The following is a 113,122-nucleotide window of genomic DNA, read 5'->3' on the forward strand; positions in this document are numbered from 1 at the left end:
AAAAGGCATTAGCAATTGCTTTTTATAAAGCCACATTTTCACGTTCTCTTGACATTCGAAGCAAGCCAGTGGCTTTGTAGAAGCCTCTTTTTCTGTTTATTACATCTTGTATATATTTTGCCTTGATTATATAAATAAGTTTTTGGAGAAGGATGAGGATGAAGATTTCACTGTGTGGGTGTGTTGATTGGCATGTATTTCTGCTCATTTGTTCTAGCCTGGTCTTTCCTCTGACTTTGAGATATGAGTTTGGTTGCTTTGCTTTAGTATAAAATGGGCCATGAATATTCCTGTGTGTATCTTTATACACACACATCTTATTTCTGATTGGTGATTTTAGAAACCTATAATCCAAAATTTTGGACAAACTTTTGCCCTTATATTTATTACAATACATGCTTTTTACTTTCTATAAAACCAATGGAGGGCACTGAATATAATTGTGCATGCTCCAAATTATCTCGGAATGACGCAATGAGATTCTCATGTGCTTAACTAAGGTAGCATTGCAAGTGGCACACTTAGAAAAATGACTTTCCCATTTGATATTCTATCCTTGTCCAAGAACAAGAAAAGAGACTGTAGATTTTGTAAAGAGAAAGACGTTTGAGCGCAATTTCACGTCTAGGAAGTAACCAACAAAATTGGTGCCATTATTAAATAACTGCATAAGTGAAAAATCCTATGCCATCAATAATAGAGAAAGAAGATTGGTCGCATAGCACACAGAGCATTTTACAAGATGAGAGACTTTATGGAAAGAAAGGACTTGAAAGAAGCCATACTCTCTGCCTCTATTGCAAGAGATCATATTACCTCTTCTGTCTCTCTGGAAAAAATGCATACTTAAAAAATTACAGGGAAGAAGTTTTTTTTATAAAAAATGTAAGTACGGATATATATATATAAATATATTTAAATATGATTTTTTGAAGATTTTTTGAAAAAACTCAGCATTCATAAAAGATTTAAAAAATCAGAGATTTTTTTAAAACTCGTGTTTTAGATGACGACTTGCTAGCTTGGGGGTTCAAGTTTTGGCCTTGTAGGTTCGGGGTTAAGGAAATTGGGGTTTCTAATTTTTTATGATCAATATTAGAGCATCCAGGAACTGGGTTAATTTTTTATGATCAATAATAGAGCATCCAAGAGGAGGAGAGAAAACTAAGGGCTTTAGAGAGAAACTGCGTGAGAGCCAAGAAAAGAGTTAAAAATATTAATATATTTTCTAATAATGTAGTGGGACTCAGCTCGGCTCAGCCAATAATGACAAATATCGGCTCGGCTCAGCTAAATTCGGTTTGTTGTTGATCCCCTTAGGCTGGAGGAATATCTAAATAAGTGATTAAAGCTCAATTCGTGAAATTGGGGAATGCTCAGTGTATTATAGTCTCTAGTGGTATTTGCCATTGTAAGTAATCTTGTAACCATTTATCATCATTTCCTCTTATTCTTTCCATCCTACTATGTATGTGCTTAAAGCACCTATTCATTGGACATTCTCTTATATCTATATTTTTTTCAGCACTTTTATCCCATTATTCCCCTCTCCTTATCCCCAGCAGCTAGAGCAAAACCATATCCATATTCCTAATATTACTTTGTAATTGTGCAAGGGCCTTTCTCTCTCTTTCTCTCTCTCCCCCTACATGCCGACACACGTGCACGTGCACATTTGCACAAACAAAATGAAACATAACTATTGCTACTCATGAAAGAAGTATTAAGAACATTTACATGTAGAACATTTGCTTATGGGTTTTTTAGTTAAGCATATATAAAACAATAAAAAAATATACAAAGAGACCGTTTACTTTTTGTACAAGGAGATCACAATCATTGATGTCCCTTAGATTTCAAATTGGGTGGTTGTAGAAGTTTCATTAGATAAACTCAAAGTTTGTAAAAAAAATTCTCGGACTTTGTGACCCACCATAAGGCAACAAATTTGACATCCAATGAGTAGAAATAATTGTGAACCCCTTATACAAAAAGTAAATGGTCTCTTTATATACAATCCCGAGAACATTTGCTCCTTACGTGATCAATAAGGTCAGTTGATATCAATTTACAATTTGACTTAGGCATAGGTGTCTCCTATTTTGTCTAAATATGCATAGGAATTTTCAAATTTTGTGTTTTTCATATTACAGAAGTGTTTTTCATATTACAGAAGTGTTTTTCATATTACAGAAGTGTTTTTCAAATTTTCATATTTTGTCTAAATATGCAAGAGATAATATTACCGAAGTGTTTTTCAAATTTCATATTACCGAAGTATTTTTCAAATTTTCAAATTTTCAAATTTTCATATTTTGTCTAAATATGCAAGAGATCATATTACCGAAGTGTTTTTCATAAAACATGAAGTACATATATATATTTTTTTTGTTAAAAAATATGATTTGTTGAAGATCTATTGAAAAAATTCAGGTTATTAAAGGAATTCAAAACTCAGAGATTTTTTAAAAACTCGTGTTTTAAACGACGACTTGCGAGCATGCGGGTTCAAGTTTTGGCCTTGTAGGTTCGGGTTTAAGGAAATTGAGGTTTTAAATTTTTTACGATCAATAATAGAGCATCCAGGAGGAGATTGAAACTGACGGTTTTATAGAGAGAAAGAGCCAAGAAAAGAGTTAAAAATTTGAGCCTACCTAAGAAAATTTATTTTTATGATATCTAAATAGTTTTCTATATTTTTATTGATAGCTTTTGATGCTAAATACTAATATATTTTTTCTTCTAATTTTTACCGAATTTTTAGAAATGCTTTTTGGTTTTTATAGGGCTAGTTTGGGCTTAAATATAATGGGGTTAGTTTTACTCTGCTCGTATCGGCTCGATGCAGCCAAAGATTATGAATATCGGCTCGGCTCGGCTTAAATCAGCTCATCTCGGCTACATTCAGCTCGGCTCGGCTATATTAGGCTCAGCTCGGCTAGATTCGGCTCGGCTCAGCCTATTTCACTTCAATTTGTAATGGAACTGAGCAGAGCCGAATAATATAAGCCGAGCCGAGCAGATACCAGCAGAGCTGAGCTGATATCAGCTGAGCTGATATCAGCTGAGCCGAGCCGATATCAGCCGAGCCGAGCCGATATCAGCCGAGCAGAGCCGATATCAGCCGAGCTGCGCCGACTAAGCCAGCCAGTTCGTCCACAACCTCCGTTTATATTAAAAAAAAAAAAAAAAAGAGGGGGCTAAACCAATCACGTTCACCTGTTTTTTCCGCTCTGCGTCCCTGTGTAAAGTGGGAGATTAGTTTGAAGATTGGGATTTTTTGAGAAACTTCTTCAGTTTTATGTGTCATGAGAAAATGATTGTGGTTTGTTTCTAGACCACTATGATAATAAATAAATGGAATGGCAGCTGCTTCAATTGTTGAGAGAAAGAGAAGTACATTTGTACCAGTTAGGGAGAGAAAGATTTGCATTCTTTGAGAGAGAGAGAACATAAAGAGATTGCAGAAAAACACATGGAAGAAGGAACAAGTGGAAAAGGAAAAGATGCGGTAGTTCTCTTTCTAACTGATCATCAATTAAGAGGATAAGGGGTTTGCTTTCCTTTGCCTACATCTGCGTAACTCTGATATGCAAGAGAGAGAGGGAAAATGCCTGGCCAGAAAAGAAAGGAGCAAAAGGGCATATGCTAGCATCCTGACCTCCACCACTTCCTTGGGCTCACTCTTTAATAAAGGTGTATCTGATGCGAGAGGAATTTGAGTTGCTTGACCTCTTGTTTTCATTTCTTTCAGGTTCTTAATAAAGTTTTTGCTTTTAAATAATTACAACCACAAGAATTAAAATGAAAAGATATCCGTCATACAAAAGCAACCCTAGACAAAACCAAACTAAAGTTTGGCAATTTGGATACAATTTATGAAGAAACTGTTGATGCCCCAAGTAGTTCAGCTGGAAATATGCAGTATATCACATTGCAAATAGAGGGGGACAAACCAGAGATTACCACTTCCTGTGCATTGGTTCCTGAGTCCTTTGGCACCTGTCGATACCACTGAGAGTATAGATTTTGCCAGGAGTGGGCATTTCTTTCTGATGGGTCTTGAAGCTATGTCTGCATTATGCTCTGAAAATCCAAGTTCGCCAATTTTACATGTTCCTTTGGTTTGGAAATTACATGCACTGTTTATGGTTTTCCTCAAAAGAAATGACATTCTTGAAGAGAAGCAAACCAGAGATACTTTCAAAACTTTACACGACATGTATGGGCAACGTCTGGACAAACTGAGACAAAGAAGACCTGAAGTTCCTAAAATTGAAAAATCCCCTAGTGTATATAGCAGAAAAATCCTTTACTTCGTAAAAGAGGTCCATGAAAGTTATCGCTCTTTCATTGAGATCCCCATTGAGCAATTCAGTGCTGTCTCCTATTTGGCCAGCAATTAGGTGTATATCTCCACCGTACAATAGAAGTGCCAGTCAGACTTGCTGCATAGAAAGCACTATCCAATGCCCATATATTGGAACTTTTGCCGCCTATAAATGATTGCATTGCCGAGATTGAAGGATATCTGACCCCTTTTGAGGTACTGGATTAGACTTCTGTTTGCTTCCATGCCCCGACTTTACTTCATACTAGCATCCTTTGACAAAGCTCTGTCTCTTACTTATGTGCACTGTTTTTTAGTAAGAGAAAGAGAATTACATTTGTAAATAGTTAGAGAGATAAAGGTTTGCATTCTTTTAGTGAGAAAGAGAGAGAGAACATAAAGAGATTGTAACAGAAATACAAATAGAAGAAGGAACAAGTGGAAAAGGAAAGGTGCAGTGGTTCTCCCTCTCTCTCTAACTGATCATCAATCAAGAGGATAAGGGCCATATCTGTGCAAAGTTTGAATGAGCATCTGTGTAACTCTGATAAGGCCACTATTTAATTTCTAGAGAACCATCGATGCACTTCAATTTTCAGCTTTTCTGCTGCCTGACTTATGTCCTTACTCATGCTGCTGGATGTAGCCACCCTTCAGCTTACTGTTATCTCCCAAATAAGAAAAATAAAATTGAAAATCTGTCTTTAGGTATCTTTGTAGAGGCAGAGGGAGACCAGCTGGTCTTTGAGATGATGATTTCTGGCTCAGGGCAGCTCTTGACCCATGTCATTCGCTTTTGTATTTTTGTGTTCTTTGATCCTTTTTATATATAGAAATTTTGTTATCCATCAAAAAAGGTACAAAGTATTTTGATGCAACACCGTAACGTGGTTGAAAGGCTTGTATTATGCTAGCGTTAGTTCAATTGCGCATTTGAATCATGAGTTTGTTTTCCCCACAGCATGTACATGTTCTTGAAATATGTTTTATATATATATATATATATATATATATATATATATATATATATATATATATATATATATATATATATTCATCCATGTGATGGTGCTGTTAAGATGGGTGGGTGTCTTGCTTAATGTTTAGAGTTAGAAGTATTGGGAGCGGAAGACGATGTTGATAGCAAAGTTATTGTGCTGGATAACCAAACCTCTCCACATCATGCAGCCATTGAAAAGGCAGAGCTTAGGTAACTACCATTGCCATTTTCCTCTAGATATTTGTCCGTCATTGGGTGTTTTTTTTCTTTTTTTTAAATATCAAAGCAGTTGAGAATTTGATTGAGAGAGGAAAGGAGAAGCGAGCTGGACTAGAAACCAAATTTTGAACATCTTTTTGCAAGATATCTTTGGCTGATTTGCAGTCCGTACGTATTAAGAAATGTTGATTTAAGATATTAACTGATCCATAAGGGATTTATTATTATCTCCTATATGAAATTTATTCTTATTCAATTCTGGAGGTGGTTTGAACAAAACTGATTTAGGGATGGTTGTAATAGAAGGTTGTTCTTTGGTAACAAATCTTTCTATTCTCTCTGCTTGCTTCCCTAAGGATTGCATATACAAATTGGTATAATTATTTTGTTCCACAATATGAGGTATTAACTCTTGTTTCTTACCAAGTTCTTTAGGTAAGATTTTGTATGGAGTTGCAATTATATCATATAAGGATGGAGGTTGAGCAGGAGTATCCTTTCCTGAGACTGTTGTTTTAAGTATAATGCTTTTCTCAGGTGGATGAGTACTAGCAGTGGTAGTACCATCAGTACTTATATAGGTTTTTGCTTCTATTGTTTGAATCTCATTAAAAGCAGAAGAGATATGAAGCTGATGTTGATAGTTACTTATTAACCATAAAAAATATCCTTCTGATTCTCTTTCTTTTTTAAGGAATTTATTATATTTGGCCTGTAATTTTTCTCTTAATGGTAATGGTACATTTGTCAGATACCATTGTCTGATATGTCTATTTTCATTTGACATAAAATCTTGCTTAATATAGTTATGATCAATTGTTTTTTTTTTTCTTTCTAGTTTAGCGGCTAAATATGCTGCTATATATTCATCTGAATATTGATAATAGGAATTGTTATATTCTTCTACTTGTAAGGTTAATATTTGAAAGTCGTGTAATTCTTCTATACTAGGTTCAGTAGTATTTGTAGTATTAGATTCAGGAGTATAAGTAGGAATAACAACATGATCTGTTGTTCTCCTTGTTCCTTGAAATTGTAAGTCTGAACTAGGTATGGAAGAAGTAGGAGGTGGTAGTATTATGACATTTGGATTATTAGAGTAAGATTTTCTACTTGGTATTTTATTTTTACTATTCCTTTTTCTATTTATATCAATGTCATCTTGAACTTGTAATTGTTGAAACTTAATTTCAATATTACCATCAGGATGTGCTATTATTTGATTAGGAATATGATGTTGAGGAACCTCTTGGGGTTGATTGGCATTTTGTAATGCCCATGATTGTGGTAGTCTAATATCTGACCATTTTATAGTTTTAGGTACAATTATATTTGATTTTTCAATATTTGTCTGGAATAATATGATCCAAGGTTCTCAAAACCTAGCAATAGTTTATAGAATATATTATAAAGTCATGAATACCTTATGTCCAAATATTATGCAAATTGATCAAAAAGAGTGTTGTTATGCTGGATAACTGAACCTCTCCACTTCATGCAGCCATTGAAAAGGCTCAAGCAGTGCTCGGGTAACCACCACCACCATTTTCTCTGGATATCTATCCATCTTTGGATACTTTCTTTTCTTTTATTATCAAAGCAATACTATGATTGAGCTACTCGCAGGCTGGAATTTGATGCAAGATAGGAAAGGAGAATTGAACTAAAGTTTCTTGAGAAGGTAAGAACATGTTTGTTATTGTCTCACTTTATCATTCTCCTCGGAAAAAAAAGAAGGTTGGTTGACTAATGGGAAACATGTTGATTTATTTCATTTGGGTTTTATGCCTGGAGGATTCTTCAGAAGGTTCAAAACTTTTTACTACTAGATCTATTTGGTTTCTGTTCACTTTGAATTTGGTCGAATTTGGTTAACTATTCGTATTTCTGCCTCTTCTTGTCAGTTTTTTATTTCTTGTGGGTTTGTTTGGTGTGGGGAGGGTGTGTGTGTTTGTGTGTGTGTGCATGTAAGAGAGAGAGAGAGAGAGAGAGAGAAAGAGAGAGAGAGAGAGAGAGAGAGAGAGAGAGAGAGATTCATAGATGATATGAATTGCATCTCAAGACATGGATATTTTAGTTGACTTGGGATTTGATTTCTGCCCATAATCTGATGGCAAACTGCCAATAGAACATTTGCGATTATGAAACTTTAGGATTAGTCATTATTTGAATAGGGACCACAAAAGTATAAATAGCCATTGAATATGGGAAGCGAGACTTTATGTACTGTTTGTTTGCCTTTTGCTAGTTGCATTATAGATATTTGTTGTTTGTTCTCAGTTATCTCTATTGTTAAATCAATGTAATTTTTTGTAGGTGGTAGAGCTAAGATTTACCCTAGCAGCACTTGCTCATGTTTGACACAATGCCATGCCGGATGAAAAGTACAGTAAGTTATGCCAGCAGTGGAGGTCTGGTTGTTCAAGCACTGCTGGCATATTTTCAGCTTTGTTGCAGGAGGCTTGGTTGCTTGCTGTACAGGTATTATTTTATATTGTTATTCTATGTTGTTGGACCCTTTAGGCTGGAGGAATATCTAAATAACTAATTAAAGCTCAGTTCGTGAAATTGGGGAATTCTCTGTGTATTGTAATCTCTGGTGGTATTTGCCATTATAAGTAATCTTGTAATCATTTCTCACCAATTCCTCTTGTTCTTTCCATCCTACTATGTATGTGATTAAAGAACCTTTTCATTATACATTCTCTTAAATCTATATTTTTTTCAGCACTTTTATCCCCTTATTCCCCTCTCCGTATCCCCAGCAGCTAGAGCAAACCATATCCATATTTATGATATTACTTTGTAATTGTGCAAGCTCCTCTCTCTCTCTCCCCCTTACACGAGGACACACACCGGTTCATGCACATTTGCACAAACAAAATGAAAAATAAATGTTGCTACCCATGAAAGAAGTATGAAGCACATTTACATGTAGAACATTTGCTTCTGAGTTTTTTACTTAAGCATATATAAAACAATGAAAAAGTATACAAAGAGACCATTTACTTTTTATACAAGGAGGTCATAATCATTCATATCCCTTGATCTCAAATTGGGTCGTTGTAGGAGTGTCATTAAATATACTCAAAGTATTAAAAACAACTTCTCGAACTTGGTGACTCACCCTAAGCCATCAAATTTGACATCCAATGAGTAGGAATAATTGTGATCCCTTTTTACAAAAAGTAAATGGTCTCTTTGTATACAATGCCAAGAATATTTTCTCCTTGCGTGATCAATAAGGTCTGTTGATATCAATCGACAGTTTGACTTGGGCATATGTGTCTCCTATTTTTTCTAAATCTGCATGGGAATTTTCAATTTTTGAATACTCATTACTCTCATGGTTGAGTGAGCAATTTATATGATTATATTACCTAATTTTGAGTTCTTTTTTTTTTTCCATGTACCCCTAGCAAAATAACTAATCTTGAATTTTTTGCACCGGGAACATGCATGCTTTGGAATTTCACCCCGATCGTCATGCATGGAGGACATATCACTTTTATTGAAGTCCAGTATACTATAGAGGTGAAAGCAATTGTAGAGTTAAAATTTCCTGAACTCTGAGTGATCTGGGCTGACCTGATTGCTGATTGGCATGCATGGGAAGAAGTGGAGGACATGTCTATCATTGACGCCATAAAACAAGCTGTTCATTTGCATAGAAGATGTGGAATAAAGGAAGTTGCTAGCCCCACCTGCACCTCCTATTTCCTAGCATTCAATAATCGAAGGCATCGATACATTTATCAACGAGTCATGGAAGGACCCTTGCTGCAACATGGGAGCTTGCTCTTGTGCGCATGTTTTGCTCGATTGGCCAAGGTTCTCATTTAAAACTGAAGGAATTAAACAGGCATTGGCAATTGCTTTTTGGAAGCCTCTGTTGTTGACTATTGCTGCTTGTAATAGTGATTATATATGGAACTTAAGGCCCCTACAAGGTCCCCTAAGCATTGGGCCCTCGCTCTTGGACCATCATAAGGGTGTCCTAGATCTATATGCTTCTATTCACATGGCTTATCTATTTCATCGAAATTGTAGGAACATTAAACTGCACTCTATGCTAATGATTATTTAAGGAAAATAGAGAAACTACATAAAAATAACTAATTTATGCTCACCATGCTCCATAACCTCGTGGTGTATACAAATCCATCTGCTCGTTTTTGGATTCCCAAATCCTCAGTTTGCACTATTGAGTGTACGATGCAACATAGTTCCTCGAAGGTAGCCCACATTTATGTCTAGCTTGCCTTCCTAAACAAGAATTGTGATGCTTTTTCCATTCAAAGATCCGTTGCGGCTTCTCTTATTCCCACTACACAATGTGCATGCCAAACCTGTCCCCACCTGTGCCCATCTTTCGAGATTCCTTCGATTCCTCCCTACTACGCCTTTATACATGGAATGAGTACTAAAAAGAATTCAAAATGAGAAGTAGTAACTCCAAACATAGAAAATTGAAACAAAACAATGAGCATTAGCAAGAGAAATAATGTTGCTCATTAGTAGCCGCAATGTCATGATACTAAAGGCTAGCAAGTCTATTGCACAGTAAGATGGATCGATTTTGGCATTACTAAAGAGCATTGCATTTGGCCCATTTTTTCTTTTTTTATGATAATGTTAACTAAATTTTTTTCATGGTTCAATCACAACAAAGTACAATTATTTTCTTTTAGAGTCCGCATAGCATGGCTGAACATGGGCCATGTATACCCAATCCGATGGGCATCCCACAAATTGTATATAAAATTTACAAACCACTTTGACAAACTTTAGTTGCGATCTAGGCCAAGTAGTTTATATAGCTAATCTTGGTCCCTACCCAAGTCATAAAATTGATTTCTACCTAGCCAAGGGTCATGAAATCGTTGTAAAGAATTGAGGATATTGTTAATTGATGGAGCTTATTATAGTGTCTTTATTGTGTTGTGGCAACCCTAAATTAGTGAGTTTTATTATCATGGAATGAAACAACATGTTGAAGCCCTTGATAACGATCCACTTTTTGTATTTCCAGAGGGATTTGTGAATAATGTGTACATAGGTATGTTTAAGATGGTATGTAACTATGTGCATTTGATTTCATTTTAGGTGTACATTAAGAAATAATCAACATCATATGACTCTATTTGTAGACATGAATTTTGTTTTGGTCATTTATGACCTGCTTGTTAAATTTAATCATAAACTGATGAGCAATTGGTAAGATGCATAATAGCTTTTATTTTAGTTGGAATTCTTATTCCTCTTCCCAATTCTATCTTGATAACTGTTGAATTTTTCATTTGGCCCATGCGATCATTGGATCTGGAGTCATTTCATTTTGATTTGTCATATTCATGATGATATTGTGCACTCATGAGTTTGGCAGTATTTAATCTGCTCATAGAACATGTAAGTAGCTGAATGGATTAGATGAATCAAAGATGCAGTTTTTAGACATGTTTTGGTGTGTGGCTCTACCACTATATCCGATTAATCTATTGCTACTTCTAACACACCAGTAGACCATCTGATGAGGCTCACCAAGCATGTCATTTTTTGGTGACAAACATGGAGGCATTTGCTTGTTCACATCTCAAAATGTTTTTTATGTTAGTTTTTTTTATTTTACTATAACTTTAATTATGTATAGATACTTTGGTAAAAGAATAATATTTATAATTTTAAAATTCATGTTTTATTCTTTTAAGATCTTTAAGATATTAAGAACTTTTTGTGGTAATAGTACTAAACTGGAGAGTAATTTTTTGTATGTACCACCAATGATTGAGAGGAAGAAGGTTGGTTGACTGCTGAATAATTTTTTGTATGTACCACCAGTGATTGAGAGGAAGAAGGTTGGTTGACCATATTAGAGATAATTAAAAATACATAGAGAGAGTTATTCAATGAACTTGGGTCCGTCTGAGAGTGTTTTCCCTCTTCTCCCTCGCTTGAGCCCTCCTCGACCATCGCCTTCCTCCGCCCAAGCCCTGAACCCTACTCGACCACCGCCTTCCTTCGCCCAAGCTTCTTCGTCTCTAACCTCTCCCCCCCTCCTTACCATAGCTACACCAACCTCATCCATAATGGAGCTCCCTCACCCCATTCACCATTCCAATTGGGCGGCCATAGTCTTCCAATATTGTGAAGGCTTTGAGGTCCTCTTCGGTAGGCCGATACACCACCGCCAAGCACGACATCAATGGTATTGAGAAATGGAATAGGGAAGTTTGGGTTCTCTCATACCTAACCTGCCTGAAGAATTTATTTTCTCTTTCCTATCCGAAGTCAGTCGTAATTGTGCCCCGCAGGGACACCATTCTCTGTTCGATGGGGCATCTCTTGCCCTTTCTACCTGGAATTAGAACCTAGAAGCCGTTCTGCAAACAATTTGGTTCCAGGCCACCAACATCCCCATGCAGGTGTGACACATCGGCACTTTCAAAAAAATTGGGGACTCTTGCGATGCATTAGCTTGGTCTACTAGCGGTCCTCAGGCACCCTTCCTCTTGGATCAATCCAACTTCTCATGGAATCGTTGGCCCCTTCCCTCATCCCGCCCTCCATCTGGTTGAAGCTGATGGCCTCTTCTTCAACATTCCCCTGGCTGGTCCTCCACCTCTCCCCCAGCGTCCCGCTTAAAGACCATGATCCTCCTTTGTTTGGATCACGTTCCTCAGTACACGACGATGGATGGACCAAGGTCTCACATAGAGGGCGGTCGAGAAATGACCATCAGCATCCAAGTTTCGATCGTGCAGCTCACAGAGTTGGTATTAAGCAAACTGGTGCCCCAAGAGCTTCACCACCTCTCAAGCTTCCCATCATTAAGGTCGATGGGACGACAGATGGCTTCATAAACCCCATTTCCCAAGGCAAGCATCCTTGGGTTTAGGGCAGGCGGCTCTTTCTTGATTGTCCCCCAATCGATCCTCCTCTAGTGTGCATCTCAACGATCTCTTGATCGCAGTTTCCTCTTTTCAGGAGATGTCACATAGCTCCTCGTCCCTTGTCCTTCGTCGAACCCTCCTTGTGAGCATGTGATCGCCGCTTCTCTTTTCAATCCCGTGACACCAGGTGTCATCCCTTCAGGTCTTCCTCTGGTCTTAGGAAAGTAGCAAGCAACTGTCGAGCGCACATCCCTTTCCCTATTTCCACTTGTTGACCCTACTGTTTCCTCAGTTACCTTTTCTCAGCCCCACCTCTACATGGATGGTGGACAAATACCCTCTCTTGTCGTGCCCCTTTCCCCCCATTTTCACCCATCCAACATGTTGGTGCGAGTGTTCACATGCAAACTGCTCCTTCATCTCGTTCTTCCCAAGCTCCTATACTCTCTCTACCCTTGCTCTCTTTCCCCTCTCTCTCTGCACCCTCTCTCAACGCTATCCCAGGCTTGCAACCCCTTCCTCTTACACCCCCGCTCGGTATGCCCTCCCCTAACCTCATTATTCCACCTCACCATTTTCCTCCGAATTCATCTCCTCCTTTCTCTCCCCCCATCTCGTAACCGTGGTGGCACCATTACGTCGCGTAATCAAGCGTTGATGTCGAGCCCCACTCAGCTTGTTCACCAGATGGTTTCATGCACAAGCCCTTTGTCAAGCCCATCCTTAGCCATCTATTCCACCCCTCAGGCGGTATTACTGGAGGCACGGGAGAAAATGAAGGAAAATAGGGCAATCCTCTGGCGTCACCTCCCTCAAGAGGTATTACCGGAGGCACGAAAAAGGTACTGAGCACGAGATCAGATACCCTAGGGGATTCACAAGACACTATGTTGGTGGGTCAAGCCCAACCAGGATGCGCCTCAGAAGAGCCTCCTAAGAGTGACTTTAAAATAAAAGTAGAGTGATGAGGGGTGAAGAAAGAATAAGAGGAGTAAGCAAAGGCACTCTGAGGCGAGTCAAAGGTGATCTGCCTCACGGGAGAGATTTAACCAAGAGCACAGCCCCTTCTAAGGAGTTAAACTATATAAGAAGAGAAGAAGAGGAAAAGCAAAAGGGGAAGGCAAGAGAATTGAACAACCTCATTGCGTCACCTTCCCACATTCTAAAATTTGTGTGTGCCATATGTCAAAACGTGCGTCTCGATGAAACGAATCACATTTTAATATTTGGACTCGATTGGGTTCAAGATGAAGAAGTTATGCCACTGGGAAGAAATCCCATTTTTGAAAAACACAGTTTCCATTAATGGAAACTGGTTCATTGAAGCCTCTCATGAATAGTGTAAGGCCAACCCATTTTGGGAAAGTCGGCCTTCAAGGGGTCCGAATGAGCCGAAACTTGATATTCTAAGGTTTTGGGGCTTCTGAGTTCAATTGTGGTTGTCTGACAACCACCTGAGGCCTCAACAGTATAGCTCCAATTATGAGGTATTTTGGGCATGTTAGAGAGCAACATTACAAATGAAATATCATTCTGATCTGCTTTATCTTTGTCGAATCGAGACGAAACTTAGTGAGCATGTATGTGACATCAAATTCTACCTTCTCATGCTTTTTGAGGTCGAGATGGCACCTTTTCTAATTCTTCCAAAATTAAGCTTATTTGGTCAGGGGCTCTCAGAGTCCCTAGGCATTTTTGGTACCTGCGGGTCTAGGTTGCTACTGGTTCCTCCTATATTCATATCGGGGATGCAAGTGTGTCAAAAATTCCCTACAACAAGGTCCGTATGGGAGTGCTTTCTCTCCTCTCCCTTGCCTGGGCCCTCCTCGACCACCGCCTTCCTCCACCTAAGCCCTGGCCCCTACTCGACCACCGCCTTCCTCCGCCCAACCCTCTTCCTCTCTAGCTACTCCCCTGCCCCCCTCCCCCCTTTACCATACCTACTCTCACATCATCCATAATGGTGCTCCCTCGGCCCTTTTGTCGTTCCAATTGGGGGCCCACATTCTTCTTATATTAGGAAGTGTTGGAGGTCCTCTTTGGTGGGTCGATTCACCCTCCCCCCCCCCCACTCCCCCACGACATCGATGGTTAGAGAAATGGAATAAGGAAGTTTGGTTTGTCTCAATCCTTACCTGCCTTGAGAAGTTCTTTTCTCTTTCCCATATGAAGTCAGCCGTAATAGTGCCCTACAGGGACACCATTGTCGGTTCAATAGGGCATCTCTCGCTCTTTCTGCTTGGAGAGAGAACTTGGGAGCAATTTTTTTGCAAACAATTTGGCTCCAGGCAGCCAACATCCCCATGCAAGCATGGCACATTGACACTTTCAAAAAAATTGGGGACTCTTGCTGCGTGTTTAGCTCGATCCATGGCAGTCCTCAGGCACCCTTCTTTTTGGATCAATCCAACTTCTCGTGGAATCGTTGGCCCCTTCCCTCGTCCCACCCTTTATTTGGCTAAAGTTAATGGCCTCTTCTTCCACATTCCCCTGGCATGGGTCCTTCGCCTCTCCCCCATCGTCCCACCACCTTAAAGACCACGATCCTCGTCCGTTTGGATCATGTTCCTCAGTACACCAGGATGGATGGACCAAGGTCTCACATAGAGGGCAGTTAAGAAATCACCATCAGCGTCCAAGTTTTGATCGTGCAGCAAACTTTGCCCCAGGAGTATCACCACCTCTCGAGCTTCCCATCATTATGGCCGATGGGACGACAGGTGGCTCGACGAACCCCATTTCCCTAGGCAATTCATCCCTGGCCTTAGAGCAGGCGGCCCTACCTCCCCATCTAGAACAGTCACGTGGCTCCTTCTCGATCATCCCCCATTGATTCTCTCTTGGATGAATCTCAGCGATCTCTAGATCGCAGTTTCCTATTTTCAGGGGCTGCCACATGGCTCCTTATCCCTTGTCCTTCGTTGCACCCCTCATGGTGAGCATGCGATCGCTGCTTCCCTTCCCATTCCCATGATACCAAGTGTCCGGGTCTCCCTCTGATCTTAGAGAAGTGGGACGCAACTCTCCCTCCCACCTCCATTTCCCTCTTTCCACTTGTTGACCATATTGTTTCCTCAGTTACCTTTTCTCAACCCCTCCTTAACATGGAAGGTGTACATGTGCCCTCTCCTCTCGTGCCCCATTCCCCCCGTTTTCACCCATCCAATCGTGTTCACATGCAGAATGCTCCTTTATCTCGTTCTGCCCAAGCTCTTGTACCCTCTATACCCTTGCTCACTTTCCCCTCTCTCTCTCCACCTTTTCTCTACGCAATCCTAGACTTGCAACCCCTTCCTCCAACACCCCCTCTTTGTATGCTCTCCCCTAACCTCAGTAGTCCACCTCACCATTTTCCTCCTAATTCATCTCCTCCTCTTCTCTCCCCCCATGTCCCAACCTTGTTGCCACCATTGCCTCACCTAATTAAGCTTTGATGTCGAGGCCTACCCAGCCTGTTCACCAGATGCGTTCATGCACAAGCCCTCATTCAAGCCCATCCTTAGCTATCTATTCCACCCTCCCTTTTTTTAAGTGATGCGTAGGAGGTGATTTTAATATCACCCGATGGTCTCATAACAATCTTTTAGACATCTTGTTAGAAGGAGCGGAGTTCAGTTGGTCTAGTCATTCGGCTAATCCAAGCCTCTCAAGTTTAGATAGATTTCTAACCCCTCTCGAGTGAGATCATGAATTCCCTAGCACTCACTCTCTGGTGCTTCCCAAGTCCGCTTCAAATCATAGACCTATTCTGCTGGATACCTTGTCCCTTCTTTGAGGGCCTAAGCCTTTTCGCTTTGAGCTGTCTTGGCTCTAAGAGCTCAGTTTCCCCTCTCCTGTCTGTAACCATTGGGAGTCCTTCTCCCCCCTCGTGAATGGGTGGGCCGGTTTTATCTTGTAGAAAAAGCTTCAAATGCTCAAAGTTTTCCTTAAATCATGGAGTTCACAGCTCCCTGGAAACTTCTGATACCAAAAAGACTCCCTTTTGAGGTCTATTCAAAACTGAGGCTCCATTAAAGAACTTAGACCTCCCTCCACTTCAGCTGGATTCTCGATCCATCCACAAACGTGATTGCCAGATAGCTAACTGTCGAAGAAGGGAGAACTCTATTGCCCACTTCAAGGTTGGGGGCCAAATTGCTGACCATCTAATCTCGTTGAGGCAGCGACTGTCGACTATTTTTCCAAGCTTTTCTCTTCCCCTATTGGTCCTAGGCCAGTAATGGCGGACTTCTCCTTCTCTTCTATTTCTCCCGAATCTGCAGCCTCTTTGGAAAGCCCTTTTTAGGAGGACAAAGTACTCCAAGCCATTAAAGACCTCAATGGAGACCGGGCCTCCGACCCTGACAGCTTCCCCATAGCCCTCTTCAAAGCCTTTTGGGATAACCTTAGGACTGATATCAAGGCTTTCTTTTCTGAATTTCACTCTCGAGCTACTATCCATAAGGTGATGAATGACACTTTCATTGCCAAGATCCCCAAGGCTTGGCGTCCCGCCTTAAACGTGTCCTTGGTCAGGTGATCTTATCATCCCAAGGGACCTTTGTGAAGGAATTTCAGATTCTCGATGGAGCTCTAATAGCACACGAGTGCATCCATTCCCGCTGTAGTGCAAAAATCCCAAACTTGGTAATAAAAAAACTTATGATGATGAAACTTTGTCCATAATACCATTTGGCTCTCTATGGTGGAGATGGATCCAAGGGTGTCTTTCAAAACCCCAATTTTTGGACCTTATTAATGACACATCTAAGGGTTACATTCATGCTTTGAGAGGGCTCTGCCAAGGGGACCCCCTTTCACCTTTCTTATTTGCCATAGTGGCTGAGGTGTTTAGTGCCTCACTATCTCGTGTGTACAGCATGGGACGCATTTAGGGTTTCCAAGTGGGTAGGTCGGATCTCTCTATATTCCACCTCCAATATGTCGATGATACCCTCTTTTTTTGCCATGCATTTTTTTTAAAAGTTAGTTGTTTATTGCTTTTCCTCCAATGCTTCAAGTTGGCTGCAGGCTTTAGGGCGAACCTAGAAAAAACTAAGATGACAAGGATCTGCCTTGACCAAGACATAGTCAAATGCTTCGCTGACTCCTGGGGAAGTGTTGTAGAGCCAATGCCCTCATCCCATCTTAGCCTTCCATCTTGCATTGGCCTTCCTCGAATCCACTTATGGAGCCTGGTTATTGACAAAGTCAAGTGGCACTTGTCTTCATAGAAAGGGAGAGTCCTTTCACCAGGCTGATGAGTGACCCTTATCGAGGCCACAATTTCCAGCATTTCCCTTTTCTTTATGTCCTTTTTCTTTATAGTCGTAGTCGCTAGACTGGAAAAACTCATGAGGTCTCTAAGGCTGCTCATTGAAGGGGCAAGTGAAGAAAGTCAAGCCCCAAGCACGAGAGCTGATGTATGTGGAAGTGTCTATCAATAGAAAATCTACTAAGGCTATGATAGACACCGGGGCTACACACAACTTTGTGGCAGATAGAAAGGCACGCCGGCTGAACCTCAGTGAAGGTAATGGATGGTCTCTAAATAAAACCAAATACTTGCGGGCGTCGTTTAGCCTCCTCTCAAGGGAAGGGAGGCTTGAACTTGCCACACTTCCTCCCTCACTTGCCTCTGACAACGAAGCGAGAATTGAATCAATTACTCGTTTCAGTCAGCTTGCTCTCTAACTAGTCATACTCGAACTGACCTCATAGACACGATGAAACTCGATTCCTTGTTCGCCTCCTCCCCACTTGCTTTACTACTCCCTTGCTAGTTTCTTTTGTCTGACCCTTAACCCTTCCTCTTCGGTGGCAAAAGGCATTATTGGTCCACCTAATGCGAGATCTTGGAACCCAAATTTTAGGAGACTCTTAGTTGACCACAAGCTTCACCAATTTTTTAATCTCTAGGTCTTTCCCGATTCGATATTTTTTCTCCCACATGCAGTCACAAAATTGTCTGATCCCCCTCTCCAACAGGTTCATTCACTGTTGCTTCATTTTACTGAAGCTTATACTCCCCTCCTCCTCCCCTCTCGGCTTTTCCCTCTATAGCCACCAAGGCTTGGTGCTCCTTTTTGCCCTCAAAATCCAGCTTTTTACTTGGATAGCACTCCATCGAAGGGCTTTGACACTCGATCAACTAAGGCAAAGAGGTATCCATTTTCCTAACAAATGCACCATGTGCCTCAAAGCTGAAGAAACCAATCAACATCTATTTCTAAATTGCGAGCTTGACTTGGCCCTTTGGACCGACCTTCTTCTTCTATTCAAGTGGCTATGGGTCATTCCCCAATCGATCCCTCACCTCTTCTCCTTATGCCTTATAACTCCTTGGAAAAATTCAAGAATTCTTCTATGGATAGCATCTATCTCAGCCACTCTTTGGACCACTTGAATTGAGAGGAATAATTGGATCTTTAGTGAGGAGGGAGCCTCTACCTCAGCTCTTATTGAAAAAGGAGGTCACTTGTCACATTCTGGGCGCTAAACCTCCCAAGCTTCTCCATCTTCTCCTTTTCGGATCTTCACCAAAATTTGGCAAGCGTTGCTGCACCTAAGTACCCACAGGATTCCTCAAGCTTCTTTATGAAGGACACCGGAACCCGGGGCCATCTGATGGCTGCTCTCTAGGCAACCAGGGCCCCTCAGGCATTAGACGTCTGTTTAGGAATTCTGAAGCCCCAATCCTCCTTTCTTATGCCCTACCTATCGGAGTCAAGGACTCGACATTCGCTGAGGCCAAGTCTGTAGTCAAAGGACTCAGAAGATTTAACCATCATTGGAGCAAAAAGGTGTAGGTAGCAGGTATTCCAGCAACACTATTGCTTGAGCTTCTGACAATGCCCTCTGCCCTTGGTGACTAGATAGCATTTTTGTCGAAATTGGCCACATTTGCAGCAGTATCCAAGTCTCTTGGAGACAGACTCATAGGAATTGTAACGCTGAGACAGATGCACTAGCAAGTGAAGGAGCAAATCTCAACTATCCCAAGGGGAATTTGAACCCCCCTTAGCTCTCACCTCATTTTTGGATCCATTGCAAAGATTCTCGGACCCTCAATGGTTCCTGTATAGGGCACCATGTTTTGGGGATTGCCTAATTTTTGTTTGTAATTCTCTATACAATAAATACAAAAGTCAACTTCCTCATGGAATAAAAAGAAGGTTGGTTGACTAATGGAAAACATGTTGATTTATTGCATTTGGGTTTTATGCCTAGAGGACTCATTAGAAGGTTCATAACTTTTTAATACTAGATCTTTCTATTTGGTTTCTGTTCACCTTGAATTTGGTCTAATTTGGTTAGATGTTCATATTTCTGCATCTTTTTGGCAGTTTTAAATTTCTTGTGTGTTTGTTTGGTGTGTGGGGGGGCGGGGAGGGTGTGTGTGTAAGAGAGAGAGAGAGAGATTCATAGATGATAAGAATTGCATCTCAAGACGTTGATATTTTTGTTGACTTGGGATTTGATTTCTGCCCATAATATGATGGCAAACTGCTGATAGAACATTTATGAGTATGAAACTTTGGGATTAGTCATTATTTTGAATAGGGACCACAAAAGTATAAATAGCCATTGAATATGGAAAATGAGACTTTATGTACTGTTTGTTTGCCTTTTGCTAGCTGCATTATAGATATTTGTTGTTTGTTTTTTTAAACAAGGTGGTTTCTCAGTTATCGCTATTATTAAATCAATTTAATTTTTTGTAGGTGGTAGAGCTGGGATTTACCCTATTAGCACTTGCTCATCTTTGACACAATGCCATGCTGGATGAAAAGAACAGTAAGTTATGCCAGCAGTGGAGGTCTGGCTGTTCAAGCATTTCAAGCATATTTTCAGCTTTGCTACAGGAGGCTTGGTTGCTTGCTGTACAGGTACTATTTAATATTGTTATTCTATTTTGTTGATCCCCTTAGGCTGGAGGAATATCTAAATAACTGATTAAAGCTCAGTTCGTGAAATTGGGGAATTCTCTGTGTATTGTAGTCTCTGGTGGTATTTGCCATTATAAGTAATCTTGTAACCATTTGTCACCCTTTCCTCTTGTTCTTTTCATCCTACTATGTATGTAATTATAGCACCTATTCATTATACATTCTCTCATATCCCAGTAGTAGGACCAAAATATATTTTTTTGCTAAAATATAATGATCAAAATACCCTTTGAAACTTTCAGAGGTATTTTGGTTTCTTTATTTTATCAGAAATATTTTTTTAATATTTTTTGATAGCGCGAGTTTAATAGAGGATTGGAAGTTCAAAATTTGGTGTCAAAATAGTTTATAGAAAAAAACTTAAAAATAAAATAGTATAGAGACGTGAGGTATGTAAGGTTAGATAAGGGGAAGTATATAAGTTATATGTTGTAGGGGAAGCATAGAAAGCTTGCCCCTAACATAAACCTATGTTCATATGACGCATGTATGGCATTAGTAGTTATTTGGTAGGTAGCATGTAAATGTAAGAGATGTAAGAGAGAGAGAGAGAGAGAAAGGGAGAGAGTGTGTGTATATTACAATCTGATTGTTTGCTTTGCCCTTGAAACGATTCTTTGTGGGTAAATAGGTTGAGTTAGACCTGACTCGACGAGGTCTAAGGGTCGACTTGGACCTGGGTCCTGGTCAACAAGAGTAGGATTATCAACTTTTTGTGAATCCAAAATGGAAGACCACACCCTAACTACCACTGGGATTATGTCTTGTTCTAGTGAGTCTTGCTCTCCATTTCCTCTTCTTCTGGCAAATGTATAGAGGACTTTTCTAAATTCCAACCAAATCACTTCGCTTCATCTCTCCCTCTCACCCATTAATTCCTTCCAAATCACCGCGTTTCTCTCCCCCCCCCCCCCCCCCCCCCTTATCTCTCTCTCTCTCTCTCTCTCTCTCTCTCTCTGAGCACAACTCCTCAAAAGTGAAAAAAGGAAGAAGCTCACTCCCTCCTACATGGGCACCGCTTTTGAGCCTTTCCATGCAAGCCTGGAGACCCGACAATGCTTTCTCATCCATAGGAAGAACATTTGTTGGCATCATCATAACTTCCACATTACCACCCCCACCCCCACCCGCGCCATAGATGCTTTATACCTCCGGGACAGCAAATGTAGAAATGCGGTCCCCACCGCATGAAACAATTTTCTTTTAGATATCATAAAAAATAAATTTTCTTTCAAATAAGTCCAAATTTTAAACTCTTTTCTTGGCACTCAAGCAGTCAATCTCTCTAAAGCTCTCCGTTTCTCTCTGTTGGATTTTTGTGGCCATTAAAGGCCTTATAAGTGCATATAAATGAAACAAAGAACTCTAGTGGGAGTACGGTCATGAAGGACCAAGATAATATGGTCATGCTAGACCATGATAAGAAAATGCTATTTGCCGATACTCAGACTTGGCTTGACGTGCTAGGCTAGTCGAGTTAGAAAACCCTATTACCTAGGCATGGAACAAAATTGATGAGGGTTTATGGAATATCTCGTGATGAGGTTGGAGTTGCCCAAGAGAGTGAGCCAATGGACTGTGACCCTTGTGTGAGATGGTCTTTAGAGACGAGGGCCAAAACCTCATCACTGATCCATCACATAGCATGTCCAACAATTCAAAAGTGAGAGGGAAGCCCAATCTAAAAGCACAACAAATTACATAGTTCTCGATCTCCCAAATGGGGAGGGATCGTATCATGATCCCTTTACTTGCAAATGCATATTTCTCATCATGGTCCACTTTGGGAATGGGAAGCTGCTTCCTCAATTCAGAGAATGCGTTCATCAGCCTTTTTGATGAGACATCACGACTGGACATCGTGGAGGCATCATCAACTTCAACAACCAAAGAGTTGTTTGTGAGTTCATGAGGCTTCATCACATTGTGCTGCTGCTTCAAATGGACAGGGGATATAAGTGCAAGCTTTGGTGAGGAGAGATTTATGGCAACAGGAGGAGGAGAGATATATGGCAACAGGAGGAGGAGTCGTTGACATTGGCATGCTCGAAGGTGTCCTTCCAGCTGCTGTATTTCTCTCCATCTGCATTGCATTCCATTGCAATCATAACAATACAAGTAGTTCATAAGCCAACACTTTGTTTGTTATAATAGGCATTACACAAAAACAAATTATTTAGGTGGGTACCAACCAACCTGTGCTAATCCATATCTTATATATGTCCGGAATGCCTCACTCGCATTCTGTAGCTATGAAAATATATCAACCTGAAAGACCCAATGTTAAATGTCAATATTCAATAATATCCCTGCCTCCTTGCACACTGAAATTGTCCCCAAACCTCAGTTCTAGTGGAGCAACACCTTGTTTGCACGACAGAGAGCAAGGAGGTATCAATTCTTAAGGTTTGTCCTGTGCAATTTAAACTACCCTTGAGCCCCCTTCCCCCACTCCCGCATGCATAGAGAAGAAACAAAGTTCCATTTCAGAAGACAAAAGCCCTCATTGGAGACATACATTTGTTCTTCTTTTTGTTCCTCGTGAATCAGTCACTAAGGCCATGATGCAAGTACGGGTACAACTGTGTGATCCCGTAAAGCTCATACAAGCCAATGGTGCATGTCTGCTTGTCACTGATTTTCTTGAAAACCGCAGCAAGCTCTTGTTGTACTCATGTAAAGAACAAAAAGATGCTGGGTAAGGAAGATCGGAGACAAATGACTTTATTTCCAGTATAAGTTCCAAAGTTGAGATGGCACCTTCAATTGTGCATCTGTCGAATGTGTAGCAGGTGATGGCCCATTGTAAACAGAGTCACCCCACTGTGTTTGGCCAATAGGCCCTGATGGTGTCAGCATTCTAGCAGCTGCAAGAGTCTGTACAAAGAAAAGAAAATCGGCTTAAAGATCCTGAATTCACATCATAATGTTATAGCCTAAGAGGCAAGATATGGATGGTGGCGCCAATAAAGTTTATTAATAGATACAAAATCTTTACCTGGAGATTAAGGTTGATGTGTGCCAGTATAATTGGCTGAGGTTCCAAGTCTATAGGAACCATGGAGAGGTGACCCGTTATTGCAGTTCCGCGAAGCTTAACAAGCTCATGTACAACAGTTTTAACCATGCGCACTTATGATATCGCAGTGCTACCCAAAAATAACTAACCACTTTGCTAAGCCAAATCTGTGTGTGCGTGTGAGAGAGAGAGAGGACACCCTTGCATGGGAAGCTAAAAGGTGGATATAATTTGAATAAAAAATACCTTCCATGGATATATCTGGCACTTTCATCTTCCAAATGAAAATTTAATTGTTAACTAACTATAAATGCAACTGAAGTTAAATAAACATTTAAGGAAGGTCCGAATGTGTAGACTGTTTAGTAGGCATTGCAACAAGTAAGTGATTCTCAAGCAATATGTTATAAGGGGCATATTTTAGTCCACATAAGCCTCCCAATATCCATGATATCTTTACACATGAACCCTAACTTTGCTCTCTCTCTACAGGTTTCATAATTGTCACAATCTTTCAACTCCTTGCTGTCCGCCATCATCACTGCCAAAATAAACAAAGAACAGGAGAAAAGATATATAAATCATTATCAAGAATAATGTAAACACCAACATTCTAAATAAATGATGGGCTACAAGACTTGGATGCATCCAAGGTTCTGGGCTCGTGTAGACACTAAGAATGTGACACACATGTCTAACACTATAGAAACTAAGATACTTTAATCGCTTAAAATCCCACCTCCCCACCCCTCTAATATATCTATGAATATGTTGTATCTAGAAGGGGCTAAGTTGCATTTCTGACATGTATATTGGTGTATGGCACTGACACTCATACCCATATCCTTGTAACACAGGTGATGGAGCTTTCTTATTTCTTAAAACAAATGAAAGAGCACCTTGATATTTTTCAAGAAACAGAAATATTTGTTGAGGGAAAGTAATTTATTTGGAAGAAAGCATAGACCTATATTGGGCATCTTACAAATGGTTTTGTGAAGATCTCATTGCTTAAAATAAGAACTATAGCTGCTTCATGAAACAGAGAGAAGCAACACTCTTGTAGTGATGTTCTTCAGAATCCACAGTTAACATGTTAGGCAAGTGCCATTACTTGAATTATGCAAAACAAGATAGAAAATCTAGGAGTGTAGCAGTGCTAGTATTAGGTATTCTACTCTAACAGGAAATTGTGATTGTTGTATTTCAAAAACCATGCAACAACTAGTTTTCAAATCAGGAACTATGCTCTCACAGGATATTTAGCTGTTTCAAACCCATCCTAAGAAAGCAGGCCACCTAGTCATTTTCTAAAACTACAAGTGGCAACCAAGAGTTTTTCAATAATATAAAGCAGCAAATTAGAAATTTAAACTCATTTTCACGAAGAAAGAGTAATAAATTACCATGTTTTTACAAGTAAGCTCTGATCAATTGCTTCTGAGAACTCAAATTGGTGGTCTGCATCTACTGCCCAGCTGGTGAACCATGTAATTGCATGGAAATCTTCTTTGGATATCCCCATATTGTATAGAAATCCTACATCTATGTTAGAACAATGAAGAAAGTAACACTTTGAAGAAGCTTCTTCCAAAAACTGGCCATGATTTTATTTGATGGTCACTAATTTTCTCTGAAAGCAAATGGGTACAGCTAGCAGTTGGACGAATATTGACTCCCAAAATTCATATCCTTTTTCTTATATATTCCAGCCAATTGCCCAAAAGAACAGGGTTCCTAAATGAACTATCTTCACAAAATAATGCAAGAAATAAATGAATCTATTAAAAAAATATAAAAAAAAAGAAGGAAAAACCAGCCATGAAATGAAGCAATTCATTCCTACAGGGAACTTAAAATTCTGGATCGTTTCACATGAACTATGAACTATGCATATTTCACATTTTCTGTGAACTGTGCACAATAAATTATGTATAATTTAATAGTGCTCTAAATGAACATTCAGATATTTCCATATTACATGTCCATGCATGTGTTTGTGTGAGCAATGATCCTATGATTTCATAGATTGCTAATTCTCTATGTATCTTTCACAGGATATATACAACAGATACAAGAACCAGGTTGTAAAGGATCAAAGGTATTTGTATACTAACGAATAGGGGATTACTCATGTAAGATTTCCATTGGCAAAGATGATGACAACATGTTACAAAGGAAACACCTCTCAGGTTGCAATTGCCTCGTGGTCCATTATGTTGCTGAGTGGCAGCACCTTAAGGTAAAGTCTGCTAGCACAATTTAAATATGAAATAAAAAATGCAGTGAATTACCAAAGCTAGTAATGCTGACAAAGTTATCTTCACATGCATTCCCTAGTTAATTATTGGGTGACAAACTGAATTTACCAACCTGTGGCAGGACCACATAAATGTTTCCCAATTGCCTAAGAAACACCCCTAAAAGTCTACACGTTATTCAAGTCCAAATCATCAACTGCAATAGTTAAGTTATACATTAGATGCGCAAGGGGGATGTAAACTGACAGTATTCAATAAATACATCTATACATGTAATGCTAAATATTGTCTGCTTGTCATGTTAAATGTGGCAGAAAACCAAATGAGCTCCCATTGAAAATAGCCTTCATTAGTTTAATAGTGATTATGTATGGAACTCAAGGCCCTTGCAAGGTCCCCTGAGTGTCTTCCCAACATCCAACATGGGGGAATACACTTCACTGACATATACAAATGTATCATGTACAAAACAAAACTAGGAATCAATTGGGCTAGTAGGATTTTTATTTTCGCCTGGAGACTAAACTAGTGTTTGAATATTTTTGAGCCCACTAAATCTCTTGAGGTGTCTTCCCAACACGCATGGCATGAAGCCAATGCTAACGGGGATAGCCTCACCAAAGAGGGGGCTTTGCAAACAAATCTTGTAACCTTGGTCTAGTGGGCAGTCCCTTTTTGTTTTTTTTTTGTACAATTTTGTCTCTGTTCTTTATTAATTAACTGTATAAGAGTTCTGGTTTTACACTTGTTATAAGTAATCCAAAAGAGTAAATAAAGAAAAAAAGAAGTCTTTGCTTTCCTTGTGGAACTTGCATAATAGCTACAGTTGACTTTATCATTTGACTGTTGTTCATGAAAATGGGAATGGATTTTGAAATAGTATTAATTTCTGGAAGTATATCTTAGGTTTTGTAAAGAAATGTTGAGTTTACTTCTGGGAATAATCGAGGGAAAAAGGAAAGCAAAGCAAAGCCCTCTAACATAGTTTGGAAGTAAAAAGATGCATTTTATCTGTTAGCAAAATGACTAGAACTCCTTGAATATTTTGAGGCCCTCATTTCTATTAGGCAAGCATTAAAATAATTAGTTTGTGTATTTTCTTTATCGGTGGATGGAGGCTGCAATGATTATCTATATGGCCAGTAATTTCCAAGATGCTTTTTTTTTTTTCTCTAAACAGCTTTTCCTAGATATATTTGACACTCAAGTTATCCTTGATTCCGTTATAGGTATCTATACTTTGTTAGCTGTCCAACTTCATATACCTCCTTATGAAGAGTATTTTCGTTCACTACATTTTGATATACCACAACATTTGTGTTGTTTTCTTATCTTTCAAATTATCTTTATTTGCAAATGATATTCTTCATGAGCATTGTATGCTAGAAACATGCCATGTTCATATTTTGCCTCTTTCTTTTCTGCAACCTTAATCAAAGTCCTTTTATGGTGTATCTGCAGTGTCCTATTCAGTACCCATTCTTGGCTTTTTTCAGGGGAGAGAAAAGGCAAAAGGATAAATGAATGAAGAATTGTTTAGAGATGTACAAGTTGGAGAGTACTACATGCACTAGTACAGTGAAAGCATCCGCCAAAATAGGAAGGATAAACAAAATCACCAACGCCGCACTTGCTTTTCCTGTGGTTTATGTCTTCTCTTTTTTTTTCCTTGTAATTGTAGATGTGATATTTTATGTTATTAAGCATTGTTAAACTGGTAGAGTTGCATATTCTTTTCTTTTTTATTTTGTTAAAAACAATTGTGGATGTCGTGGTGAAGACTCTCTCTCTCTCTCTCTCTCTCTCTCTCTCTCTCTCTCTCTCTCTCTCTCTCTCTCTCTTTCTCTCTCTCTCTCATGATTCAGGCCTCTGGGCATTTGGCCATCTGCTATGGTACTCAATTTGAAAGTCTTTAATATTGTGAAATACACATATAATATGTATATGGTATGAAAACTTTTCTATTTTCTTTTCATTAATGGACGTTCATGTCCTAAAAAATCTGATCTCATGTCGTAATGTGTAGACATGTGAAATGGATTGCTTGGGCAATGTAGCTGAAATGCATGATATAGTTTTTCAATTGGATTTCCTGCCCCGAATACTCCTATTCCACCTGGTGCTAGCTTTGGTTATCATCCTAGAGGTTGGGGCAAGCCTCCTATTGATGAAGTAAGCTTCCTATGATTCTTGCATCCAAGTTGTAGTGTTTATAATATTTTGTATGGATTCTTCTTCTGTGCGATTGTTTATTCTTTTGTGACTGCTTCTGTGAAATTTTTATTATGTAGTTCGGACGCCCACTATATGGTGACGTATGGTGACGTTTTTGGTGTCCAACAACAAGAACGACCTAATTATGAGGTATGGAGATATGCATTTGGAAAAGCCTTCTATGTAACCCCACCCACATATATAATATATGTGACCCCTGATCTCAGCCATCAGATATGAGTAGGTGGCTTTCTATTTTATTTAGGTTCTCCCTAGTTTATGATGGGATGCTCAAAATTTCATCCAAAAATATTTTGTATAAAAAAATGAAAAGTAAAGCAGCGTTTGGCATGTCATTGTGGCATGAACAATCGTAGCCATCAATTTTGAATCAAACAGCTAAGAAGTGGGGTCACGTATAACCTCTATGTTGTTTGGGTCACACATAAAGCTTTTCCTATCCATTTTCATTGGTTTGTTGAATTAATAGAATAAATCCTTTATGTTATTATAATAAACTTCATGCGTGGGAAATTATATCTTCCTTTGTTGGAAAATGACTTTCCATGTTACTATGGTTTTCTTAGTTTTCTTAATGATGGCGATATCATTGTTGTCTCATTATGCATTTTCCTTTGATTGCAGGAGGAACTTGTTGATATCAGTAAGCATTGGGATGACTTGGAGGAAGAGGAGGAAGAAGAGGAGGAACATATCGAAGAAGAGGAATTGGAGGCCAGTATTCAATTATTGCCAGCCCCTCTCTCTCTCTCTCTCTCTCTCTCTCTCTCTCTCTCTTACTGCTGATTAATAAATTGAGTTTTTTAAGTTCCCTGCAGTACACCAACTGCTGTGAAGGTACCTAGTGTCATTGATCTTCGAAGGCAATGAAAGAAAGAGCCAGGGAAGCCTCTTTACCAAGTAATTGCATCGAAAGATTTTTGGCACCATCTTCCAATGAGCTACATTATTAGTTATCTTTTGATTATCATTTTATTCTTGTGGAGTCCAACACTCTATTTCTCTTGTTCCAAATAAGGTACTCGAAGAGAAGGAAGAAAGGATTGCACCAGGAACCTTACTCGGAACAACGCACATGTACGTCTACACCTTAACTAGCTGCTTATCTGACTATCCTTTTCATGAATTTTAGGACTTCTTTTGTGCATTTTCTTATTTCTCATTGTGTGAGTTTTTTTTTTTTTTCCTTTTTGAGAGAGAGGTTTATCGTAGGGAAACTCTTGATTAGCATTTGAGAACTTTTTTCCTTGGACAGGTATATGCTTGGGGCAATGGATAAACCTGGTGCTAAAAGGGTAAACAGATTTATTCTTCTGTATGTTAGCGTTGCTCTGCAAGCACTTAATGATTTGTTGGCTAGTTTTATATATGAAATTCTTTCAACCTCTTTTCAAGTATTCTCTTCATTTTGTCATACTGATTCCAGATGATCCTTACCCAGGTTGAGCTACTATTAGGACAAAATGAATTAAAGGCTTTGGATGATGTTACTTTCGCAGCAAAGTAAGGTATTTTTTTTTATAATGGGAGTCCAGATTCTTGATGTGTTGTTTGATGCATGCATACAAAGTTTTATACGTAGTTATTCATTATTGGGTGACATGGTTCATTTATGAGGAAGCAAGGGAAGAAAAGAAGCAATGAAATCAACGCGAAGAACTTCAGTGACATGGTGGCAAAGGTTTGTTCTGGGTGCAATCTAGAGTGGGCTGGAATTTTTGTCATGTTGTTCTATGGGTTTTCACTTTTCTTTTCTTTTTTTTAAATTTTTGTTAGTGTTGTTCTATGGGTTTTCACTTTTCTTTTCTTTTTTTAAATTTTTTTGAACTCTGTGCAGGCTAAGAAAAAGAGGAAGCGCAAGATGTGGGAAAAAGGAAAGGAAGGCAAAGAAGAAGGATTTCAAGTTTTAGACCCAAAGCTATACATCAAATTCGCATAGCATGAATGCTCCCCCTCCCCCATTGGATATATTTTGTTTGGTGAATATATTGTGAACTATGAAATTCGAAGGATCTGACACATTGAAAGTTCTTATTGACATGTAAAATATGAAGTTCTTTGGTCGATCATGGGCCATCTTGGTTCGATTAATGAATGGACAGGGCAGCTAGTTGTACTATTGAGGTAGGAGTGATATTTAAAGGGAATTTGATTAGTGAATCCATTCCGATATCGTCAATGAATCTTAACTGTGCCTGAACTTGGTCGAAAGTTAGAAGTGGTTTTATTTTTTTTAGGAAAGTCATGACCTATAAAGCATGAATTTCTCAAGGTTGGCCTGTGTGATGTTCTTGTTTTTATATTTTGTTTTTCTTTTGTGTCAACGAGCCACAAACACGATCTAAAGGAGCATTATTATCAGCATAACCAATGTCCATTGTTGGCATGAAATAATTGGGTGCGTACCATAGTTAGCGAGCCAAGGAATAATAAAATATCGGCATATCAAAATTTTGGTAATAAATTGGTTTTATTTTAAAAGGTCGGAGGAAAAAATTAGTCAAAAAATAGGGATCTTGGGATTTGGTTAAAAAAATGTAGTGAAAAATTAGATATGCAAAGATGATAGTTGGTAAGTCTCCCATGATCGAATTTTTTGGTTTTTTGTAACCCATAATAGATTTTTTTGTAATCCATGATCGAAATGTTTGTTTTCTTTTCTTGTAATCCATGTTGGTTTTTTTGGTTTTTTTTTTTTTTTTGTAACCCATGATAGAATTTTTTGTAATCCATGATCGAATGTTTTGTAATACATGATCGAAATGTTTGTTTTTTTTTTTGTAATCCATGATCGAAATGTTTGTTTTTTTTTTTGTAATCCATGATTGAATTTTTTGTTTTTTGCTTTTTTTGTAACCCATGATAGAGTTTTTTGTAATCCATGATTGAATTTTTTGTAATCCATGATCGAACTGTTTTTTTCTTTTTTTGTAATCCACGATTGAATTTTTTGTTTTTTTTTGTTTTTTTTTTTTTGTAATCCATGATCGAATTTTATGTAATCCATGATCGAATTTTATGTAATCCATGATCGAATTTTATGTAATCCATGATTGAATTTTTTGAAAATTTGTGATTTTTTTTTTTTAATCCATGATCGAATTTTTTTTTGTAATCCATGATAGAATTTTTTGAAAATTTGTGATTTCTTTTTTAATCCATGATCGATTTTTTTGAAAATTTGTTTTTTTTTTTTTTTTAATCCATATTATTCAAAGAGAAAATGAGAGAGATGATGATTCTGAGGCCCCCCTGTCCCAGCCATATTATTCACATATCGAGTCCAAACAGCAACAGTGTAGGGATGAACACGAAATACTGTAAATTAAATGCTGAATGGCGGTTCATGCAGGGAAAGAACATATCAATATTCGCATATTCATTCAAAAACATGAAAATTCTTAATGGAGTACCCTCATTTTTTATTGAATTCCTAAAAAACAATACTTATAATGAATTTTAATAATTTTTTCGAATTTTTTTTAAGCTTTATTCTGATCGATTCACCCGATTTCCGATCTGGATCGCCAATTCGCCGATTCGGATCGATTTTTTGGAAGCCCGATCCAGGTCACCGATCCGTTTTTTAAACCATTGGTATCAATATAAATTTGTATTTTATCTTTTCTAAAAAAAACTTATTCCCTGTAACTTTATTAAAACTTATTCCCTGTAACTTTATTTATTTATTAATTTAATATTATTGAAATTTGGTGTAAAGATAAGTAAAGTAACAAAGAGTAAATTAAAAACCTTGTTTTAACAAAAAATACTTTTGTCATTTTGTACATATTTAAATAAATTTTTTATTTTTAACAACTTTTATATTAATAATTTTTTCACAATTTTCTCGATTTTCTCGAACACGACTCGGCTTTTATCCGCGCTAAAATGAGCTCGGCGCGACATGAATTTGTCTCGATTCGGCTCGGCTAATATCAGCTTAGCTTGGCTAATGTCAGCTCCGCTCGTTTAACATTGGCTCGGCTTGGCTCAGTCCAATGAGAAACTCTATTCTATTTTAATTAAGTTTTGCTATTTTAGCTGAGCTGAGCCGATTTAAGCTGAGCCAAGCCATTATAAGCCGAGCCAAGCTTATTTAAGCAGAGCCGAACTTTTATGAGGGCAAACCTAATATCCACGAAAACAGGCTCTGGTTTTCTGGGTTTTCAAATTGAGAGGAAGAATTGGAGAAGGGAGCGATGCCAAGCCTCCGTCGACTGCGAATCTTCATTTTCTTTCGGAAAGTGTGCCCGAGTTTCTTGCTACCCTAGTTTTTACCCCATTCCATTATCACCCAAGACCCCTTTGCCATCCTTCACTCGTTGCCCCAATTCACGGCTCTGGTTTTGCTCGGGTACTCATATGTTGGTAAACGTCTAGCAAAATGCAGCGCAAACAGCTTCCCCAAGCTTCAAATTCTACACCGAAGATGGAGCATTGGGGTCAGTTTTCGTCTCCTTGCTTTCCCTATGAACGAAGATGAACTGCAGTTGCAGTTAATATTTAATGTTTGGACTGAATTGATAGTTTGCATGCTTCAATATTATAATGCAATAACCATGGTATTGTTGGACCAAACCATGTGAATTATGAACGTTCGTTGTCATTGGATGTGTAGGATTATGTGCGTGCTCATGAGTGTTCCATGCTGATAGACGTCAATATTGTGTTAGAAGGCTTATCATCTTGAAATAGGGGTCCTTCAGAAGAAGATGAAACGTAAAACTAGGTGATGAATGAAACTTTTCTCAATAATGCATATTTACCTTGGGAAATATTATTTTCTATAAGTCTTTTGTGGCATGCAATGAGAAACAGAGCATCAACATATGAACTTATGCAAATATCGGGCTCACTGGTTCCATGTGCATATGTTATTTGCTGATATGGGAGATGAAACCTTTATTCTTCCTTGTTGCTTATCCAAATCAGACCTCATAAGGGTGATATCTATCAATTTTAGAGTAGTATTTGTTTAAGTCTCTAGGACTGACAGTATCTCTGTTAATTTTCAGTGGTTGTACCTTTTAAAATTCACCAGCCTCTGCCATTTATTGATCTTTCTTTTAATAGAGATACGAGACTATAATGAATGTTTCTCCATGGAGAAAAAAGGACTATGAACTATGGCTTCATAGAGCTATGAGCTATCCTTGGATGCGTCTGGTTCCGAGTTAGCCAATTCATTTGCCACTGTATTTATCTTCTGAAAAATGTATTTAACAAGCTATTGAGAACTGGTCTTAGTTCTGCTAGTCAATGTTTTAAAAAACGTTCCGCCGGGCGCCTACGCGGCTTGGACCAAAAATCTGCCCACCTAGACCCAGGCAACCCTACACGGGCGGATGTACCTGAGCGAGCGCCCAGGAGCTAGGCGGGCTAGAAATTTTTTGTTTTTTTTTAAATTACGAGGCGCCCAAGGTTCTGGGCGCCGGGCGCTAGGCAGGCCGCCTAGGGCCCGCCTAGCGATTTTTTAAACCTTGCAGCTAGTTCTTTAGAAACTACTTATGGCTTTCCAAATTTTCTAGATCACAGTGATAGTATCGAACTTTATAAAACTGATGGCTCATCTGCAGTTAACCCCATCTTACCACTGTTTTTGTTGGGTTTTGTGTGTGTGTGTCTGTGTGTGCGTACGTGTGTAGCGAGAGAGTGGATCTTGGTAAGGGCAATTGTTGAGAACAGGGGGGAGAGAGAGAGAGAGAGAGAGAGAGAGGTACTCTATGAAGTAAAATGGGAGAGAATTTTTGTATAACAATGTTTTCATAGGAGTTTGTCCAAAAAAAATGCTATCTTTAGAGAGAGAATCTTGGTAGTAGCATAGATAAACTTGTGAGATGAGAGGTTCTTCTTTTGGAGTGAGGTTTAGGACAAGGGAGATAGAATCAATGTCTAAGAGATAGAATATAGAAGAGAGTAGGTGAGACTTAGCTTGAAGCCGAGTTCTATAGGACTTCAATTATATTTAGAGATAAGAGAGAGAGCGAGAGAGAGAGAGAGAGAGAGAGAGAGGGGGAGAGGGAGAGGGAGAGGGAGAGGGAGAGGGAGAGGGAGAGGGAGGAAAGAGACAAATTGAAAGGACAAGCCCTTGGGATGTAAAATGGAGAGATTTAGAGAAAGGGAGAAGTGATGGGTGCAATACGTTTGCTGGTTAGGAACTAAAGTCGGGTGCGGTACGTTAGAAATTTTAGTTTACATTGGTCATCTTTTGGGAGATTTAATTTGAATCAAAGTTATCCGTTGGATTTTATACATATCGAATTTAGTTGTCTTGAATTGATGGTATGAGGATAGAGGTGTACACGCATTTCCAAGTTAATTAGTATCTAAGAAAAATATATTATCTACTTATTTTTTATCAAAACTCCCCTAATTGTAACATTCGTCAAACTCCAAAAGGCCTTGCAACAGACAAATGCACAAATTAAATAGGCTTAGTACATAGTACTTGTTTTTAAAATTGACTTAGATTTATTGCTTTTTCATTTTTCCTAGTTGATGATCAGTTGTTCTTTCTTTTGTTTGTGACTAAGTAGATGATTTTCATGCATTTCAACTGGCTTGGATTCATCGCCTTTTCATTTTTCCTAGTTGAGGATAAATTCTTCTTTCTTTTGTTTGTGACTAAGTAGATGATTTTCAATCATTTTAATTTCATTTCTACCAGTGCTTACAATAAAATTCGCCCGTCTTGGGCATAAATGCACGGCATTTGATATTTATCACATTGGCTTGATTTAGAGGGTTCTGCTATGAACTTTAATTATATGGGGGATACTATTTTTAGAAGGACAAGTTACATTGTATCTCAATTTAATGAAAGGGTGGCCCATGATTATCATCTTTTTTTGGGTTATCTATGGTATTTATTATTTCGCATGAGAATTTGGTTTAATGAATGGGGACTTGCAAAATGGGAACTAGGTTTCAAGAATGCTGATTTAATTGTATGGGGAATAGGTTATAAGTGTAGGTTGGTCATTGTATTATTTTGTTAGAGGTATTTTGGTCAATATCAAGGGTCCACAAGTGGGTTTAAATGTACTGTACAGGCGCAGTTATTGATGTTATTTTGATTTATAGAATTGAAAAACATTCCCTCCTACTTTGGCGTACTAGAGAAGGCCCCTACTTTGTGTAGTGGTGCAGCCTACTTCGAGTAGTGACACGGTTAGGACTGGAAGGGCCCTTGTTCCTTTCCCTTTCTTGATGGTGATCTAAGATGTTTCCATCTTGTTGATCAACCGGCATGATCGACAGGTTGTTGTTGAATCGGTCTCGGATCTCTCCTTTATGGGTGTTGGTTTTGCACCGTTGTGCGTTAAATTTGGGGCTTTGCAATCGGTCGACGAGCAAATAAACTGTTGTGAGAACAACTCAAGGACATGGTCGTTGTATGTTTGACGGCGTTATTGTGATATGCTCGATTCATCCACTTAAACATGCTAGAACTGCCTAATTTCAGCAATTTACACATTGAAATTGCCTCAATTCAGCGGCAAGTTGCGAAGTACAGTGATAATTTGATGAGATAAGGGTTTCTCTATGGTCTGTCTATTAAGACCAAAAAAATAATTATGCTCGCAAAACGAGATTACCTCTCCTCAGGTTATGAGGTGAATTATAACTGCAATTAGATACAGATCCGCCTTTGTCATGAACGACCAAACATCATTCAGAGCGGGTTGGCTTCACCTCATCCACCAGATCCTCAAATCTCCTTTGATTTGACCTTTTTTACATCTGTCGTACACCACTTGCTCAATTCTCATCAGATCATTTTATTCCCTCACATATAACTTTGTCACCACCACATCCATGAACTTGACCTCTTTAACCGCCATCAAGCAAACTTGCTGCAAATGCTCATGCGCTTTGGGAACGGGCCTGCTCTAATACCAGATGGTATGGTGGAAAGAAAAAAGAGAAATAGAAAAATCAAGGATCGAATTGATTGAATAATAGGAAGCTTACAATCCAAGCTTCTAGCTCTCTGGTGAAACCAGGATTTTGAACAAAATGATATCTAAGTCTGAAAGCAAAACCCTGAATACGACCACTATTTATAATAAAAGATCTTACCTAAATTCCAAGTAATCCTAATTCTAATTGAAAAAAAAGAAGTCTTGATTAAAACAAAAAATTTTATAACATTTTTACCCTTGATAAAATAAATAATTCCATAATAACTCTTAACTAGCTTAATCAAGCATTGATGTTGAGGCCTACCCAGCCTGTTCACCAAATGGCTTCATGCTCAAGCCCTCAATCAAGCCCATCCTTAGCCATATATTCCACGCCTCGGCCTACCTCTTCACCCTTAATTCCACCTCAACCTCCTTTTCCCCTCTGGCTATCATTTTATCCACATTCCCCCTCTTGAAGGTCCCCTCCCCCCTCTGCTACCGTACAATCTCAGTGAAGAGCATCCTTCTCCCCCACCCACGCATCTTTCCCTCCCCTTTGATAACCCCTATTCCTCCTATTCCTCGGAATCTTGTTCACCGGTCTCTGTGGACTCTAGCTCTGTGGATGCAAAGCCCAAGGCAATCCTCACGAGATCCTTTTAGTGATGGGCTTCCTGTTCAACAACCCTCATGAAGCCTTTGAAGCCTTCATCAATGCTGATACCGAATCTAAACGCCAGTGTAAGTTGAAGAATGTCAAAGGTAAGGCTCTTGCCACCAATTAGAGAGCATCCTGGGAGCTATCCAAACTATGTCAAAGTAAGGTACGAGAAAAAAGAACCTTCAGCTAAGGTCCTCCCCATTCCCTCAGCTCCTCAGCATTCTCGTCGCCCGACCAAAAGTGCCATCCGCTCCGTAGCTGTGCTATAAAGATCCTTATTTGGAATATAAGGGGTTTGGGCCACCCAGGAAAACGGCAAATATTCGTCTATTTGTTTCACAGTATTCTCCGTCTCTTCTTGGTTTGGTGGAAACCAAGCTTTCTTCTCCCTCTCTCTCCCAAATTCAGAATATTTGGGGTTTTCCTCTGCCAGTGGTTAGCTCTGGATGCAATAAGACCTTCTGGCGGTGTCTGGGTCCTCTAGTACTCATCTCAACATGCCTTAGTTGCCTCTCACATTGGCAAGTTCTCTGTCACAGTGACCCTAGCTAGGATCACAGATTTCCTCCATTGGAAGTGCATTGTGGTCTATGGACACATCAAAGCGTGTGAGACTGGCCTGCCATGTCAATAAAAAATCCTAATTCTTTTATTCCCTCTTTCATACACATGCACATGGACAAACAAACATTTATATTATTTGATCACATCCGCACCCACAGACTCACCATGCTTAAAATGGTAATGGAATCCAAGAAACAATTCCTAATCAGACTAGGGGTGCTCCATCATGATAAATTCATGCTTGGTATCACGGTATTGAAGGTTTACTTGAGTACTTCTACTTCTTGATTCTAGAACAACTAAAACTAGCTATACTAATATATAATGTCCTTTGATGTCATTTCACATATACTTGAAACAGGCTCCGTAAGATTTGTTTCTTTTTTATCAGTTTTCTTTAGAAATCTCTACTAATAACTGACTGCAAAAGATATGAGTAAGAGATATCTCAAAAAGATCTAAGGACATTAGATGATCTCTCCTGTTACCTTATTCTTTACCTCTCCAAATCATGGGGTAGACCCTATCTTGGCTGGAGCATTCTAAAAAAGCTTGTGACTGATAGATTTGTTACATGAATAATAGCTTTGTCAGACTATAGTGGAGAATTATGATGCATGTGAATTTATTTCGTTTGGGTTTTATGCCTAGAGGATTCATGAGAAGATTCAAAACTTTTTACTACAAGATCCATCTATTTGGTTTCATTTCACCTAGAATTTGGTCAAATTTGGTTAGTTGTTCATAGTTCTCCCTCTTCTTGTGTGTGTGTTTGTGAGAGAGATAGATAGATAGATAGATAGATAGATAGAGAGAGAGAGAGAGAGAGAGAGAGAGAGAGATTCATAGATGATATGAATTGCATCACAAGACACAAATAATTTTGTTGACCTGGGATTCGATTCATGCCCATAATCGGATGGCAACCTGCCAATGGAACATTTGGTAGTATGAAACATTGGGATTAGGGACCACAAAAGTATAAATAGCCATTGAATATGGAAAATGCAACTTTGTATACTGTTTGTTTGTCTTTGCTGGTTGCATTATAGATATTTGTTGTTTGTTTTGTTAAACAAGATGGTTTCTCAGGCAGTTAACCTTTTCTCAAAAAAAACAAGATGGTTTCTCAATTACCTCTATTGTTAAATCAATGTAATTTTTTGCAGGTGGTAGAGATGGGGTTTACGCTAGTAGTATTGGCTCATATTTGGGACAATTCGATGCCGGATGAAAAGACCAATATGTTATGCCAAGAGTGGAGGTCTTGCTGTTCAACCATTGCGTGCATGTTTTCAGCTCTGCTGCAGGAAGCTTGGTTGCTTGCTGTACAGGTACTATTTTATATTGTTATTGGATATTTTTTATCCCCTTCGGCTGGAGGAATATCCAAATAACTGTTTAAAGCTCGATTTGTGAAATTGGGATATTCTCTGTGTGCTGTAGTCTTTGGTGGTATGTGCCATTATAAGTAATCTTGTAACGATTTCTCACCATGTCCTCTTATTTTTACTGTCCTTTTATAGATTTGTTTCAAGCACCTCATTCATTATACATTCTGCTTTTTCTCCTATATATGCATAGTAATTTTCAAATTTTGAATACTTGTTACTCCCATGGTTTAACGAGTGAACAGTTTATATGATTATATTATGTAATTTTGACTCTCTTTTTTCATGTATCTTCGGGAAAATTACTGATCTTGAATTTTATGCATCAGGAACATGCCCAGTTTAGTATTTCACCCCCATCATGATGCATGGAGGGCATGACCATCTTTGATGCCATAAAAGAAGTTGTTCATTTGCATAGAGGGTGTGGAGTAAAGGGAGTTGCCAGCCCCATTTGCACGTCCTATTTCTAAGCGTTCAATAATCGAAGGCATCGATGCATTTATCAGCGAGGCTATGGAAGGATACCATGCTGTAACATGGAGAGCTTGCTTCTGTGCACATGTTTTGCTCCATTTGCCAAGGTTCTCATTTGAAACTAAAGGTACTAAGCAGGCAGTAGCAATTGTTTTTTGTAAAGCTTCATTTTCACGTTCTCTTGACATTCGAAGCAAGCCAGTGGCTTTGAGGAAACCCTTTTTGCTGGTTATTGCAGCTCGTTATATATGTTGCCCTGGTTATATAAAAACGGTTTTGGAGAAGGATGAGGATGAAGGTCTCACTGTGTGGGTGTATGGAGTCAGGAGTAGTGTATATTTTTGCTCATTTGTTCCAGCCCGGTCTTTCATTTGGCTCCGAGATAAAGTTGGCTAGTGAGTTTGACTGCTTTGCTTTAGTCTCAAATGGTCAATGAAGATTCTTGTATGTATCTGTACACGCACACATACATCCTAATTCTGAATGGTGATTTTAGAAATCTCTAATAAATTTTTTCAAGAACCTTTTGCCGTTATATTAATTAAAATACATATGTCTTTTCTATCTATAAAACAAATGGAGGGTGCTTAATATAATTGTGCATGCTCCAAAGTTACAAATTTCAAAACATTTTATTTCCTTTTTACTGATCAAATTACCTGAAATTTAGAGGATGTGTGCTGTCAGAAAGATGCACCCTAAGAATACTATAAAAATAATTCGAATAGTGAAAATGACCAAAATAGTCCTACAAATATTTCAGGGGATTTTGGTGAAATGGTTTTTGATAATTTTTATTATTTCAATTTTTTGGGTCTGTGATAAATAGATGGATACATGCCTCAAATTTCAAATGACAAAAATAACATAAATTAAAATTCACACGATCCCAATGATCCAATGAGGGAGCTTTGAAATTTAAGAGTTTGTATTCATTCATAATTACCCTCAAGTCCTTCACTCGATAAAAAAGGAAACATCAAGGTAGTTTTAACTAATATAAGGGCAACCTATTGTCAAAAATTTTGGAGTAATTTCTAAAATCACTAATAGGATGATTCATTCTAGTATATATGTATAAAGGAAGGTGCTTCAGAAGTGCTTAACAAAGGTCTCAGTATAGTATGTATGGAAATCTGTTGAAATTGTAAGTAACGTTTTTTACTTCAATTACCAAAAACAAAATTTAAATTTTGTCTGCAATACAAGGATTTAATTGTTGGTTGATGTTGTTGGCCATTATATCCTTTTGACTCGCAAAGGTCAAAACTTATATTTTTTTAAAAAAATTTGATCTAGAAAAACCAATTAGAAGAGTAGTTACTTATGGACAATTGGTTTCAATGCTTTTATTAAGCAAGTGATGTATTGCCTTGTGAGAAAACAATTGTAAAAGAGGCACTCGCAAGCCAATGAAAAGCAATGAACAAGCCACTACCAAGTCTTTGAGAAAATAGGAAATGTTAGCTGCAACTGTATCAGTTCAGATAGGAAAATGTGGATTGTAAATGATGGGAACTTTAATTTTTTCCGTGGTTTATAAGGAAATGAATGTAAACCCCTTGAGAGCCTCGAGTTTAGCAACTGGTTTAGGCAATAATGTACTTATGTCTTGGTTTAAACACATGCCCATTCTTTAGATATATTTGATTGTGAAGGTTCTCGTATATTTTCTTTATTTCAACTAAAACCTTGACATTTTGGGTGTTGAATTGGGCAATGGTTTTTACCATCTCTTTTGAAGAGTGATGTATATGACTTCTAAACTGAAAGCCACAAGGATTGATTTCCTGATACTTATGGGTAACTGTTAGGACTTACGAACTTTTTATTGTAGCAATCACATTGACAAAGTTGGTGAAACGTTTTGTGGGATTGGCATCTAGCTGGACTCTAAAAGCTGCACAAGTGCGTGAATTTTCATTCTAGAGGTACTTATTGAACTGGAGAAGATATTGTGTCGCATTTTTGTCTAAGATGCCCTTTTGTAGGGATTGTACTTTATGTTCAAATTTCATTATTTCTTGCATTATTTGTGAAATTCATTTCTGTTTGGAGCTCAATTTTATTGAACTTGTACCTGAATTGAGGTTTGATATTCAAACCAGCAATCTTTTCAGGAGAGATGCATCTATGTAGTGGAAGACCCTAAACAGCCTCACTATTCTTCAAGCTACTATCAAACCATTCCAAGTCAATTATGTCACTTTTTCTGTTCTGTGATATGACTTAATATTTCTAACGGGCAATTTCAATATTGATTGTGACATTGACCAGATTGATTTTAAGTTAATTAAACCCTGGTAATGCACATTCAATTATATTGTTTTATAGCATGTTAATCATATTTTTCTCTCGAACTCTAACTTACGTGGGGAACAAAATGTCTTCTGAATTAGGGAACAGGAGGAAGGGACTGTGGTCAAGAATAAAGAGGAGGGTAGGTAGTGATAGTGGAGTTGACCGCATGGTTGCTTGATAAATTTCAAGCCTAGTCATGGAGCGAGGTATTGCTTGCTTGGATCACCATGATTTGACATTCATTTGGTGAGGTCTAAAATGCATGGACGGGCGGTCTGTGGGAATAGAGAGATGCTTTTTTCTTTTTGGTGGAGGAGAAGGAATGGACAGTGACGCTGCAGGGGTAGCGAACCAAAAGGCTAGGTTGTGGATGGTAAGGTTGGGGAATGCTGCAGGTTGGGTGGGAGGAAAGGTTAGGTTGTGGTTGGGGAGCTTTTGAAACGCTTGCAATGGCCTTATTAATCATTTGATAAAAAATGAATGACAAAAACCAATGCAATTATTAATTTGTATGTTATTTATCAAAATCCTCATATGCATATTTTGATAGAACCAAATGAGTTGGTCAATCATGATATCTAGCTGCTGTCAACAAACATATATGTTGGTAACAAATATTCACCAATATGTATCAATGTATACTTGGAGATTTGGCAGCTTTGGCAAAACTTAAGGCTATTTGGTTCTCTTTTCCAACCTGAGCTTGTTTTTCAATAATGCTTTTTGTCTTTTGTGATTCTAGTTTTATCTTTGGCCTCTAGGATGGTGTTATAACTGACTTATAAGAAAATATACATTGTTTACAATCTTGTTTGCTCCATTGTTTTGTGTAAGCAATTAACCGTAGTGGAGCTAGACTTGGACATTGTTTACAATCTTGTTTGCTCTACAATTTTTTTTTTTTTAAAGTATAACACTTCTGGTTGTTTTGTTGATTTATCATATCAGAATTTGATGTGGTTTTTAGATTTGTTTTTGAATCCTTCTATTGATTTGGTAATTTAACATCGGGTTTTGGAGGGGGTGTTTAAAATTGTTTTTGTAGGCTCTTAGTAGAATTCCAACAGTTCCATGGCAGCTTCTATCCAAATTATATATGAAAGAATAATAAGGAAAACATGGCTACCCACACTGTAACAAGTGTCCGCTTTAGATATGTTCCTAAAATGTTGGACAGTCTACGTTTGTTTTTTTAAAAAAGTATTCCAATGTTGGACAGTCTATGTTTGTTTTTTAACATCGGGTTTTGGAGGGGGTGTTTAAAATTGTTTTTGTACGGTCTTAGTAGATTTCCAACAGTTCCATGACAGCTTCCATTCCAAATTATATAGAATAATAAGAAAAACATGGCTACCCACACTGTAACAAGTGTCCGCTTCAGATCTGTTCCTAAAATGTTGGACAGTCTATGTTTGTTTTTTTTTAAAGTATTCCAAATGTATATAAATATAAAAACAATACTTTGAAAGCATGGGATTTGAAATAATGGGGGCAAAAATGTGAAAAGAAAAGATTGAAACCTGGGATATTTGATATAAGATAAAAGATAAATGAAACTAGGACTTAGGATATCGCATTGCTACCTAGCAATAACTAACCACTTTGCTAAGCCAAATCAGTGTGTGTGTGAGAGAGAGGACACCCTTGCATGGGAACGTAAAAGGTGGATATAATTCGAATAAACAAAGGTGAATATATTTTGCACTTTCATCATGCAAATGAAAATTTAATTGTTAATTAACTATAAATGCGACTGAAGTTCAATAAACATTTAGGGAAGGTCCGAATGTATAGACTGTTTAGTAGGCTTTGCAACAACTAAGTGATTCTCAGGCAATATGTTATAAGGGGCATATTTTAGTCCACTTAAGCCTCCCAATATCCATAATATCTTTACACATGAGCCCTAACTTTGCTCTCTCTCTACAGGTTTCATATTTCTCACAAGCTTTCAACTCCTTGCTGTCCGCCATCATTACTGCCAAAACAAAAAAAGAACAGGAGAAAAGATATAAAAATCATTATCAAAAATAATGTAAACACCAACATTCTAAATAAATGATGGGCTACAAGACTTGGATGAGCATCCAAGGTTTTGGGCTCATGTAGACACTAAGAATGTGACACACATGTCTAACACTATAGAAACTAAGATACTTTAATTACTTAAAGTCCCACCTCCCGACCCCTCCAATATATGGATGAATGTGTTGTATCTAGAAGGGGCTAAGTTGCGTTTCTGACATGTATATTGGTGTATGGCACTGACACTCGTACCCATATCCTTGTAACATAGATGATGGAACTTTCTTATTTCTTAAAATAAATGGAAGAGCACCTTGATATTTTTCAAGAAACAGAAATATTTGTTGAGGGAAACTAATTTATTTGGAAGAAAGCATAGACCTATATTGACCATCTTACAAATGGTTTTGTGAAGATCTCATTGCTTACAATAAGAACTATAGCCACTTCATGAAACAGAGAGAAGCAACACTCTTGCAATGATGTTCTTCAGAATCCGCAATTAACATGTTAGCCAAGTGCCATTATTTGATTATGCAAAACAAGATAGAAAATCTAGGAGTGTAGCAGTGCTAGTATTAGGTATCCTATTCTAACAGGAAATTGTGACTGTTGTATTTCAAAAACCATGCAACAACTAGTTTTCAAATTAGGAACTATGCTCTCACAGGATATTTAGCTGTTTCAAACCCATCGAAAGAAAGCAGGGCACCTAGTCATTTTCTAAAAGTACAAGGGGCAACCAAGAGTTTTTCGATAATATAAAGCAGCAAATTGGAAATTTAAACTCATTTTCACGAAGAAAGAGTAATAAATTACCATGCTTTTACAAGTAAGCTCTGATCAATTGCTTCTGAGAAATCAAATTGGCGGTCTGCATCTACTGCCCAGCTGGTGAACCATGTAATTGCATGGAAACCTTCTTTGAATATCCCCATATTGTATAGAAATCCTACATCTATATCAGAACAATGAAGAAAGTAACACTTTGAAGAAGCTTCTTCCAAAAACTGGTCATGATTCTTATTTGATGGTCACTAATTTTCTCTGAAAGCAAATGGGTACAGCTAGCAGCTGGACGAAGATTGACTCCCAAAACACATATCCTAAACACATATCCTTTTTGTTATATATTCCAGCCAATTGCCCAAAAGAACAGGGTTCCTAAATGAACTATCTTCACAAAATAATGCAAGAAATAAATGAATCTATAAAAAAAAATATAAAAAAAAAAGAAGGAAAAACCAGCCATGAAATGAAGCAATTCATTCCTACAGGGAACTTAAAATTCTGGATCGATTCACATGAACTATGAACTATGCATATTTCACATTAACTGTGAACTGTGCACAATCAATTATGTATAATTTAATAGTGCTCTAAATGAACATTCAGATATTTCCATATTACATGTCCATGCATGTGCTTGTGTGAGCAATGATCCTATGATTCATAGAATGCTAATTCTCTATGTGTGTATCTTTCACATGATATATACAACAGATACAAGAACCAGATTGTAAAGGATCAAAGGTATTTGTATACTAAAGAATAGGGCATTACTCATGTAAGATTTCCATTGGCAAAGATGATGACAGCATGTTGCAAAGGCAACACCTCTCAGGCTGTAATTGTCTCCTGCTCCATTATGTTGCTGAGTGAGGCAGCACCTTAAGGTAAAGTCTGCAAGCACAATTTAAGTAAGAATGCAGTGAATTACCGAAGCCAGTAATGCTGACAAAGTTATCTTCACATACATTCCCTAGTTAATTATTGGGTGACAAACTGAATTTGCCCACATAAATGTTTCCCAATTGCCAGGTAAGAAACACCCCCTAAAAGTCTACACATTACTCAAGTCCAAATCATCAACTGGAATAGTTAAGTTAGACATTAGATGCGCAAGGGGTATGTAAACTGAAAGTATTCAATAAATACATCTATACCTGTAATGCTAAATATTGTCTGCTTATCATGTTAAATGTGTTAGAAAACCAAATGAGCTCCCATTGAAAATAGCCTTCATTAGTTTAATAGTGATTATGTATGGAACTCAAGGCCCCTGCAAGGTCCCTTGAGCACTGGTCGCTCTAGCACTATTACAACACAATTGTTTAATGAACTTTCAACATGCAAGAGCAATTTGAGGGTGGACCAATGCGACCCATGGAAAAAGCATTCTGCCATTACTGACCTGGTTATAGTATGAAAACTAACTTGATGGTGAAGCCTTTCAACAAATTGCTATGAAAGGTAAGGGACCATAGCTAATGGATTATGGATGATTGCAGTACTTCATGAACCCACATCTTAAAAGGGAGTCATGCCTCAGCAGTTGGAGCTCATTGCAAAAGAAATTCTTTCACCTTTGTATATGATATTCCATCATTTCACAGAGACCATCAGGTATGTTGTCTTTTGATGAGTTCTTTTGTGCTTTGAATGGATACAAGTTGTATCATAGCATACTGCCTAAACTTTTCAAGATGAATATTATAGTTTCTACTGTTCTAAGATGAATTGAATCTGGAGGCTGAGAGAAACCATTATATTCTTACTAAACGTATTTACTTTGCTTCAAGCTTTCTATCATCTTCTCAGTGGCAGCTGACCAAGGTTGTCCATGTTGTTTGATCCGAGGTTTAGAATGGTATCCAATGATGAAATCCGAGACCTGATAATCCTGCTTTAACCCCTAAATCCAAATTTCCGTCCTCACCATGGCAGGGACAAGATGGTGTAGGAGCCAGCTAAATCAGGGTTCTTTTTGGTAGAACACCTTTCTATGAGCAGCTTTGGCCAAGTGATCTTCCCGTGCCATTGCTGGCGAGGTATGGCTCTCCCCAGCCTGGCCCAAAACCTAGGTTCTCGATTTGTTATTGATTAACAAAAGGCTCTCATGGTGGACCCATAGTTAGCAAGTCGAGGAATAATAAAATGTCGACAAGCCAAAACATCGATAATGAATCGGTTGTGTTTCAAAAAGTCGTTGGAAAAAATCGGATAAAAAGTACATATTGCCAAAAAATGAGGTAAGTTATATAGTCGTGAATAATTCGAATTTGTCTCAAAAAAATCGAGTGAAAAAATCGGATATATAAAGGCGACATAATATAGGATTATGATTTGCAGTTATTATATAAATACATTAAAGCCATTGAACAATAATTTTATGACCTTACCTAGTGTCGTTAAAGTGGTACTTGACAATTTATTGTCTAAACCTTCAATAAGTCCAACAATAATGCTTTGTTGTTGCAACACGAAACATATTATAGATTTATTTGGAGCATAAAATGAAATATAAATAATACTTAGCACAAGAACTACATTAAACTAAGATATTGGATTATTGTTTGAAGGAAAAAAAATACAAAAAAGACCCTTGTTTTAGGATTGCAATTAACCAAAAAAATTACAGACCCAAATACGTAAAATAGTAGTCCATCCAAAATACTATGTTGTGTACACCAATGAAATAAAAAAAATAAAAGTTACAATTAATCAAACTTCTCTATATATAAAGAAAGCAACAAAATGGTTAAGCAAATTCGAATCTCACACTGAATTCCTAACTGCTTAAATCTTTAGTATATAAAATCTTTAAGCAAATTTGAATCACACACAAAATGCTCTTTATAAGGATGCATTGGGTTTAAAGAATAAAAAAACATTTTTCATTGGGTTAGTCTTCTAACTCTGCCTATTATTTTGAGATATACGATTGTTTTGATATCTTGCTTTTTGGGGAATAAATTGTTTGCAATTTTTTGTAAACTTTGTTTAAGGGAAATTAATGGTGAAATGTTTTATGGATTTTTATTTAAAATCAAGATTTCCTCCTACTACTAACTTTCTTATCTTTAAATAAAAATTCAATAATATTAAGTTATTGAAGAAATAAAGTTATAGGGATGAAGTTTTTTTGAAAAGTTTTATTGAAAAAAGATAAAATACGGGTTTATCTTGTAACCTTGGTCTAGTGGGCAGTCCCTTTTTGTTTTTTTTTTTGTACAATTTTGTCTCTGTTCTTTATTAATTAATTGTATAAGAGTTCTGGTTTTACACTTGTTATAAGTAATCCAAAAGGGTAAATAAAGAAAAAAAGAAGTCGTTGCTTTGCTTGTGGAACTTGCATATATGAGAGAAGTATTCAAAAGATATATAATTTTACCCATTACTACAAGGATGAACTTTGGTTTGTATATACTCAGTCCAAGGCTCCAAGTGCTAATGTCGACCTTTATGATATCTTTGTGGACAATCCCATACATCTACTGATAACCCTATTTTGCCTACAAGGTCTGGAGCTAGTCTACGGCATACAAGGAATGAGAACAAGGGCGAGCTCCATTTATCTCCTTTCTTTGAAGTATAAAATACGTACATGACATAGTAATTCTTCTTTGTTAAATGTAGTTTTGAGTCTTTTGATTTTTGAAAATTGAGTTATTCAATTTTTAGTCAATTTCTCTGATATTTAATGATTAATTTAACCTAAAATACCACACAAGGCACTTTGCTCATATCCTTATTATCTTCTTATTCTACTTAAAGAAAAGCATTTTTATCCTCTTATTCAACTTGAAGAAATGACGGTGTCGATCATATATTAAACATTATTACATTAGTAGTTTAGTACCCACACCATTTACCAAACATTATTAAATTTGAAGTAACATATTTTTTTAGTATTATTTATTCTTGATGAGAGTTCTTACAAAGTAACATGGAATGAAGGATAGAAATTAGCAAATAAGAAAATAAAAAATTTAACATATTACACATATTTTAAATTTTGATTTTATTGTCGTGTGCAACAACTTCAAATTCTCTCACTCTCTCATACATGTCGCGCTCACTCATGATTGAGCACACATCGGAGGGTTTTTGCTCTCCTTATGCTCACATTATTTTCATGTTATGTATTATTTAGTTGGACACTTGAAATTCCTATTCTCACATTACTTTCATGTTATATTATTTGATTGAAGACTTGAAGTTTCTATTCTTGTATTACTTTCATGTTATATTAGTTAGTTCAAGAATTGAAGTTCCTATTCTCACATTACTTTCATGTTATATTATTTAGATGAACACTTGAAGTTCCTATTCTCACATTACTTTCATGTTATATTATTTAGTTGAACACTTGAAGTTCCTATTCTCACATTACTTTCATGTTATATTATTTAGTTGAAGACTTGAGGTTCTTATTCTCGCATTGCTTTCATGTTATATTATTTAGTTCAAGAATTGAAATTCCTATACTCACATTACTTTCATGTTCTATTAATTAGTTCAAGACTTGAAGTAAAGATTGAATGCATTTAACATGGGAAACAAGATGCAACTTTTAGAAATACTAAAACTATTGAAGTTTAGTTTGAACACATTTAATGTGGGAGACGAAATGTAACCCATTACAAATAAGAAACTTACTAGTGTTAAGTAAAATTTGAGAAAACTTAATTTTGAAATTATTATGTTTATTTCAAAAAACACTATTAAAATTCATCAATGTCCTCGACTGTGTTTGCATGATCCAAGTTACATGGCAGCATTGTCAATGACAACCTGAACCACATTATAAGGTCCAATAGTATCTATAGCCTTTAAGAGAATATCTGCAATATATTGGCTCAAATGCTCAACAGCAGAGTAGTCAAGACCATTCACGAACATAGCCTTTCCACCTGACACGGCCATGATTGATCAAAGACTGATTCTTCACATTGCTCCAACCGTCTGAAACAACAGACACACCATAAGTAGCCCACTCATTCCTTATTGGGCCTAATGCCTGATCTATTCTAGTTCTCTCTTTATCAAGTAGAGTTGTCCTGAGTTTTCATATTTGGGGGCCATATACCCCTTCAGTGCATTATTTATGGCGTATACCATTTCGTGAAACCTAGGACCCGTTGCAACATTAAAAGCAATGCTGTGGGAATAAAAGAACCTCACAACTGCAGCATCTACATCATCCCTAGCTTGCATATTAAATAATTATGGAATTTTGGCCTGAGTCTATCCTTTCCCTTTTCTATCGGCACTAGTTGATTGCAATAGTGATTGGAACAAGGATTTGTCTATTAAAGTCATAGCATCAGTATGTGGCCTACTCCCGTACATCCTTTAAGCTTTATCTTCCTCATGTTTCAAAGTCATCTGCATTTCTTTTGATAGCCTAGAGCATGTTGAGATTCCTTTCGACTTGTGCCCAAATTGTTGACCCAAAAGGTGAGCACGCACATGAGCATAAGATCTAGCAAAAGGAGCCTCCCTACAATTAAAATTGCATAACCACGTCTTTGTACCCCTAAACCCTTTGGTATAACTGCCAACCACAGTGACATATTTCCACAAGGGAGTTTTGGTGGGCTCATCAACCTCATCTTCAAAATCCGAGGCCTTAGCTGCATTGTTTGAGCCGAAAAAATCAGAATAACCTTCCTCTCCCGCCATGCTAATGCAACTTGTGCATTTGACAATGATAATATTATTATTAAGCTAGTTAAGGTCTTCCCTCTATCCAGCGCATGAAACTTGGACCGCCCCCCCCCCCCCTAATTCCGACCTAAGGAATTTTAGCTTGGATCCACCTTACCTAATTCCAAACCAAGACATGCTACTTGAATCCGCCCACCCTAGTTCTGACCCAAGGCATGTGACTTGGATCCGCCCACCTGAGTTCCGACTCAACGCCCATAACCTAGATTCACACACCCTAATTCCAACCTGAGGCATGTAATTGCCCACCAAGCCGACTCAAGGCATGTATCTTGGATCCGCCTATCTAAAATCTGAGGCATGTAACTTGGATCCGGCCAACAAAATGCTAATTGAAGGCACTTAACTTGAATCGCCACCCAAAGTCAAACGTAGCCGTCTTATATATGACAAAATTAAAGGGCCCTTTCCAACTAGGCTACACCGGTACAATTTCACAATATAGTTATAGAACCATTTGAAAAAAAAAACAAAAAAATAGATAGACGTTACGGGTTTTGCATAAAAGATGGATCGGAGGTTGACAAAAAGCATGTGCATACATATAAAAGCTCCTTTTTGATTGCCGATGTGGTTAGCTAGTACTTCTATCCACTCTTGTTTCAAAAGGAAGGAACGGATGTTGAGAAAAGCATGGGCATTCATATAAAAGCTCTTTTTTGTTAGAAACTCGTACTTCTATAACATTGTTAAGAAAAGAAAGATTGGATGTTGAGAAACACATGTGCATACAAAAAAAAAAAAAAATTCCTTTTGATTGCTGATATGTGGTTAAGGGTTTTGCAAAGCACTTAGTCCTTAACTTGTATTACTTCTATGAAGACTTGTTTTGAAAAGAAGGATCGGATGATAAAAGACAGATGCATAGAGACTTTATTGTAGAGCAATGAATTTCCCTCACTATTCGTACTTCCCATTTAAAAACCACTCGTTCACAGTTCTATATTCGAAGTCTCTCTAAAAACCATTGAACTTTTGATGGATTCCATATTCTTTGACTCCTACCCATTTAGAAAGCACGGGTTCGTAGTCTCTCTTAAAACCTTAGAACTTTGGATGTACTCTATCAAAAACCCTGCAACTCCTACCCATTTAAAAACCACATGTTCTCTATTCGTACTCTCTCTCTCTCTCTCTCTCTCTCAAAAAACATTTTAACTTTTGATGGTGTCTCCGCTCGTACTCTATTTAAAATCCTTTTTAACTACTTTCCATTTAAAAACTTTAGTCAACAGATGAACTCTACTCGTAAAAGACTGCTTAAAGACAATATAATAAAGAATTTAAATTCCAATTCACTATTCGTACTACGCATTTTAAGCTTTTCGAACTCTCTAAAAACCTTTGATCTTTTTATGGATTCCCTGTTCGTACACTATCTAACAGACCTTGACCCCTTCCCATTTAGAAAGCAGACATTCTCTATTCATACACTCCCTCTCTCTATCTCTCTCTAAAAACCTTTTAACTTTTGATGATTACTCCATTCGTACTCTATCTAAAAGCCTTACCTACTTTTCATTTAAAAACCTTTACCAACACATGTACTCTATTTGTACTCTCTCTAAAAACCTTAAAATTGTCTACAGTTTCACTATCCGTACTCTACCTAAAAGCCTTAACTACTTTCCATTCAGAAAGTCCTCTATTTGCATGAAACTTTTGAAATTTTTCCCAATTACAAACCAAACCATTTTACCCATATAATACTCTACTTTCTTATAGCAGCTCACTTAATCATTCACTCATAGCCACACATCATAGGATATATATAAAGAGCAGAAAAGGCAGTTATTATACTCACCCATAGCCATTCATCATAGGATATATAGAAAGAGCACAAAAGGCATTCATTATATGTAGAAAGAATACAAGGGACACTCATATACAGGGAGTAGAAGCATTGAATACGAAAAGTAGAAATTCAATTATTATATATAAAAAGAGGATTAAGTGCATTCTATATATATATATATAGAAAGAGTAGAAATAGCCATCATTAAATATAAAACGAGAAGAAAGAGCAAGCAATATATACAAAAAGGGCACACAAAGTGAAACATATATTTATATATTATATACTATAATGGACAGCCAAAACGTTGAGCAGCCCCAAGACTAACTTCCCACGGTGATGGGAAGCACTTGGAGGCATGTGGGCTGAAAAGGCCACGGCAAGCCATGAGTACGTTCATAATTAGAGACAAAAGGGTGAAAGGACAACATGGATCGACGATGAAAGCGTTGGCACACTGTGAGTCGGTCACTAAAAGACCACTAGGTATGACTTCTTCCTATCTTTATGCATGATTTAAGTATATTAAGATTTCATTTGTTTAAGAGCAACCATCTTGACTTCATGCTATCCTATGATTAATGATTAATAGAATAACTTGGCATGTTATATGATTACTATGATTGGAAAGCAAGGGCTACTCACATAATCTATAAACTTGAAAAATGCCAATACTTTCATTTTTTCATTCTAGGTTATGCTATTCATATGATTTAGGGGAAATGTGTATCTTATAAGTTGGAAACATTAAGACTGGAGCTTGTGTCAGAGTAGCTGTTATTTTTAACAAAATATCTCTTATTGTTGGAAGTTTGACATTTCTAACTTCTCAATGCAATTATTTAATGAGGATTACTTCAAAAAACATAGCAGGCCTAATTCATTGTTCAATATATTGAAGCGACGGATGATGTATGTATTTTGTACACCTTTATGGTTGGTCAAATGTACTACTCCTTAGGAAGGTGCACTTCCTGTGTAGGGCTCATGGGTGCTATTTCATTTGCTAAATGAAAATTATAGGTGTTCCCTTTCCACAAAAGAAATGCGTCTCAAAAGAAATCCATGCACATTGAATGTGAGCATTGCCAAGTTAGAGTTACATCTGACCATAGTTTGTCCTCTTGTTTTTGCACTTTTCTGGACTTCATAGTTACATGCTTCGTTGCAGGTAGTTGAAGGTATAAAAGTCATCTGTCATGAGCTTACACAAGCCACAAACGAGCCAGAAATTATTGCGATGGAGGATCTAATCAAGGATGTGGATAGACTTGTTTCATGCCTTGCAACAAAGGTTTATCATCGTATTCCAGGATCTGTTCAGTTGGAGTTAGTTTTCCTTGTAAGCTTATTTGACTACTTTTGACAGGTACCCAAGACTCTTGACTTCAGTCTTGCTGGCGCATCTTCAAGGCCATGTAAATATCTCCTGAACACCCTTATGCAGGCAAGTTTATTTGTACCACTTTTATGTGATTATCCTGGTGATATTGTGTTGCTTTGGGAAGAAAATCCACTAAAATCATATGATTTGTGCAGACATTTCAAATTAAAAGGCTAGCTCACACTGTAAAGGAAAGTACCCTCAACATCCTTATTACTGAGCTTCTTTTATGGCTTTTGGATGAAAGAGTTCCTTTAATGGATGATGGAAGCCAACTTTTGAAGGCTTTAAATGTTTTGATGCTAAAGATTCTTGTGAGTTTTTCTTGAAGTCGATTTCTTACATTATTTCAGGATAATGCTGAGCGCACTTCCTCCTTTGTTGTGCTGATCACCCTCTTGCGGCCATTAGATCCCTCAAAGTGGCCATTGCTTGCATCTGGTGATACATTTGCAGCCAGGATCTTGTTGTCAAATGTCTCATAAAATTGACAAAGGTAATCGGATGCCAACATAATGTGCTACACTTTGTCCCTTGGTATGTTTGTGCACACTGCTAATGTAATATTAGTTTCTTCAGGTTCTCCAGAGTACAATATTTGAGGTGGATGTTGATCGTATTCTTCAAATTATACATCTATATTTACAAGAGCTAGGAATGGAGGAAATACAAAAAAGGTTTATTATCAGGCCAAAAGTTTTCCACTTCTTACATTATTAATTAGGACATTGAACCTGACCAATTGATAATTGCCAGAGCTGGGGCTGATGACAAGCCACTGCTGCACTGCACATGGTTAAAACTGTTCTACATGAGCTTGTAAGCTTCAGGGAACTGCAATAAAGGGTTACCTCTCCATGGTTCCTTTAGACTTGGAACCTCAGCCAATTATACTGGCACACATCGACCTTAATCTCCAGGTAAAGATTTTGTATATATTAATAAACTTTATTGGCGCCACCATCCATATCTTGCCTCTTAGGCTATAACATTATGATGTGAATTCAGGATCTTTAAGCCGATTTTCTTTTCTTTGTACAGACTCTTGCAGCTGCTAGAATGCTGACACCATCAAGGCCTATTGGCCAAACGCAGTGGGGTGACTCTGTTTACAATTGACCATCACCTGCTACACATTCAGCAGATGCATAATTGAAGGTGCCATCTCAACTTTGGAACTTATACTGGAAATAAAAGTCATTCGTCTCCGACCTTCCTTACCGCTCAGCATCTTTTTGTTCTTTACATGAGTACAGCAAGAGCTTGCTGCGGTTTTCAAGAAAATCAGTGACAAGCAATCATGCACCATTGGCTTGTATGAGCTTTACGGGATCACACGGTTGTACCCGTACTTGGATCATGGCCTCAGTGATTGATTCATGACGAACAAAAAGAAGAATAAATGTATTTCTCCAATGAGGGCTTTTGTGAAATGGAACTTTGTTTCTTCTCTATGCATGTGGGGGTGGGGAAAGGGGGCTTAAGGTTAGTTTAAATTGCACAGGACAAACCTTAAGAATTGATACCTCCTTGCTCTCTGTCGTGCAAACAAGGTGTTGCTCCACTAGAACAGAGGTTTGGGGACAATTTCAGTGTGCAGGGAGGCAGGGATATTATTGAGTATTGACATTTAACATTGGGTCTTTCAGGTTGATATATTTTCGGAGCTACAGAATGCGAGTGAGGCATTCCGGACATATATAAGAAATGGATTAGCACAGGTTGGTTGGCCCATCTAAATAATTTGTTTTTGTGTAATGCCTATTATAACAAACAAAGTGTTGGCTTATGAACTACTTGTATTGTTATGATTGCAATGGAATGCAATGCAGATGGAGAGAAATACGGCAACTGGAAGGACACCTTCGAGCATGCTAATGTTGACTCCTCCTCCTGCTGTTGCCATAAATCTCTCCTCCTATTGCCATAAATTTCTCACCAAAGCTTGCACCTATGTCCCCTGTCCATTTGAAGCAGCAGCACAATGTGATGAAGCCTCATGAACTCACAAACAACTCTTTGGTTGTTGAAGTTGATGATGCCGCCACCATCGCCAGTCGTGATGTCTCGTCGAAAAGGCTGATGAACACATTCTCTGAATTGAGGAAGCAGCTTCCCATTCCCAAAGTGGACCATGATGAGAAATATGCATTTGCAGGTAAAGGGATCATGATACGATCCCCCCCTATTCAGGAGATTGAGAACTATGTAATTTGTTGTGCTTTTAGATTGGGCTTCCCTCTCACTTTTGAATTGGTGGACATGCTATGTAATGGATCAGTGATGAGGTTTTGGCCCTCATATCTAAAAACCATCTCACACAAGGGTCACAGTCCATTGGCTCACTCTCCTAGGCAACTCCAAAATCATCAAGAGATATCTCATAAATCTTCATCGATTTTGTTCCATGCCTTGTTTATCTTTGTTATCACATAATCAAAAACAAAATATTGATTACTTGGCCTTTTAGTCACACTCTCTGTCTCTCATTCATCAATAAAAGACTATGTTTTAAATCTAATTTGTGCCATAAACAGTATTTTTATAAAAACGATTGTCACAAATAATCACAGAAATCTGCGTGTATATGATTTTCTTTACACAATGATTTACTCTACGAAATGATTTGCTATAAACAGTATTTCATTTACACAATGATTTTCCATATAATAACAACTGAAATTTGCATCTATTTGTTTAAGTTTTAAAAAAAAGGACAAAAAAAAGTCATACCTGCAATCTGCAATTGTGGTTTTGAAGCACACAGTGGGGATAAAAATTTCTATTTTAGGTTATTTTTCTAAATAATATTATTTTTTCAAAACCATGAAAGTAGCAATGGCTATACACAAAACAGGAAACAAAAAAAATTTCTTTCTAAAAAATTATATATAGGTAAAAAAAGATAGGACTTTTTGGCCTGATTTAAATCATATTATGAAAAAAGCGTGTTTTAAATGTTTTTATGAAAACTACATGATTTTTTTTCGACCTTTTCAAAAAGATGCCCTTTAAAACTGTTTTCCATTGAAACGCTGATTTTTTTTAAACAAATTGCCGATTAAATGGCGATTTGCTAACTATGACCGACATAAACCGAGCCTAGCCGATGCAAGCCGAGCCGCGCCAATCTTGCTAGCTACATTCGTCGATGATCTCCGTTTTTATTAAAACAAGAAAAGAAAAGAAAAACCAATCGCATTTACCTTTGGGTGCAGTTTGTGTGCGGTTTGTATAGAGCCTAGGCTCTAAGCAAGCCAATTAGAGCCTACCTTCAAATAGTGTCGAGAAATGTGGTTTCAATACTGAAAATCTTTTTGATAGCATTAAAATATATTTCCATATTTGTTTATAAAGTTTAAAGCTTCAAAAATAGTGTATATTGAGAGATCTATGAAAATCTTTAAAATTGACATTCCAAATATGCGGTACAAAATATACTATTTCCAAAACTTGAAATCCATTTTTTTCTCATATCCAAGCTTTTTGATGTCGAGATGATCAATTTGAGGATATTTGGGCATCAGAAAAATAATAATTTCCAATCTTAAAAACAATGCATGTTGTAACACATTATCTTAAATTATCTATTTTCAAGTTTTTCTAGTATTTATAGATCTACTTGATTTGCATAAGTACCTGTGATAGCACTGAAATTAGCCATAAGTACCTGTGATAGCATTGAAATTCTTAAATAAATAGTTAAAAAATACAGAGTAACTTTGATTTTCATCTCTAATTTTTATATTTTATGTATGGACTTTAAATAAATTAGAAAAATACATGCTGCTCTTTTTATACCTGAAAATTACAATCAAGGTCAACAACGTGATCATTTATTGTTGACAAAATTACCCCTTGGTCCGAGAATGTCATCCTCAGGCTGTTTTTTTTTTTCAAAACTTAAACGTTGCATTCCAAGATGGCATTCTCGGGCCATAAGTTTTTTTTTCAAAACTTAAGTTGTGGTCCAAGGATTTCACCCTCAGACAATCCTCGGAGCATTTTTTTTTTTTTTCAAAACTTAAAGTTGTTGTTCGATGATGCCATTCTTAGACCGTTTTTTTTTTTTTTTTCAAAAATTAAGTTTTGGTACGAGGATTTCAATCTCGGATCGAAACTTAAGTTTTGACAAAAAAAAAAAAAAAAACGATCCGAAAATACCATTTCCATACTGCAACTTGAGTTTGAAAAAAAAAAAGGTATGAGAAAAAAAAAATCGGTCCGAGTATTTCATCCTCGGACCGCAACTTAGGTTTAAGAAAAAAAAAAACAGCTCGAGAATGTCATCTTCATACTACAACTTAAGTTTTGACCCAAAAAAATGGTTTGAGGATGGCATTCCCATATTAAGAGGTAATTTTATAAAATAAAATAAATCACGATGACGGATCTTGATTGTAATATCGGGTATCAAATAACAACTTTGTATTTTTCTAACTTATTTAAGGCCCCTACATCAATAACTCTTTATTTTTTCTGTTCATAAAAGTGATCTCTTGAATTTCAAAATAAGCTGAGTGTGATAGAATAGACACAAACTTCAAATAAATAAATAAAAAATCTCAACTCCGTGACTCATCCCAAACTAATTGAAACTTAATGAGTAGAAATTATTGTCATCTGAATATATAAACCATAAATGGTCTCTTTATGGACAATCCTATAGATAATATAGAGAAAGAAGGATTATCATTATACAGTCCCGCAAATGGTTGAACGGAGGATTGAAGAGCATGGATGGGAGAAGGAGAGATGATCCACCCCACCCCACCAGACCCGTAGGCATTCTGACTCCGACCACAAAACCCCTCCTCGCCCCTAAGTGCTGATTGGTCTCAAAGCCAGCCTTGGAATGGTACCCCGCAAAACAAACATATTCAATCTCTCCTCGTCTCTTTTCTGGACACTGTCCTCCGCCTAAAAGGTATATATTTAAAGTATTTTTGGAGTTTAATTTTTTATAATTAGGTATAAAAATAGATTTTGAGATAATTTTTTACATCAAAATTACAGATAAAATTTGGAAGTGCGCATGGTTTAAGGTTGCAATCTTATAAAAACCACACTCTTAATTAATTGATGCTTCCACCTACCCAGTTTTGTTTTTCGTTGTTGCTTAATGCTTTTGGGCCCTATTCATTTGGTTTGTTTAAGGAAAGCTGTTTCAGTGGGTGCCATATGTCCAGTTTTTTTTTCTCCCTTTCATCTCTTATCTCTTTCCATAGGTGTGCCAGTTGGAGCAGCAAATGCCTCTATAGGTGTTACTTTTCAGTTGGACCTTCTTCTTCTTTCTAGCGAATGCAAGGAGCACCACCAGGGTGTATATACTGTAATCTTTCTTTGTAGCAAATGCAATGAGCACCACCAGGGTGTATATAGTGTAAGTTCATCACCATGGGTGCTGTCTCATTCTTTATCCGTCCCTTGCTTTTCTTCATTATTTCCTCATACTGTGCTGTGTCTGTGTGATTGCAGGTATTACTCGTTATTCGGTCATGTGGGAACCATGGCCAAGGAGATTCACAGAGGAGCCTCTTCCATTGAAGGTGTCGAGGCTACCCTTTGGCAGGTGAGGTTCCCTCTCAATAAGATGAGGACTTGAATAATTCAAAGTGGTTGGTTGGTTGGAGGAATAAATAAATAAATAAATGGATGGCAGGTGCCTGAAACCCTTCCAAAGAGGGTCTTGGAGAAGATGAAAGCCCCACCAAAGTGTGGCGATGTGCCCATCATCAGTCCTGAGGAGCTTTTGGAGGCTGACGCTTTCATATTTGGGTTCCCCTCGCGGTTTGGGATGATGGCCGCTCAGTTCAAGGCCTTCTTTGAATCCATAGAAATGGCTAGCATTTGGAAGTCCCAGAAGCTCGCAGGGAAGCCAGCCGGCATCTTCTGGAGCACCGGCTATCATGGTGGCGGTCAAGAAAACACTGCGTAATCTCACTCACTCAACTCCTTTTTCCTGGGGTGCTTTCTTTCCTTTATTCAATTCACACACGCCATGAAATGCAATGCTCTTTTTGCGCAATTCGAGAAGACCTCCTACCGCTTTTCATTGTTAAAAATGGAGAAAATAAAACTCACAGGTTTACAACTCTAAAGTAGGGCGATTGTGACAAACCATGAAGTAAAGACGGAGAAATGAAATATGGCTGTCTAGAATGCCAAAGGGTAGATATTCCCCTCTTGGCAAGTAGAAATACAGCGGTATAGAATGCCAAACGGTAGATATTCCCCGCTTGGCAAGTCTATTGGCTTCACGATAGATGTGGGTAAAGATATTCTTCTGCCATGTTGTGAGAAATGGTCTACCTGTGATTTGAAAAGCTATGACAGCAATTGGCTATTACCCTATGGAGAGCAAAGCTATGACAGCAATTGGCTATTACCCTATGGAGAGCCCATGGAGCTCTCCAGCGCTCTTGAACATCATTTACCAATAAAGAAGAATCACTTGCCATGCAATGCAATGCTATGCCATGCTAATATGCTATTTGACTTTAATTGGAGATGTCTAAAGACTACCTCCATTTTCTTACTGGGAATAGTTCTTTAGGTTGGGTGAGCTAGACAATATCATTACACTTCAAACTGTTGACTATGTGGCCTTTCAAGGCCTTAAGGCCAATAGTCTTACGCTCAGTGGGAGTTATAGAGAATCTAGGTGTTTGGCGCACTGGGGCCCAGATTCATATACCCCGAGTATTTGAGGTATTGAGAGTGTACGTTTTGAGAGTGTGAACTCTCAGGGAGGTGTGAGGGTCACCTCTCAATCAAGACTATCTTGATTAGAATGCCTCATAGTTGATGTGATATGCCAGGGCCCAGAGAATCCAATCGAGAATAATAGAACCCGAGTATTTAAAACAGTATTCGCCCTGTATGAAATGATCGGCTCATGGGACATAAGCCCGTATCCTGACACGAGACCGTTCCATGGCATGTGCACCCACAATCATATGGGGAAGCCACTCTTCTATAGTATTATCCGACTTAGAAGAGCTAGTGCGCATGTGCGTTAAGAGGATTCCTGTATTTGAGTAGGAATATGTCTCACAGGCGTGCACCAGTAATCCATTGAATCCCTGGTGACGGGAAGCTCTGGCTTAGTGACTTTGATGTGACCAATTGGGTCCCTGCCATAGACTGTGGAGTATAGGTCCATCGGGTTGGCTTGAGACACCGGTGGAAGTCATTTAGGTTAGCCCAATGGAAGACTCCGAGTAGTATTAGGGTTGAATTTTATTATTCAAATGTGTATAAACCATGTTTGTAGGCCGGAATATATGTATTATGGTTTTATATTGAGATATTCATGCATTTAAACCCTTGAGTTTTATACAATGTAAATTTTTTAAAAGATTGCATTTCTAGCCCATTGATCTTATACCACCAACACTAACAACACTCAAATTCATGGAGACTGAGAGAGAGACCTTTTCATTGTCATGTGGTTGCTGAGAAGAGAGAGAGCTCAAATGCCATGTTGTTGCTTTATTGATTTTTTTTCCCATAGAGGACTCTTTAGACAAATAACTTAAGGATATGACATGGAACTTAAAGAATACAACATGGAACATACTCTCTGTATTGATGAAAAATACTTTCTATATTAAAAAGAATCATAGCATGAATATATGAGAGCAATAAGGATTTTGGTTTTGGTAGTATTAAAATTTTGATCTGATCAGAGATTAAAGATCAGAACTCTATAATCTGAATTAGAATTATGTGTTTTTTCGTAGTATTAAAATTTTGATCTGATCAGAGATTAAAGATCAGGATTCTATAATCTGAATTAGAATTGTGTTTTAGGGTTTTACTACTCTCTTCACCTCTAAAGGGGAAGGTAAGTGTGGAAGATCGAATTTTAGATGTATATTTTCATCAGCTTTATGGCCCAAAACCATCACGCATGGTAGTCCATTTATGAAAGTTGGGTTACTTCTTTCAGTTCAGGAATTTTGAGGTATGCTTTTTGTCTATATAAAATATATTACGTGTTTCTGGAAGACATTCTACAAATCTAAAACTGCGTCGCCTCCTCGTTTCACAAATGTGAATAATTCTGTTGTTCATTTAACCAATTGTACAGCTGTGCAAGAAATAAACGGCCTAGCTTTTCTCTGTTCGGGACCCTCATATATGTTCATCTTATCATGAGAGGCAGGACCTCTTCAGATCAGATAAAATTCAGATGTGAGTTTTTATCAAGATATTGATTCTTAATACAACATGTATGTTGCTGAGATATTAAGCACAATTATTAGCTTGCGGTTCAGAAAATTGTACGGAGCCGGGAAACTCAAGTCATCCAGGTGACTTTGAACCAAATATTCCAGATTACACCACGTGAGGACTTTGTTGAAAGTCTATCCACTTCTATTAGGAACAAATCAGTCCATAGTGCAACTCCCATCAAGTTTATGGAGTTATCTTCCCCAGGAGTCCATTCATGAGAATTGAGAAGTGGCATTTCCTCGCATCAATTAGTTGATTTGTCCATTCTGCGGGTGGGTAGTCCAAGGTTGAGATTAAGTTCTCTGTATTTTTGTTCAATGGATTTGAATCATTTTCAAGTCGTCCCAAAGGCAAAAAAAAAAGCTTTTTGAAATCTCTAAATGTGTGCCAAAACTCAAAAAGGAAATTTGTGGAGTAAAATCAAGCAATGTATGAATCCTGTTGAGTGTTTTTCTTGGTTCATGTGATTGCATGAATCAAGGCTCCCAGAATTCGAACTCATTCCCAACGAGCTTAATTGACATTTGGCCTGTCTATCTGATGTTGTACTTATTGATCTGAACTCCCAACCAAACTCACAAATTTAGTGATGTGATTCTTGGTTCCATATCTCTCTCTCTCAAACACACATACATGCACTCGCAAATGCACAGTAAAACTGTTGAATAGTAAACTATGAACACAAAACACTAAGTGAATCCATTGTGATTTTCATGCAGCTAATCACATTTCATATTACAGATTAACAGCCATCACTCAATTGGCTCATCATGGAATTATGTTTGTGCCCCTCGGTTACACATTTGGGAGTGGCATGTTTGAGATGGATGAGGTGAAGGGTGGATCTTCATATGGTGCTGGAACTTACGCAGCAGATGGAACCCGACCACCCACAGAATTGGAGCTCCAACAGGCATTCTACCAGGGCACCTACATAGCTCGTATTGCTAGAAAGCTGAAAGCTCATCCCAACTAGACACAAGCATTTAACATTTCCTGGAAAAAAAAATAAAAATAGACAAGCATTCTCCACATATATATTATCATAAATGTGTAACCTCGTGTTCAAAGTAGAGAGTTCCCTCCACCTGCAGAAGGTACTGGTATGTAAGTAGCTTTCTAAATCTTTTGTATGAATCTTATTGTAATATTGACACATTCATGGAACCTAGCCAATCAAAAATGCATTTACCATGGATCAGGGTAGTTATAAAGAAACAAGCAAAAATAAGTAGGCCAAGAAAGGACCACACTTCTCTACAATTTGAATGGAGATTCATCATATTCAGCATAGGAGGGATTTACATGGACAGGAGGGTTCCTCATTCCATTGCATTGGGGGTTAAGAACCACTAAAGTATTTAATTTATTCTACTTGATAATACTTATAACCTTTTCCCTGTTATCTTTATTGATAATGGGTTAGGGCACATGCTTCATTCAACATGGCGCAGCAAGGCAGAACATGCTCACATAGATGCCCAGGCCGCCTGTATCAGATTGATATTTCTGATAATTGAAATCACTTCTAAAAGCAATTGAGATGTTTTAGACATTTTTGGATATAGATTGTGAGCCAAGGCTTGTGATGACACTCAATTGGCTCTTACGAGGAAAATTTGTCCTATACTATTCTACGTAAATGGCCATTTAGGTGAAATGCAAACACCAGACTAATTTGTCATTTTGATGACAAGGGTGCACATCTCCAAATTCTGCTAGAAGATGCATCTTTGTTGTTGGAAATTTTTAAGATAACCTGTAACTCTATTTCTACCCCTAGTTATGAAATTTAATAGCTAAAAGTATATCTCAAGTAGATCTATAAACACTTGGAAATCTTGAAAATGGGGCAGTCCAATAGATTTACTACAAGATGCCTTATCTTTGAGACTTGAAATCTTTTCTTTCTTTGTTTTTTCTATTTTTTTTTTTCATATGCATGCATTTCGAGGTTGAGATAATCAATTTGAAGCTTTTATGGTGTCCAAAACAACTGTTTTTGGTGGGCCTTGGAGGTACACTTTACTTTTGTAGTATAATATTGACGCTTTATATAAACTTTTGAGATTGTATACTATGAGACCATTTGACCGACGAGACCTGAAACAGTGTCGGCACAAAGTTAAAAACTTTGAAGGGATGCTCTAGAATCCAAGGTTTTAAAATTGGCCGGACTAAGGTAGATTATATGGAATGCAAGTTTAGTAATAGTAGGAGTAGAGATGAGGAAGTAGTTAAGATTGACGGTCATGAAGTACAATAAAGACTGAACTTTCGATATCTTGGGTTGATAATTCAATAAAATTGAGAGATTGAAGAAGATGTCGCACACATAATTAGAGCTGGTTGGACGAAGTGGGGATGTGCAACTGGAATTTTATGTGATCGCCGCAATACTAATGAAGCTGAAGGGCAAGTTCTATCGGACAACTGTAAAACTAGCTTTGCTCTTTGGGGTGGATTGTTGGGCGGACAAAAAACAATATACCCATAGAATAAGTGTAGCAGAGATAATGATATTGAGATGGATGAGTGGCAAGACAATAAGGGATAGAATTCGAAATGAATCCATTCAAGAGAATTTAAGTGTGGCACCAATAGGTGATAAGATGAGAGATAGTAAACTTAAGTGGGCTAGTCATGTGTGGCGTCAACCAAGTACAATACCTATTAGGATGTGCGAGTTAATTCGAGTAGAAAGATTGAAAATGGCATGGGGTAGGCCCAAAAAGATGTGGTTGGAAGTAGTCCGAAAAGATATAGGAACTTATGGCCTCACTGAGGGTAATGACATTTAATATAGCAAAATGGCGGACAAGGATTCGTATAGCTGACTCCAATTAATTGAGAAAAGGCTATGCTGATGATAATATTATAGACCATTTATCTTTGTTACAACGAGGCCACAATTACACCGAACTATTAAATGTCAAATTAGATGGTTTAGGGTGATTGAGTGTTTTTCTTTTTTTAAGCTTTAAGTTTAGTCAATGACACTCTTACAACTACCCAATGTAAAATCTAAAGGATAAAAGTGATTGTGACCTCATTGTACTAAAAATAAATAGTCTTTTTGTATATTTTTCATCAACTTTTTTCTTTATAAATACATCCATTCATGTGATATGCAACCACCAAACTGATTTGTCGTGGGTGTAGTTTATATAAGGAGTTAATCTCAATTAATCAAAGTAAGGCGCACCTCCAAACCCTACTAAAAGCTGCACTTTCGGTGCCGGTAACCATTCTCATAGCCTAAAAATTTATTTTCACCCTTAATTATGAAATTTTTAAAGTTCAAAAAAATTATGCAAATCAAGAGTAGTATATGAACATTTGAAAATCTTAAAAATAAACAATAAGCATAATGAGGTATAGGATGCATATTTTTTTAGAACTCTTCTTTTTTTTTCTAAATTCGGACATCTCGAGGTCGAGGTGATTAATTGGGGGGTTTTCGATGTTGAAACAATTTTCCAAATAGTTTTTGATATATGCCTAACTGTTATAGTACAATGTTGACACCTTAAATAATTCCATTTAGTAGGAAATGATTGCTTTCATTTTTTTTTGTTATACAAACGATCTTAGCTATTAGATGTCAAATCCAATAGCTTCGGACCTGTCACAGAGTGTGTGAGAATTCATTTTGGAATTGTAAGGGTGGTTAGTTGCATACTCCAAGCGGCCTATTTGAAATCTAGTGCCTTAGGATGGTTTTGACATCCGTTGTACCGAAATTAGGAATTGCACCCACCGTTTTTTTTTTTTTTTTTTTTTTTTTAAGGGGTGTGGTTTGTACAAAGAGGCTCTAAACGATCAAGGGTAAAGCGCACTTTCACATTGTGTTGAGAAATGTGGTTTTAATATTAAAAATATTTGTGAAAGCCTTAAAATAGATTGATGCTTTATACCTCTGGGACCGCAAACAATTTTGTTTTTAAAATAGACAATTTTTCTTAACAAACAGTAGTCCAGTGAAAAAAGCCTCTTTCTTACCGTAAAAGACCTTGGGCCGCATTTTTCTCATTTCTCTCTGGTTATTGCTCTATTCTCTGCCAAAAAAATACTATCAATCTTTTTTAGCTGACTTATGCATAGTTCTTTAGGCGTAACGCCCCAAATGTTGGACGTAAATTTCTTATTTCAAAATATTTGTGGTTGGAAACGATTAAAATGATGGAAGAAATAATTGAAATGATTTATTTCTTAACATGGGAGGAAATAGCAGTGATATTTTCGGTTCAAATAACTGAATGAATTTTCTAATAAGGTAAAAAATAGTTTCGGCCTTCTCCTGTGATTTGATTTCAAACTGTGTATTTTTTTTTTTATATATGTTGTTAGCATTGTATTGAAAGAAAATAGAGATTACAAAGATATCTAACAACCTAGGGTCACCGAGAGCTTTCAAACAATACGTATTCTTTTACTTTTTTTTTTCTGTCGGAGAACATTTTGATAGGGCTCCAATCGTATCAAAATGCATTGAAAAAAATTATAGTTTCTGCAGTGGAAAAACTTTGAAAAAAAAAAGCAATCTCCTTGGCCTTGGCCATTATGGTTGCGAAAGAAAATTAAGATTTTAAGCCCTAAAAATTGTATATATTATTAAACTGTCCATTTTTACCCTAAAAATAAGAGTTCACATATCCATCCGCATATGTAAGATTCAAATTTCATATCGAAGTTGGAAATTGATTTTAGAGCCATCATGGAGATATTTGATGTCCAAAGTGCTTTTTGAGTAAGGATTTGAAATTTTACTAAAAGCCGAGGCCTTTTAGAATTTTTATTTATTCAACAATATTGAGTCTTGAGTAAGACAGTCCCATAAGGGGCAATCCAGTTTGGCCTTGCCGATCCAACTTTATTTTCAGGGAGAGAGAGTCAGACCCTCTGATTTTATATACACTGGTTAAAACTTAAAAACATTGTTGCCAATTATCCACAACGCATGCACCAATCAAGATCCTATCCCTGATTCACCAAGCAATCACTGGATTCTTACAAGCTAGAGGTGGCACAAATTCATGCCCCTTTTCAACTGTTATTTATTGCTTATGTGGTTTTCAGGATTTACCATATGAAAGGATGGCTGTTTCAAAACCAGTGTTTTCCATAATCAATTCTTATAAAAAATAATGGTTATTCATTGGTCGGACATACAATGTAACATATTAAAGATGTAAAACAAGATATCCAAGACAAGAACATTTGAAACTAGGTAAAAGCTTTGTAGTGACCTCATGCCGCTGATTCCTCCCTCGCATGTTGACTAAGTTAGGCACTCTTTGAGATACACCAGCAATAGTAACAGCACCTCGGTCTAGAGTAGACTATATTTATTTTTATCTTCTATACAACTAGTCTACCACTTAAAAAGAAAAAAGGAATTTCTTTCCATCTACTACTTGCTGCTACATTTGATGGCGTACTAAGTGGAACAAATATAGCAAGTCATGCATAAAGTGAATGCGTGGGGAGTAATAACAAAATAACATGTTTATTTATTAAATAAAAGCACCATACTCAAAAGACTTCTATTATTAGCCAATAACATCACAAAAACAGGAATACATCAATATTCAGATGCATTAAAATACCAATTTGGAACAACATGTTCCAACTTATTTAGTCTTTTCCATGAGACAAGCAAGCTCTGAGGGAAGTGCTGTAGTGGAGTAGGCAGATATTTCACTTGGTCCACAATAAGAGGAAGTCCTTGCAACTGTTAATCTTCTTCTGCAATTGGAGGACTCCATAGAGCTGTTGGGGGGCATCCGGGAACATGTATGTCAACGGGGACGATTCAGTCACAGCCACCCACGACAGAGTAGGAATAGTACCAAACTTCAGTCACCCTTTTCCAAACGTACAGCCATATGATAGATTCAGGATTCAATTCGATAATAAATTATACAATGAAAGACACAATTTGTGACACATTGAATCAAATCTGAGCAAACTACTGGAAATAAGATTCAAATAAACAAAATTAAAAAAGAGAATACAATAAATCGAGCAGCAAAGCCCTTTTGATATGAAAAATAAAGGGAAAACCACAAAGGCATCACGATACAAATAGCAATCAATAATGAAATAATCATAAATCCGAGCATTGACTCAATGATTTATATAGAAAATGGGGGAAATATGGTATGAACTATCAAATGCTAAACCACAACATAGTTAACAAATATTGTCCCTCTCAACAAAGAATCTGAAGACACCATAAAATACATTTATATATTTAAAAACAACAGCAACAATAACTATGACATAGAGAAATGGAAATATGGCATAGACTATTAACAAAGCTATTAAAAACCAAGAAGACAGACAGATCTAGGTTCCTATGGTAGATAGGTAGGTATAGGTTTGAATGGTTAATGGGGAGATAGTAAAGAGACATACTTGCGGAGGGCAGGGGCCATCTTGTTGGAAAGGGTGTACAGTCGGCCTGGGGAGGGCTCGGTCGGAAGATGAAACCGAAGCAATCAAAGTCATAGTGGGCAGCGCCAGCATGCATCATCTCCACAGCGCAGCACGCGACGTCAAGGGCCATATGGACCCCGTAGTTCATGAGGTTGTCCTCCTTTGATATCGCTTACTTGGCTGCCTTCGGAAGACCACTTCCTCCCACCGCAGTGGAGGTGGGTCTTGTGTAAGGGGTGGTGGGTGGTGCCGATGATGCTGCTGCTGCCATGGCCATGGAGGAGGAAGTGTGAAAGTGAGAGGCCAAAGCTCCCGTAACCCATTGGCCTCCATGCACAAGGCGGGATTTGGCTGGGAGGAGAGCAGCTGCAATGGTCATCGCTACGAATATGATTCTTCTCTCTATCTTTATTAGCATTTGCGAATGTGAGGATGGTTCCAAACTCCGTCGTGAGATGCAATTTTTGTGAGGATGGCACGAGAATCTATTTATGTATGTAATTATAAAATTTGAATTCTAAAAATACTTTGAAACTACAGTATTTCATTTACATCTCACCACCGTCCAAAGTTTATCATACGGTCACGTTATATCTTACCACCGTCCAAAGTTTATCATACGGTCACAGTTATTCAGTAGTATTTGAATTATTACAATTATTGTATAAATTAGATTTATCTAAAATTTAGAACGTATATATATATATGACCAAGTTGTATCAAAATAAAGTATTTAAAAAATAATAGACATAAAATAAAATGACAAGATTACCTTTGAAACTTTATAGGGGTATTTTACATAATTTTTATCATTCAAGTTATTTGTTTTATATTTTATTCAAGTGCATCTCACTATGGTGCACACACCTACAAATTTTCAAATTATTATGATATGTAAAAAAAATATTAAAATTCAAACACTATTAGACATCTGTAACTGTGTGATAAACTTTGAACGATAATAAAACCGTAGGTGAAGTACTGTAGAACTTCACCTATAGGCGTTTTGTAGGTTTTCCTATATGTATATATATATGTTTGATCTGAATTGTTTTTAGAATTAAAATTAGGGAAATTATAAAAAATGTACTATGTTTTTGTCTAATTAGAAGAAAAAAAACACATATTTCATTAACCTCGTCCATATATTTTTTTCTTATTTTTGGCATTTCTTTGAACAAAATGGCATTGACAGTAGTCGTGTCACCAAACACATCACAAGTTATAGATTCAAACATAATATCTTGAGGCATCATGGTACTTTAAGTACCATGATGACTCGCACATGTTTTACCGCACTTAAAATGTCATTATTATATTTGATGATGATTATGGTAAAAAAAATTACAGTGATGCTAACGGCATCATTATGGTACTTTAAGTACCGTAATGCTAAATACTTTGAGTATCTATTTGAGTGCCAAGTTCATTTCCCTTTGGTATTCAAAAGTATTAACCAGTGATAGTCATCATGGCACTTTAAGTACTGGGATGCATCATAGCTTCACGGTAATACGATTATCGTGAAAGCTATTTTGGTAAAAAAAAAATTCAAAAATGAGAAAAAATAGTGTGAACTAGGTTTATAAAAGTACGATGTTTTTTTTTTTTCTAATTAGATGAAAATTAAAGTAAATTTCTAATAATTTCTCTATATTTTAAGATGTCAACTTTATATCAATTTTTTCCTTTATTTAATAGACAGGATTTTGGTGAGTCAGGCGACTCACCTATTACCATGCGATCACTTGTCTATCTAACGTCCATCTCTAAGATGGATGTCAAAAAAACGTTACATCCACTACAAGTTAAAATGGACGGTGAAGAAAGAAACTCAACAAACAATATATATATTTTTGAAAAATAAAATTCTAAATTTAGATAATTGTCATAGTTTAGATTATCGAACTCTAAAAATTTGGATTGAAAATTCAATCTTCTAGATATATTAAAAAAGTGAGAATCGGCTGACTTACCAAACACTTTTCCATATCTAATTATTCACGAGAATTGAATAATTAACATTTTATCTATATTTTATACTTTAAAATGTTAATTAAAAAAATATGATCTTGAATAGATCGCCCAATGGGGCAGTAACCAAAAACCAGCCCAGCCCAGCCCTCACTCTGCGAGCCCCAAACACGTCAGCTACAAGTACCTACCTGGATATTATTTCAACCGACATTCATTTTACAGTTTTTACTCATACCTTTTGGAGGGAGTTTGTTTCTATCGATTTGTTTGCGATTATCTTCTTTAGTAAGTCCCTGGAAAAAAAAAAAGGTCAGCTAAACTTGGATTTTGTCCGAATGGGCTCGTAATCAGTATCAGGCCGATCAGGCTCTGTGTGTAAAATGGAATCGAGTTGGTTTCTCATTCACTTTTTTATTGTTGTGACTGGGTGATCTTTTGGTGCCCCAAATTTTTTTAAATGCATGGAATCTCGGTGTAACTAAACACAATATTATCTTTACCGAGTACTCCAAATTTCCGGACTCATAAACAACTCTTTCATTTTCATTCTAGCTTCCGGCTGCCAGACGCTCTCGAGACAAGGGCAATCCTCCTATGCTCAATCATTGTATATGATCTTTCCACGCCTGAAGTCCCATTGATTTCCAATCTTTCTATCTTGTTGTTCAATTATTTTCTTTGAATCTTTTGGCTAGAATTTAAGAAAATATCCAAACTGAGAATACTGAGAGAAAATACGATTGTTTGGCTTTTTTAACAATTTTTAACTTTAATTGTTAAGCATTTTCTTGGAGGTCAAGGTTTCTCTCCATTTCACCCAAGACGCTTTTGATTCACCAATATATCCTCAACGAAGCCGATATTGGAGGGGCTAAGCAAACTAAATAAATATCTTCCTTTTACAGGCCATGTAAGTAGCTTCGTGAATACAATATACAATAATATGACACAAAGAGGCACCATGAAAAAACAAGGAAGATTTCTACGGCATCAGATCCTTTTTCAAGCACCAGCAGAGAATCTCTCCTAAGTCCCACAAAATTATTACAGTGCTCCTAATATTTATACCTTTCTAAACTAACAAAAATAGGAACAGTTCTCTTTCTGCCATAAACAAAATCTGTCCCCGTGAAGGAACATGACTCTTATATCTCCAGGCTTTCCCCAACAACATGCTACTTTCACTGTAATTGAGCCAAGAACTGAATTGGGTGACAACACTAGGGTTTCCCCAACAACGTGCTACTTTCACTATAATTGAGCCAAGAACTGAATTGTTACACCACAGTAGGAAGCTCCTCATTGATTGATTTTGTGTATTCCAATGTGAAGATCAGAAGATATGGATATCAAAAGGGGGAGGGAATGGTGCCATGCAGCCCTGAGAACTCGCTTCTGATGAGCTTTCACAGATTGACAAGGCTGACTAGAATTGTATCTGATATCAAAAATATGTATCATGGGATCAGTTGAGCCAGAAGAGATGTACCAGCCATCAGGGGACCATGCCTGATTTATGAGCGCAGACTGGGAGTCGCTGCTTATTTGCTTCCATCCAAATGCATGGATCTCCCGTTGCCTCACCCGTATGTCATATAGGTGAAGTTGCTTCTGCGGGGTCCTGTAAGAACGAAAAATAATATAAATTTTACAAAAATCATCACACATAAAGAACAATTGTAAAGAGACTGCTTCTGTAGAGTATCATAAATATGATGTCCCCTCCATCAAAGCAAAGCTCACAAAAACCATCACAAAGAAAACAAATATATGAAACTTAATTGACCATGAATAAAAGTAGATGAAAGCTCAAAGAAACAACTATGACAGCTGTCCAATCCATGATACGGGAATACTTCTGAACGAACTGCCCAATCTCAGATAAAGCTTACAGCTAAGCAAAAGAACTGCCCAATCTCAGGTACACTCAGACAATGAGGTATATTTGAGCACCTTTAGTAAAAGGAGAAGTTTCAAAGAATGACTCAAGGAGCTTCTAGGAAGGGCAAATGAGTGATCATAACCGTAAAACCATGAAAAAAATATTGCTAAAATAAGGAATATCACAAAATAAAATGCCTAATCAGAAATTTCAACCAAATTTAGTGCACAGGAGGCATCACATTTTCATCAATCGACAGTTTCGAGAGCCTCTGGACAGAAACTAGCATACCCTGTTTGCACCATGAATAGGTTGAAGTCCGAAGGATTGGGCAGAATACCCATACATTTGTTATCGCCCTGCATCTTATAATCAGCCCTCGATGTCTGAAGATCAAATCCAATAACTCTTTTGTCTGCACCTGCAGAGAGTATTATTTGCCTGTTTTGCATCCCAGCAACACCCATGACGGCAGAAGAATGCAGGTTCCTGTGCAACACCTTCGGTTTCCATACATTATCACCATCTTTCTCATTCCAAAGTATTACAGCATGGTCACTTCCACTAGTTGCAAAACATGGATCACCCCAAGGCATGAATATTATGTTGTTTATTATTCCCCTGAGATGAGGCTTTTCTTTTAAATAAGTCACTTCGTTCTGCAGATAAAATGAAGTCAAACCATTGTATTATTGCCATTTTATGTTATGTGCAAGTTGTTAAAATCACATAATGAGAATTTAGTCAAGATCAATACAAGAAAGAAAACAACATGGAGAACAATACATCCCATCAAAGAACACATCAGTCCACCTATCCTTTATTGATGAACTTTATAAATAATAAACTTTATTAACATTGTTGATAAAGATCAGGAATTCGATGAAAAGATTGAAGGAAACATGAAAAATAAAAATATGAAAAGGGAGATTATGAATTAGAACATTCATATGAGAATGTGACAGCCGATGCTCTTACCAAAGAGTGTGTATTTGTGATGTTCTTCTCGTCTAAGGCCCCTAAGCATACGTTTTGGGTCATTGAGATGCCAATCAGCATCTCGTTAGCACCTAAACCCAAGTGATGGTTTATAAATTACCACTATGGCCTTACAATAAAAGAAGAATGTGGATCATGAGAGACCAGTGGTATTAAATTCGCTTCACTTCGGCCGAAGAGGCCGAAGTCTTCAGATTTTCGGCCTAGATCAAAGCGAAGCGAAGCGAAGCCCAGTGCAGCCACTTCGGTTAGCTTCGCGCTTCTTCGGGCCGTATCCCTCTCAGCATGAAATTCCTCTTGGCCTTGCGCCTGAGAGATGTTATAACGGACCTAGGCCCCTTCCACTTAATCTTAGCCATCAATCTGGATGAATCCAGGCCATCTGCCTTCTCGATCTCTCTAAACCCCTCAAGCCTGCACAAAACCAGCTTCACCTGATATTTCTTAACCAGAGGCAGTCATGACCACCACTTAATCATCTTTACCACCACTATTCCCCCCAAATAGACCAATCCCACCCCAAATCCCAACCAAGAAAAAACTAGAAAGACAGAAAAGTCCTCGATAAAAGTTGGGGCAAAAAAACTCTCTTAGAGAGAGAACCGGTGATGAAACAAAACCAACCACGATAAATGCAGGAAAACTAGAGAACAAAGCCCTCTTTTGACAAGAGAGATAAGACGCAAAAAAATCAACTCCTAAAATATACAGATAAGATACTCTCATGAGAAAAGAAGCCTTCCACCTATCTTTAAAAACAAATGCGTTTCCCTAGAATCCCCAGAAAACCGCTGTGAAAAACTTGCTGTCTAGAGAGACAGAATTTAGAGAGAGAGAACGGGGCCTTTAGAATGGATCTGTAGAGAAGGGCAAATATGCTGCTAGCCTTTCCTCTCACAGTACACACCCAACAATACAAAGAAATGTCTTTTCTTTCAATATTTTTATTGTTAACATTTTTATTTATTATTTCAATGTGTTTTTATTTTATAAAATTTTAAAAAAGTTTTGAAATCTTCTCCGAATTGGCTGAAAGACCGAATTGCTTCATTTTTCTGACCAAACCGAAGAAGGCTTTGAAGAGAATCTGACAACACTGAGAAAGACACTTGTGAATTGGGTCTTTAAAATGCATATATTTGTGCTTAAAGGTTTACCACAAACCCTAGTATGAAAAGGTTTTGTTATTAAGAATAGGGAATTGTGTCTGCTAGTGTTTCTCATAAGCAGCAATCTATTCAATTCTAGAAGAAATAAACAACATGCACAAATATTATAAACCTACGAATACCTCAAAAAAAAAAAAAAGTCTTAAGAGAAAGGGATACCATTTCCTGCTGTTAGGACTTCCTAGCCACCAAGTCACCCTCAAGCCAGAGAGAGAACAATAACTTTCAACAATCCACTAATCCCATAACTCCCCTTTAATAGCCTCACAAACTAATCACACACATGAATCACCCTCCACCTTGGAGGGATGGAGAACAAACGTGGTTTAGTCTTTAATTGCTCCGGATTTTCCAATCTTCAAATGGACAGGGTACTAGGATTCCTTAAATAATTATCATGAAACTTTAGTGTCCTCCTTGGAGGTTTGCAACACCAAGCTTTTGGTTTGGAAATTGGTGCTTCACTCGGCAACAATATCCTCAATTAATGAACCAAGCAATCCACATTAAGACTAATAGACTCTTTATTTATAAGCATCCATGAGATGATGATAAAACTAATTCTCTTAATACAAATAAATTAATAAAAAAAAATCCCCACTTCTCTTTTAATGCATCCCAAACTACTATTCAAATCTCAGAAAGCAAGTGATAACGGACAATCCCACGTCAAGTACGGGGTCGGCCATAGATTCCCTTCAACAGAAAAAAAATCTGCACTGGTGTGTGTGGAAAATTAAATCATGGGCTTTCCAAGAGAAAAACCATCTAAGATGGCTTTCTTAAGACCATGAGCATTTGGGTTTAACATTGTGAGAAAAGTTGTGCCCCTTACAAGTCGGTTTTTTAGAGTGGCAACAAGCCCCTTTTTCTAAAACCATAATTTTAAGGGAAAATATCCTATTATCCCCTATTTTTAACTTCTATATCTCATCAGACCCAAGAATTGAAAATATTACTTGCAAGCAAAAAGGCTCCATCTTTTCTATCTTCCAACCCCCTAAACCCTTTTGACCGTGTATTATTGACCTCAACAACTTATGAAATGACTCTATCTTTCTCTCTCTAAAACTCCATCTCTCTCTCTCTCACATCATTGTCTCTCTCTCAAAACTCCATCTCTCTCTAAAACCCAAACTCCATCTCTCTCTCTCTCTAAAACTCCATCTCTCTCTCACACATAAGAAGGTGTGCTCATGTTCGAGCTCAAGCTAAACCCCTTGGTTGGTAAGCTCACCGAGAAGTGAAGAGAGAGAGATGGAGTTTTAGAGAGAGAGAGAGAGATGAAATTTGAATAAGGTGTCATTTTAGTGTTTGTTTGGTTCAAAAATTTATGGTCAAAGGGGTCCAGGGGGTTGTAAGATAGAAAAGATGGAGACCTTTTGCTTACAAGTAATATTTTCAATTCTTGAGCCTCATGAGATATGAAAGTTAAAAATAGGTGATAAGGAGATATTTTCCCTAATTTTAAAGCAAGGTTACTTATAAATCTCTTTTTACTCTCAATTTCTCTAATTACTAAACACCTTTCTTTTTTAAAATCTCCCCTCCAGTCTCTCTACAATCTCCTTCCTCTCTCTATTATACACCAGAGGATCTCTATCTAAAATCTCCTCTCTCTCTAGTATACACTACAGTATAGATCTCTAAATATCATTTTCCTATCTAGTAAACACCTCTCTGTCTCTCTCTAAGATGTCACAGACACTCTCTAAAAGCCCCTCTTTCTAGTAAACACCTATCTCTAATAGCTGCTACATTCTCTCTCAGGTAGACTCTAAACATAGTTGACTCAATCACACTTATATTTCATCTTTAGAAGCTAAAATAGAACAGATTATGGGAATACAGGTATTCAAAATACCAGTATTTCATTACTCATGCAAACATAAAAGACACCGAAGAAATATGGGTTTTCTACTACTGGCATTCATCTGAATAGCCTTTGTTCTTTACCTTTTTTTTTTTTGGAGGCGGGGTGGGGGAGGTGGGTTAGCCCTCTCAAAAGATGAGGTAGAAGGGAGGAGCTTCTCTCAAAAAGCTAAACCTCAACTATCAATTGTCTTAAAAAAAATCTCAGATGGTTGCTCTGTTAGAAATCCCGTAAATCAGTGTCTCAATCCTTTTTATATGTTTATCATTGCAAACAGAAAACCCAGAACAAGAAACAACCTTGCTCACTTAATATATGAAAACCATTTATAATTTTACACCTGTCAAGTGGAAGAATATGCTAATAAATATGAATAGGCTTCTTTCTGACCTTTGATGAATTCAAATTCAGAACTGATACTTGAGAGTCCCCATCATCTGCAGTGTACACAGAGAATAAGCTATCACCATCAGGGTGCCAGGTTATGTCCTCCGGCCACCTCCTTTTAGCGGATAGACAGTCTCTTGAACTAAGCAGTGAAGTGCTAGATCTGCAGTGTTGAGAGCCAAAGCAAACAAATTTTGTAAAAGACAAATGTCTTCATTCAATTGTCAATGGTCTTGAGCACAGCTTGATATGTAAATAGGAATCATGCTTGGGCTTGAGTGTTTAGGCGTTCATGATCAGAACACTACATACTAGGTTCGATTCCTACCACTGAAAAGCCCCAACTAAAAAAAGAACTTGATGTAAATATCCAGGTAACGTATTTACATTGCTGGGTCAATGATAACTTATAATATTGGTGAATCATCTATTTACAACATAATTGAATATATTATTCGGTCGTGTATACAGATCTTATGTGTAAATGCTAACAAGGACTATAATAATTTATCAAATAAAAGATTAAGGATCGATGGCATACCCCTTTGCCTGAACTTCCCACAGTTTCACAACACCATCCAAAGAACTGTAAAAACTAATCCAAAGTTACATGCAGATAATGCAAAAATATACAAGTGATCAACAATATGAACTAACAGTGTTCCTTAAGTTCAGACCATAAGAAACTTGTAATTCAAACATGATGTGAAGTGCCTATCAACAACAATCACATGCTAAAAAGTTTGCAACAAATCCATAAATTTAACGGAACTTGCAAATCAGGAAAAGCAGATCATTCAAGAAGATAGCAGACAAAAGGTGAAGATAAATCTGATGGACTCATTAAAGTTAAATAAAGCAACTATTCAGTAGATGATACCTTGTCACAAAGAGCTTATCATTGAATGGATTCAAAGCAATACTTCTCATCTTTCTTCTACCCTGGTTGGAGATGAGGGTTGCAGTCTGGAAGCGGATTATATGTGGTGATGCAGCCGTACGGATGGATGATATCAAGTCTTTATGTACTCTTTGCTCTACATCCCAAAGAGATAAGAAAATTATAGTTTGAGAAGACTGGGAAGGAAAGATAGTAATGCCAAGAAATGCATGGACAAAAGAAATAAGGCAGAATGCCAAATAAAAAAGTTGAAAATATTTGTCCTAATGAAAACCAACAACCCATACTTACGTAATTTCCTGCTTGCCTGTTTATCATTCGAATTAGAGATTGTCTTCTCAGAAGAATTTTTGCACGAGGTCATATCACCTTTCAGCTTTCCTGGAGTATCAGACAGACGCTTAGAGCTGGAGGTGGCACTCCTAACACCAGAAACACTGGGCACTTTCATACTGGGGTCTGCCAAACTTTTTGCTTCTCCCATATTTAAGTTTGCTGCAGGAATAACGAGTTGAGGTCTGAGCTGGGGTTGATTTTGAGTATGACCTTCATCAACATGCATTGGACTTGGGGTTGCTGACGACTTAGGCTCTACTTTCACTTTTCCAATATCATCACTAGTAGCACTTTTGGAACTCTCCACATCATGCCGAGCCTTGTGGCAAGCTAATGAAGATTTTGCGTCAAGCAGTTTCTTCTGAGCTCCTTCCAGCTGCATATCTTCTCCAAAATTGTTGTAAGTCAAATACTTTAAGGACAGCTATAGCTCAAAAATCACTAAAATTAATTATTGATGCCTGATAAAATGCAACATGAAAGTTTTATGCATCAACTGATTTACATGAGGCCAGTGTAATTCTGGGTACAGACTCGCTACTCATTGAAAACATAGTGATGAATATGATCGCCCCAAATTGCAGTTATACCTATGTTATCAATGTAAAAAGACACTAAAACTTTCTGGTTAAAAAAATTCATTGCATGCAACAGCCATGCTGATAAACTAAGGAGCATTGTAATTATTTCATATTCAGAAATTCAGCAAATAAAAGAGCACAAAAGAAATGATTCACTGGGGAAGGACAAGAAAAAACCCAACAAGCATGAATTAGCAGAGACAGCCCATCACACAAACATGCAATATCTTGGGAAAAGTGTCATCTCCAAAACCAATCTGCTGGACCTACTGGCCTCACAACCAATGAAACACTGTCATCAGTCAAGACCCAAATCAAGCAGATAAGTCTTCAAATCTCATGAACAGCATCTGTATGACAATTGCCGAGGATAGGAAGAACCTTTATAAACCCACCTGAAGATGTCAAACTTTTTGCTCCCCACTACCCACCACAATCAAGGGAAAATGAATCCAAAAGCATCTCTAACCATGACCCAGCCTCCGTCCCAACGAACAGCATAATAATGCAACCCACACCCCTCCTCATCACGAAAGAATTCCACAGAGTTGCAACCCTCAGATTGCCACACAACAAGTTTTATCCTAGACTTCCATTTGAAACAGGAGAGTAAGCCTAAAAAAACAAAAAAGGCAAGGAAGCGTCAATGACCCCAACCCACCAAACCTCCAGCCCCCACACTGTCCATAAAAATAAAGGAAAAATACTAATAATAATGGGGCAGTACATGTCAGCAAGAAGAATATGATCCTAACGCTACATGACTTCAAAGAGTTCCCTATATTCCAGAACCGTAACGCAAAATGAAGCACACAACTTGACTTCTTATTCCAACACTCGAAGATGGAATGCCTCCCCCTCTACCACAGATATAAATTAGTACAAAACCCTAGATTAGAAAGAACAATCCTGCTCAGCTGCCCGGATAAAAGTTCTCAACTCGATCCCTATCATGTCTTCCAACAACTCTAGTTTAGATACCAAGTTAACTCCATGATCTAACCTCAACCACTGCCTAGTTAAAATTGGCCCCCAAACCACAAACAGGCCTCTCTCTCAACAAGCTATGCGACCCTTTCGTCCTTAGCAGTTGACACCAACAATAGCCCAAGATTCCCACCATGGAGGAAAAGGCCTGCCCCCAACCCATCAACCGACTTGACAAATCAAATGAAATACTTATCACGCAATAGCAGTTGAAAAAGACTAGCTAGCTACTCTTTGGCTCGCTTTGTTCAGATCCGTTCGATGCTGCAAAGCCTACTGCTGCTTGCTCGCTTTCTCTTTCGTCCCATCGTTAAACTTGCCTCTTCAGTCGTACCTCTCCTTTCAGTCCTTCATCTTGCTCTCCTTCTGGTTGAGTGCTAACTACCTCTGCCATACTCGTACTAGTCCTAGGTAAATTAAGGGAATGAGAGTCATCACATACTATTCACTTGTCCATATTCCCAGCAATAAAATACTCATCATCGGTCCAAAAGCAAGGTTCTTGCCTAAACCAGGATAGAACTAATTATTGCCAACCCACAACTCACAATTGAGCATCTCCAATCAAATCACTTCTCCCCCTTGGACTCCCTACCTCCCGGATATATTTCCCCAATCTCAGCTCCCTCCGTGAATCCAATGTCTGCACCCGGAACTCAAGAGGAGAATGATTAACCATCTTTGAGCATGTGATCCTATCCTTTGTGGAACCCAAGCAATTGAACCTTTCTAGCATAAAAGTGAAGCAGCTTGTACCGCCTCCACTCCAGGGCAAATTACACTGGTCTTAGTGAACCTTACTAGAAATGGACAAGTAAGAAATGTAGCTCCCGACAAGAGTAGTCTTAGTCATATTTCCTCGACAACAAAAGTGACAGGTCCAAATTAGTAGACAAAATATCCCATACCTTGTAGACTGAAATCCCTAGTACCTCTCTGGAGATGGCCTTGTTTAGACAAGGCAAAAAGATCTCCATTAATATACATCCAACTCCTCTGCATTTTATCCTGCTTCCTACCTCTGACATAAACTTCCTGAGTTATACCAACTAGATGAATAGCTCTTCTGGTTCTTTCTACGATGGTTCCTCCTTAAGTGTTAGCATCCGGCTTAGGCCTTAAGACTGTTTGGAATAGCAATCATCCACCTTACACACTGAAACACAAGGAAGAATTCCTACTCCAAGGAAGACGTAGATAAGAGCTGAACTGCATGTCCCTACTTAACTTGGATAGAGTGTCGCATGTATTGACACACTAAGGACACAGTACCTATGTCTAACACTTAGAAACTCAAAAACTTCTGCTAACCTTCCTCTTTTAGACTGTTGCCAATAAAGCAACACAAAGTTACTTGGAATCCCCCTCCTCTCAATGATGTAACCGCATGTCATGACTGAAAGATTAAGTTTTGGAGCTATCATTTCTGATGCGGATGCCCATGTTGGATGGCAACACGTGAATTGGTTTCGTTTTAATGTATCACCCATCGACTTAGGAAAAAACATCCACCTCCGTCCCCATAACAACTGATAATTTACTTCTCACTTCATTGTTCATGCTCCTTATTGTGGTCCAAACCCCCAATGCATATCTTTCCCTTTAGGAATCATAATCCTAAACTTGATCAGCATATGCCACCTCACGCCATAAACCTTCCAACTTAATGCCCAATCTCAAAATCCATTTGGAGAGTAGGACTGTGTTCGTTCCCTTCAAAAAGAAATTCCTAGAAACTATTCATGTGAATGTGATTTTTATTTGATTGGCAAACTGTCAAGAGAAATATATCCATCCTTAGAAATGTATAATTCATGGGGAACAGAGAATGAGTATCATAGATAGAGAACAAATAATGAGTGTCTCTTAAATAGAATTCAGGACTGGTAGTTGTCTTAAATATATTGGAGGTAAAAATGCAGCAAATATTCTTACCAACAGAGATATGCTGATTAAGGAAGAAACCATCTAGAAAAAAATCACCCAATGTGTTTCCTTTTTTTTTTTCTCTTTGGAAAAAGGCTTTATATCATATGATGTGACCAACTTTGCCCACATAACCAAGTTACAATAATCTATATGGGATTGTATACTATGAGAACAATTATTTTTGGTACAAGAAGGTCAAATTCTCTTAGCCATTGGATGTGAAATCTAATATAGTAAAATATATCACAACTTCCAAGAAAATTTGTTTCGGACTTTGTGCTCAATTAGTGACGAATCACAACCCAAGGATTTCACATCTTGTAACAAAAGTAAATGGTCTCCTCATATACATTTCCTATCTTTAACTTGAAAGAAAAGGAGTGCTCATGAATATAAGGTATCCACATTCCAACCAGGCTTGGCTCCCAACAAGCCTTGTCGTGTATATGATTCAGATTTTCGACAGACAACCGTGTTTATAGTTTTAGCGAGTAATTGATATTGATAAGAAAAGGAAACGACGCAATAAAGAGAGAGACGCATAATATCAAGAGAGCTCCACGAGCATTTTATAAGCAACTTCAGAGGAAAATTTAAAAAAAGGGGGGGGAGGAAAGGAGGAGGGCAACCTGTGATTGATAATAATCAATCTTGCGTTTGATATTGTCAACCTCGAGAGTCCTGTGTTGGAGTAGAGCCACCAGGCATTCTTCTGTTTCCCTTAGGTCCTCCTCCTCCTCATCAACCCCTTTTCCATTCTCGTCGTGCACCTTCTCCTCATACTTGTTGCTGTGTTTTTCCAATTTGGGCTTCTTCAAAAGTGTCTGCATCTTCCCTTCCCTTCAATATCCGCAGCGAGATGATCGAAATTTTATCGAAAACAGAAACGCCACTTCGGTCGATCGATCTACACGTATTATTCGCGAATTGTATACAGATTGAAAGAAAGATATAGAACAACACACGGGACGGAGTTGGAACTTGGAACTAGTGATAAGTGGGTCTTTGGCAAGCAGCTTTTAACGAACAGAGATGCTGATCGATTACTGATGCATTGCAGCTGTTAGACAAAACGCAAGGCAAGGGATTCGAAAGAAGAAAATAATGAGAGAGTAATTTAATGCCAAAAATATACGACGCAACAAGAAACATCCGACCGCCGAGGATAGAAATTTGGGGGGAACATTCCAAGCGATCGTTTTTTGCGCTCTCCGTGACCCATTTTTTACACCAATCTTACTCCGCGGTTATGTTCTATTAAACACCGTACCCTCCCCGCTACAAGCCGTTAGATATTTTCTAACTACTTCCACGCACATATTTTGATCAACTTTTGCCCCATTCTACTTAGAACTAACTTTCGCCTCCTAACATCTATTATACTTGGTCACTACCACACATATCCATTTCATCTAAGTTTATTCTCTCTCATTTTATCGTCTAGTGGTGTCACGTTTAAATTCTTTCAAATAGAATCATTTTGAATTCGATATCTTTTTGTCTTTGCTACTCATCCATCTCAACATCATCACATCTGCTATACTCATTATATATATATATATATATTGCTTTTTGTCCACCTAACATTCCCCTATAGAGCAAAGTTAGTCTTACAACTGTATTATAGAACTTGCCCTTCAGCTTTATTGATATGTGATGGTCACATAAAATTCATGTTGCACATCTCCGCTTCGCCTACTATAATAATCCTAAAATTTCAAAAAAAAAAAAATTTGAAACTTTTAATAAGTGATGGTCCATATGAGCATGATGGTCCTTAAGGACCATCACTACTTTCAAAAGCTTTTACCTTCATTTGGTTTAAACTTTGTTGCATTTGCCACTTTTAATGTGTTAAAGGCGGACATTTACGTTGAGGTGTAGGCGTTTTAAAATATTTAAATAGGGTGAAGAGGCGTCGCCTTACAGAACTCCACTCTTGCTCTCCCTCTTACAAACACAGTGAGCTCCTCTCTCTAGCCGAATTTTTATCGGAAGCTCCATCTCAAATATTTTAGGTAAGTGACTTCATTATCTTGAAAAATAATCCGTTCTTTTTAAAAATGAAATGAAATAATTACTTCTGCTTATTATCATGAATTTTAGGCGCGATAAATTTTATGCGTAAGCGACTTCATTATTTTGAAAAAAAAAAAAAACTTTTAGTAAAATTGTGAAATTTTATTTACTGTTAGGCATTTTAAATATTGTAAATCATTAGAAAAAAAAAAAAAAAAGTGTTCTCCCTTATATCTCTTATATACGTATGAGTTCTGAGGATAACAGGAAAGTACGCTTTGATGTTTCTCTTGGAGTAGTCCTTCTCCGACCATCTCTTTTTAACAGCCTAGTAATGCGGTCTTCCTTCGCTTATATAATTTTTACTTCTGCCATATAGTCGGCAATTTCAAAGGGCTTGACCATCCGACAAGGGTTAGTTCCTCCAAAGAAAATAAAAAGGCGAGAGCAGTAACCGTACAAAGTAAAGCTTAGGGACTCTAAACCTTGAATCTCTTAGACCATTTTGAAGGTCCAGACCTATATATGGTTCTGATGAATCAAGTCTGATGAGCAATTGTAAGTGACCTCATTGTCTCGAAAAATAATCATTTTAATAAAATTGTGATATTTTTTCTATGTTATAAATTTTAAATGCTGTAAATTCTTAGAAATAAATTTATTTTTCTTGTCCATTGTTAGAAAAATTTAAATACTGTAAAATTATTAGAAATAAATGTGATATTTCTGCTTTTGGTAAAATTGTGAGATTTTTTTCTACTGTTTTTTAATATTTAGACATAATAAAATTCATGTGCAAATGACTGCCTTATTATTTGAAAACTAATATTTTTGTATTTGATTATAGCATTGTTTGTGAAATGTTTATTTACGAATTGACATCCCATAAATTGTGATAATTATGTATTCTTGGATTTCTATAAGAGTTTTTCTATACATGCTAGATTGGCAATTATGCTAGAATGTCTTTACGAACTGCTACCTTTCTGAATTTGAGCCCAAAATATTTGACTGGGCATTTTTGAAATATTATTGAAAGTGACTGATATTAATGGTTTCAGTGAAATTCATATTAATAATTGCAGTGATATGTTGAGTACATGATATTGCTGCTTTCAAATGTTTAAAGAGATTTATAAATACTTTAAGTATGCAAGTGGACTCATCCGATTCGCCGGTGAGGTATAAGTGGACCTACCTGGTACGTCGGTAGGGATTAGGAAGACTCATCCGGTACACCGGTGAGGTATAAGTGGACCTGCAGGGATAAAGTGGACCTATCTGGGACGCCGATAGAGATTAAGTGGACCCATCAGAACGCTGATAGGGTATATATGTGACCTACTTGGGACGCCAGTACGGTATTTTGTGAAATCCTTTGAATTATGCAATGCTGTTAAAATTTTATACGCATTTCAATTATTCGAAATATACTTAATTATGCATTTTTTAAAGTGAAATTGTTGATGCATTTATGTTAATAGATCTCCTTTTTTAAATCATTGATATCTTTCAACCATGATTATTTTTAGGATTATGATGATCACTTACTGAGTAGCCAAACTCATCAAACTATGGTAAACATTTTTTTAAGGATAATTGCGGTTTCATTTTGAGTGCTCGTCAGGATCAACTTTGGAAGATATTGTAGTTGTGCATAAACTTTCTTTTGTTACTTTGTAAGAATTTGCCATTGTAAATTTGTCCGTCAAGAGACGTATATATGTTTAGACCTTTATGTTAATATTAGTTATGAACAGAGTTTATATAATAATCCTAAAATTTCAAAATAAATAAATAAAATAAAAATAAAAATAAAATGGGGTTTTGATTTTGATTCAATGCATAGTAGATATCTAAAATTGTTTTGTTTTGACTGTCACATCTCAGGAATATCAGTATTGTAAATTCTTGGGGTGTGACACGTACCCAGCTCTAATTCTATGTACGACCTCAATCTCTCTATTTTCTTGGATTATCGATCAAAAATGTTGAAAGTGCGGTCTTTTTTGCACTTCCTAGCCGTCAATATTAGCTTACTTCCACGTCTCTACTCCTGTTATTTCTAAACTTGTATTCCATATATTTTGTTTTAGTCCAGCGAATTTTAAAACCTTCAGATTTTAGAGCATTCGTCCAAAATTATAACTTTGTGTTAACGTCATTTCAGGTCTCTTTTATTAAAACTATGTCATCTGCGAAAAACATGCACCATAGTACCTCATCCTGTAGGTGTCTAGTTAAGTCGTCCATAACCAAAACAAAGAGGTATGGGCTCAATGCTAATCATTGATGTATAAAAATAAATATAAATAGACAATAATAGAAACATACTCCCTTTATCTTTATCCAAATTCAAAATAGATATTTTTTATGTACCCACGATGAGAACTTCTTTCCGGTATTGAAGATTATAATCATGATTAAAAACTTGTGGATCCTCTAGTCAAGTTTTATAGTTTTTAGTTTTTAAAAAGTAATTATTCTTTTACATATTTTTGTCATATTGATATTGTAATATGGATACAAACATCTCATGCTAGTTCCAAACAATACTTTTTTTGGAAAGCCACCAATGCAAATACTGTATCAAAGTTTGACGAGTTCATGTCGAAGATTAAGAGCGTAGACACTAAGGACTGTGAACTAATGCAGATTTTTAGGAATGAGTAGCGTGAGTTTTTAGGAAAGGCAAATCTTGGTGTGAGTTAGTTTTTTTTTTTAAATTAAAGTTGCTTAAAATATTTAGTGAGAGATTTAAGGGGTATTTGAATAGAAGAAATATAAGGGAGTTAGATATGGGGAAGATAAAGATTTAACAAATATGGTGCATAACTTTTGAGTGAGATGATCTTTTCATGAAAGAGAAAATAGATTTTTGTGAGAGGGAAAATAGGGAGAGAGATGGTACGTGAGATAGAGCGTTTTTTTTTTAAATTTGTTTTTTTTTTTCCTCAAAGTCTATTTAACTGGAGATGTCCCTTCATTGTAAAGGATCAGAGAATGGTCATATATTAAAATTGAGTAAAATTTAGTCTTGTGAAAAGATCGTTTTTGGGGTGGATTCCCTTATAGACGTTGAAGGAAGTATTCTTTCATGGGGGGTAGATTCCCTTGCAGACCCTAAGAGATGGTGAATAGATAATGTTAAAACTAGTGCATTGTTGGACGAATGCCCATTTTTTAAGATGTAGATGCAACCATCTCACATTCAACATATTTGAATTATTTAAAAAGTGGATATTACTGGCCCAAGAGAAACCCATCATCCAACTTCTTGAATGCATAAGGGTTAAGCTCATGAGCAAGTTTTCTAAAAATATGGCTAAGTCCTTAGACTGGAGTGACATGCTTGTACTGAAGGCCTAAGAAAAAATAGATAAGCAAAGGGAGAAAGCGAGATTCTTTCATAAAGTAATATGAGCATATGATGATATGTATGATATCCATGATGACAAAAAATACGTTGTTAATCCGGCAATACATACATGCAATTGTCGATTGTGGCAGATTAGTGGGTTGTCATGCAGTGATGTGATTACTGCTATAAGCTATGGGCATCGCGATGTGACAGAGTATTGTTGTAACAATCCTAAAATTTCAAAAAAAAAAAAAAAAAAAAAAAAAAGGAGAAAATATGCTTTTAAATAGGTGATGTTCTGTTTGAATATGATGGTCCTTGAGGACCATCACTATTTTCAAAAGATTTGCCTCTGCCTTTACTTTTTTTCTTTTGCCTGCTTTTGCCTCCTGCTGCTTGCAGTTGGCAACGTCCTTTAGCGGACGTGGTTTTCGTACGATAAAAGTCTGCTTTTAACGCGACACCTCAGGTATGAGGTAGAGCGTAATAAAATAATATAATAATACGTTATAAGAATTTAAATAGGGGATGTGAGCACTCCCACCCTAAAACAAAATTTTGAGATCTCTCTCTCTGGTCGAAACACAGTGAACTTCTCTCTCGAACCGAATTTTTTTATCGGAAGCTCCCTCTCAAATAATTGTGGATAAGTGACATCGTCTTTCTGAAAAATAGTCTATTTTTAATAAATAGTGATATTTCCATCTAGGATCTTTATTTTATCAATTTTGTGTGTAAGTGACCTCATTGTCTCGAAAAATAATCCATTCTTTTAAATAAAAAAAAATGAAATAATTATTTCTGCTTATTATCATGAATTTTAGGCGTAATAAATTTTATGCGCACGTGACCTCATTATCTTGAAAAATAATCTTTTTAATAAAAATTGTGATATTTTATCTATGTTAGAAATTTTGAATGCTGTAAATTAAAAAAATAAATTTATTTATTTTTCTTGTCTATTGTTAGAAATAAATGTGATATTTCTGCTTTTAGTAAAATTGTGATATTTCTTTCTACTGTTTTGAATATTTAGACATTGTAAAATTCATGTGCAAATGACTGCCTTATTATTTTAAAAATTTTTTTGACATTTTTGCAATTGATTATAGTATTGTTGTGAAATGTTTATTTGTGGATTGATATCCCATAAACTGTGATAATTCCGTATTCTTGAATTTTTATAAGAGTTTTTCTATACATATTAAATTGACAATTATGCTAGAATGCCTTTACAAACTGCTGCCTTTCTAAATTTGAGCCCAAAATATTTGATTGGTTATTTTTGAAATGTTATAGAGAGTGACTGTTATTAATGGTTTAAGTGAAATTCATATTAATGATTTTAGTGATATGTTGAGTACATGATATTGCTGCTTTCGAATGTTTAAAGAGATTTAGAAATAATTTAAGTATGCAAGTGGACTCATCCGGTTCGCCGGTGAGGTATAAGTGGACATATCTGGGACGCCGGTAGGGATTAAGTGGACTCATCCGCTACGCCGGTGAGGTATAAGTGGACCTGCAGGGATTAAGTGGACCTATCTGGGACGCCGATAGGGATTAAGTGGACCCATCAGGACGCTGATGGGGTATATAGGTGACCTACTTGGGACGCCAGTAGGGTATTTTGTGAAATCCTTTGAATTATGTACTGCCGTTAAAAGTGTTATAAGCATTTCAATTACTCGAATTATACTTAATTATGCATTTATTGAAAGTGAAACTCTTGATGCATTTCTGTTAATAGATTTCATTTTGGAAAATATTGATATCTTTCAATCATGATTATTTTTAGGATTATGATGATCACTTATTGAGTAGCCAAACTCATCAAACTATGGTAAACATTTTTTCAGGATAATTACGGATTCATTTTGAGTGCTAGTCAAGATTAACCTTGGAAGATAATGTTGTTGTGCTAGCTTTCTTTATTTACTATGTAAGACCTCGCCATTGTAAATTTGTCCTATCAATAGATGTATATATGTTTTGTCCGTCACATCTCAGGAATAATAGTATTGTAAATTCTTGGGGTGTGACAATTGTAGTGTTTATATTAGTTGGGGTATATACGAATTGTAATATATTTCCCATAGCATATATAGTGCTTAGGAGTGAAAATACTAAAAGTTGGACTTGGTTTATGAAGCTCCTCAATGAGCAATTTGAGGAGTGACATGATTTGTCAGCATTGATTGTTGTCTCAAACTATCAAAAGGGGTTTTAAACCACATGTTTTTGTATGTGCCACCTTGCAAATAACTTTAAGAAGGATTTTAGAAATTCAACGCTCACAATACTTTTTTGAAAAGCTATTGCGGAAGGACCATGTCGAAGTTCAAGGAGTTCATGTTGAAGATTAAGAGCGTAGATACTAAGGCATATGAATGGATTGTGAAAAAACCAGTGCATTGTTTAGGCCAAATGCCCATTTCCAGGTAACTAGATATCATCATCTCACATCAAACATATTTCAATCATTTAACAAGCATATATTATGGCCCGAGAGAAGCCCATCATCAAACTCTTTGAATGCCTAATGGTTAAGCTCATGAGCAAATTTGCTAAAAAGAATGACAAAGTTTCTTAGGAAAATTACAAAAAACCCCCAAAACTACACATTCTATGCAACTTACCCCAAACCTAACATTTTCTCTCACTTTTTTCCCAAAAATATACTTTCTATACAAATAACCCCCAACCAAATAAAAAATAAAAAGTACCTAAACTACCCTCCCTTACTTTTACCTTACCCATGCCTCTCTCTCTTCTAGATAAGTGTGCTCCGGCATTGCGTAAGTGCGCTCCAGTAGTGCAACACTCTGGAATCACAACACTTCGGTACTGTCTATGTGCGCTTCGACAATGGATCATGCACTCCGATAGTGAAATATGGAGTCACAACGCTCCGGCAATAGATGTGCACTCCGGCATTGCGTAAGTGCACTCCGGCAGTGCAACACTCTAGAGTCACAGCGCTCCCGCGCTATCTATGTGCACTCCGGCAGTGGATCATGTGCTTTGACACTGTGTAAGTGCGCTCCGACAGTGGAATCTGGAGTCACAATGCTCTGGCAGTAGATGATGTGCTCCGGCAGTACAACACTCTGGAGTCACAGCGCTCCCGCATTGTCTATGTGCACTCTGGCAGTGGATCATGCGCTCCGACACTCTGTAAGTTTGCTCCGACAGTGGAATCTGGAGTCACAACGCTCCGACAGTAGATGATGCGCTCCGACACTGTGTAAGTACAATCAGGCAGTGGATCATGTGCTCCGACACTGTGTAAGTGCGCTCCGACAGTATAATCTGGAGTCACAACGCTACAATACTGTATATATGCGCTCCAGTAGTGGATCATGTGCTCTTGCACTGCGGTGGTTCGCTTCGGCAATGATCTCCAAAAGTCAACGTCAAATCGGGCCAAATTGATTTATGTGTATGGGAACGACATTTCTGTATAAAAAATGAACTTTTTCCCTCGGGGGGTATTTGCATAGAAAGTGTGTATTTTTTGATAAAAATGTGAGAAAAAAACTTAATATCATTTTTGGATGTTAGTTGCTTTAGAAATAGCTATAAGATCTTGATTTGCTAGTTGCATCTTGTTTGTAAACTCAATTTGCTTGCTGTTAATCTCTCCTTGCCTCTCCATCTATGGCCTTTGCATACCCAAGATCCAAGCATCACTAAAAATGCATCCATGCGCAGAGAGAGAGAGAGAGAGAGAGAGAGAGAGAGAGTTGTTCTTTTGTTGGGAGTGGCTGAAAGAACGTAGAATGAATGCGCATATAAAAGGGGCCGGGGGAATACCCTGGAGTGAGGAGCTAGTGATGGCCACCATCATCGCCATCAGGACCGCTGCTTTTCTTGTATCCTCCTCATCACCATCCAAGGTTAGGGCGTCGATTCCATCAACTGCAACCTCCATCTCTCGCTTCCGTGCTCCTCCATCTTTCCACTCTCCGACATTTTCCTCCCTCTCCGCCCGCTGCTCTTCTCTCAATGACGAAGCAGCAGAGACGGTTCCCGCTGCCCCTCCCTCGGACGAGGAGAAGCCATCGGCTGCACCACCACCACCTATTATTAGCAGCATCAATGAAACCGCCACCACAATGACAACCATAACAGCAAAGGAATTGGCGGATGGTTTGGATCTAAGGGTCGGCCGCATCCTGAAAGCATGGACGCACCCTGAAGCTGATACTCTCTATGTCGAAGAGGTGGACGTGGGGGAGCCAGGGCCCCGCACGATATGCAGTGGCCTTGTCAAATACATTCCGCAAGACCATCTTCAGGTGTGTTTTCACCCCCTCTATGTGCGTGCCTTTGTGTAATGTGTTGTGGCTTGTGAATTATGTGAACCACCAAGCCGGCAAGAGTACAGTCACGCATCTTTGATACGATCATTCTTACTCATAACTGGGCTAATATGAAGGAATAACTGCTTAAATGCATCGGCCAATATGAGGGAACGAATATGTTACATCTACTGTTCTCTAAAAGAAACCAATACATGTTCCAAAAGGATTAAGAGAAAATCCCAAGAAAATGTGATTCTTAAAATTTGTTATCATTGTTCCAAAACGATTAAGAGAAAGTCTCACAAAAATGTGATTCTTAAAATTTGTTAGCATATTGAATTGAGACGAAAGGCAAGAATACTTTATATGATGGCGATGTGAAGGCATGCAATGGAAGGCATGTGGATCACATTCACAAATATGAAGGTTGCTTCATAATTACCTGTGCTGGGTATTGGGTGCAAACATTGACGTCACACGAGTTTCATTAGTGTTTGAATTCTGATGTATGTTGTCATACCTTACCAACTGAAAAAAGTATGCAGAAACTCCATTCTCATTTAGTTGGAGGAGTTTCAGTTGTTTACTTTATCAACACTGATATTTGGTATATGCAGGGCAGAGAGGTGGAGTTTCAGTTGTTTACTTTATCAACACTGATATTTGGTATATGCAGGGCAGAGACGTAGAGTTTCAGTTGTTTACTTTATCAACACTGATATTTGGTATATGCAGGGCAGAGACGTAGTTGTCCTTGCAAATCTCAAGCCAAGGAATATGCGGGGTGTCAAGTCAAATGGGATGCTTATGGCTGCCTCGGATGAGTCACATGAGAATGTTGAGCTTCTTTCACCTCCTGAAGGTTCTATCCCTGGGGAAAGGATCTGGTTTGGCTCAGAAGATGACAAAGCCAACCAACTAGATCCAGCTACTCCCAATCAGGTTAATTCCTATATGTTGGTCTCGTTTCAGAAATGGTCTTTAATGAAATCATGTTCTTGCCTTCTCCAAAACTTAAGTTTTTACTTACATTGTTTGGTCAATGCATATTAAGTAGCTGGACACTTGCAATGCTAAATGATTGTAACCTTTTAGCACCAATTTCCTACTTAAGGTTATTTTTTTTCCTTTTTCTGTCCCTAATTGTTCCCTGTATGTGCTTTAGTCATCACTGCCTCATTCTTTCCCTGAATAATATTTTTTGCTCTGTAGATTCAGAAGAAAAAGATCTGGGAATCTGTGCAGCCACATCTCAGGACAACTGACCTCTGTGTAGCAGCTATTGGAGAGCATCCGATGCGTACATCAGCTGGGGTGGTGGTCTGTAATTCCCTAAAGAATGCAAAGATCTCATGAGCACTACCTATTGTTTCTATGCTACTCTCAGCATCTTGAATGGTCACCTTGTCATATTAATGAGCAATCTTCGATCTAGCCGATCCTGGAGTCCCCCTAGTGCATGATAGTAGGTTTCATAATACATATTTTCCTGGGAAAATGCATAGGTTGCTGTAAGTTCTCTACATCAAACTGTAATGTTGTTTTTTTGTTCGTATTTGTTTATGTCATAAATAAAAGTCACAATTCATGCATGGAAGTATCCTTTATTTCTCGGGAAATTTTTTACTGTTGATTGAGAGTTTTTTGGTTTTCATATTTCTAACTTGTTGTTTTTCTACCATATGAAAATCATGCAATTCAAAAAACTGGATTATGTATACTATGTGATTTTTAGTGTGTGTAATTCACTGTGACTGCAGATGCATTTATTAAAGAGGTGATATCTGTTCTTTATTCTGTGATAAGCACAATGCCGTTTCTCTCCTGTGAACTATGTGGCCTTGTTTATAATGACCACCCTACTGAAACTACTATCCACATTATCAAATTTCAGTGCAAAGGTTGAGTACATTGCTACTTGGTAGTCTCTAGTAGGAAACATATACTACCAAGTAGGAAACATATGGATTTGTGCTTTTTTCAGTGATATAGGATAATAGGAACCTAGGTTGCGGTGCTTAGCCTTTTTTTTGGAGATAACATTGGCACCATCAGAAAGGCTGCAAATGATATGTTCATAACTACAAGAAACACATTGAGGTAGATTGCCACTGTGTCAGAGATAGGTGCATACTGTGTAATAGTCAAGTTGATGAAGTTGCAGATTTTCTTATATTAGAATTAATCCTATATAGACACGACTAGTTGGTGAATGTGAGCGAATGTAAGTATATGCTTCTTAACTTTTCTTTTGGTGGGTGAGGGGAGGGGATGCTGGGGAGAGAGGTAAGGTCTTACCCTTGAATGTCCTTGGAGTGGGATTATCCCCATAGAAGGAGAATCAACTTCTGAGAGATCTCCCAAAGATGGCTGCCTTGGCAGAAGATGTCAGGAAGCCTCTCTATCTCATAGAGTTTACTGAACAAATGAAACAAACATAGTTTATTGAATGGAAAAAAGAAAGATACAAGGACCAATATGAAGTTCTGCACTATTGAGTTGATCTATCCCAAAAAGCAAGCCTCATCAATGAAATTATGATCAGAGTAAAATTGCAGCACTCTAATAATTAAGTACTCATGATGGACTATGATGGTCCCTTGTTATTATGATAAAATGCAAAGATATTGTCACTGCAGCTGGCCGAGCTGGTTGGTCTGAGCTTTGCCAAACAGTAAGTCAATCAGTTGCACAAATTCAAAAGGAGGGACTCATACCAGCTCTTTACTGACGAGTTGAGCAGTAAAGATTGATGGTGTTCCACATTTCTCTATATTATCTACTAGTTAATGTCTCCAACACTTTTTTTTTGACTAAATGACATTATTTCCTTGATGGTTAATTTGTCAAAGAAAATTTCCTTGACCATAAACCCTATAATATATGTGGCCACAATACCATAAGGCATAGTCATCTTATGAACTTTTTTTGCAGAAGAAGAGAGTTTGTATACCAATTGTTTGGGTGTGTTTTGTATCAGAACTGACATAGTTCTGAAATCGGGAATGATCATATTGTCCTGAACTTAGAATGTCATTATAACGACTTTCAAAGAAGCTGGAACTTTGGATATACCCTTGGAACTATGAAATAATCCCATGCTCCAAAAATTATAAAGTTTGGGGTCTATATCAATAGGTATGCGAAGTTCATCGCGGGCTACAGTACCATGAATAGTGTCTTGCAGTGAACTGCTTAAAGTGGAGCAGATGGTGCCGAATGCTTGATGAAGGCATTTTGAAGCTGTCCATCAAAAATCATGTAATTTGGATGAGGTTTTAGGGTCAACAGATGTTCATTGCATGCTACAGCACCACTGAATAGTGTCTCGTGTTAAACTTTTGATCTGGGTCCAAATCTTGTCCAAATCAGATAAGATTTGGCGGAATGGTCGAAAATTATATTTCTATAGATGTTTGCAAAGTATTATATGATTTGGGCATAATTATAACGGTTTCCCAAAGTTCATCACGAGCCTAGTAAAGGCATATGTGCCTCTGGCTGTGAACTCTTGATTCGATGTGAATGATGTCAAAATTGGCTGAAATTCATGGAGACTATGGATTTGGGGTAGCCAATATTCTGGCAAAGCTTCATGAGAAATAATTGAAACTTGATTGTCCTTTGAAAGTTCGTTGCGAGCCATGGGTTATGTGAATATTGCTCATGGCAAACTATGAAAATGGGATAAAATGGTCATGTAATGTAGTGCAACTTTGCAGATATTATTGTTCAGGTCTGTCAAGGACACATAACAAGTTTTGTGCGATTAAATGATGAGATTCTGAAAAGTCCACAGTGAAGCTCTATGCTTTAGATTGTCTTTTGTGGTGAACTTTTGAACCTGGTATTTTTGGGAGAGTGGATTGTAATAGATTGATCTAGACTGTCCGAGCAGTGTTTTTAAAGGCTGTTTCAATTGGATTTAGGGAAGTGAATCTCGTAATCAGTAAGATTGGGACAAGTGCCAAGGAAAACCTGCCTTTTAATCTTATATCTGGGTTCTTTCTTAAACATGGAAAGATCTCATGCAGTTTGATTCAAAAAATTGTGGAGGTGAAGTCGGAAGCGATTCTTTGAAGAATATTTCTGGTATGGCAAGATAAATTCAAGATTGGAAGAAAAGTCAGCAAGTTTGCATAAACTTGAACTTTCTGACATATTGATTTGATGTTCGAAGTTCTTGAGATATATGGCATGATAGTTGATGAAATCAGAGCTATTGGATATGGATTTTGATGGACCAAGAAGAAGGGATTTGGCGGATGAGCATGTTAATTTCAGTGCCTTCTCGCCCTTTGTGGCGAAGTTTCCTAAAATCTGATATTTGTTCCTCAGATCAGGGAATGAGGTGCCCCATTAAGTATGTAATCTCCAGGTGTCTGTTGTCTGATGGCCCCAGATGGCAGGAGTGTCTAAAAGCATGAGATTTGAAGAAGAAAAGCATCCAAGAATGAAAATCTTCTTCATTATGCCTCTATATACAGGGTCTTTTAACATAATTTTTCCTATTTAGAGAGAGAAGGAGAGAATATGCAAGTCTAGCACGAATCTCAAATCCTAATCTTGCTGATTCAAAGCCAAGACTTTGTGAATTTCTCATATATGAAGATCTACATAACTGCCAAGAGATTAAGAGGATCGAATCAGAACCTTGAAGCAAAGCCCCGAGTAGTTCTATAGAGAGAGAAACCAGCTAGATGCCTTGTTTATGCACAAGATTGTTATGTAAATCCCTGTGTCTTATCTCTATGTTTTTTTCTTTTGTTGAGTGTCTAATGGCTTTGTAATCATGGATTAGATATCTTTCCTTCTTTATGTATAAAGATTGAATGGAAATGAAACAAGTTGCGTACAAGTGCTCGAAACTCTTCCCAAACTCATTTTTGTAAAAGAATCTAGAGTGAATTTGTTCCTTAATGGCATGGTTCTCTAGTTTTGTTTGGTTGGAATCATATTTCCTTTCAAATCCCTTCAGTACATTTAGGCGAAACACCAATTAACTGCGTTAAGTCCTTTTATCTAAGTTCTAGGACCTAAGTGTCCTTTCATAGTTTTTTGCCTTTCATATTTTGTTATTAATATGTAAATGGCTAAGAGGTGCCCGAGGGTCTGTTTTTTGAACCTCACGTCACTCTCTTCTCTCTTACGCGTCTCTCATATCCCTGTCTCTTCTCTCTCTTAACACATCTCTCTTATCTCTTTCTTTTCTCTTTTCTCTCTGTAATTCTCTGAGAGCATATCTGATCTTTCATCTTCCCCTTTCTCTATACCCAAAACTTTAATCTTCCCTTTTCCATTCATCTTCCCCTTTCTCTAATCCTAAACTTTCGTCTACACTTTTCTCTAAACCCTAAACTTTCATCTTCCCTTTTCTCTAAACCCTAAACCTTCATCTTCCCATTATCTAAACCCTAAACTTTCATCTTCCCCTTTACTTAAACCCTAAAATTTTATCTCCCCCTTTTCTTTCCCAAAAAAAGAGAAAAAAAGAGTAAACCCTAACCGAATTCATGCCGATCTTGTCAAGAGGTACCCCAGGTTTATTCAATCTAAGGCCTGTGGCTATTTCCTCGGGTTTTGTGTGCAAAAGGCCATGTGGATTTGCTGTTAGTGTGGTGATGCTGCAACATATGTTTCTCTTTCAAGATGAAGACCTACTGAGAGGTTGTGACCCAGGTTCAATGATGGCAGCATGGTGATGCTTAGATGTGTTTAATGCCGTGTTGCCCTAATTAGTTGAAGCATGAGAACATGACTGGATTTGAATGATAATTATCTCTCTTCTCTTTATGTGGTTTCTAACATTGTACTGGGCTTGTGTGAGTGACTGAAATTTGCCGATCCTAGTTTTCTCTTTCCCCTTTATGTTATATACTCGTGTATAAGGAAATTAAACTTGGAAACCTTAGTCATCCTGAAATTGTGGGGATGCAAATGTATCAAACACTAGCAACCCAAGTAGGAAACTGAGAAAATGAAATACGAAGTGGATAATAACTGCATATAAAAGAGAAGCATAAATTTGTGCAAACAAATGCCTCGCTTAGTAATAACAATCACCTCAGAGTCACAGCCATTTACTTATTCCTTGTTTATGTTCCTTGTATAGTTCTTGCTTTGTAGCAATTTAGTTTCTTTTATCCTCATCACAGAACATTGCTTTCATCCAACTGTCTAGACATCGAACTTAAATTGTACCCAAAAAGTTGTTTCACAACCTTGCTACAAACAATGAAGGCATCTCAAATCAAATATTTACATCATAATCATCCTTATCACATTTTACTTTTTACTTCCAGTGGTGCATTAGTAGCACAATTGGGAGATTTTTTTTAAAAAAATGAACTTGATATGAGTTTGAAGAAAAATTCATTAATTGGATCAAAAGATGTTGCACAGCACCCAAACTCCATTATAATTATGGGCATGGTCTATACTAAAAATATGAGTTTTTTTAATATAATAATTGTTTGTAGTTATAACTCTATAATATGTACTAAATAAGTAAAAAATGGGTTAATAATAATTGGTTGTAGTTATAATTCTATGATATATAATAAATAAGTTTATTATGTTTGCTAAATGATGAGAGTGGAAGCTACAACCATTCTATTTGTTTAGGCATAATTATGTTTTGCAATTTAATCATTAGTTTAGTAAGCTAATGGGCCTAAAATCTTTTAGGAAGCTAATGGGCCTAAAATCTTTTAGGTCATGGGCTCCTTCTACCTTGGGGATTAGGGCTATGAAGGTTCTATTCATGTCTTTGTTGATGATGCCGCTATGGAAGAATTCTTGGACAAAGGCAGAGGTATCAGGCATTAGTAACTCAGAGAAGCTGGAGTAAAAAGTAATTGGGAAGCTGTCAGGGCCAGGGGCCTTGTCTTTTCCCAAAGAATTGATGGCGGCTGAGATTTCGTTAGTGCCGTTAGGTGCCATGAGGGAGATAGCTTGCTCATTGGAAAGGGACAGGAAGAAGTCAGTCTGTTAAATTATAGCTGAATGTATGAAAGTATCCCTTGGTGCAAGGGGTAAATCTGATAGTTGATATAAAGAGTGGATGAGGTAGAATTAATAATCATGACCTGGTTGTGGAGTAATATGGAACCCCAAATAAGTGCCAATGTGATGTTTCTTGATACATATAAAGAAATTTGGGACACTTTGAGAGAAACGTATTCATCAGATAGAAAAATCTCTCGGGTATATGGGCTATTTGCGAAAATGTTTCATTTGCAACATGGCATTTAGAGTGTGAGTGAGTATTATAGTACCCTCGGGGGTATGTGAGAGGAGCTGAATCTATATCAACCTATATCTGGTGATATAGAATTACAGAAGAGGCAATCTTGAAGAATTTAGGGTTGCCAAATTTTTATATGGCCTTAATTTTGAGTACCATTCGGTATGTGGACAAATCTTGGCAAGCGGTGAACTCACACAAATGTTTATGTGCACATTCAAGGTGTCAATTTATCGGCTTTTCCCACTCTTGTTGACTCAAGTATTAATGATGGATTGGCCTTGAATACAATTGTATGTTGAGCTGATGGAGGCAGATGTTGAGGCTGTGGTTGTGACTTAGGAAGGGGACGAGGTAGAGGTGATAGTGGTGGGGATCTGAGGACGTGGTTGTGACATAGTAAGGGGATGAGGTAGAAATTTTTAGTGGCAGGGGTCTGAGGACGTAGTTGTGACTTAGGAAGGGGACGAGGTAGAGGTGATAGTGGTAGTGGTCAAGGAACTTGCAAGTGTATGCATTGTCGGTGTACAAATCAATACGGTTGATAAGTGTTGGGATATGGTTGGTAATCCTGCTTGGGAAAACTAGGCTACCTACACATTTGAGAGCTATGGCGTTTATCTTAATGGACTTCGTGATCGCCAACAATAATTGGATTCTACTGGTGACCGTGTTGTACTTTCCAAAGAAGAATAAGTACACTTGTTTGTGTTGGGGTCTATAACCTTTAAAGGCCGTAAGAGCATATAAATATAATAAATCATAGTGAATATGTACACTTTAGTGGGAGTGTATTGTGGTTGATTGACCTAAGGTTAGGCAGTCTATGGCTTAGATCTATCCAAAACCCTCATGTGGCACTACCGTTGAGGGTTTATAAAGGGTCATTCTGTGTTTAGGTCGATGCCCAGGGACGTTTGTAGGCTAGGAGAGCTGTCTCGTCTCCTTGTGAGGATGAATGCTTGTGAGAGCAAGGGCCTCCTCAACAAAACTTTTGCATGACATGTACATATGACAACCGTATTTTTTGGGAAACAACCCTATATAAAGGAGCACGTGTACAAGTGCATAAAGAGCTCCCCTTGTATTTATGTAATTTCCAAAATAAGAAGGGTATTTTAGAATTTTTTGTTTGAATACGTGGGCCCACTTTTATTGTGTTTAGTTTTCTTCCGTTTTTTTTTTTTGGGGATGGGACCCACTTTTATTGTGTTTAGTTTTCTCCCCTTTTTTTGTTTTTCGTTGGGGAGGGGTTACTTGGGGGTGTCATGTGAGGCTCACATTGGCGACATGCCTCACTTAGTGGGCCGCCCCATTATTTTCTTTATTTTGGGGATATATATATTTTTTTGGTTTGAAAATATTCTCTTTAGTTGAAAATATTTTCTAAGGAAATCTTTTGTGAGATTTTTGTGGGATCTAGATTATCTTTGACCACATTTAAGATTATTTTAAATTCGTGTTATATCTTTGTAAGAGAAAGAATTCTAGATAATTCTAGAAGATTAGTTTTTAACTGGTCAATGTCTAGATAGATTAGAAGTTGATATGGGTCAAATTTCAGGGGATGAGGTTCCTAAATATTCACTCTAAAGCATGATAGCTGATCTTAGAGATTGATGGCTTAGATTGATTCTCTTTCTCACCTCACTGATTACATAAATATTTTGGATAGTGCTGAATCTTATTCTGATTGGGACACCCTAGGGCTATATAAAGAGGGGGACCCCCCCAATTTCTCGACACACATCTCTCATATCTCTTTCTCTTCTTCACGCTGCTTCTCTCTCATCTCTCTCTCTCTCTCTCACACTCTCTCTTCGCTCTAAGAAATTGGCCACGCCCCATAAGGGTTTGGGGTGGCATGCCCCTCTAAAAGAGAGCTAAGAAAGGGCCACTAGCCCTAGTTATAGATTAGGGGAGGTGCCACTGGTGGCAAGCCCCAAGTTTTTTATTTATTGGTTTGTTTATGGAGACCTAATTGTGACCCATGCACTCAACGCCATAGTGATAAGGGTGTTTCAAAAGTGTTTCCCAGTTCTAGATTGGAGTAGTCAACGGGATCTAGAATCTGGTCCATCTGTCGGGTGGTCGGGTGGAGTGCGCTAAGCCCTAAGGGGGTAACCCTAGGCAAAAGTCTAGTAAGTCTTTCCTTGGTTATGTAATTTGTTTTTGCTCTTCTTTTCTTAATTTTTACTCCCTATAGTTGTTAGCTTGTATTTAGTTTTCAATAAAGTTTATTTGGCAAGAGGTTTCAAAAGATCCTAGACTGTAGTAGGCAGTGTTTCAAAAAGCGGACCGCCCAGTGCCTGGGCGGCTGTCGAGGCGGTCCAGAAGGCTTGGGCACATCGCCCAGGCCTAAGCGGCCAAATTAGGCGGGTATCCTCAGGTGCCTGCCTAGGCGGCCGCCTAGGGGTGGAAATGCCACTTGTTGAGGCCATTTTTGGGACATTTTGGGTCATTTTTTTTAATACTAAAGGTGCAAAATTGTGAGTTTTAGGTTTCAAATGAACCTAAAACCCATTAGAGGCTATTTTAGAGAGAGAAAAACCCAAATTTTTTTTTTTTTTACTGGGCCACCCAGGTTCTGGGCTCCCGCTTAGGCGCTGGGCGGCCTGGACCCCCCCTCCGACCGCCTAGGTGCCGTCTAGCGCTTTTTGAAACGCTAGTAGTAGGTTTAATTTTGTATTGTTTTGTAGCAATGGTAAGTAGAATTTCCAGCCATTAATAAAAGAAAAGAAGATTTTTTTTTGAATTTATAGTCTGGAATTCAACATAAATTTTAATAGGGTAATTATCGCTAATATACCTATATTTTAATAAAATAGAAAAAAAAACCCCAGCGTTTCAAAACCTCTCCTACACCTTTTTTCCCAATTTTTGGCTTTTTTTGGACGAAAATACCCTTCACAGTAGTCATTTTACTGTAAAGAACATTACGGTAATTTAAATACCGTAATTACCGTAAAGAACATTACAGTAATTTAAATACCGTAATTACTGTAAAGAATATTACGGTAATTTAAATACCGTTATGTGTAAAAAAGTCAATACAGTAATTTATATACCGTAATTCTTAGGATATTTTATACAGTAATTTAAATACCATAAAGAACACTACGGTACTTTAATTACAATAACATATAAATATATTCTTCACGCCATTCTTATTACTTTAATGGTTGAAAAGCTTCAAATCGAAGCTACTATCAGGGCTACCCCTCTCCTCCCGCGCGCTTTGTAAAATTGCCTTGGAAGCACTGTAAATGGTTTTTTCAATGGATAGGGGTGGTTTATTTGAAATCACGAAAAACAAAAGAACACAAACTATCATTGTTCAAAACCCCCCAGGTTATCCTCTACCTCAAAAAAAAAATGCCCCGGGAGCCTATCTGGCTGCCTGGAAAAAGATATCTTGAAAATTCCAAGGAGAGAGATAGTTAACATGTCGCAAAAAAATTCAAAGACGAGAGATGATTGAGAGTTCAGGGGAATTGAAAGGGGGGCAGGGGGTTTGTTGGGGAAAGAGATGATATGGGGTGAAGTAGATTTATTTACGGAGTATAAAATTTTCACCTGTTTGTTAAAAGATTTTTTTTCCCCAACAATGAGGTAAAACAGAGATGATGGGAAGATTTCTCCCCCAATTTGGGCATCAATAGTTGAAAATCAGTGCCAACTGCCAATTGGCCACAAAGGCTATTACTATCCCAGCAACTTTAGTTGTCGAATTCTGTACAATAAGTGCGAGGGTGTCACCCACCAAAGACCGCACACCTGCTGCATTTGCCGTAAGCCGCGACCCAACTTCTGCACTCGTATTCCTAACCTCATCGAACCACCCCATCTCTTGCCTCAACACTGCCTCGAAAGCCATAGCCCTAACCTGCCTTATAAGCTTCTCAACTTCTGCACTCGTATTCAGTAGGGTGGTTTTCTCAATGGATGTTGTGGGTGTAGATGGTTTGGGGTTTTTGGTGCCTTTAAAACTGGTTTTACTTGCTCTTGTTTTGAGTTTGAGAGCAAGTAAAAGGATAATGGTCTTGGATCATGGTGCTTTAAGCAAGGGAGGTCGGGTTCTGATGAGGAATGAAGGAGCTTGAAAATGGCGAGGATTACAGTGCTTCCAAGGCAAGTTCACATAGTGCGGGAGGAGAGGGGTAGCCTTGATATTAGCTTCAGTTTGAAGCTTTTCAACCATTACGGTAATAAAAATGGCGTGAAGAATATATTTATATATTACGGTAATTAAAGTTCCGTAATGTTTTTTACGGTATTTAAATTACCGTATAAAATATCCAAAAAATTACGGTATATAAATTACCGTATGGGCTTTTCTACACATTACGGTATTTAAATTACCATAATGTTCTTTACGGTAAAAAGACTACCGTGAAGGGTATTTTCGTCCAACAAAAGCCAAAAATTGGGAAAAAAAGGTGTGAGCGAGGTTTCGGAAAGTTGGGGTTTTTTTTCTCGATTTTATTAAAATATAGATATATTAGCGATAATTACCCATTTTAATATTCCACTGATATTTTCCCATGTCTATAAAAGCCTCATTTTCGTGGGTTGGAAAATTGAGATTAACAAACAATTCAAGAGAGATAAAGTATACTCAATTCTCCAAATTACCCCTAAACCTGTCCCACTTAATTTACCCTCATATTGCATAAGAACCCCAAATGCCCTAAGAACTTCTTAGTCCTAGGCTTAACCCCTAGGAAGTCCAAAATCCAAGAAAGCCCAATTCCTAAAAGAACCTAAACCTTCTAAACACCCCAAACATCATAACCTTTCACTTTGGCCCCTAGCCTTAGAATGGGTGAGGGTTAGGTAGGTCTTGAGTATATTTTGGTTTCTCTGGGAAGCAAGGTTCTTGGTGAATGGCCAAAAAAAGCAAGCTTCCCCTCCTCCATCCCGCTTCCTTTCCACCCTTGTACTGGAACTATGTCCATCTCTTCAAGCCGCAACCTCGTTCCAACAAGCCATCTTCATCCTCCCCTAGAACCTCCCTTATCAGTCCGTCCTCGACTGTGCCTCAACTTCCCCCTCCTCCACCTCTTCCTTTGTTTGGCATGCAAGGCCTCAACTTCTTACCTGTTCGTGGCATTCCCCAATTTGAATCCTCTCTTTGCCTCGACTCCACTTTGGTGAGCTCCTTTCACCCCCGACAAGACAACATCAGAGGGGTTGAAAGATGGGGTCAGACCCTTTGGCAAGACAACCTGGCTTGCAGGCGCCTCTCCAAGGGATGTTACCTGCTCACCTTCTCCTCAGATCTTGCTCCCATAGAGCCCTGTGCTAATCACCCCCCTCGTTCTAAGGTGCTACCCTCCCTGTAACCCTGGTCCCCTTCATCCCTTGTGGTGAAGCCCTTTCTTTCTGGGTGCGCATCGATGATATCCCTTTTCACACCTGGCATCCTGATAACTTCTTTGCCATTGGGAGGAAGTGCAGCAAACTAATCGCCATTCATTGAAAATCTTGTGTGTTCCTCCACCTTGGGTTCACGCAGCTGCTGGTGGAATTGATCCCTTAACATTTCCTTCTTTCCTTTGCATCTGCATTGTGGGATCTCTTTTTCGTTGTCTTGGAGCCCTGCCTTCCCCAACAGCCTTTGGCAGTCTTCCCTGAAATGACTGGAGGAACCAAATGGCTGGGTCACGGTCCACCACCGTTCTAATTGCCCGCGTCCCCATGCGCCCCTGCCTACCAAGTTCATCCCACTTGACTCGGCTTCTTCCGGGCCTTGCCACCCACCACCTCCCCCTGCTCAGCCTACTCTACTTCCCTCGTCCTCCTCGCAAGTAGCTGTTATTCTCGAGGTTCGGCTAGTCTCCCTGACCTTGGAAGCCTCCACTCCCATCAGGGCTCCTGCGATCTCCATTCTTGAGGCCTTGACACCTGTTGCACCTGTCTTCTCCCCAACTGCTTTCTCTTACCTCGTGGCATCTAACGGCGGATCCTCTTCGCCCCTTATCCGCCCCATTAATGCTGGCCCTCCTTCTGTCCCTCCCCTACTGCCTTTTTCACCCTCGGGACTTCTAGCTCATCCCCCTCTCTCGCTGTCCACCTGGTCTGCCCCTCTGCCTCGCCCCCTCAACCCATCCACTCACCTGTCTCCTTGCCTCCCCTCATCTCTCTTCACATGTCACCTCCCCCCTCCTTCCGTGCTCATTTCGACTCTCCTCTCGCCCCCTCTATCTCTCTCATCGATCTTCCTTCTGCCCAATCCCACCCCTTCTCTCTCGCTGTCCACCTTGACTCCTCCCCTGCCACATCTCCTTTTCCCACCCCCTCACCTTTTTCCTCTCCCCCTCTCATCTCTTCCCACGTGTCACCTCCCCTCTCCTCCCCTACTGTTCTCGAGAGTCCCCTTGCCCCCTCTCTTGAGACTTTTCTCACCCGTTCTCCTCCTCTCTCTCTCCTCCATCTTCCACCTGCCCCCCCTTGGCCACCGCCTTCAGCCTCCCCTTCCCTGCCATTTGCCTCCCGCCCCCTTTCCCTTCATTGTCCCCCTGTCTTCTCTCCCACACCGCCATCCCTTCGGTCACGCTGCCCCAGGATCATCGTCTTTCACCTGATGGGATGGATGATCCCTCTTCTCCTCCTTTCCTCCCTCCCTCTTGTTACCCTGCTTCGTCTTTGCCCTTTCCTCCCTCTTCTCCGAGTCCCCTCTCCTCTCCCTCTCGGCCTCTTGGAGGTCTCGACCTCTCCTCTTCCCTCCTTTACCCCCCCCCCCCTCCCCCCCCCCCTATTGTTATCTGACCCAAGCCCCTCTTGTTTGTGGCCCCTGTTGTGTAGCCACGCCTTTTGGGCTTCCTACCAACCCAACATTCTAGCTTTACCCCCTTTCATCCTTTTTTTGTCCCTCCTCTAACCCTTGTTTCTTCCAAGCCCCTTGGCCTTTCCATTCCCTTGCTGGTTACAGAGTTTCCTTCTCCCTTTCCTTCCCCCATGACTCGGCTTTCTTCAACCCCTCTCCGCAAGCCCCATCCCCCTCCCCCCTAGACCATCCGACCAGGGGACCCCTCTCACTTCTAATCCTTGCCCAATCTCATCTCTTGATGTTCTCAACCCATCCTCCCTTCCTTCTCTCTCCCCTCTCTCTCCTGACCTTACTTCAACCCTAGAAAAGGCTCGTCTTCCCTTCTGCTTCGTTCTTCCTCTCTCCTTAGCCGCTTTAGCTTTCACCCCTTCACCTTCCGCCCATCTCAGACCTCCCTACCTCCACACTCCGAAGTTCTACCAACATATGGGCTTTGCTTTCTCCCTCTTCTATGAGCTTTGCCTCGTCCTCTTTTTCCACCTCCTTTGTTGATTTTTCTTTTGTTGATTCTTTGGATCGGGCCCAAGGAGATTGCGAACAGGTGATGCAAGTGATCGGGTTCAAGTTCGACGGCCTCAAAAGAAGATGTCAATGCCTTCTTCAATTTCAATGCTCAGACTAGGTTTAAAGTAAGTTCGAAGATTCCCCGCGAACTAGAAAAACCTAGCCTGTGGTATAAATTATGACCGGGGGTTGGCCCGCTCACATTCTAATCCCCATCCCATCATCCCCCCCCGCAATAAGAAAAGGTCTTAGCTCTTGTCCCTCTCTTAGACGCTCTTCCAGGAGATCCCACTCCCTTCCCAGATTATGAAGATCCTTTTTTGGAATATCAGGGGCCTTGGCGCCTCTCAAAAATCGCAAGCTGTGGCTGATTACTGCGCCAAACATTCCCCTTAATTCTTAGCTCTCACTGAAACGAAGCTACCTTCGTCCACCCTCTCGCAAGTCCGCAAGGACTGGGGCCATAGGCCTTGTCAGTGGTTAGCCCTCAATGCTATAGAGGCAGCGGGTGGGATCTGGGTTGTCTGGGACCCCTCCTACTGACCAACTCATGGTGTGGTATGTACTCCATCACAATCTCATCTGCTAGAGTTTCAGATGGCCTAGCACTCAAGGTCTCGACGGTCTACGGACCCATCTCAGACTCTGTTCGACCTCTGCTTTGGAAAGAACTCAACAAAGTAGCTTCGCCCTCGCCGTCCTGCTGGTGCATTGGAGGCGAATTCAACGTTACCAAATGGTCTTACGAGTGTAACTTGTCCACCCGGGTCACCTCGGCCATGTTGGATTTCGTTGACTTCATCAATCGCAACGAGTTGGTGGACATCCCTCTCCATAGTACCATGTTCACCTGGTCTAGTCACTCCTCTCCCTTCCGTTCCAAGTTGGACTGTTTTCTTTGCTCCAACGATTGGGAGGCCAATTTCCCTGGTACCTTTTCTCTAGCCCTTCTTAAAACTACTTCAGACCACAAACCTTTCTTGCTCGACTCCAACCCCATCCCTAGTGGCCCCAAACCTTTCAGTTTTGAATTATCCTGGCTTGAAGAAGCTAGCCTCCTAGCTATAACATGCCTTGTTGGTGGAGATCCTTTTCTTCTGCAACACTTGGATGAGCCGATTTCAGTTTCCAGAAGAATTTGTCTCTCCTTAAACTCTCTCTTAAAAGCTTGTGCTGACAACTTCCTCGTAAGTTCTCAGACCAAAAAACCGCCTTTGTCAATTCCATTTTGGCCCTGGACCTCATTGAGGATTCTTGCCCTCTTTCCCTTACCAAATCCAGCTGTCGTTCCTTGCTTAAAAATGATTATCAAGTTATACTTTGGAAGGAGGAAACCTACTGGGCGCAAAGGTCTCAAGTCAAATGATTGACCCATGAAGATCTCAACATTGGGTTTTTCATAGGATAGCCAATTGCAGGAGAAGAGACAACTCTTTCTCCTCTATCTTCCATCAGGGTACCCTTATAGACGAAACCCTCTCTATTGAAAGCACCATAATTGCTCTCTTCGAAAATTTGTTTACAGCTCCCTCTAGATAGTTGGCATACCATGAATGGACCTCTCCTTCTTGTGTCTTTCCCTTGACCAAGCTGAGTGGCACGAGAGACCTCTTGATGTGTCGAAAATCCTTCTAGCCATCATCGTGCCCCCAGCCTTGACGTATTCCCTGTGTCCATTTTCTCTCGCCTCTGGGACATTATGCGCCCAACCATCCTCGCTTTCTTCACTAAATTCCATGATCATGGCATTATCCACAAGGGTATGAACTTGACTTTTATAGCCCTCATACCTAAAATAGGAGTTGTTGAACTTGAATATTTCAGACCTATTAGTCTCATAAACAACTCTTACAAAATTCTAGCCAAGGTTCTAGACTCAAAAACACGTTCTTACCTCCATCATCTCACCTCATTAGAGTGCTTTCATGCCAAATCCTCATTGGAGCTCTCATAGCTCATGAGTGTATCCATTCAAGAAACTCGAAATCTCTTCGTCTGATCATTAAGCTCGACTGGGATAAAGCATACGACCATTTCAACTGGGACCTGCTTGAGGAAACCAAACTGAGGATGGGATTTGATCCCTGTTGGAGAAAGTGGATTAGGGGGTGCATTCAGGGCCCTCATTTCTCCATCTTGATTAATGGAGCCCTCAAAGGTTTCTTGTTGTCCACCTGGGCCCTCAGACAAGGAGACCCACCCTTTCCTCTTTGCCATTGCAGGGGAGGTCTTTAGTGGAGCCACATTCAGATTTACCAACCGGGCCTTGTAAAGGATTTTACTTTGGGAACCTAGGGCCCCACGGTCTCTCACCTCCAATATGTGGACGACACGCTACTTTTTGCGAGGTATTTGACTTCCAAATAGCAAACCTTCTTCTATTCCTTAACTGTTTCCACTTTTCAATGGGCTTCAAGGTAAACCTAGATAAGTCCAAGATGATTGGGATTGGCGTTGATCCCATATCTCTCCAACAATTGGCAGACAGCTGGGGTTGTGGTGTTGATCATCTACCTTCCACGTACCTTGGTTTACCCCTCTGCCATGGGAAACCCAAGAAGGTGTAGTGGGCCCATCTCATCGATAGATTCAAACGAAAGTTGGCTACTTGGAGAATCTTCCTTTCCCCTGCGGGTCGACTAACCCTCATCAAGGCGGCCCTCTCTAGGGTTCCCATATTCCAAATGTCACTTTTTCACCTACTTGCCTTGATTGTCTCCCATTTGGAGCAACTCATGTGCAACTTCCTTTGGTCAGGTGAAGGAACCTCCAAGCAATACCACCTTATAGCTTGAAAGACGGTCTGCCTACCTAGAGTAGCCTGGGGACTGGGAATTTGAAATCTTCACAAGAACAATCTAAGCCCTTTTGTGCAAGTGGTGATGGAGGCTGGCAACTCAAGGAGGCTAGTTTTGGCACGATGTCTTCTCTCACAAGTACCACCTCTCCCCCTCCCAGTGGTTCATCCCCAGCTCCTCAGTGCAATCCTCTTTAGGGTTTTCGAAGTCCATCTCCCACTCCCCCCATTTTTTAAAGGAGTCCATTCGGTTCCATCCCTTGAGTGGAACCAAGGTACACTTCTGGCTTTATTAGTGGCTGGGGTCCACCACCCTTGCTTCTCACTTCCGCACCATGTATCGGCTGGCTAGGAACCCCTCTTCTTTTGTCGAAGAGCTCTTCCCTCCCTCAGACGATACGAGATCTTGGAATCCAGATCTTCGCGGATCCTTGCGGGAGAATGAATTCTCGGCCTTCCTTGACCTATCTATGCTTCTCTCCTCCTGTCACTTCCGCTCTCTTGGTGCTGAACGTATTATCCGGGAACCTTGTCCCTCCAATCTTTTCATGGTGGCCTCCCTCTTTTCTAAACCTATCTTCCCTCAGTGGGAATGCAGTGCCCAGTCCTGCAGTCCCCAAAGCTTGGAACCCTTTCCTACTACTGAGAATCCCGTTTTTATCTTGGATTGCGATGTGGGCTAGGACCTTAATTGTGGACCAACTTCAAAAGAGAGGTGTCCAAATTCCGAATAGATGTATCATGTGTCTCTCCCATGAAGAGATCATTGCTCACCTTTTCGTACATTTCCCCATGGTGGCTAACATTTGGCACGATAACCTGCAACTCTTAGGGTGGTGTTGGGTGACCCTTGCCTCTGTCACCCAACTCTTTTAGTTTTCAGCCTTTCTTCTTGGGGTCCATCCTGTGGAAAGCAGTTACTGTTGCCACCCTCTAAGCCATTTGGAAAGAGCGCAACAACCGCATTTTCTAAGGGGCTTATGCTCCCATTCACAAAATTCTTGAACCCATTAGGACTTTGGTGAACTTTTGGGCTACTAACCATAGTAGGTTCAGACACTTCACTACTTTGGACTTCATTCTCAACTGGGATTCGATCCTCCATCACCAGCCTAGTAAAATCCCCTGTTCTGCCTTATGGCGACCACCCGATGCGGGTTGGATCAAACTCAATTTCGACGGTTCTTCTCTAGGCAGCCTGGGACTTACCGGAATTGGAGGTCTTTTCAGGGACCGTCATGAGATCAATGTCTTATCTTACCCCGCATCCACCTCCTTTTGGTTATTGGTTGTAAGGTTTCCAGGTTTTTTGGTCATCCATCTCAGTGATTTTGCCCATTGGGGAACTGTCACTTTCTGACCTTCAATACAATGTTAACGGTATCAAAAAAAAAAGAGAAGAGATTCTTGGGCCAGGCTTTCCCTCTCTAGGTTTGATACTATCACCCATTCTCTAAAGAGCAAGGGCATCCCTATTACTCTATATACCAGAGGTTTACGAGAGCCGGCTATACTGGACCCTGGAGCAAATGTCTCCACCTTGTACTTGCTTTATTTTAAGCCAAAAAAGATTGTCGTTTTAATTGTAGGCATTTGCTTACTAGTTTTTATCCGGGATATCGAGTCATCCAACGTGCACACACAAGCACCTTTTAAAGCGACACATATATGATTGGAAGCAATCAACTATTAACTTATTATCAACCACAATTTCTTTTTGTGAACATTGGGAGATCGTAACTTGTTTTGGTTAAAGCTCTGCCTGGCAGATGGTGGTGGAGGTATACTACCCAATAGAATCCCCTAATGCAGCTTGTCTTGTGCCACAAATGCCACTTTGATACTTCCTCGTGGCTCCAAAATGTTTCCCCAGTCATTCAGGGGCAGGATGCTGCTCTCTTCATTCCGTTCTCCGCGATTTCTGGTCCAACATTCGCTTCGGTGTTAGGGTGAGTACTAGTGTGAGTTTCGGGAATGACCTTTGGTTTAGCAACTCCTGCCTCGGGGAGCGTTTCCATGACCTCTAGCTACTGGCCAGGGACAGGGATGCCCTTGCATCTGGAAAATTTTGGAGGGGTAAGAGAGTGGAACCCCAATCTTAGGAGGCTGCTATTTGACCATGAGCTTCCGGTTTTCCAATCCTTTCTAGCCTCACTACAAGCCATCCACCTACCTACCAACAGTGTTGACACCATCATCTGGATGCCTAACCCCTCTGGACATTTCTTGGTCTCATCCTTCTATGCGTGGCTCATTCTCTCCACAACCACACTCCCATCCACTCTTCCCTTAGCCCACTGAGCGTGGCTCCCAGACATCCCTCCAGAATTCCAAAATTTCTGTTGGCTAGCCATCTTCCAGTGAATCTTTGATCAGCTGCAAATTAGATGTCTCCCGATACCTAATCGCTGCCCTCTTTGTAAATCAGCAGGGGAATATAATGAAGATTTGCTTATCCACTGTGAGTGGTCCTCCCTCCTCTGGGCTGATATTTTTAAACGTTTGGATGGGCATTGGGCTACCCCATCCTCCACTCTTCTGCTTTTTCAAAGCTTCTTCTCCACACCATGGCCTTCTGCTGGCCCTTTCCTGTGGTGTGCTATGGTGTCAGCTACCATTTGGGCTATTTGAAAAGAAAGAAATCGATGAATTTTTGAAGGCAAGGAAAACACGCCTATGTCGGTTATGAACTGCATCAAGGCAATGGTTCTTACTGATTTTTTGGGCCAAGGACTCCAAATAATTCAAACACTGCACTACCTTTGATCTCCAAAATTGGCTTGCTGCCCTGGAAAGTAGGCCAGCCCCAATCCCTCGGTCCTCTGTTTGGCAACCATCAGAGCAAGGAAGCATCATGCTCAAGTTTGATGGTTGCTCTCTTGGCAACCCGGGCCCAGCTGGCTTTGGTGAACTCTTCAAGGACCATAACGGCAATGTGCTAATGTCCTACTCGGGATTCATTGGACTCAAGGATTCCACTACAGTGGAGACAATTCTGCTTTTGGAAGGGATCAAATGTATCTGCCCGAATTTGTCTGATGCCCTGTTGAGAGCAACTACTCACTTGGGCTGCACGGACCTCTCCTTGTCCATGGCATCTACTACATGTATTTGATGAGCTTTTTGACCTTTGTAGGCGTACACATATCTCTTATCAACATACATGGTGGGAGGCCAATCACTTAACTGGTGCCCTGGCTAAAGCTGGAGCTAACTCAGGAGCCGCCGTCGATACTTCTCTCTGAGAGCTGTCTTGATTTTGTTGCATGTGTCACTGTTGGGACATTTGGCTGCAACACGTACTAATCCATTACCTACTCCACAGTCTACATCCAAGATATATACCCGGGTTCTATGGTCATTGAAACTCCTTTATTGCAGATTATGAGAAAGAAGAAAAAAGGAATCTCCTTCATTGCAATAAGGCGTCAAGAAGAAATGACTTCAATATGCCATGGTTCTTGAAAGTGGTCCTATTTATTTAAAAATGCTCTTGAAGTGGTCCTGCCCTCTGCATCCGTGGTTTAGATTTTTGCAATTAAAAGGATGTTCTAGAATCTCGTTTAAGAGTATCGATTTTGTTTTGGAGCATTCTATTCGCTTGGTACATGGGCATTAAATCAACGCTGGTAATATACTGGACGGCCAGACCCAATTGGTCCTAAATTCGGGCCTGATGCTATATGTGGCCTTCGGGGCTTAGACCTCGGCCTAGCTATTTGAGAATTATAATCAAGGATGAAGTTTCTATAAGGCCTAGGCTTTATAAAAACAAAAGAAAGTTTTGCCTCAAATCTCGCCTAAAAAACACTTTTCGCAATGGAAATTTTCATGATGGATCTAAATCAATTTTTAACATTGATTATAAAATTTGAAACTAAAAAAATAGTACATATTTTATGGATCTATAAACACTTATTTTTAGGGTGAAATAGATGGTCTAGATAATATATTATAATACACATTATTTTTAGAGTTTAAAAATTTAATTTGTTTTTTTTTTACAACCATAATGCTCAAGTCAAGATGATCAATGTAAAAATTCAATGCTTGAATTGTAAATTTTGATGAGTTATGACGTGAGGCTTTACTTATTCTAAAATGTTGCAGCCGTATCAAACCATTTGCCTATAATCAAAGCTCTATAATGAGTGTGTTATTGATTAGATTCAAAGTTCAAATTTTTTTTTTCGAATATTATGATACACCTGAAGTTATCAAATTTGGCGTCTAATGATTAGGAGCAATTGCGACCCTTTCTAATAATAATTCATATTATACAAATCTTTTATTTAAAGAAAAAGTAAAAAGATATTTACTTTTAATAATAATTACTCTCGTCTATCAGATTTCAAGATTTCTAAAATGTCATTAACTAGATTCAAGGTTCAAATTTTTTTTTTTAAAATTTCGTAATACATCTCAAACCATCTAATGGCTAAGAGTATCTGTGATTTCTTTGCAACAAAGATAAATGATCTTAGTATACAAGCCCTTATTCAAATGGGGCAACAAAGATAAATGGTCTTGGTATACAAAGCCTTATTCACATGGGTTGAAAAATATAAATTCAACGCATGTGCTCAAATATACAAATTAATTAGTGTGAACCCCAAGGATTTGCATGCATTGAATCCTGACTTGTTTGTATTTCCCACCTAACCGACTCCTTAATTTTCAATTTGTTCCATCGTTAGATAATACTTTTTATTTGTCAAAAAAATAAATAAATAATATAATAACTTTTTTTGTTTCGGCCATCAACAAATATATGGTAGAGTGAATTGTAAGTATGATGCGTAAGTGAAGGATTTTGGGATCCCAACCATATTATAAATGATAGGGAAAATTACAAAAAAAAAAAAAAAAAGCCCTGAAAACCACACTCTCTATTCAATTTACTCGAACCTAATTTTTTTTATCACTTTTTTTTCCAAAACATTTTTTCTATGCAAATAACCCCAAGGGAAAAAAGTTTATTTTTAGACAGAAATGTCCTTCCCATATATAAAAATCATTTTGAATAGATTAGACGTAAATTTTTGGACCCGAGTAGCACATTGCGGGAAGACATAAGTGTTGGACCGCTCTTTACAACAGTCGGGCCACCCTTTTTAATTCTTGAACGGTATTTTACACAATGTCGATGCCCTATTGCCGGACTGCATTTTACAAGTGCTGGAGCCTTAATGTCGAATCGAACTTTGCAAAGTATCGGGACAGCAGGAACACGGTGCCGGAGCCCTGGCGGGATAGATCGAACTTTGCAAAGTGTCCAGACCGTAGGTACACGGTGTCAGAGCCCTGGTGGGATAGGGGAGAGAGAGGTGTAGGTAAGATATAGTGCTCCGAAGAGGTGGGATAGGGGAGAGAGAGGCGTAGGTAAGATATAGTGCTCCGGAGAGGTGCAGGTAAGATATAGTGCTCCGGACCGCAGTTACATGGTACTG

The 113,122-nt window shown here is 38.3% G+C and overlaps 5 protein-coding genes, 3 long non-coding RNA genes and 1 pseudogene across 62 annotated transcripts in view; 6 read left to right on the forward strand and 3 right to left on the reverse strand.

Moving 5' to 3' along the window:
* LOC148781469 (uncharacterized) overlaps positions 1 to 150 on the forward strand; it is an 8,687-nt gene extending 8,537 nt beyond the window's left edge. The window contains exon 2 of the long non-coding RNA XR_016057917.1: positions 1 to 150. This exon is cut by the window's left edge and continues 1,481 nt beyond it. This is a non-coding gene — a long non-coding RNA (uncharacterized LOC148781469).
* Positions 151 to 18,908: 18,758 nt separating this feature from the next.
* Positions 18,909 to 30,123, forward strand: LOC18425496 (uncharacterized). Of its 50 annotated transcripts, none has more exons than XR_016057947.1 (13): positions 18,909 to 19,593; positions 20,143 to 20,307; positions 25,444 to 25,628; positions 27,109 to 27,291; positions 27,674 to 27,819; positions 27,939 to 28,011; positions 28,507 to 28,596; positions 28,701 to 28,782; positions 28,901 to 28,959; positions 29,138 to 29,177; positions 29,324 to 29,390; positions 29,500 to 29,563; positions 29,720 to 30,123. XR_016057947.1 is itself a non-coding variant. In XM_088869950.1 (12 exons), exons 4-12 carry the CDS (start codon positions 27,172 to 27,174, stop codon positions 29,790 to 29,792), a joined length of 723 nt encoding a protein of 240 aa, XP_088726076.1. In that variant the 5' UTR covers positions 18,909 to 19,593; positions 20,143 to 20,307; positions 25,444 to 25,628; positions 27,109 to 27,171; the 3' UTR covers positions 29,793 to 30,123. The 50 variants fall into 50 exon arrangements, 7 of the variants coding, with proteins under 7 accessions (XP_088726076.1, XP_088726073.1, XP_088726075.1 ...); XR_016057943.1 differs by having other exon boundaries at positions 29,504 to 29,563; XR_016057946.1 differs by having other exon boundaries at positions 29,508 to 29,563.
* On the reverse strand, positions 23,791 to 25,623 carry LOC148781470 (uncharacterized; the record flags this gene model as incomplete). Its single annotated transcript, XM_088869917.1, has 3 exons — positions 23,791 to 23,911; positions 24,793 to 24,931; positions 25,518 to 25,623. Coding segments are annotated over 3 exons (366 nt in total), but the record flags the coding sequence as incomplete, so codon positions are not given.
* A 10,552-nt stretch (positions 30,124 to 40,675) lies between the features above and the next one.
* On the forward strand, positions 40,676 to 41,882 carry LOC110007286 (uncharacterized). Its single transcript, XR_002280970.2, has 2 exons — positions 40,676 to 40,816; positions 41,285 to 41,882. It is a non-coding gene; the product is annotated as an uncharacterized LOC110007286 (long non-coding RNA).
* A 3,657-nt stretch (positions 41,883 to 45,539) lies between these two features.
* Positions 45,540 to 55,372, forward strand: LOC110007285 (protein MOR1-like; annotated as a pseudogene). The gene is made up of 12 exons (XR_016057918.1): positions 45,540 to 45,617; positions 52,502 to 52,597; positions 52,691 to 52,813; positions 52,889 to 52,966; positions 53,059 to 53,092; positions 53,255 to 53,399; positions 53,483 to 53,580; positions 53,660 to 53,823; positions 53,945 to 54,061; positions 54,160 to 54,388; positions 54,553 to 54,624; positions 54,736 to 55,372. The product of XR_016057918.1 is annotated as a protein MOR1-like (transcript).
* Positions 55,373 to 57,604: 2,232 nt separating this feature from the next.
* LOC18434665 (NAD(P)H dehydrogenase (quinone) FQR1) lies at positions 57,605 to 62,338 on the forward strand. The gene is made up of 5 exons (XM_006844728.4): positions 57,605 to 57,830; positions 58,132 to 58,286; positions 58,382 to 58,475; positions 58,566 to 58,837; positions 61,886 to 62,338. Exons 2-5 carry the CDS (start codon positions 58,261 to 58,263, stop codon positions 62,118 to 62,120), a joined length of 627 nt encoding a protein of 208 aa, XP_006844791.1. The 5' UTR covers positions 57,605 to 57,830; positions 58,132 to 58,260; the 3' UTR covers positions 62,121 to 62,338.
* Positions 62,339 to 66,676: 4,338 nt separating this feature from the next.
* LOC148781471 (uncharacterized) lies at positions 66,677 to 67,906 on the reverse strand. The gene is made up of 2 exons (XR_016057962.1): positions 67,565 to 67,906; positions 66,677 to 67,011 (listed from the first exon to the last, which is right to left on the reverse strand). It is a non-coding gene; the product is annotated as an uncharacterized LOC148781471 (long non-coding RNA).
* A 2,518-nt stretch (positions 67,907 to 70,424) lies between these two features.
* LOC18434663 (transducin family protein / WD-40 repeat family protein) lies at positions 70,425 to 82,076 on the reverse strand. Of its 2 annotated transcripts, none has more exons than XM_006844726.4 (7): positions 81,236 to 82,076; positions 77,065 to 77,485; positions 76,753 to 76,909; positions 76,414 to 76,458; positions 75,876 to 76,035; positions 71,736 to 72,103; positions 70,425 to 71,183 (listed from the first exon to the last, which is right to left on the reverse strand). In XM_006844726.4, exons 1-7 carry the CDS (start codon positions 81,434 to 81,436, stop codon positions 70,862 to 70,864), a joined length of 1,674 nt encoding a protein of 557 aa, XP_006844789.2. In that variant the 5' UTR covers positions 81,437 to 82,076; the 3' UTR covers positions 70,425 to 70,861. The 2 variants fall into 2 exon arrangements, with proteins under 2 accessions (XP_006844789.2, XP_088726083.1); XM_088869957.1 differs by having other exon boundaries at positions 76,414 to 76,467; positions 81,236 to 81,956.
* A 7,345-nt stretch (positions 82,077 to 89,421) lies between these two features.
* Positions 89,422 to 91,885, forward strand: LOC18434661 (Nucleic acid-binding, OB-fold-like protein). Of its 4 annotated transcripts, none has more exons than XM_006844724.4 (3): positions 89,422 to 90,287; positions 91,029 to 91,235; positions 91,506 to 91,885. In XM_006844724.4, the coding sequence occupies exons 1-3, from the start codon at positions 89,685 to 89,687 to the stop codon at positions 91,647 to 91,649; spliced, it is 954 nt and encodes a 317-aa protein (XP_006844787.4). In that variant the 5' UTR covers positions 89,422 to 89,684; the 3' UTR covers positions 91,650 to 91,885. The 4 variants fall into 4 exon arrangements, with proteins under 4 accessions (XP_006844787.4, XP_088726084.1, XP_088726085.1 ...); XM_088869958.1 differs by having other exon boundaries at positions 89,811 to 90,287; positions 90,970 to 91,235; XM_088869959.1 differs by having other exon boundaries at positions 90,254 to 90,799.
* Positions 91,886 to 113,122: the final 21,237 nt, after the last annotated feature.

Source organism: Amborella trichopoda, chromosome 6, assembly GCF_054954075.1.
Source record: "Amborella trichopoda isolate Santa Cruz 75 chromosome 6, AtrichopodaSantaCruz75HAP2 v2.0, whole genome shotgun sequence".
NCBI classification, from domain to species: Eukaryota; Viridiplantae; Streptophyta; class Magnoliopsida; order Amborellales; family Amborellaceae; genus Amborella; species Amborella trichopoda.

Coding starts and splice junctions, on each gene's coding strand:
- LOC18425496 (XM_088869950.1), top strand. CDS start 27,172: ATGAAGAATTGTTTAGAGATGTACAAGTTGGAGAGTACTACATGCACT. Junction 27,820..27,938: donor GCAAGCCTCCTATTGATGAA/GTAAGCTTCCTA, acceptor TTTATTATGTAG/TTCGGACGCCCACTATATGG. Junction 28,960..29,137: donor TTACTCGGAACAACGCACAT/GTACGTCTACAC, acceptor TTCCTTGGACAG/GTATATGCTTGGGGCAATGG.
- LOC18434663 (XM_088869957.1), bottom strand. CDS start 81,436: ATGCAGACACTTTTGAAGAAGCCCAAATTGGAAAAACACAGCAACAAG. Junction 76,910..77,064: donor ACAGGCAAGCAGGAAATTAC/GTAAGTATGGGT, acceptor TTTGGGATGTAG/AGCAAAGAGTACATAAAGAC. Junction 76,468..76,752: donor GATAAGCTCTTTGTGACAAG/GTATCATCTACT, acceptor ACTTTGGATTAG/TTTTTACAGTTCTTTGGATG.
- LOC18434665 (XM_006844728.4), top strand. CDS start 58,261: ATGAGCACCACCAGGGTGTATATAGT. Junction 58,287..58,381: donor ACCACCAGGGTGTATATAGT/GTAAGTTCATCA, acceptor GTGTGATTGCAG/GTATTACTCGTTATTCGGTC. Junction 58,476..58,565: donor TCGAGGCTACCCTTTGGCAG/GTGAGGTTCCCT, acceptor AATGGATGGCAG/GTGCCTGAAACCCTTCCAAA.
- LOC18434661 (XM_006844724.4), top strand. CDS start 89,685: ATGCATCCATGCGCAGAGAGAGAGAGAGAGAGAGAGAGAGAGAGAGAG. Junction 90,288..91,028: donor TTCCGCAAGACCATCTTCAG/GTGTGTTTTCAC, acceptor TGGTATATGCAG/GGCAGAGACGTAGTTGTCCT. Junction 91,236..91,505: donor ATCCAGCTACTCCCAATCAG/GTTAATTCCTAT, acceptor TTTGCTCTGTAG/ATTCAGAAGAAAAAGATCTG.